Source organism: Wyeomyia smithii, chromosome 3, assembly GCF_029784165.1.
Source record: "Wyeomyia smithii strain HCP4-BCI-WySm-NY-G18 chromosome 3, ASM2978416v1, whole genome shotgun sequence".
In the NCBI taxonomy this organism is placed as follows: Eukaryota; Metazoa; Arthropoda; class Insecta; order Diptera; family Culicidae; genus Wyeomyia; species Wyeomyia smithii.
In genome coordinates, this window is record NC_073696.1 from 35,419,922 (window position 1) to 35,560,529 (window position 140,608).

The following is a 140,608-nucleotide window of genomic DNA, read 5'->3' on the forward strand; positions in this document are numbered from 1 at the left end:
CTTTCTGTTTTATTTATTTTCATCTTTCTTTTTTCTCTTTCTTATCGCATTCTCATTTTTTTCTTTCTTCTTTATTCTTTCTACTTGCTTCATTCTCTTGCTTTTTATCTCTTCCTTCTTTTAATCGTTTTATCTTTTCTTTTCTTTCTTAACATTTCTTCTTTTACCTTCCTTCTTTCGTCTCTCTTCTTGCCTTCTTCTCCCTCCTTACATCTTTCTTCTCATCTCATCTACTTTTTTCTTTCTGTTTGCTTGTTTATTATTCCTTCTTTGTTTATTCTTTCCTCTCTCTTATTTGTTTTTCGTCTTTCTTTTTTTCTCCTTTCTCATTTTCTCCTTCCATATTTCCATTTTGTTTTTCTTCTTCTCATATTTGTTTATCCCTTCCTTACCTCTCTTTCTACATTTCCTCTTTCGTCATTCTTCCTTCGTCTTTCATCTGATTTTTTCATCTTTTACTCTCTTTTTTCTATTTTTCTTCTTCTTTCTTCTATTTTTGTATCTCTGGTTTCTCCTTCTTTTTGTTCTACTATTTGATTTTTGTTCTCTTGCTTCTGTCTCGTCCTTTTTGCTTCTTCCGTTGTTTCTATCGTTTCTTCTCCCTATTTTTTTCTTCGCCTGTATATCTTCTTTTTATTTCTTTGGTTGTTTTTTTTTCATTTTTTCTCTATTTTCTTTTTTTTTCCTTCTTACTTCTATTTTTGTTCTTCTCTCTTCTTTCTTCTCTCTGCATTCCGTTTTCAACTTTTTTTCCTTCCTTATTTCTTTTTTCTTTTTCCTCCTTTTCTCTTTTCCTCTTTTTTTTTTTGCTCTCTGTTTTCTTCTATTTTTCTTTCTTCTTGTTTTTTCTCTTGTCTTTTTTCTTTCTGCTTTCCGTCTTTTTTCTTCCTATTTCCTTTCTGGTGTCTTCTTTCTTTCTATTTTCTTCTTTCGTCATTCACCTTTCTTTTCCTCTCTCATTTCTTAATCTCTCCTCTCTCTTCTTTCATCTGACTTTTTTTCTTGCTTTTTTCAGTTTTTTCGAATCTGTTCTTTTTTTTACTTGTTTCTGCTCTAATCTTTTATCTCTTTTTTTCTACTTTCTTCTCTATTCTTTTTCTGCCTTCTTTTTATTTTCACTTTCTTATTTCTCCATACTTCTTTCTACATTATTCTTTTTCTCTTCCTCTTTCTACTTTCTCCCTACTTTAATGTTCCTATATTTCAAAAATTAGACAAATGCAGGATGAATACAAAAAATTAAAAAAAAATTAAATACAAAAGAAAAATCAAGCCTTATAATACAAAACAATTTTTCCAGAAAACAAAATAGCTTCAGATAAAGCTCGTATTAGCAAAAAAAAACGCTTATTAACATTGAAATAAGCTTAAAACAATACGTTGAAAATATAAGTTCAGAATAGCGAATAATACTTCTGATGACCGAAACTAACCAAAAAAGGGGTTGCTACCAAATTGAGGTCAGAATAGCAAAAACTTCTTCTAAAACTCGAAAAATATCTCAGAAAAAATATGCAAAATAAAAATCCAAAGGCTGAACAGAAAATGATCCCAAAGATTATGAGGAAGCGATTCTAAAGGTCTAAAAAGAAAATAATCTTAAAATGACAACAAAATTTGCGAAAAATCTTCAAGAAATTTATGAAAAGAAATAATCCCAAAATAAGCTTAGAACAACGTAAAAACTCTTACAATACCGAAATATAAATAGAAAAATAAGAGGAAATGATTCCGAACAGGAATAAGTTTGGCAAAAATGAGCTTTTCAAGCCTAGAAAAAGTTAGACAGAAAATAGTATAAAATTGAACTCAGAAAAAAACTTTTTATGACCAGATTAAGCGAAAATAGAAAAAAATTTAAAATAAGGAAGATAAATGCTTTTAAATTTAAAATAGACGGAAAGCCCTTTTCCGATCAAGCCAGATCAAGCAGAAAAGATAATGATCACTAATTGAAGACACAGCGATTTTGGAAAATTTCTAAAACCAAGATTGACTCCGCGGCTCATTTCGCATGACTGAGTAATACGCCACCTTGAAATTTAAGAACAGTTGGTGAGTCTTCGAGATGTCTTCCCAAAGCTTATCTAGGATCCGTCGCAGGGTGAAGATTTGATCCAGCGTGGGGCGTCCCTCTTGAAAAACAAGCTTGGCATTCACGAACAGAAGTAAAAAGGTGCTACAGATGGCCATTTCTCTGGTCACGACCAAGTTCATCAACCTCAGGTTGTTACCATTACTGTCTACCAATGATTTGTCGAAATAAATCTTCTTTGTCGACCTGTGCATTTACAGCGCCGATAACGACCTTCATTTCGCATATTTGGCATTATGCAACAGACCGAATACAAATTATATTCATTCAAACACAACAAAATATAGAATTGAAAACAATGAATTTACTATACCACGCAAACTAGTTCGAGTACTAGCTGTTCAATCAGTATTATTTTTATCTAGGAAAGCTGGCTCCAATTTTATTTTCCAAATGAAGTTTTGCAAAATTACGGACTGCAAACAGCTTCGTGACAGTCATAGCCTGAATCCTTACAACATGATACCAAAAACGGAACCTTTCATACTATCCTCGTTGTGATAGTCGGTACATTTTTATACGAAAACAGACAAAAAGTTAGATGGCAGATTGTTTCCTCTACCAAAAGAAATTCTACCACACTCAATCGCCACTGATTCGGGCACACCAACTCTAGCCGAAAATTGTCCTTGTTCCATTTTTGTTACTATTTGTAGTCAGTTTTTCCAATCCTCGCAACCACACACGGTTGTCAGCCAGCCAAACTAACAACTACAGCACCCCGATAGCATCCCTTCGGGCTGCATTGCACAATCCTGTCCTAGACGTGTAGAGCTACACATAGAGCCTGGCACACTTTTATGGGTTCAACGACTGTCTGACACAGTGAGAGCTGGTACGGTAGCTCAGGAATCGACGGGGTTGCGGGGTGGTGCTGCGGTCAACGGACCGGCATTAACCCTACCACTCGGAACCGCTTCACACGCCAGTACCAGTACGCGAGGCTATCGGATGCAAACAATGTGCATCGCGAATACAACGGTGGACGGCCCAACATGGTGGTGCGATGTGGTTGACATTCGCGGGTGTTTGTAGCGGCAGGATGGCACTCTGCTGGCTGGTAGCTGGTGGGGAACACGTTACGCCAGAGTTACCATTAATTTTATATAGAAACAGTGGCGGAGCCACAGGATGCTGCAGATATTACAGACACAAAGCGACACGGACACGAACGAAAAGTATCATCGATCGGAGTTGGTTCGCGGTGCTAGATTTGCACACCTGAGCCCGGCATGCATTGCATTCTGGGGAGCGAAATTGTTCGCGATGCATAAATTATAGAAAACTATTGCTGAAGTTACTACTGGTAATTCGTACCTTATCTCATATATTTGTTCTAAAAGGACGTAACAAGGACATTAATGACATTCGAGTATGTGATAAACTAGTAATAGCACTCTATACGTATTTATAATGAAGCATAAGTGAACTATATTCCCATTTTAAAATATCTGATGCAATTGAATTTTTGAATTCGCTTAGAACGTGCCATTAAGTTCAGGACGGTAAAATGTCACGCGAACCACCGCGAAAGATCGAGGAGGACTTTTGTGCTGAACACGGCGGACAATTTTCGCCATCGCACTGACAGCTTCTCCATCATGCGAAATTAATTTTTCACAAGCACTAATTGAAACAGAAAATTTACTCTTTTCAGGTGGGTATGAATGCCGACAAAATGCGGCCATGTCAAGCTGCCAGTGAGAGAGAGATAGAGTAAAATGCAAGTCAACGTGCCAGTTTTCCTATGGACCGAAACAGAAGACGGCCAGGGTAGAACGAGTTTTCTCTGTTGAATGTGACGTTTGTTTCTGTCAGTTACCAGAAAGGTTTGAAATTAATTCACTAATGACGAGTGATGCTGTGTTCCGCTTTCTGTACGACGAGGTCACACTCAGCAGAGCAATTGTTTTTCGGTTATTACTTCACATTGCAGCACTGGTGGGTGGAAAACGACCGGTTAAGCGTAATTAAAAAAGGAGAGAAAACTGACGTAAACAATTAGTGAGCTGTAGCAGTAAGCTGAAATATCAAATTATTTGCCGGCGTTGCAAACATTTCATACGGTTGATAGGAAGCGCATTTTGAAGAAAATTTTGAATTTGAAAACTGAATTTATAGCTGTCTTCCGCTGTAAAGCATTCAAAAGTAAAAAAGAAACGAAATTACAACATCAAAGAAACTTATGCTTTGTTCGCTAACTCTTCGTTTTCACCCATCTTAACTATCCATCCTTAAACGGATGAAGGTAATCTAATTAGGTAAACGAGATTGATGCTCTTTCTCGTAACCCGACAGCACTGTACTAGAAGAGCCACACTAAGTAGCTCTTCCAACTGGCTTCCAACCTGGGCTCCATCCACCAAGGTAATATTTACGTCGCATTTGCGAACATCTGTTTACAGACCGCGCGCTCGGCCGCCCTTCACGTGGTAAAGCCCGCTGCCCATTTTTGGTATCACTCTTTTGCTGTTGGATGATTGATTGATGAGCTCCAAAAAACCACCGTAGGTCACTAGTGCCCAGTCGGCTGCCACACAAAGAACACAATGAATATTAGCGCCGAAAATGGTTCGGTTTTCACACGGTCATTGTTTTAAACGTTTCAATTCAAGCACCGAACCTACGGTGGATGATCGACAGCGACGTTTGATGAATGTGTCTACTGGTAGTTTCATGAATATATGCTAAATTCGATAGTATTAGTGTTAGAAGTTCAGTAAAAATATCAGAAGCAGATAACCAATACAAATTATTGTCTGACTATCCATCGGAGCATAAGGGATAATATGCTGGAAGTTTTGTAGCGTATAATGAGGATAAAGGCCACACCACAATAACGTGCTGGTGGTGTTGTGGATAACATTCAGAAGAGTTCATAGCAGCATGGCAACCTCATTTTCGTTTTCGATTTTAAGGCTTACTAGAACAAAGTGATAAACCAAACCACAAAGTCATTCGAAGTTCTGTCGCAAGATATCGATCCAAAACCTAGGTATCCACCAGCATTACAAAATTGAAACACTATAGATTTCTACTCTTCAAGAACCATTGTTTCTGAATGGAAAGGATTAACAATATACCATTAAGCAAAGCAAATTGGATACAGTTATAGATACTTTGTCCCCTTACTTTGTTCATGTTCAATTGCTTGTTTTCTGTTCGTAATTCTGATTTCTTCTTTTCTTACGAACAGGTTTTTTCTAACAAATTCGCCTTTATGAGCATAAAGGCTACACCCCACCGCACGAATGTGCTGGTGGTGTTATAGATAACATTTAGAAAAGTTGACAGCAGGATGTCAGTCCCTTGTTTCCTTTGCGTAATCCATATTTCTGTTTCTCTCACCAACAGTGATGTTTAGAAATCTGGTGAACTCGGCGTTCCAAAACAAACTTTTTTTTGGAAAAAAATGCCAAACAGTTAACTATAAAAACACTATGATAACTTTGTCATTGAAATAATGTTGGTAGAATACCAATTAATCACTAATCATCAAACTCCAATTTATCCGCGAGTAATTAAAAAAAACCGTTTGTGATCAAATCAGAATAAAATGTTACTTATCCTGCTCAGGCCGATCTGCTGACCTCTTTTTTCACTATTCTAGATGGCAGGAGAGCTCGAGATTTAAGCTTTCACTAATTACACCATTATTATTCCGAATGTTCAATGTATTGGACGGCTCAATGATGATTCGTACTGGTATTGGTAATATTTTTCAGAATGCTGCTATCGTAAAAGCAGTAAAGCAAGCTGTAGTCAATACTGATGATTTTGGTACTGACTAGGTTAATGCAAATATGAACTGATCGATTAACTGTCATGAATCCAGTCATTCAAAAACATCATCGAATCAAGAACAATTAAAAAGACATTGGATTTGTTTTTTGCATTCAACGACGACGACCCAAAACTGATCGTTTGCTCAAAACCGAAGTCTACCGAAACACCACGATTTTGTGTATATTATACATATTCTGAATTCGATCTCTGTCAATGTATTCATTACGCAACTGTTGCGTTATCCCTTTGACATATTTGTTGTGCATAGCCAGAGCATTTGATGTGCGTTTTGAGAGGACACATCGGATGATGTAAACTTGAACTTTTGCGTGTACGTGTGTTGCGTGTAGCAACTTTTGGCACCACACTTCTCTCTTCTACTTTCTGTTGTGCTTCTGCCACTCGCAAAAAAAAACAACCCACTTGCTATTTACACTACAGCTGAGCGAAACAAGAGTAGTGCGATTGTGATAACTGTTGGCATAACTTGCTGTATAGTAGTTCAAGTATAGGTTTATTCTCAGGCTCTGCCACAAAGAAACTTCCCTGCAGACTCAATGACCACTGGTCTAAAGCTTCGATAAGATCATAGACTATAGCACGTTATACACTGTTAGAGTGATAGCTTGCAGGAGAATATGATAAGGTTGATAAGGCAGGAAGCAGGTTACTAAGTCTGAAGGAGAAGATGAAAAGCACTATAACACGGAGCAGGTTACTTCTCAATAAGTAGCACTGTAAAAGGGTAAAAAAGGGTGTGCGAACAGCAAAAACGTCCGAAGATCAAAAAACTACTGGTCACAGTGGGGTCCATATAAAAATGTAGGATAAATAAAATGAGACGTAAGTCTTCGATACAAAGAGAGTGACAGGAACCTGGAAACGCACAAGGTTAAGCTTTTATGACGGTCGGAAACCCGTCGTGAACTGTCCTGTAAACTGAATTCTGGTAGTTTGAGAACTGTCGTTGCTGTGCCTGGGAAATCGCATCGTTGGCGGTTCGACCATAGAAAATTGACCTTGAGGGTAATTGCCCTCGTTACGAGACTTAGACGAAGCAGTTGTATAGTTTCTATTCCACATATGTTTCCAATTACCAGCACTTGGACTTCAATCCTCTAGTGCCCAATGCCACCTTTTGGCGGGCTTCAGTCAAACCTGTAGTAATGATTCAAAGCGATTTTACCGAAACCCGTTTAGAAATTAACTTGGGCACTAGAGCGTTAAGCACCACATACCCCCTTTTTGAGAAAAAATGATGATCGTATGATGGTATCATTTTGGAAAGTCATTGTATTTGTTATCAAGGACATCTGATATTGATATTCTAATTTAAAGTTATACAAAGATTGGTTGAATGTTTCTTTTTATTTACAGTTTAATTTTGTTCATTACTTTCTGTTCTGTCTGTTCGAAATGGTTTTGTATGGTCCATTGTAAACCATGCGATGTCTATGGGGTTTACTGTTGCTGATTGTTTTGCTAGTCTATTTTGTTTGGATTTAATCAGTAGTTGTCGGGTTTTGATTGCTGTGTATTGTAACTTGAATTAAGGTTCTGAGAAGTAACATTTATAATTACATATAGGACTTATTTTTTCAGAGTTTGTCAAACTTTTGGGATAATTAACTATGTTGCCAAGAGCTAATTCGTATGGAGAGTAAGAATGGGCTTTGACTTACGATTAGTGAAATGCTCTAGTGAGAATATTCAGAAGTTCAATTCAGTGCGCACTGCTGAAATAATACAACGGAGACAACTTGAGTTTTCTCGTAGAAGAGTATGATGCGGAGTGGCACTTAGGTTTAATTTTTTCAGTATCGATATGCAAAGCAAACGCAATCCGCTTTCCTACCCAGATTTCTCCCTTCATTTGATCTATGCTTAAGAGACCTTTTGTAAAAGGACTGTAGTGAACTCTGTTCTGTACTTATTGTGACTAATGTCTTTTCGTTTGAGAAAGCTATCCTTAGTTCATTATCCCTCAGAAGAGATATTTAAGATTCTAATCCAGTGTTTTTTGTAAGCTCCTCTGGTGCACACGTTCCGCTGCTCTCTTTAAGCAAGTACTAAAATTTGCTCATCAATGTAAGAGCATTGTTTCCGCAATGAAAGATATTCTCCGACACGCTAGCGATTCTTTGAGAAGAAACGTCTAGCCTTGTGGTATATCAACATTTCGTTTTACGAATCAATAATTGCTTCTGCATTTATTCTAAAATTAGCCTGTTATATTTCATGCTATTAAGATGGATTGTTATTATTATTCTGTAAAAAAAATTTTACTTCAAAAATGACAATTTTGCCAACCTGCTTTTATATCAATTTTTCACGAAAATTTGGGATTCAGGTAAATTATTTCGAGATTATCTGAACTTCGATCGCTTCTTTTTTATCTTATTTTAACTATCTCTCTTTCTAACTATTCATATTATTTATATTTTTCTCCCATTCTATCTCTCAAGAATATCTTTCGTTTCCTTTATTTCTCTTTCTCTCTCGTTCTTTCTGCCTCTCTCTAACACACTATCTCTTCTGACTTTCAATCCATCAGGCTTTCTCAAAGTCATTCTTCTTTTTATCTAAATCCCTTTCAAAAACTGTTTGTTTCTCTAACGCTCTGTTACGCTTTCTTCATCATCAACTCTAGCCCTTTGTATCTAACTCTCTCTCTCTATTTTTTTAACTTTTCTGCATTCATTTTCTGTATCTTGATCCTTCTCTCTGTATTAATCTTTTTCTCCAGCTTTCTCCCAAGCTCACTATGTAACCCCCTCTCTCAAACTCTCTATCTTTCTCTCTTTCTCTCTAACTGTCGCTTTCTCTCTTTTATTTCCAAACTATTTCTCTTACCTCTTTTTCTCTTTCGCTTTCTATCTGACTCAAAGAATACTCATTCTTTCTCTTTTACTCTGTCTTTTTCCTTCTCTCTATCTCAAACTCTCTCTCTCTCTTTCTCTCCCTCAAACTCTCCCTTTCTTCCAACTCTCTCCCTATTTCTCAAGCTCTCTCTCTCATTTTTTCTCTTTCTTTTTTTTTCTTTCCACTTAAGATTTTTTCCTTTTTTCCTCTATTTTTTATCCTCTATCTCTCTTTCTATCTCTGTCTCCTCTTCTCTTTCTTTCTTTCTCTTTCTTATAAACTCTTTCTCTCTCACTCAAACTTTTCTCTTTCAAACTCTCTCTTTCTCTCTCCTTCACACTCTTTTTCTCTTCTCTCTTTCAAACTCTCTCTCTCTCACTCTCTCTAATCCTCTCTTAAACTCTCTCTCTTTCAAATTTTCTCTCCATGTTTCTCTCTATATCTCTCTCTCAAAATCCATCTTTATCTCGCTTTCACTCTCTGTCTCTTTCCCAAATTATTTCTCTCTCAAACTGTTTCTATCTCTTTTCTCTCTGTTTTTTTTTTCTTTCTTTTTCTTCTTTTATTTTCCTTTCTTTTTCTTTCTTTCTATCTTTCTTTCTCTCTTTCTATCTTTCTTTTTCTTTTAAACTCTCTCTACTCTCTTTTTATTTTTCTTTTTCTCTTTCTTTCTCTTTCTCTCTCTTTCTCTCTCTCTCCCTCTCTCTCTCTCTTTTCTCTCTCTCTCTCTCTCTCTCTCTCTCTCTCTCTCTCTCTCTCTTTCTCTCTCTCTCTTTCTCTCTCTCTCTCTCTTTCATACTCTCTGTTTATTTTTCTTCCTCTCTCAAACTCTATCTCTCAAACTCACTCCTCTCTCTTTCCCAAATTCTCCTTATTTCTGTTTCTTCCAAATCTATCTCTCTCTTTCTCTTGCTCTCTATCTCATTTAGTCTCACTCTCTCTTTCTTTCTCCGTTCAACTCTTCATCTCTTCAAATCAATCTTACTCCTTTTTTCAAGTTTTTCTACAGTCTATGTTTGTTTTGAAAGGATAAAATTATTTCCTGCAGTTTCACTGAAGACACTACTTAGATCCAGCATTGCAAAGGGAGCGAGAAGCAAAACCTTCCTCTTCCTTTCTGCGTGAGAACGAGACATATGCTACGCTTCTCAAGTCTTTTGCACGGTTTCGAGATACTATATATTCTTTAGATTTATTCTTTATGCACCCGCCGGAGTAGCTGCTGCTACTGCACCGGCACGCAAAAACTCTTTTGTTTTGCTTCTCAGCGACTTTAAAAAATACGCGTGTTCCTGCTTGCGAGTACTTGACCAGGAGGAGTGCTTAAAAATGTGCTCGAAAACGAAAATGCTTTCTTCATCTACCCGGTTTTCCTTCCGAAAGTGGGCGAAGAATCTTCAAAGTATGCATACTGGGTATCGCACTGCTTTGGTAAGTTTTTTATAGCAGTTTAATGCAAAACCAGCCGATTCAAATAGATACGGAAGAAGTCCGATATCCTATTTCTCTGGAGAATACTCCAGTGTGTGATATCGGTAGCAACGAGAACCTCACTTGAGGTGTTGCATGCTGTTTATGAGTGAGACTAGCAACACCGCTCCGATTAAACAAACCGTTTAGATGCTAGATATTCGGAAATCCCTTTAGGAACTGTTATTCTTAACCTCTGCAGCGATTATCATTGAAAATATTTATTTTGGAAGAATATTATACTGGATGATTGTTTTCTTGTTGTGAGCCGCATTCAATGGAAAAAAAATTTCATATGCCCTAACGTCAATTTAGAGTTATTCAACTTCTAAATTTCTTGAATATCATCCCCTAAAGTGGCTCTAACTTCAATTGTATGCCACTTAGACCAATTCTTTTGATTTTATTTGAAAGCTGAGAAAATTTTTCACTAGATGTAGCTTTTACACATCCAGGTAAATATAGAATATAACGTTTTTTAAGCAATAATGTTCAAAAGCCACATTAATAATATTAATGTTTTTATCTCAAAATGAACGTTTTAAACCAACTCTCTATCTGCTCTAGTTTTGCAAGGAATTTCAATTTTTATTGCAGCATAACTTGTGGTTTGATTGCAAGTTTTATATTGATGCAGGTTTTCCACCTGGAAATCTTTTCAGCTTTCGAAAGAAACCAATAGAATTGCTCTTAGTTGCATACATGTGAAGTGAAGTTTGAGCCACTTTATGGAAGGATATTCAAGAAACTTAGAAGTTGAATAATTCTATGTAGTTGGACGTTACAGTATATGCGCAGAAGAGTTTTTTTATAAAGTGTGGCCCTAATAGACAATATCCCCAACAAAGAACCATTAACCCTGTATAACCGCCTAATGAAAACGGTTTATCTGTAGACTTCACGACAGCATCATTGCAAATTCTTCATTCTGAATATCAGCATTTTTATATCGGTCAACATGGAACGAATATGATTTTTCTGATAACTTTTCGCTGACTCTTATTGAAAATAATTGGTTCCCAACTGGAAGCCCGCGACGAATTTAGGGGGCCATGAGAACAGATTTTTAACCCTTGTGCCCATTGATACCAAAACATGGAACAAATTAGACGTGGAGGATGATATTAAACTGACAAAACCAGTCAGATACATATACAACTGCAAAATTGGTTCCCAGCGTGCATAAGGTATGTATAGAACATGGGACAACTATGCTTGGAACGGCAGTTTACACTATGGGTATAACATAAACAACGCGGTGCAGAATAATATTGCTTCACTTCAAATACCGCACGCGATCTTTTTTTTCTGTGTGGACTCATCACTGCGACCAGAGCTTAGATCTATTGTGTTTGATTGCCCAGGTGTTTTCTGTACTCCGCACTTTATATTATTAGCAGTAACACTATTGAAGTAAGTGATACGCTTATCATTCATATTAGTTCTTGTGTGTAATTACCTTTCCGTTTCAAGCTTACTGCTTACTATACCGAGCATCTGTCCATGCTAACAATATCGCCTAGTTACAATTCCCTGGAGAGAACTTTCATATGTTACTCACACCAAACTGGTGTAATAGGGACTTATTTTTGTTAGGAGGAGAGTCAACAGGAGTACTGTAGAATCCAAATTGAAGGAAGAGTACGTGGTGGGGAGCCTGAGAATAAACCCATGCTTGAAGTCCTTTGACAACCAAATGGCCTGATTCTACTAAGATTCGAACCCACGACCACCCGCTTACCAAAGCGGACCCTGTAACCTTGCGGTACATTATTGTGTTAATCAAAATATTGTTGATGAATCTATTGATCAGTTTTTTTCCAAGGTCAGAAGATATATTTAGAATATGTTAGTGAGTATGACTTTTTAAACAAATTACTACTGTGATTTGAATTCACTGATGTTGTTAATCAAAATTAGTCAGGGTACATTTTCGTTGGACTTTTCACAGCATTCCTTTCTATGAAAATAACACGTAGTTGTAGTTAAAATTGTTCTTACAGTATAGTTACTTTTTACAAATATTGAAATTATAAATATCTGTTTTGAATTTATCCGGACTTTTCAAATTAATGATGATAATTTTAAAGCTACTTACTATTTAGTATGCTGCACACAGATGGATCAAGACGCTCAATTAGGGGAAAACGTTTATGCTAAATTAAACTTTAAAACAATTTTATTCAAGATCTAATTTTAAATTATGTGATTTGTGCCATGTGTCTGAAAGTAGCCCTATCTATATTTATCCGCAAAAATCACAAAAACACGAATAACATGTTGAAAGATGTTTCTTAAAAAAACAAAATATTTATTTACCCACAAATTTTTGTAGCTACATTCCAAAAAAATGTAATTATAAACGCTTCGTCAGCAATAAGTATCACAGTAATGCCCCCTCTGACGATTTTCTTACGGAAACTGTGACAACTACCTACACACCATTTTCTCCGAACATTCCCAGTGTAGTGTTTGTCTGAATATGCCGAAAATAGCCTATAAGCGTTATCACAGCTCAAGTTGATTTGTTGCTACCATCATCTGCAGTCGTAATGACGACGAATGGACCACGGCGGTGTTGACCTTTTCCGTTGAATGAAAATAAAAGTCATCGGGTTAGCAGCGCACTTTTCAGCTATATTCACTGCACTGGTACCTAATTGAGCGACAGCGTCAGCAAAGCCAGCCCTCTGCACTCAACAGACCATCGTCGTCTGCCAAGCGACAGACAGGATTGATGGCAAAAGGTTACAAACGGTACGGTACGACCGAACGAAAATCAACACGTACGACTAACAGTTACCACCGTTGCCTTCGCTACGTTTGTTTCTCCGGATCATCCGATCCGCTGATGAAGAGCGATACAATTTTTGGTGGCAAAAATGGAGAGTGAGATTACCACCCTCGTTTCGGTGGGTGGCTGTCACTTGAAAAATAGGGTGACTTGCTGAAGATTTGTTCTCCGGTTCCGATCGGGACAAATTGCTGCCCTACTACAAACACACAGGCGCGTAATCTTGAAAACAATTTATCACACAGCATAGCATTACTAGCCAGTCAATCTGTGTTGGTGTTTACAACTTTTCCAACCCAGAGGGGTTGGTCTGGGCGAGGGAAAACTACACGCGATAGCACGCAGCCATGCAAACATTTCGCCAGTGAGAGAACACAGAACCAAATGTCAGAACTTTCCGACTCAAGGGTGTACTTTTGTGGGGTGCCGGTACTAACACTACCGTGTACGAGGTATTGTTCTGAGTGAGCGCGAGAGGAAGGACTAACTGTCTGGACGGCCGCCGTCAACTGTCAGTGAAAAGCTGGCTCTCCGGCTCTCCGTGGCATCCGATGGTTTTCCGCACACAGGAACAGGAAAAAGTAGCTAGCCATGGTTGCCAGATGCGAAGTTTATTTTGCCTCACCTGGACGTAGAGTTTTTGGTACTTAACATGGGAGCACTGGCATTGTGTTTCACAGCCACGGCGGACACTTGGCACTTGGCTAGCAGCATGTGCTTGTAGGGGAGGATTTTATTGATTTTACGTGGTACAGAACGCTTTTCCTTCGGACGGAGGAAAACATAGAGCATCCATATGGGCTGTAGAGAGTGAGCGGATACGAGCCTGTATTCGTGTACACACAATCCTGGCCGTCTCGTGCCGTGCAAGAGTCAGCTAGCAGGCCAGCCAGTGGGCCGCAGCAGGAGCGAACAGCCAACGAGAGCGACGGTGGCAGGCAAAAAGTTTTCGTATTAGCTGGATGTGTGCTGAAAACTGTGGTCGCAGGATTCGCTGTTTGTTGGACATTTTCCGGATTTTCAGCTGAAATCCGGATCGAACTTTGTTAAATAATTGTGCAATCGGTGCGCGATTGATAGTCGGGTACGGTTTGAGTGTCTTTCGGGTTGTGGTGAACCGTTTAAACTATTTGTGCAGTGAATTTAGCATACCGATGAATCGAGTGCATGAGACAACTAGGCGTAAATAGAAAAATTGATCCCGTTTCGTCGGATTTGGGTGCAGCCCGTGGCCTAGCCAGTAATCTGGACTCCAGTGGAATACTTTCCAACGATATTAATAAAGTAAGCAGATAGTGGATAAAGTTTGGAATTCGAATAAGGATTGCTGCAGGTAGGTCCGCTCAAGTGTACTGCTCGAATAATCAGGAGAAAATGGGTGCAGCTCGTCCTCATTTCATTTACTGAAGCTTTCTGTCTAATGAACGATGGTAACATGTCCTCTGTTAGAAGGGAAATAGATTGAGCCCTTCAGCTTTAACCAACCTCTTATCAGACTTTGCACAATTTATGGAAAACAGCAACTATTTCAGTAAATTTTCCGTCGGGCAGGAGAAAACAAACATGGCCGCCATTCGGCAGGTTCTCATGCACCGAAAATTCCGATAATGTCTGCTAAGGCTGACACAAGAACAAGCAGGAAGGGGCGGCTGCTACGTGGGGAGCCTCCTGCGAGCAGTGGAAATGTTGACGGTGGTGGTAGTAGTTGTGGTGGAGCTACTACGACTGTTTCTTGAAGGAAAAGAGCGCACGTCTGGCGAGGATTTTGGCCGTACCCGACGCTGACGTCGTTTTCTTCACGTTAACGGGCAAGAGAACATCGCGTTTTTTGCCGATTTTGCTCCACACAGTTTTCCTTCAGCCTCAATCGTAGCACTTTTACCAGTGATAGCGAAATCGTTCCGACGTTCGGAAACAGGGAAAAATAGCTTTGCCCTCTGGATTGGAGTGCGTTTACCGGAGCATAAATTCCAGGAAGTATGCCGTTTTTTTACGAATCCGTATCAATCAAGACGGCTTGTTGTGTTGCACCACCTGCTTTCGCCGGAAAGTGCAACGGGTTGGTTGGCAGGCAAGTGTTGTGCACTGCATCCTGCCTACGGTGCCCTATGGGTATGGTTCTATCGCGTGCATGATGATTACGATATTTTAGCATACCCGTGCATGTCAGCGTGAGTTTAGTGGAATACTTCCCTAATGAGCGTAAACCTGCATCCCCTTTGGAACCCCTTTTCGATTTCATTTGTTGTCATGTAGTACTTCTGGAACTGCTGTACTGGTGCCGACAGTGGAGAAAAAATAAAAATAATAGCAGAACTTATACGCTATGTTGAGCATTCTTGGGTGAAGGAGCTGCGTTATTATTTGCCTTTTTGCAAACCGCACGGTGCGATTTATTCGAGGGTTCCACGCTCTAATTAGAGAGTCGTAAGGAAATGCACTGCAATTGCTTACGTTAGCCACTGCACTGAGTACAGTGGGGGAAAATTGTACCTATTGGTATTTTTTTTCCTGATTGCCTCAGGTGCGTCCACTTGTCAAAACAATCATTCATCAATCGAGGCTAGTATTTGAAATCCGAATAATGCCTGAGATTTCACCTCTTACAAGAGCTTTGAGCCGTATTTATTGGATCGTAGGTTTTGTCTCGTGTCATACTACGACACTTCTAAAAAATAGTGATCAAGTCTTTATACTTTATCGACTCTTTTATTATGGCACAGATCACGTTCACTAAAAACCAATGCTCAACCTCACTTTGAAAAACTAGATGGACAAGCTATGCAACTTCTCAAGAGAACAGCACGAATTCTACCGAAAACACCGAAAGGCTTGGAAACACAGTCGCGACTCAGTTCCCTTGTTGCCTTTGTAAATTTTGTGTATATAAGTGAGTAGTTAAAAGTCCCCGATGCTTCCCGGACTAAAAGATTTCATTCATTTCTAATATGGATATTTAATATTGGGCATCATATCGGTTTCGAAAATACTCTACGCTACTATTTAAGACCGGAAGTGGCCATCTCAAAATTCGAAATAAGGGGCCGTTCAATAATTACGTAAGCATATTTTTCCAATTTTTCAAACCCCCCTTCCTCTCTTGTAAGACATCGTAAGATTTTTCGATACCCTCCCCCCACCCCCCCTAGTAAGATCTTACTACCAGCATATATAGATTTTTATTTTAGTTCTATCATTAAGAAGCAAGCATAGTACTTCGTTTCCTCTTCTGTCCTTCATTTGAATAATTCCGTAATTTCCTTTTCATGAATTTTACAGTCCACGCTTTCATGAACATGGTTATTTGAACAGCTGCATTAACATTTTTTTTACGCAAGGTAATCAATTCACCCCCCCCCCCTCTCTCCCTTGTAAGATTGCGTAAGAAAATTGCACAAGGACCCTCCTCCCCTATTTGCCTACGTAATTATTGAACGGCCCCTAACATTTGAAGTTGATTCCAGGCATGTGAATATGATCCCTTATTGGATGGTACATTTAGTTTAGACGGTAGTCGAATCATTAGATTTTATGAGCTTTCTGCTTTCCTTTTCCTTGGTGATGATAAGAAATAGGACAGCAGAAAGCTCGCATGATTTGCTCACACAGAAACAGTGGTTGCCTTTGATGTCCTGAAGGTAAAATTCAAAGAAAAAGCGGGCAATGACTTGCTTAACCTAAAACGCCTACAACGAGATTGTGGGGTAAGGAATCAATTCTAGGCAGCTCATACCTATGTGCATTGAGGCGAATGTGTATCAAATTATTCACTTTCTTTTTCTGTCAGCGCTTGGCTCCAGATTAAAATCATGATTTAGTAAACTTTTACAATAAACAATTGAAATTCCCAATCGAAGAGACTATTTCAATCTACGCAAACATATCGTCCTCTAGGTCTCTACAAGGTTTTAGGTTGGCCCTCTACTGCTGCCAATAAAAAGTCCAAATTTGCTTTCCGCTGTTTGATAGGATTTTTTTTTTTGAAAATCACCAGCAATAAGATCATTATTATGAAGGTGGCGAAAAGTTGAAATAATATGTAAATTGAATTAAAAATATGGATTTCCTTAGTCTATCATCTAGTCACAATATTTTTGCAGCTGAATTATGTAGGATAAAAACTCGGTAATAACTCCATTTGTCTATGTTGAAGTGTCCAGACGTTTCGCATTTCATGGGACAGTCCCGCGTTCATCAAAAAATTCCGCACACCTTTAAAATGTCCCGCGGTTTCAACAAAATTGAACCAACGGATGTCATATTTTTTCACGGGGACAACGAACGTGCTACTCTAACATGTATTATTCTACTCATAGATGTTCCTCTTTACGTCTATAACAACCAAATGGAAGGAAAACTTTTATATACAGATTACAGATCTTTGCAAAAATTTGATGCGAAGTGTTTAACAAAAACATGAGTACACAAAGTACAAAAAAACAGTGAATATAAGTACACAAATAACGCACTGCTGAAAGTAGTTGAATACATAGAATCATTGTTTTGGGAAAAAAGTTGTAAATTTTAATCGGCTTTATGAACTATTCTTCAACCCCTTCCCGATTCTCATCGTAGAATTATTTTGGTATCCCGCGTCCTATTATCTTGAAATTAGTATAAAACTATTTCAGGGTTCCACTATTTTAAACAAGTTGGCCAGCAATTTCGGCTTTTCGTAGAGCGCTAGAAGTTAGATATTTATTGACCCAATATTTCGCTTATTAGTGATTCATAGTCTTCTTATAAAACCATCCATAAATCTTTTGTCAATTATCTTGAAACGTGATGAGATTGAAGTGACAGGTTGTCCACCTTATAATAGGAATTGGTGCTAGTTTAGAAGCCCCACTTGCAAGTATATTTTATTTCACTTTTAAATAGGTGACAACTGTAAATTTGGATTTTTTAGGCTCTCTTACTCCACAAAAACACGCTTAGAAAGAAACGAAAATATGTTTATGTAAGTCCTCAATTTTCTCTTTATGCAAGTAATTTTTGTTTTGTTTATGCATGTCCATCTTTATTCAAAATGGCTGCGAAACAAGAAGCATTCTGCAAGCACATTGTACAGTTCGCTATGAGCTGCATTACATTTTTGTCAAAAAGTTAACGGTAAACCATTTAAAAAAAAATTTTTTTTCCATTTTCGACTGCGTATATTTTTTTTTTGCAAAACTTAACAATAATCCACCAGGAAGGTAGTAACAAGTTGGAGTAGTGGACAGAAAATGACTTTTTCCTTCTTGTTTATATCATGGTTGAAGCCTAGTGGTTTGGCTATTGATCAAGATGAATACCAGAACGAATATTTGAACAAAATTTTGATTTCTTTTCCTCAAAACCATCATACCGGTGAATAGTATATGTTTTGGCCAGATAAAATATCAACAAACTGCGTAGAAAAAAAAAACACAACGTTAATGAGCAAACACAACGTTCACGAGCACCACACTTTCATTTGTACCCCAAATACACAACCCAACGAATCTTGCTCAGTGTCGTCAAATCGAAGATTTCTTTGGGATTTTCAGTTCCTTTGGTGCATAACTGACGTTGACGTGAAGGCCGTTGTTCTCTTGTTTTAGCATAATAAAAAGCTTCGTCGGAAGGCCTGTAACGAACCTTTTTCAAATGTTCAATTTTTTTCATTCATAATTTATGTATTTTCACGAGAAATAAATCAGTTTTTCCAGAAGGTCGTCCACCTTTTTTGACAGCATCAGAAATAAATTCCAAAATTGTAGCTTTCATCCGTAAGAAGTCTCATTGGTGTTAAATTCTTTTGATTTATTTTAGGTCGACTCTATTCCATTGTTTGCCAACACAATATGATATTTATTTTTTGAGCATTCGTATTATAAACGGATCAAATTCTCTTAGTGTTCTGCGAAGCTGAGAAAATGACAAAACTTGAAATAAGATGGAGCAGCTAACAAATGGGGGCTAAAATTAACATGGCCAAAAAAGCGAGCTCGCTTTACAAAAAATTTTTAGTTTATTTTTTACGGATTTACAGTTAAAAGATATGCTAAATAATCCCCAAACTTTATGGAAAACTTCTATGATTGAATGTTGCGAAACTAAATCAAACATGATTGATTTTCAACTAAATTTGTCAATAATATACTACTGAAATGATATACCAGTCATGACACCACATGTTTGGGGCAACCTTCACCTCCCGATAAAGACATTGGTGTTTCAAATCCGTTTGGTGATAGTAAAAGTGATAAAATTCATTTCAAGATGGGACATCTCCGATACCTCAGCATGCTACTTAAGTAATACGTAGTCCTACGCCAAAATGGGAAAGTGAATAACGGATTTAATCGGAAAAAAGAGAAACGCGCTCTCCAGAGTGATGTGTTTTTTTAAATATTGCCAACATGAAAAAAAATTAGCATAGAACAACATTGAAATTTATGATATTGAATTGAAAATGATACTTAAGTAATACGTAGTCCTACGCCAAAATGGGAAAGTTAATAACGGATTTAATCGGATAAAAGAGAAACGCGCTCTCCAGAGTGATGTGTTTTATTAAATATTGCCAACATGAAAAAAAATTAGTATAGAACAACATTGAAATTTATTATATTGAATTGAAAATATATGAAACGTTACCAAGTTCTGGTCTAAACAGTCAAGACCTATTCATTAGATTCATAAAGCGCTAAATGAAAAAGGTAAAATTAGTTCTTTGAAAAAAGCAAAAAACGAAGATTCGTATCTTTTTGTATTAGACGATTGAATAAATCGAGAGAGAAATAGAGAGAGAGAGAAAGATAGAGAGAGAGAAAGATAGAGAGAGAGAAAGATAGAGAGATAAAGAGAGAAAGTATAGAGAGAAAAGAGAGCGAGAAAGAGAGAGAAAGAGAACAAAATTGATAGTAAAAAAGAGTAATGAAGAGAGAGAGAGAGAGAGAGAGAGAGAGATAAAGAAAGAGAGAGAGAGAGAGAGATAAAGAAAGAGAGAGAAAGAAAGCGCGAAAAAAAGAGAAAAGAGATAGAGAAGATAAAGAGAGAGAGAGAAGATAAAGAGAGAGAGAAAAGAGAGCGAGAGAAAGAAAGAGAAAAATAGAGAGATAGAAATAGAGAAAAAGAGATAAAGAAAGAAAAAAAGAGAGAGACAGAGAAAGAGAAAGAGAGAAAAAAGGAGAAAGGGAGAGAAAAAGATAGAGAGAGAAAGAAGAGAAAGAGAGAAAGGGGGGAGAAAGAGAGAAAGAAAGAGAGAGAGAGAGACCATCAAATACTTCTTTTAAAGCTCAGACCTTACCTTACTTCTGTAATTTGGTTCCATTTGCTTGATTATTTCTCAAATTATACAGGGTGGCAACATCAAAGTGATACACGTATTCGAGCGCCCGTCGTTGTAGTTTCTGTCACAGCATGACAAACATCTGGGCATGTTTTGAAAGAGTGACGTATTTACTGTTTATTCGGAATAAATATGGTCAACTTTCAGTTCCACTCTCAAGAGAATTGCAATGGGTTCAAGTAGAGAATAAATAAGGGTCTTGCACCTGCAAGGATTGACTAACCTCGAGATCACGAGAAAGCTGTCACATCTGAATTAAAGCAGATTATTATTCTACAGGACCATCAAGCGTTTCAATGGTGTTCAAACTCCAGCGGTTGTCAGAGCAATAAAGGAACGTTTCCGGCGAGAACCAGCCCGTTCGGCAAGAAAAATGGCGTGTGAAATGAACATGAGCCACTTTCCATGCAAAATGTTATCAAAAAGAACCTTGGATATTTAGATATTGGAAAAGCAGCAAATTCACGGGTTAACTCGTAAAAATATTGCCGACAGGGTTGCTAGATCTCGGTTGCTGCCGAAGACGCACGCAGGTCACAACATTAGAGAGACGTTTTCGGATGCAAAATTGTTTACTCTGGAGGCAACATTGAACAAACAAAATGACCGTGTTTAGGGGTGTGAAAATAAACAAGGAGTACTACTTGCAACACGTTATCAAAGGCTATTTGCATCCTTGAGCTGTATCTGAGTATCTGAGGATACAGGCATTTGAGTTTGGACTCATTTAAAATACGTTTGGTGAAGATTTGGGACGGAAGTTGTGTGTGCGACTTGCAATGACTTCTAAGAGCATCTACGGGCTGTTATCAAACACAAAGGTGAAAGATTTGAACTCAACTAAGTACATTGTAACTTCACTACTTATTGATGTTATTGAAATCGATTCTGAAAAGAAATAATTTCATGATTGAGTTTCATGATATAAACAAAGTGTATCACTTTCACGTTGCCACCTTGTATGTTTCAGTTCAGTCCAGTGGTAGTAACAAAATATGAATTTCAAATGGTCCTACGTAAAAATGGGAAAGAGAAAAATGAATTCAATCGGAAGAAGAAGAACGCCCTCTCCATGACAAACTAATTCTAAATTTTGGAAACTGGATACAGAGCGAATAATCTCAGTGAATTTCACCAACAAAAAAATAACACAAGGCATTCCAAAAATAAGCAAAAATCTTAAAAAGATGTTTTCTGCGAAAAAAGTATCATGGAGGAGTAACTTCCTACTCACAAACAATAAAACACAAACCCTTTCTGTAACTCACTGAAAAACAGTTATATTTAGACAAATAAACGCCCACCAACATTCATTCATTCGGAGTAAATGTCAAAAGTTACGGTGTCAAAATCTCTAATTTCCTTCATTCAACTGGCAGTTCCGTCGAACAACCGTCGTGGCAACAATCGATCTCCGACTTGGTTACCTTCCGCTCGTATTTCAAAACAACAAAAGAGTCAATTGCTAATCACCTCCTCACCAGTTCATCCGCTCACGTTACAGTACGGGTTTTTTTGCCGTGCCGCGATAGAATCTCTCTTTTATTCGCCTTTTTCTCGCGCTCTTCAAATGGTCTTTGTCTTAAGTTTAAACTTATAAAGTACAAACAGCGCCTGCAAAAGCAGAGAAATAAACAATTTTAAGTGGAATTTAAGTGCATTCCCAGGCTTTAAAAAGCCGTGAAAGCGCTATCTACCTGTAGCCGAGGCAGCAACCTCGCCAGCTTGTGGTAGATACTTCTATTCCCTTCTCGAATGGGAACGTTTTGCCAATACCGGCAGTAATAGAGTGGAATCCAAAGGTGAGCCAGAATTGGAACACGACTTCATGCTAGTTTAGTGCACCGATGATGATGATGATGATGACGATGATGCTGCTGCTGGAGAAAGGGCAAATACGTGAAATTACTGCAATACTGGGTCGCTCCTGGCGACGATACCCGCGTGACCTGCTGTTACAAGATGATCAGGTTTGAGTTCCATACCTGGCCGGAGCGCACAGTGCTTTTATCAGTGGGCAAACTTTTCTGCTTGCAAATAACATTTTGTCAAATGCGCTTTGAGCCTGGAAATCAAGCGAGAACCGCTTGATTTCCTCTAAATTAAAACAAACAACTTCGAAGACTGTGTTTTACTGCTTTTCACAGTACAGGTCGGACTCGATTAACCGGAGTTTTGAAAAATATTTCGCTCCGGATAATCGAATCCTCCGGATAATCGAGCTATTTTTAATTTTTTAATTTTTAATATCTTTCATTTAGAATAGTGAGTTTTCTATTGTAGTATGTTGTACACAATACATGTGCCGACGAAATAAATTAAAAATTGTCTTTAGACTGTTTGTCGGCGTTTGTTATACATATATACGTAATAATGAATTATGTTATATTGATTATCAAAGATGTAAAATCCAAATAAAATAAACCAAAACTACCATTAGAAAGACAGCTTTTGTTTCGAGAGATTAAAGGAAACATTTTCCAGAAAATGTAATAGAATTCGATTTGGTTTAGGTATTTATCTGTTTTATTGTTTTAAATATTAAGAAGAATTGAGGTGCTACATATACATACCCTGTTCGATTTTGACAACACTCATGATTTTTTTCTATTTCCTAAGTGACCTACAACGACCTAGACGCTTGATCTGGCCTCTAATGGGCTACTTTGCGGATTTCCAACCGTTATTGATTTCGCTTGATGAATTTTGGTTCAATAATCCAGGAGTATCCGGAACACCACCGAAACAGGCCAGCTTGTGGTTCTAAGTACACTAAAGTCGCTTTTTACGCGGGGGATACGTGCCGCGTAAAAAAACCGCGTTAAAAAACCGCGTAAAAACCGCAAAAATTCCGGAATCCGCGTAAAAAAAACAGCGGTAATTCTGCATTCCGAGTAAAAAGAAACCGAAATCCGCGCAAAAATAATACCGCGTTAATTCCGGAATCCGCGTAAAATAAACTGCGTAAATTCCGAAATCCGCGTAAAAAAACCACGTAAACTCCGGAATCCGTGTAATAAAAACCGCGTAAAAAGCGACCTTAGTGTACTGCATTGATCATGGCCACTATATTACAGAAATATGTTCCGACCATAAATTCGAAACCGGTTGACCAATAGTGGTTGTCCTCATCGGCAAAAAAAAACCATAATACCTCGCTTTTGGAGGTTGTTCAGTAAGAATTGGTTGAAGAAACGACGAGAAAACTGCTAAAAACGAACTACCTAAACAGAACGGGCCATTGTTGTTACAATTTTGAGCAACCCCGAAACTCCCAATGACCCGGAAGACAAAAGTACATTATAGAAATATAGAAGAAAAAAAAAACTCCGGATAATCGAGCCCCGGATAATCGGGCCCCCGGATAATCGAGTCTCCGGATAATCGAGTCCGACCTGTACCACCGTGGATCAGAGCTGCAAAGAAAGGCAGAGAATCAACCTGACACCTTTCATGCCTCTTTGGAACGGACCGCCGCGCGTGGTTATGCAAAGCAAACGTTGCCCGGAAAATGTTGTACCGACAGTTCACCTTGTACCTTTCCAGGCTTGTCGGATTGCAACCGCGAAAACGACGAGAGTCTTGATGAAGCTTGAATAAGCGAAGTGCCTCACTTGCTCTCGTAGCCTAGGACCAGGAATGATTCCACCGGCGGTTACAGAATGTGTGCAATCCACCGCAGCGCGGTGTGACAAAATGAGGCAAAAGTTCATGTTCCGTTCATCCGAGGGGCTTGGTTGGTGTGTACTTCAAATGCATTACTGCTGCTGCTTGAGCGGTTCGGTTCGCTCCATTTTCCGTCCGTTTTCCGGTGTGCATGCAGGGCCGTAACTGAGACGATAGGGACGATGGCTTTGCGATACCAAGAAAGTGCACTACGACACTGGATTAACTCGGTGTTCAAGTGTCACGGCCATAAATCTTGGATGATGTTATACAGCGTTTTCTAGACATAAAACGTTTTGCCTTATGAAACTGCTAAAATTTTTGACGTTACGTTGCCTTTTTCATATGTTTGAAAAGTAATTAGTATTGAAAACAACAGTCTTCAGATAGCTCACTGGAATTCACCTGAGACAATTTTCCACATTATCAGCTACTTTTATTAGAAAGTAAGGTATTAAGCTGCCCGTTTCGAAGCCTTTCTCCAACGGGTCAGGATATCACCCCATCGTTATCGCTGGCCACCTATCCAATCTACTACTACTACTCACTTAAGCCAACAATCCAAACAACGGGAGGGAGGCAGGTGGTGTTTCGTGCTACATTAGCATGCAACAACGCAATTTCAGCGATTGCCACCGCACCGAACGTTGTGGACGGACAAAAAAAAAACAACTAAATTCGGTTCGGTTAACGAGTTTTGGTTTTTGCTCAAACTATTCTATTCGATCAGGGGGTGGTCCCCGCCTAGTTAGGCGTATCAACCCTTGAAAATATGGCTGGCTGGAGTTTCACGCCGTGTAGCACCGGATTAAAACATATTGGGGCGCCCCATTTCGGGGCTCGTTGCTTTTCGGCTTAAGGGAAACAGTTTTGGTGGTCGCTTTTCGGCTGGAGGTGTCACAGTCGAAAGCGAACGCGTCATGAATATTTGATTCCCGGACAGGGCAGCCTGGAGTGCAGAGCACAAGCTCTCAATTTGCTGTTTGGGTGGTAGCAGCAGCACCCGAAATAGGGTTATCACAGCTGGGCCGAGAACGTGTTGTGATTTAAATAGCGGAATGTGCGCTGTGGTGATAAACTAAAAGCAGGGTGGAAAACAAAAAGCGGTTGATTTACCCACCGCCCGGTGCATGATGAATGCAATTCATGCTGGAAGGTTTTTATGTTGCTTTGAATGGTGGTGCGTGCTAGGAAGGTGGTGAAAATCAACATTGTTGTGTTCGGTAACTCTGATAGGATGAAATTTGTATTGAATTGAATAATTTTCTTTATATCATGAGGTATCGCTGTCGAGGTTTTTTAATTTGTTGTTATGTTTACCCTACAATACCAAATATTGAAATATCACTAAAATGACTCAGCATTGCCTGGGGTACCTTTAGTCACAATCGGCACTATGAAACATTTGTTCTCGTAACGTAACAAAATTCAGAAAAAAAACATTGGTGCTTCAGGTATCATTAGAAAAAAGCCATCGATTATAACCGTGCGTTTCCCTCACATGTGGGGGATTGACACCTGACCTGGCAAAAAGGAAGGTGGAAAAAAGTAAAAAGAGAAGAAGAGAATGAGAGTGAAGTGCTTGAAGAAAAGATGCCTCTAGGATTTGATGATCCCTAAGCTTATGGTGAAAACGAAATTTACAGTTTAGAGTAACAGAGAGTTACAGGTGCATCTTTTCTCTGGACGATAAAGAATCCTTGAGGATTTATGCAAATTTTGGATTTTTTAAATATTTCTATTGTAAAGTAATGTGATGGAAATCGTTGTCCTAGGAATTATCAACAACAAACATTTTGTTGGCTGTATTTACCACAATTACCAACCCTTCCTAGTTCTCCATTAGTCCCAACTAAAATCCTAAGTTTTCTAATGATTTTTAGGCGAACTCTAGATTTGGTTTACTTGTCTTGAAGTTGTCATCCGCAATTAGCATTTGAATCGCACTCCTCGTTCGGTAGACTTTTGTCCCGTTATCTTCTAGTTATCTTCTAGACAACTTTTATTCGCCTTTAATTGGTTTCTATTTTTTTCTTGAATATCTTTTTGCTTTACTAATTGAGCGTTCCCGAAGTTGCTCGGCATTAAAGGTTTCAAAATTCATTTGAAATTTTGATCTTCGGGAATCATCCTGAATTTCAGAAAGTCAACATTTTGGATTTTAAAATGGTATCTCGAGTCGGATTCATGCCTATCATCTCACAGGAATTCCCTTGTCTCTGTCCTTTTAGACTGTTGTACAGAAACCAACTGCCGCAATCTTGGAATTAAAAATGATATCTGGAATAGATTCCCAGCCTCTGGTTATCATCCCGTGTCCAGGAACTCCTATATTGGGTGGTATTTGACAAATTTAGGTTTTTTCCCAGAAACCGGAAAAAGCGATCTTGGAATTTAAAATGGCTTCCGGCACTGGGCATCCTCACACTGCCTTAGGAGGGCCATGTTTATGACTGAGAGAAAATTTTCTCTCACACATAGAGAATATCAGCGAATTGTGTTATCGTAACTTCCACTCGGTGTTCTCCCATCGCACATGTTCGACGGAAGGGCTACGTTAGAATGCCAACCAAAATGGTCATTTTGAGAAACCCTATACAAATGAAAAATGAAAATCTAAAACCAGAAAAAGTGAAAAATATGTCCAATTTCGAATCAATCAGTTAGTTTTCGATGGATTTCCTTCGTTCCTACAGCAATCGATTGGAAAATTTTCTAAGAATCCTCCCAAAATGCAGAAAGTTGTAATTTTATTATTCGAACTATTGTACTATTGAAAATCGTTAAGTCTTGCCAAAATGAAAAATTCGACCTCAGATCGGGTAATTATTATTGATTATTTATTTATTTACTGGTTTACGGAAAAATCGTACAGACAGTTTTTAATATTATCTTATTCGAGATTTAAAAGTAGTCCTGGTTATACGGAAGTCATAAAATTCAGACACAACATGCATAGGAAGTCTCAAAAAATCTGATCGTCCAGTAATTCTAGTCTATGATTCAGCAGCGAGTCTTTGTCGGATTGAATGGCACAGCAGTCAACTCTCGATGATATTACACGATAAAACTTTAGATCATCTGCGAACATGTACTTGGGAGATTTTATAGTAGAACACAGATCGTTTGCAAAAATAATGAATAGCAATGGGCCCAAGTGGCTTCCTTGGGGCAAACGTGATCGAATTTCAAATGGAAGTGAATTAGTACCATGCACACGAACAAAAGCATTGCGGTTGGTTAGATACGACAGTATCCACTGTGTCAGCCATGAAGGAAATTCCATTTTTTGCAGCTTGTTGACCATCAGAAGATGCGGCTCTATATCGAAGGCTTTAGCAAAATCAACGTAAACGGCGTCAATTTGCTGGCGCTTTTCGAGAGCTCTCGTCAGAGCAGAACCTTATATGATTGCTTTCCCAAGCACGGTCGACAGAACTATAGACCTCGTAATTTGGAATATACTATTTGGCTTATATAAGAGCCTGTTTCAGCCGAAACTGCTTATATTAGTTCTAGACAGCGACAACAGCAGTCCCCACTTAGCAGTAGCAGCAGCAGTGACAGCGATAAACAAAATTTCAAGATATTTTGCTTTCTCCCTTCCAATAAAAAAGATAATTCTATGCCTTCGTCATAAGCAAATTCACCATAACTCTCGCTGTCGTGGTAACGCAGAGGTGCAATCAGTGTCATATCCGATTTAAAACTGAACGACAAACTGTCCTTTTTAGGACAACCAAACAAATGAATTGAAGATTCAATATTTTCTCGGTTTGCGCTAAAACCGAAAATAATTATTTTAATCAGTATGCACATGCACACTCTGACTGTTAAAACTTGTTTGCACCGCAAATTTTTTGTTCTATTCAGAATGATGATTACAGAATTATCAGGAAAATTTTGAGTTTACCGAACGCGACCGTAATAAAAATTACCGAACAATTTAAACGGAAATAAGTGTGTAAGGTCGTATTTATATGTGCAAACTGAAATTCAGTAGCACTTTCACTTCTCATTTGCACAAAATTTTAAAATGTCTTATGTAGTTCTACGTCAATCTTGCAGTCGTGGCTTTGCACACAACCCTCGTGATTTTTTTATAAATTTTCTGGTTACTTTTTTCTCATATAAGTAACTGGCGCCCTAGGCTCCGTTATAAGAATTTATCGCATTTTTTGTCTTACGATTACATTTTATGATTTTATTCCGTCTGAATGAAATGTAGTTTCGTTTTTTTCGAAGCCTAATTCACATCCTCAGTCCCGTTTCTTTTTCGCATTTTTGTAAAATTACATACACTGCAAACTTCCTCCGTTTATGTGTATTTTTTTGATTATAGCAAGTTGTTTTTTGTACAGTTAAGTTTACTGTTAGTGGCCTCAGACTTATGTTTATTTTTTTGCAGTCGACATTTTACCGTGTCAATCGTTTGATAGTATTCACAAATGCTCTGTCGAGCGTGTTTCATTAATGAGTCATAAAATCTAATATAATTGGAAAATTGGGAAATTGGAAAATTTAAATGATGCGATAATTCGCCAAATTCGTAACAATAACTGACTGACGAGGGCTGTCTAACGAATTTCGCACGCTTGAAAAAAAATTTTTTTTGACCGGAAGTTTCATTGAAACAAATGACTTAACTTGGGCTGAGCTGTTGAACACCATTAGGCGGAATGGTAATTTCAAGTTTCCATTACAGATCATTTGTGAGAATTTTTTATATAAATCTGCACTCTTCTGTTTGTTTAGAACGCATACTCTTAATATAGAATTAAAACCAGAAATTGCATGGCCCCTAAGCTAATGATCTCAATTTTAAAAGCTGAAAGCTACGTTGCAGAACAAGAAGGAGATTTTTTAATATTAAATTAACGAAAACTTTAAAAAATAAATTTAACAAAAACCTGTATGAACATCATGTAGAGAAGAATGAATTTGTTTAAATATGTTCTGCAAGTAAATTTTTTCCATCCAAGATTCTGAGTTTGCTTGTGCGTTGTGCGAGGAAAGCAACAATAATAACAAATTGTTTACAAAGTAAAATCGTTTGTATATTTTAGTGTCGGCTGTGCTGTTTGAAGTGCTTGGATTGCATCATTGCGGGCTCGTGATTGGTTGAACCATTTCCAAATGGACTATGAGTTTTATCCTCTTTACTACATAAAAATGTTGCAAAAAGTGTTTTCATTAACTCGTTCTCTATCCAACGAGATATCAATGAGAAAAATCTTTTCAGCAATAACAAAGTTGTAGGCATTTTAAATCTTTCATTCTGCCGTTTCACTCTATTTTCGATATTTCGGAATGACACCCTATTAAAGTAAAACGTATTCTTCGCCAAAAAAAAAACTTAAATGCAAGCTTAGAAATGAAAATTGTTGGCTAGTCTTGCGTGTATCTAACGCGACAGCAAAACTAATATAAATAACTAACATTTCTTGGATTTAATAGCAGACTGCTATCAATAAAAGAATTTTTTTATATAAATACAGAGTTGTTAAGCTGTAATTCTCTAAACTGTAAATACCGAATAGCTTAATGCTGAACCGAGAATTTCATTTAAATGATTCAATCGAAGCTTAGATGATGCAAATGAGTTTAACACTTTCATAAATTCCATTTATTTGGGCATCAACACAACCTGAGCGGAATATAATTGAAAATAATTACCGGTGGATCAGAAAATGACAACGCTGGGTTCGAACCTTTTTCCATGCACACTAATCTGGGGCCTTTGCGGCTCGATTACGGTTCGACCGAACCAGAGGAAACCTCATTATTATTCATGCATACATCATGGGTTCTAATTTGCGTTGTCAACCAGCTAGTTCCCCGGTATATGTATCTTGACGCTGCGCACACACCCTTCGGTAATCATCCTGACGGTGCCCTGTCCGACCTCGTATCACTTGTTCTTCGTTGCGCATTATGAAGATTTATTATTGCAACCAATTACGATATCCCGTGAGATCCAGTCGCAGGCATCATCCATCCACCCCCTAAGGACCGTAGATTGGACCCGAGAAGCTTACAGCAGTTTGGCCCGGTTACAAAAGGAGCTTATTTATTGGTGCACCGTTCCAGCAACCATTGCACAACACACGACCGTACATAATTGATTCTGACCGATTCTTCACCCCGGCCCCAGCCGCCGTCAGCGAGAAATAGAGGGAACGAAGCGCAAATTTCCCACGATTTCGTGCGAGAAACGAATGTATACGTATGAAACGTATGAAAATCGGATAATCACAAGCTAGCGAGAGGATAACTGTTCGTAAGTTAGGTGTTTTGTTGTATAATATTTCGTTGCTAGATGAATGTAGTTTTTGAGAAAACATAGTTTACAATCTGTTTGAGTGACCTAATACATGGAACATAGGAAAGAATATCTTAGACAAAAAATGAACAATGTTTTTTGGCAAGTAATTCAGGATATTCTGTTTCCAATAGAGCAGTGGATTGTTTTGCATCAAACAAGCCATTATCCACGCGTTCGTAGCCATTCAAACTGTTTGGCATATACTGCCTGAAATCGATATCCACACCTGGGCGGGAAAGGTGCGAGGGAGGCGGAACTAAAGTTTGGGCGTTTGTCAGCAATCGGTTGGATTTCATGTTCACCCAGCTGGAAGCCTCATCAGCACTGCCGTTGCTTCTCTTTGTGTTCGTAAACATCGCCGATATTAAACTTCAATCATCAAATACTGCAGCATCATTCTCCGGCCTGGTCAGTTAGTGGCCATGACGAGGCGAGGAGGGATTATCCTCTCGTCATCTGCCCTCATCTGGCTGGAGAGGAAATTTGATTGAAGCCTGGAGCTGAACTGAATGTTTGTTGAAACAATATTGTTTCGAGCACGTCTAATTCGGCAATGGATCACACCGAAAAGAGGCGATCTGGATCAGTCTTTCTTCAGCCCATTGAAGCAATTAGTGCCAGCAAACAGATTGCCGCTTTTGTTAAGTTCAAACAGCTGGCTCGAAAAAAGAAAAAGAAAAAACAGCGCGATTATGTGGAAGTATTTTGAGTTCACTCGTGATGCAAGCTTTATGATTTCAACCGCATAGAGTGCGCGCGTGAGTTCGGCCGACACAGACCGACCGCGACTTTGTCCAATTACACCATTCTTGGAAAATCTCACTTGAGAAATAAAGACAACACTGACACTGATGGTAGGTTCAAAAAATTCGTGACCAACTACGCTGGGGCTTACTCCCTAGCAAGCTTCCCGCTAATGCAATTGAGGTTTCATTCCGTCGTATCTGTTTCGTTGATTGTTACTTTCGTCGTTCACATGACACAGAAGATTAACCTCAACTCGGAAGCTTAAGTTACTGTGGCCTTCTACCTTCGCGGAACTGGGATGTGGTTTTGCCAATCCGACAGCAAACTGCATCGTTCGCACCCACAGCATGTCTTCCATCAATCGTGATTTAGCAGCCATCGTCCGACAAAGGCACCCACAGCCGGGAATGGATTTGGTCATCCATCGTTCAAGTGCGCTTCCCGGCCTGTCGCACAGCTCAATCACTCAGGTGGAACAATGAAATTGTATTCGACAAGGGAAGAAAACTGGTGCCTCATCTGGGATCGTCAGCATGAGGGAAAGCAAGTGACACTTTGTCTGCGCTGCGGCACTTGCAACAACCGGGCTTCCCCGCAGCGTCGTCGGTTGATAGACGGCCGATGTGATGAGCATGGTAAATTGCCAGGTGGTTTATGCTTTGCTTAGTGCAGGCACTGTACACTAGGACAAACTCGTCGTGATGCTCTTCTACCTGCTATAGAAACAAGGATCGGAGCTGGCAAGATGATGGATTGGTTTCTTCCCGCCCCCAGAGGGCTCCCCCAGCGGAAGATGAGTGAAGCATAATGACATGCGGCTGTCGTTCAGCTAATCGGAAAATGTGTTATACTTCATTACGAAGCTGGGATCAGGTTTGAGTAGCACCGAAATATAACGGCTCCCGTAGCAAATTGAGTAGAAAAATGCTTGAATCATCAGATGCCTCTTGGAAATTGCTATAAATCTGGGCATAAACAGAGAAAAATATTTTTTAACTACATATTGTTTGATTTACCCAAGGTTGCATATTCAATTTTGGGGTGTCAATTCAATTTAATTGGTCGCGTGCCGATAGTTCGCTTGCAGTCCTTGAGTGGTATTACAAGTTTGTCAAATAGCGCAATGCCCTAACTCTTATGCCTGAAGTAAGAAAGCCCATTTTCATTGGGATATTCAGCCAATATTCGCGGTGAATATCATATTATTCACCTTGAATTGCACTTCTAGGGACTACAAGTTTGTCATGCATCGTTTCTCAAAATTATGATTTTTGTGCGAGCTTTCGGCACGCGGCAAAAAACAACCCTAAAATTGAATAAGGAATGAGTTTACCTAAATTTAAAAAACTTAACTCATCTTTTCAAAGGATAATGAATTTCTTATGCATTTTGGCATAAATATGAGAAATATGTGATGTGGCGACTAAATATCACTAGGATATAGTTATCCATAATCTTGATTCTCACTAGCGTGACTAACGAACTAAACTGGACGATTCTTAAAATACTAATGCCTTTTTCTTCTCCTTCCTCCTCCTCTTCCTATACATGAATATAAAATTATGTAAAGTAGTTGATCTTCGCGATATTATTCTTATCGTTTCTAAGGTGTATTTGACCGTAGAACTACCAAATTCCAATCAATGGGAGTATTTTCAGAACCGGCATAATTCTCAGAGACCAGAATCTACCTTTAGATGCCATTTTGAAATCCAGAATGGCGATTTCTGGTGCTCAGAAGTCGGTAATAAAGTCCAGATGTCATTTTAAATTTTTCATGAATAGCTTATAGCATGAGGCTATTAGGACAGGAAGAGAGAACAGTCGTCAGTATAGTGTCACACAGCAGTCTTTTTCCGAAGCCTGTCCTGGACATAATTTTTGAATCTAAGATGCCAAATTTCGGTTGCTAGAATATAGTCAAAACTGACCAACTCAAATCCGTTATGAATATTTGCGCAACTGGTATGATACCCAGAGGCTGGAAATTAATTCCAGACGAAATTTTCAATCCAAGTTGGATATTTGCGGTTTCTGCACAATAGCCCCAAATAGATCCAAATCTAATACGGGTATTTTCGGAAACAGGGTGACGCTTAGAAGCCGGAAAATTTCAGAATCCAGTGGTGTTTTGGTCAAATGGTATTGGGCTGCTCTCCGCCAGTCACCTCTAACACCTACTACGCAGGCATCCAAGCCGACAGCCCACATCCATCGAGTGCGGGGTCTACCCCGAAGCCGATGGCCTCCATCGGGATTCCTGCTAAATATAGTTTTTGCTGATTGTTTCTCCGGCATTTAGCTACATGCCCAGCCCACTGTAGCATGCCGTGTTTTATACGCTTTATGGTTCATGCGTCTACGACAAACACCTTTTTTTTTCAATTCACCGTCAAGCATTGACGCAAGATGTTACGCTCAAAGCACTAAGAGCTCGCCGATCAGCTTTTTTCAGTGTCCATGCATGAAGGCCATAGAAGGCCACCAGTAGAATCAATGTTTTATAGAGTGCTAATTTTGTACGGGTTTGCAGGCTGCGGGACCTCGGCTGATTACGCAATCTGCGGAGGGCTCTGTTTACGGCCTCTGTTATCTTGTGGTTTACCTCATTGTCGCCCGTCACCAATGTACCCAGGTGAATAAATTCATCGACTACTTCAAATTCTTTACCAGCCACCATGTACTTTGTTTTGGCAGCGTTTATGACAAGCCCAATTCTTGCAGCTTCCTTCTTAAAAGGTTCAAAACCGCTCTATGGTTAATACCAATGATGTCGATATCGTCTGCACAACCTAGGAGCATGGAGACTTCGTCATGATGGTGCCGCTCATTTTTCTTAGCCCTCTAGTACCCAAGTTAATTTCTAGAGGGCTTCGGTAAAATCACTATGAACCATTATAAACTTTTTTTAAGTATTTACTAAAGCTTTTTAGAGGTTTGACTGAAGCCCGCCAAAAGGCGGCATTGGGCACTAGAAGGTAACTGTATCGTACGCTGCCCTAAAGTCTATGAACAGATAGTCTGCAAGTTGAATTCTTGAAATTTATCGAGGATCTGTCGCAGGGTGAACATTTGGTCAGTCTATGGAACAGAATACGGGAGAGAATTTTGTAAACGGTTTTGAGTAGGGTTATGCTCCGATAATTACTGCAGTCAAGGCAGTGGCCCTTTTTGTAGATCAGGCATATGAGACCCTCCAACCAGTCCGAGGGTAATTCTTCATTAGCTCACACTTTCAGCATGACCCGATGGATGGCGCTCCCGATTTTGAAAAGCTCAGCGGGTTTGCCGTCCTACCCAGCTTCCTTGTAGTTCTTTAGTTCTTTAACTGCTTTCTTCACCTCGTTCATGGTTGGTGGATCCACAGCTTGTCCATCATTCTCAATGTCAATCCTGCTCCTTTCGATGCCTCTGTCTCTGCCGTTCAACTGCACACTAAAATACTGTTTCCATCGCCTGGTCACCTCTGATTTATCGGTATTGAGGTTCTTCTCCTTGTCGTTGTACATGACAGGGACACACAAGTTTCGGTTGTTGACTCCGATAATCTTTTTGTAGAAACTTCTCGCATAGTGCTTGGAGAAGCAGCCCTCCGCTTTCGCAGGAACACGCTCCCAATGTTGACGTTTCTTCCGACGATTGAGTTTCTTTGAAGGGCTCTAGCTGCTCGATAGTTCCCTACGCTCCGACGAGTCACGCTCTGAGGAGTTCCTCCAGTTAATAACTGCTTGATGTTCAACCGTAACATCCTCGTTGTCCTCGATTTCAATACGATTTTAATACCGACCATCGATCAGAACATGAGCGATCTGAGAGTGGGCTTTCTAATATTCCGGCGTGCAAAATAAGTACTACGGATGGCTATGCCCCTGGCTGTAGTGAAACTGACAAGGCTCAGGCCAATATCGTTCGTATTAGAGTGGAAGGTTTCTCTACCAAATACGGGGCAGAAGAAGTCTTTCTGCCCGACCTGCGCTTTTGCATCTCTAATGACGATTTTGATGTCGTATCCTAGGCACTCACCGTAAGTCTTCTTAAGGAGATCATGGAACTCATCCTTCTCGTACACATTGATTAGGCTATTATTGAAGAATTTTCCTTTAATCCTCACCACGCATGTACGGCCACTGATCGCCCCCAATTTGATGACACTTTTCATCTGTTTCCCAATTAGCACGAAACCGACTCCTCTTTTTGCTTTCACGCTGCCACCGTAGTAGATGTGGTACTTTAATGAAGTGTCTGCAATGGGATCTACTGCCCGGAATAGCGAACCTATACATCAGAGAAATGACAAGACACTCACCGTTAAGGCAACTGTCAACATCAAAACGGATAACGGCAATGCAAATTTATACAGCTCGCCCGTTTTGATGTTGACAGTTGCCTTAACGGTGAGTGTCTTGTCATTTCTCTAATGTATAGGTTCTCTAGCCCGGAATTTACATTCTCCCGTTTTTGACCATCGCAACTTCTAGATAGTTGCGACCTCCGCATTAATCTTCCGCAGCTCTCTAGCCAGAATACCTGTGCGTGCCAGTTTGAGTACAGTCCTTACATTCAAGATCGTTGTTCTTTTTTGATCGCCTAGGTTCATGCCGATTATCCCGTTCAGTATTATATTCATTTTCGAAGTAGCTCAGATTCGGTATGCTACCGTACTAGAGCTGCGATACCTAATTTCCCGACGGGGTCACAGTCTTAGATATAGCTGGCAAGGCACCACATTTCATGCTTCAGCTTCCGATCCGAGTCAGACGCAGTTGTTCGCCGCCCCCAACATATGGAGACCATCGCGTGCGACCCCCCTTCCCAGTCAGCACATAGCTAAAGATTCCACCGGGGGTTGGTTACCTGATCTTCGCTAAGGTTACTCGTGTTCCGGTCGACACTTCGTGGAGGTTGGGCTGATTAAAAGAGGTGGATGACCACAATAGGGTCTCAAGTGATATGAGTCCAGCCGTTTACCAACCTATATCTTCGAAACGTTGACCTGAAAAAAATGTGCTTCAAGCCTAGCATTGACCGAAATTGTCAGAATAAAACCAATCTCATTTTAAAATTGGAAATGGTCACTCTCGGTTTTTGAAAACAGGCCAAAATAGCCTTATGGGGTCCAATATGGAATTTCTGCTCTGTGATTCCAAAAAAATTGATATGGTTTTCGAAATGATAATTGAATCATAAGTTGTAAAATATGACTTAAAATTTGTAAAATGAGTTGTGCTGAAGGTGTAGTGATATGTAAATAAAGATTCTTCGTTCTGAACCCTTGAGCTGTTCAACTTGTAGGGTATATAGGGCATAATATATGACTTACAGTAAGGTCTTTTTTACGAAGTTTTTTATACTGATTGCTTACCTCCGTTAATCAGAAAACGTGAGAAGATATTGACCTTATTTCAATCAATGATCATATATCGGTTCCCGAAAAAAAATTGGTGTAAATATTCGAATTTTAAAATATTGCATTTTGATCTCTGGATTGACCACTATCATTTTCGAACAAGGTTCAAAAATTTTAGAACGATTTTCTTCGCTACATTTGCAAATCAAAAAAAATTTTTTTTTACGCGGGCTCATACAAATTAGTAACGCATCCCCCGCGTAAAACAAGCCTTTAGTGTATAAGAATAATAAAAAATAATATGAATTTATTCCCATCCGAAAGGAAGAAAAATAGAAGGAGAGTGAAATATAAGACACATTTTTTTCATTTCCAAAACTTATGCAGCTACCTAGTATTCCATAGTTGAGGAGGAGTTTGGAAAACTAGGAAATGCCAAAAAGAGTAAAACATTTCCGATAACTGTACAGGCCGCGGTCGAAAAATGAACACTAAGATCTTTTTAGTGATCGGTAGAAAAATATTTGCTAGTTAAATTATATAAATTTTGGGGCGCTTAGAAGTGCCATTGGTGTTTCATCTATAAGTGAGACCGGCTTGTTTTATTTACCATCATCCGATATTATTCTAGTTTTCCTATTATTACTTCATACAAACACACTGCAAGCAAGCAAGCAACACATAGGGGAACTGTTCCATTATTCATCTCATTAAGCCGATATTCACGAAAAATGCACGGATTAAACACCAAATTTTCACGAAATCATAGTACAAATAAACAAAATACGCTTACGTGCTCTTATGGAATCGTTCAGTATTGTATATTTAGTAAACTTAGCTAGATTTATCGTGAATTTTGTAAAACAAACCATTTTTTACAACGCTTCCATATCCATCTCAAAACTTGAATCACTGCTTAATTATTCATCTCACGACGCCCCCATATTCATCACACTGGCAATCATGAATGAATCACATTATCATGAATGAACGCAGCCGCAGCCCGTCGTAGTTGTTGACCTAGATATCCGCTGTAGTTATTTAAGTGCAAAATTGGTAACCTAGGTAACCACTGCAGTGCTGTCGATTTATGTCAATTATGTCGGAATAATTTAACATTTTCAGTATGTGTTTTTCGTATTAACAGAAACCGATTTGGCAACTTTTGATTTTCTTCAACGCAGTGAAAACAGATGAAAATCTATACAGTTGAAATTTAGGAATTGTAGAAATTCATCTCATATTAGTAAACTTAGCTAGATTTATCGTGAATTTTGTAAAACAAACCATTTTTTACAACGCTTCCATATCCATCTCAAAACTTGAATCACTGCTTAATTATTCATCTCACGACGCCCCCATATTCATCACACTGGCAATCATGAATGAATCACATTATCATGAATGAACGCAGCCGCAGCCCGTCGTAGTTGTTGACCTAGATATCCGCTGTAGTTATTTAAGTGCAAAATTGGTAACCTAGGTAACCACTGCAGTGCTGTCGATTTATGTCAATTATGTCGGAATAATTTAACATTTTCAGTATGTGTTTTTCGTATTAACAGAAACCGATTTGGCAACTTTTGATTTTCTTCAACGCAGTGAAAACAGATGAAAATCTATACAGTTGAAATTTAGGAATTGTAGAAATTCATCTCATATTTTTCTGCAAATTCAAACTTGTTTTTGGAAATATGAGGTGAACATTTCAAAGATTAAAGTATTCTTAGTGTAGTGGGTGATTTTGTTTAGTGATTAAAAAAAAAGTGGTCCGCTAGTGATGAAAAAAACTTTGGTAGGCTGCTGAACGAGTCCTGTTGTAGCCTTATAGAACAATGCGCGGATTTTGTTTCCTGAGGTAGGTGATTGAATTAAAGGAGTTTCGAGTGCAGATGCCCGACTATAATATCAAATTTAAAGCTTTGAAGCGAGTTTTAGGGGATTCTACTTTATGAGAAATAAAAGTGATCTTTTTTTATGGATAAGCCGATTTGTTTAGTTAGAAAATATGCATTTTTTTCCTGTTTTCATGTGTTTTCATGTTGTATGAGATAAATATATGGGCTGAGATGAATAATGGAGCAGTTCCTCTATTACAAGTACAAACACGCCACCAGCACACGCACAACTGTTAGCAGGAGACAAACGATTGGAAACAAATGCACCAGATTCGGACGGAAATACTAACGGAAGGTGATCTTTATGCGGTCTATCGGTTTTCCTTTGTTCGCTATGGAAGGCTGCGATCGAATGAGCGGGAGTCGTAGCAAAAACTATACGAAACTTTAGTTTTGAAATCACCACCTACCGTGACTTTCCGCAGCTTTGCTTGCTGCTGGTCGATCTAGATCTGTTCTCTTGCTGCAATGGAATTACAGATGATAATTGATATACATGGGAAGAGCCAAAAAACATTCAAATGCCTACTTATATTTGATGAGAAACCATTTTGAAAGACAGTGGAAAAGAGCCAGCCAAAACCATTTAGGTTGATTAGGAGAACGACATTAAGAAAAAGAGTGCAAATATTGGATAGGTAACTTAAAAAAATTTCGAAGCATTACTGTAAAAAATTAAACTCGAAAGGACGAATAGAAACACCGGAAGGAAACAAACAGACAATATAAAACAATTGCGAAATGATTAAATTGGACTGAAAGATTATTTGAGGGAAGTTAAAACGACAAAAAAATATTTGAAAAATTAACAATGTATACTTGAACAAATACTGAAGTATTCAACTGAATATTGAAATTGAAAGATGACTAGAGAAATATTTAAGAATGATTACACTGGTGGACCAAATGAAAAAAAAATGCATTCTAAAAGCTCAAACCGGAAAAATGAAAGATTATAGCTATTCATTAGGCTGTCCCAAACAAATCGATGTTGAAAAAGTCAAGGTGCTCAGCCCTAAATTGAAGGATAATGTTATTTGTAGCATTTTTGTAGAACATTTCGACTTTCTAAAAAATCGTTTTCAGGTTGCCCAAACGTGATTTATGAAAAAATGACTTTTTCAAGCTACAAGCTTTAATTTTTGTGGGATTGTTTTTGAATATTTTGCATGGTTTGGTTCAGCATCAAATTCAATTATTTGACTTACAGAGCCCATTGAACATCACAAAAAAATGAATTCTTCTCAAAATTTTCAGATAAAGCCCTTCACATATTAAAATTTTTTTTGATCAAAAACTGAAATTTTTACTGCAAAGCGGGATTCAAGACGAAAATTTACATGAAAAAAGATCCTTGATATCTTATCGGGGGCTGAGATATTGGCGTTTTTACATGTAATGGAAAACCACGCATTTTATCAAAAATGATACTAACGCTCAATATCTCTATTGCACAGTATTTTATTCTGCCGTTTGTGCGTATAATTTCCCAAATAGTGATTTAAATGTTGATTATAGCCATAAGATATGTTCGAAAAAGTTTTAGGATATTCAAAAATACATCTTTAAATGTAGAAAGATGGGTGATCAATCCACCAATGAGTGAGATAAAAAATTTACTTTTTAATCAGAATAAGATAGACGCAAGGTGTCTTTGACAAAGTTTTAGGTTATCTTAAAACATGAAACTTTATCGAAGACATCATGTTTCTATCTCTTACATATTACGAGCAACATTGAGTTGTCTATTAGAAGTTGTCTATTAGATCTAAAACACGATTGAAAACCGGATCAATAACGACTAATTGGGACTAAAAGGCAATATTCAGTGGCGACTAAAGGTTAAATGACGATCGCCGAAAAATGACTAGAGGGCTGACCACTAATTAAAAACAACTAACGGATGAATAAATTTTGATTACACAAAAACAGAGAAAAAAAAACAAATGTTGAGAATCGAATCTAGGGCTTTAAAAGCTTTAAAAACAGTTGAATATATCATTATTGAGTGTAAATCATTCAGCAGTTGTTAGAAAGGGCGTCGATTTTTGTTTATATCCACTCCGTGATTAATGTTCTTCCCTGGCCCCAGTCAGGAAGAGTCTCAAACATAGAAGTTATAATTGATTTCCTGGAAAATCCGTTCATCAAACCCATTATTATCGGTTTGTTTTTACTGTCCGACGAGCGTCCGGAGTTTTGCTTACCCTTTTGAGGGCTGCAGCAGTATCGATTCACTTTACTCTTTTGGTCTCGACCAAACGATACGATGATCGCCATAAACTCGGCTCGGGTGTGTGGTTTGCTGCCGTGAGAGCTGCTAAACCTACATTACGTAATTAGATTATTAATAATTAAATATCTCAACTATTCGCCACCTTCTAGCCGAGTGGTGCTGGTCAGCTCGAGTCGGTTGGTAATTGCATATTTGCTATAATTTACCTCGTTTCAGTGCCCGCAAGGCTGACATTATGTAGCTTGCAGGCTTACCATCTCATCGGTATTTTGCCAGTTTATGATAGTTTGCTGCTGTGCGGGCGCCACTTTGCACATGTTCATTATGTTAGTACACGGTTGGAAACAGCGAAGGAGAGGGTGAAAGGAAACATTGTTAAAATATGTTCTTTAAATATTTTGATAATGAACGCAATTAACAAAATAAAAATCAGCAAGCTGAACCATTCTAAATGATAGAAACAAAATCTGCGCTTTTACATTTCTACTTCCTCACACTTCTCTGCAGCTTTCATTGCAGACTTCTACTGGGTGATAGCAGCGGGGCGGGAAACCACTTCCGAGGTGTGTAGTAAAACCACTTACCTATCTGCATCTCGACGCCGACCGACGACGATGTCTGCTGCCGTACGATAGCCTCTTCCGGAGTGAGACGAGTAACTTGTCATTGATGTTTTGCAGTGTAGGGTGTCTTGCTTCAATTGAATATAATGAGCAGAAAAGTTGTGTGTAGGTTAAACAGCCTGAGCGGGAGAGAGTCTAAAGAGTGCCACCCATACACCAATTATTTACCACGTGTATTACGTGATGTTCGTTAATGTTGAGCTCAAGATGTTTATTTTTTGAATCCTTTTCGTTCTCATCCTGCTGTTTGTGTGCGACTCGGAGCCTTGCGGAGAATCATCAACATCTCCTCTGTGTTAGTTTTCTCCTGGGAAATATCACTCGAGTGAGAGCATGCGCTCTTCACGACATTAATGCTAGTGGTTTGCGATCTCGAGCAAGTGTGAGTGTTTCGTGTTGTGATTGTAACGCAGCTCTCCAGAGGATGAGATGCTGTGAAGTTACTTGATGGAACTGCCTCGCCTTTTGGGCGGTGAACGGGGAAGACCAAATTGGAGGAGACGTTCGACGAGTATATTTGGAATTTTGTCCGACGATATTTTTTCTCGGCTTCCAAATTGGGGTTATAGATAAGAAGGGATGGCTGGAAGGGCAAGTTCAAGTGAGGTGACTCATTCGCAACACGGTATTGTCGTAGGGGTATTTAATGAAGTTTGCCAAGCTGGTGGGTGGCGTGGGGTGCTCTCGTGCGTGAATCGCGTTCAATTTAGCAAGGGCTGAAATTTTGTAGACAGTCAAGCGGATCCTTTGATGGATTTGTGGGTTGAGTCTTGTAGTAAAAGCAATGTTTGCTGTTTATATAATATGTTATGTGTTTTCTTTTTCCTTTCGTTCCAGGTAAGAACTGTAGACAGGATTTTTTCTAGCTCGAAAGAGGGATTTGGTTTTGATGAAGCTAGACGTAAGTTTCAAGACGTAAGTAGGAAACTCACGCCATAAACCGATTGAAGTATCAATAACTTATCATATCAATTATTTATTTCATAAATATGATTGATTGATGAAAACTTTAAATATTGGTTCGATCACTATACAGTAAGTGAATAGTTTGCTTCGGGCAGTATCAATCCGCCGTTTGTTTAATAATTGACGCTAACAGCTTCATCCACATTAATGGCAAAAATCGAGTTACGTGTTGCCATACTAAATTAGGTTGAGCTGATTGCTGTGTCCGGAGGGGACAGCTGGATTGTTTGCTCGTGTGTACACACAAGCACAGCACCTAATTCAATTTTCCGCCCTCTCGCATCCCCCGCCGCCTAATCCATCACGCACCAAACCCCTGCTGGCAGCGGAATGTGTGGTGGCTTCGAAAACAGTGACAGAAATGCCGAAAATTTAATTTTCACTATTCATCCCAAGCGCTAAATTTAGCTGCACACGTTTGTGGGGTCGCACAAACACACACCGTTCGGGTTGACTCATCGAAAATCAAATTTCCACATTGGCGCGTTTCACTCTCCGGTTTGACAATGTGACATGACCGTAACCTTGAGGCGGCGACGACGGTGCTGGGATGTTGTCGCTCGTATGGGACCCACGCTCGGTGCATTTGGCAGCTGAGCAGCACCCTTCCCGCAGCGGTTGTCAGCGAGCACCGATGCAGGAGTCAATGAACCTTATTTCCCCTTCTGCGTGATCAGTGGTTTGCTGATTTCGGAAAGTTTACTCCTAGTAGTGTAGGGGAAGAAGAGTAGTTTGGGAAATGTTTGCCCTTTCTTGATGGAACTTCTTGTGTGCATGGCACGTAAAATATTTTGCAGTTAATCACATATTTCGCTGTGGTAGGAATGAGAAGCAGTAACACGAAAAAAAAAAAGATTCGTTGGTGGTGTCAGCGAATGCGAAATGCAGTATGCTTTGACGAGGGTTGAATTTGGTGTTTCATTGTAGCATTTTTGCTGAGGGTGGAAAATTCGACTGGGCTTGTTGTCGCTAGGCCTCGAATTGAGCTTTTAAGACCTGTGAAAACCCCGCTGGATTGGACGTATAATCTAAAATTCTTTGCATGGGCATTACTAGGAATCGTCGTATCACAGCTGGAGCAGAAAGGTTAGTGAAATGAAGCAGGTGTTAATAACGATTGTCAGAACTCAAACAAGTGGGCTTGGGGAATGGTTTTATTATTCGGTGGAAATCGAGTAGGTGGAGAAAAGAACAATATAGACCAATTCTTGGAAGATAATATGATTTAAAATCTAAATTCGGGAAATTTAAATATAGACCTACTCTTGAATCACCCCCGACTGAATTTAGATTGAGCGTAAATAAGCTCTGGTTTTGGCCTATACGTTATGACGGATCTTAAAAAAGGTTGAAGTTATTTCCATTATTTCATAAACCTATTTATTCTCAATCAATAAATAATGCCATTTTCAGACCTCATTCAGTCCGTTTTTCTCTTACACTCGTCGCGTTCGACTTGGCCATGATTTAAAAGAAACTACCTCTCTAGCTCTCGTACTGCAGATTTTTGAAACTAAAAAAAGATTAGAGCTCTTGTTATGAAGTGAACACAATTATTTGGATTAATTTGGTTCCCAAAAGAACAGACGAATACAATGAAAATTCATTGCCTCGTTTCGTTAGAAAAAAAAATTAACCATTGACAACATTTTGAAATTCAATCTTAAATGCACAACTATACGGATCGGTGAGATTATGCCAATATTCGGATATGTGTACACTGTAAGGCTGCTAGAACTAGAATAATGATGGTTGCTTGCCTACCAAAGAAATACGGTGGCTATCCTTCACATTCTCGGGTTTTTGCCGAGAGTTTGGCTCAATTTCGATCTGTCGATATGCTTGGAATTGGCCTACCTTATTGATATCTGTATTATGAAAGTGAGATATACACTAAGGTCGCTTTTTACGCGGTTTTTTCACGCGGGTTTTTTACGTGGCTTTTTTTACGCGGATTCCGGAATTAACGCGGTTTTTTTTACGTGGATTCCGGAATTTTCGCGGTTTTTTTTACGCGGATTCCGGAATTTACGCGGTATTTTTTTTGCCCGGATTTCGGTTTCCCGTCACTCGAAATGCAAAATTAACGATGGTTTTTTTTACGCGGATTCCGGAATTAACGCGGTTTTTTTACGCGGCACGTGTCCCCCGCTTAAAAAGCGACTTTGGTGTATTTGACCTTAAAACTTTACAAAATTTTCACCATATTTTAAAAAACGATAATGATAAATAAGGATTTTACGGATGTGATTCTTCAGACACATGCGGATATTGAAATCGGGATACAGGAATTGATATCGTGATTTTGATAAAATTCAATCGAAATGGCCGCAATGCGGATACTTTAAACTATGTACGGGACAGATGTTCAGATTCGGATTATATTGAATTGGAATGCGTTTACTGAAAACAGTATTGTCGTTTTTCGAATAATGCAGTTGAATATGTAGTGAACCAATGTTTTAAAAACATGTTTATTAGCAGGCTTTGTTTTGCTCATCTCCATTTCAAAGAGAAACCAGTTTTCTTCCCTCTTAACAACTGTGAGCTTACATTCAATGCGCATCACACCATCTGCTGTAAAGAGAGCGCAGAGTAATAGTTTCTCTGACGAAAAAACGCTCCTAATTTTACAGAGCAAAAACCCAGTGAAACTCTTGTATTACAAGGGTTTTGGGTTTGTGGGTTTTTGCAATTTAAAATTGCTCATCCACACACGCAAGAAAAGTGAAATAAATTGCTCGGCGATCAACTGAGCATTGCGTTACCGTTCTCATCGCTCTGGGGTGCGGCAAAAACAGTATAAAATCGAACTTTCTGCAGAATACGCACCCATGGTGAGTTGTGAATCTTCCTATCAGTGCTGAGAATATTCACTGTCATGATGTTCAAAAGCAGCGATTTTCAGCCTTCTTTATATTGATAATCATACTACCCATGCGAACATTGATATTCATGATACCAAACATCAGATGAACACCGACAGGATAAACCGTAACATTCGTGTTGATAATTTGATCGTCAAAAATGAAAATCATTTAAAAATAGTGAAAATCGAAATTAGCTCATTCCACAATTTATGCTGTACTGTGCGGTTAACAGTGTCTAAACAGAATTTCACTACTTGGATTGATAATCACCGAAGCTTGTCTGAATATCATTACGAGACCTTTGATATTCATTCCACCGTTCTGTCACTGAATATGATAAACGATATTCATGCATCGTCGCAATGAGCATAGGTTAGTGAGTTGCATCAGAAAATAAATGTGATGACACTGAGAACAATTCAGTTCATTTACTCGTGAATAAACATCGATATTCTAAGGCACTGCATCCTATAATGTTAAATCCCTCTTAAACTGAGAGAGCAAACAATTGTTTACCCATAACACGCGATGATTAAGCGTGAAAAGGAACTCTGCGACTGAAATACTCTACGCCTAAATGTGGATAATTACTCACTCTGTGTGAGAGAAAGTCTAGTTTTCCAAAGGGTTTGGCAGCTAGAGAAATAAATTTGAGCAAAAATCAAGAGAACGGAAGAAGCCTGTTTATTAGCAAACATTTGTAAAACAAATAGAAATAATAATAGAAATCAGTCAATGGCAAATTTTGCTTCACAAACATTACCTCCTTTTTCGTCAGTGAGTCGACTACAAAGCGGGTCTGCTTAGCACTGTTAACCACCCGATCAGCCAACTATATAAGGATGATTACATATCTTGATGTTTTGTTATGAACTGTTTTTGTATCAACTTGTGCTCTAAACTTGGTCTCGTTAATAGTAATTTAAAAATCAAAAATTCTATCAAGTTTATTAACCGATTATTACACATTATAGCAAGTTTAGCTAGGTTTTCGATTAAAAAAGATCACAATTAGTTAGAATGTTACTTACGAATTTTGTTATAAATATGTCAATGTCACCTTATCATAAACACCACGTCTCTATAATTACCACGCTCTCTGCCAGCCACCATGTACATCGTTTTGACAGTGTTCATGGTGAGTCCAGTTCTTGTAACTTCCCTTCCAAGTGTCGTAAAGGTCTCCTCCACACATCTACGATTATTACCTACGATGTCGATGTCGTCCGCGAAACTTAGAAGCACTGAAACTTCGTAATGATGGTGCCGCTCCTCTCTTTAGATAGCATCTGTAAATTCGATAACTCGTCCTCTTGCTTCAGACCATCGAACATCACAAACGTGTCCGAAAATTCTCCCGCTGCCCTGACGCACGATGTGAAACCATCAAGAATTACACGCATCAGTTTTGTTGTGAAATAATGTTCAAGCCTGCCACAGCTCATCGCGTTTCACTGAACCGCACGTCGCTTGATATTTACCTACTTGTTCATTTTTTTATGATATATGAATCCGTCTAAATGAGTATAATCATGATCGTTTTTGGAATCAGTGGACAAAACTACTCAAAAAATGTTGTCTGAACTTTGTACCAGTATGACTGTTAACCAGCAGTTTTATGCATATGTTCAACACAGGTTTTGCCGTTGAGCTCAAACTGGAAAACTATGAAAGATTATAGCTTTTTAACGGTTCCTGGGAATTTTAGTGCCCTTAGGTTTGGTTAGAAGTGCGTCAATAAGCCGATTGTTCCGACTTGGCTAGAAACACCAAAATCCGGTAAGAACGGTTAAAAAGCTATAATCTTTTATCACAGACAGACGTTCAAGCACGAACAACTCCGTGTAAGTTTTTAAAGAGAAATGCGTTATTAGTCACTTGTACGCTAACGCCGCAACCTTATTACTACAATAATTTTTGTTACAATACACCAAAAACGACGAATGTCTCTTCAGCCGTGATCACGGAAAAATCCTACAATGGCAGCCTCCGCTGTCGACCAAAACGAAATTGTCGAGATTTCCAATTATAAGCAACAGTTTTGGACAGCTCTGGATTTTTTTTGGGGCTCTTCCACTCCACAACAAACACAGAGAGGAATGAGAATATGTATATAAAAGCTCTATCTTTCCTCTTTATGCCAGTATTTTTTGTTTTGTTTAAGCATGCTCAGTTCGGTTCAAAATGGCGTCCAAACAACGAGCATTCCGCAAGTGTATTGTACAGTTCTCTATAAACTGCACAACAATTTTGGCAAAAAGTTCATGGTAAACTATTTTGAAAGCGAAAATCTTTCGGTTTCTATTATGTAAGGCTTCCTGCGAACCTCAACTACAATCCGCCAGGAATGCAGTGGAAGACTGGCCAGAGTAGTGGACAGAAAAGGACTTTTTCCTTTTTTGTCAAATCATTGTTCAAGCCTAGTGGTTTGGCTATCAATCAAAATATCTACAAGAACGAATGTTTAAACAACATTATGATTCCGTTTCTCCCAAAACACCATACAGAATAAAAGTATGTGTTTTGGCCAGAGAAAATTTCACCATAGCACGACACAACCACTCGAATCAATTTGTACCGTAAATACGCAACCCAACAAATCCACGTCAGTGTCGTCCAATCGGAGATTTCTTTGAGATTTTGAATTCCTTCGGTGCAAAAATACCTGGAGATCAGTAGATCGGTAAAATCAGGAGATGCATTCGAAAAGCGAACTTCAAGGTTGTACAACGCTTTTGTTTTGGCATCATAAAAAAATTTCGTCGGGAGGCCGGTAACGGACCTTTCTCAAATGTTCGATATTTTTTGTTAGTTCACAACGAATGTATCTTCTCGAGAAATAAATCAGTATTTCTTTAAGTTCTTCCGCTTTTTTTGACAGCTGTAGAAACAAATTCCAAATTTTTAGTTGTCACCCCTTATAAGGCCTATCAATCCCTAAAAAATTATTCACAAACATAACAAAAAACCTTCAACATATATCCAGGCTTGTCGTTTCTCCTCAGAGAATCACTAGCGTGTAGGAGTATATATTTCACTGCAAAAACAACTGCTCTCACACTGGTAGGCAAAGCATTTCCTTGAAGTGTGTCTGAGGACCTTGCAAAAAAAAAAACCGCGGTGGAATCTGAAATATATCTCCAAAGATAATAAACTGATGTGCGCTTTCTCACATGAAAGAACATTACTGTTTATTGTTGTAAAATCATCTGACACATTGGTGGTCTTAATGACAAAATAGATTACTAACTAAAAGCCATTTAATTGTTACAAACGATAAGACACACTTTATCAACAATTAAAACACACTTTAGGAACAATTAAACCTGTCGTTTACGAAGACTTTGTTTGAATGTTGTTGCAGAGATGTTTAAATCGAATTGATCTGCTACGACGTTGAAGCTAGCTGACATGAATCGAATGGGGTCGTGTTGCCCATATGATGCAGTGCGATGCGGTAGCGAAAGAAAGTTTCTTCGCCTTGAAGACCTTTCCGGAGCATAAAGATTTAACTGCTGTAAAATTTTCGGGGCATCGGTTTCAGCGGTTAAAATTTTGAAGACAAACACAGCCTGTGTATAAAAACGTCTTTGCCGTAGTGTTTCCACGCCTAAAAGCTGGCAGCGATCCGAGTACGCCGATAGCTGCTGCGGGTCTCGCCACGGAAGAAAACGTAAAGCGTACCGTAAAAATTTCCTTTGCACGGATTCAATTCTTGCAATCCAGTTTGCGTTGAATGGACACCACACTACGGAGTTTGTTTCAAGGAGAGATCGCACCAGAGAGCAATATAATGATCGGAGGCACAGTGGACCACGGAAATCCGAGGCTACTTTGAAAATAAAACCGAGTTGTCGGTTCGCCTTTGTTATAATCTCATTATAGTGTGGCCTAAACGACAGGGCTGAATTCAACGTAACTCCCAAATCTCGGACCTGGTTAACCCTTGTCAGAGTTTGACCAAGCATAGTATAGCTGAACATTTCCGGAACATTTTTCCTATGGAACGATATCACGCAACATTTCTGGTTAATGGAGCACCACTTTAGAAAAACGTCGACTAGTCGCTGGAGTTCGAGACTGTCTGCAGTACTCCTTATTGTCTTGAATATATTCACATCGTCTGCAAAAAAACATTCGGCGGTACCATGGTACCAGAGCAGGGGCCATTCCAAGTTTCTCCATCTTAGCGAGCAGGATACCATGGTCAACGCAGTCAAATGCAGCTTTTAAATCAGTATAAACTGCATCTGCACTGGATTTTGGCTCCTTCGGTCATATTCTGTAGGCACGTGAATTGAATGAGGTTAGTAGCGGTAGAACGTTTTGGATAAAAACCATGCTGACCGGTCGAGATATAGTGTTTACAGCTAGCGAAAAGTGCATCATAACAAACGATTTCAAATACTTTTGAACAAGCGCAAAGAGAAGATATGCCTCTGTAATTTTGCACGTTGCGTTTGTCGCCTTTTTTATGCACCGGAAACATGGTCGATATTTTCCAACTGGTAGGGAAAACACATCTTCGAAGCGACAAGTTAGGTAGCGAACATAGTGGGCGCATGAACACAGCTTTACATTTTTTAGGACACAAGGAGGGATGCCATCAAGCCCAGGAGCGAAAGATGAATTCATTTTGTCGATTGCAGCTTCTACTTGGCGATCGGTTACCGTGAATGAGCTGAACTCAATGACGTCCTTGGGGATACCATCTAGAGCTGAACCTATTTCTATAGTTGTAGCGGTAGAGCAGCTGAAGATCTGCTGAAAGTGTTGAGCAAATAAAGCGCACTTTTTGAATGTCGTGTTACCTTGACGATCGTTCAAAAACATGTTCTTTGGTAGACCTTCTTCTTTCCTTTTGCTGTTAACAAACCATCAAAAACGTCGGGGGTTTCGTCTGATACAACTCTGCATCCGCAAAGTATACCGTTTGTACAGGTAGCGATTATAAATCCGATAGGAGTTACTAGCATAATTGAATGTTTGTTTCGTTAACGGGTTCCATGTTCTGCAATATTTGCGTAGCGCCAAGACCGCTGTCGTTTCAGTTGGCGCAAGCGAGTGCTAGACCATGGAGGCTTAGGTACTGGCCGACGAACAGGAACACACTGAACAAGTGTTGTCTTGATGGTGTCATTAAAATACCCAATTGCATCATCGAGTCCACGGTCCACTTTTGAAAAATTGCCAGTCGATTTGAGAAATTAAATAGCTCAAATGGTCGAAGTCAGTTCTGCGAAAATCTGAATTTTGTTCGGTTGGATAATTCTTAAATTCAACGGGCACTAATTGCTGGACCGTGATTGCCAGCGCAGGGCGTTTGAAGTCTAGTGGTACTAGCGGCTCATCTGCCTCAGAAAGTGCACACATTATTAGTCAGAGCCAAATACAACTCCAAATCAATCCAGACTGGTTGTAGTCACCAAATAGCAATGCGGGATCGTCTTGGTTCGAACGAGACAAAACAGATCCGATGGATTGGACATGATTTACAATAGCAGTAACATCAGCTCTGCGATCAGGAGACAAATAGATAACGCCGACACTGATTTTGTAAAGCGGCACTGTAACTAATACCCTCAACTGTTCGAGAGCATTACAAACGGGAGCGGGGTCAGAATAGCTACTAAGACGGTAAGACACGGCAATCAAAACTCCTCCACCACGCATCTTAGAACTATTGCTCTGATTGCGAACGCATCGATACACGGTGAAAGCGCTGCCAAAAAGCTGTACTGAATGAATATGATCGTCTAGCCACGTTTCAGTCAATACAACTATGTCGTACTTACAATCGGTAACGGCCAAAAAGAAGTCATCTATTTTTGTCCGGAGACCGCGAACATTCTGGTAGAATATTCGTAGGTCAGGATTAGCCAGGATTAGTCACGATGTCAGATTGATTTGTCGGTGGATGTGAAGGTGCGGTTAACCCTAGAAGGTGCGGGGATATCAGGTGTTGAATTGTTATATACAGTAGAATACTTGCCAACACTAGCAAGCTGGAAGTTCCCTTCTCCATGCTCATTACGCACAATAACTACACAACAGAGCTCACTGCAGCACCCCTACCTGGTTCCTTAAGCATATATCAAATGAGGGGAGCATCTAGGTAGGAAAGTAGATTGCGTTGTTTGTATTGTATCTCCAAACTGAAAAAATCCATCCACCCGTCACGCATGTTTGCTCTTTGAATGCTATCGAATTTACATGCGCTCTGCGATGTAATTCTGTGTATTCTCACAAGAGCTATTCTTGTTTCGCTCAGCTGTGGTACAAGGAGCAAGTGCATTAATTTTCCTGCAAGCGGCAGAAACACAGCACAAAGTAGAAGATTGAAGTGTGGTGCAAAAAATTGCTACACGCAGCGCTGGGCAAGTAGTAAGCGGTGCTCTTTTTATATATTGAGGAGATTAACAAGCCCGCCCATATCTAACGGCATTATAGTGGTTAGAGGTTGTCGCATAGGGTATACGCTGGTCCAGTGGCACCCAAAATCAGGGTTACCTTCGACTAAATGCTAAAATTGCAACCGCGCAGGTTACAAGCTCCTAATCCCAATAAGGATATTTAAGGACTCTTTAAACAAGAATGAAATGAAAATATTAGTTGAACATTTATATTCGTTTCGGCTCAGCCGAAATATTGAAAAATAATCAATATCACTTGATTATTCAATGGTTATCAGTGGCCTATTCGAGGGTGGTATAGGTTTCTCTCTAAAAAAATCTGGAAAGTTTTTGACTCTACGGTGTCGATTCTTTAAAGAAAATATTTTGGAGACAGCACCAGACAGTACATTGGATTTTCTTTTAACGCGATTGATGCGTGCGTGCAAAAAAAGAATCGCGTAAAAAAATCGCGTAATTTGAACAAATCGCGTGCAAAAATCGTGTAATTTGGAGCAAATAGCGTAAAAAAAGATCGCGTCGTTACAAAATCTTTCGCTATATGGTAAGTGTGTGTGTATGTGTGTATGTATGTGTAGGTATGTGTATGTTTGTGTGTGTTACATCTTGGCTCATAAACAATATTTCCCATGTCACATATCGCGTAATTTCGAGAAAATCGCGTAAAAAAATCGTGTAAAAATAAAATCACGTAAAAAGTCGCGTAGAAACAGAATTCAGTGTACCATCTCTAAGACATTTGGCATAAAAGAATTCGATATCGGAAATGTCATGCTCTTTATCACCGGTTAAAAAAGTGAGTTTCAGGCACAACTTCCGATTACAAAGGCTATGTTAAACTTCAAGACTCTTGCCAGAGACTTGTTTTACATAAGTCCTCGTACGTGCGGAGAAAATAACGACCATCCATAATTAAGTCGGTTCCTGGGTTGATAGACGAAAAATGTGATTTTGGAGTATAAAAGTTGTTCGGTAAAAATTGATTAAAACGAATTTTGAGTTTAGATCTGTACTTTGGCGATGTAGATTTTGATTCTTGGATAGTTTTAGCATGATTTAGGCCAATTAAAATAAATGGCGAAAAAAATTTTGTTTTGGTAAATATAACCCCTTAATATTTTGAAGGGTTTAAAAATGTAGATCCCTCAAAGGGTCCTGGACCTGACGGAATTCCTCCAGTATTTATGAAGAGTCTTGCAAAAGAACTTATCCTTTGTTCCGACTATTCAATATGTAACTGAAAACTGGTATTATTCCAAAAATATGGGCGGCAATCGTACATACGCAATTATCTCTCTGTTTTTTCGAACTGAATTTCTATTTTTAACAACGGCTTTTTCCCGTTAACACGCAAGTTCATTAAGCAGACAGTATGTGAGTAGAGGAAGAACGAAATATAAGCGAACTGGAAATATGATACAGGTTTGGAAAAATATACCGCATCCCGACGGGACTTGAACCCGCAATCTCCCTGTCTCCGGCATGGTGTTTTGACCAATTAAACTACGGGGGACGGTGGTACTGTTCCACAATCTATATCGTATCACATTCCGCTGTCGACTTATTCTATTGCTCATCCCTAACTACACACACTGCTGTGCAAGCGTTATTTATAGACTGAAAGGAATGTCTCATCACACACAGAAGAGTCAGCTGATGCTGATAACTCTTATAGACCTGTGTGATCGAGACCGAAGTCAGTCTGCGTCGTGCTTGCAAGTGCGACACAACTACGGAAGGTGCTCCGTACGGCTAATTCCCGTCGGGATGCGGTATATTTTTCCAAATCTGTATCATATTTCCAGTTCGCTTATATTTCGTTCTTCCTCTACTCACATACTATCTCTCTGTCTTTGAAACTTTTTGGCTTCCCTCTACCGTCGTCAACCTCTAGATCATCGCCTTTGAAACGACGGAACCAATCACGGAACGTTGTTTCAATCAGAGCAGCAGCTCCGTAAACTTTTTCCAACTCTCGATGCGACTCAGCCGTCGCTTTTTTTCTCAAATGAAATGTGAAAAGAAGCACTTCTCGCAGATGGCAAAAAATCACACAACCAAAAATATATGTCGCTACAATAAAATCACTAACGTGTCTAAGCGGTTTTTTCACCATATGTTCAAAATTCTTTTTTACGTGGGACTACGTCTTTGTTTTCTATCCTAGGGTACATTCTGTAAAATTGGAAATGAAACTGGCAATTGTTCCGTTATATTTCAAACGACAATAACCACAAAATGGACAACAATTACAGATTAAATGTGATGGATAATGCGAGCCACGTTGAAGCTCTTTACGCAGTCTTTAGCAGGGCATTTGACCCTATTGACATACTAAGCCTTTTTTAACTGCAAAAAAATTGAAATGGAGCCTGGGGTGACATTGCGCATTTCGTTTCGAGTAACTCGATCAAAACTGAATTATCGCTGGTGGGCGTTATGTTTCGTTTTTCGTATTTTTATCTACTTTGCGGGTTAGATGAACCGAAGGACAAATGACAATGGCAGCTCCTTTCGAGCTTAAAGAAAAACTGGCAGTACGTGAAGTGCTCGAAAATAAAGAAAATCGTTCGAATCGAGCTGCACAATGCCACCCCTGGTCTGTTGAAGTTGCTTGAATCATATCTAACTAACTGATAACAAATGATACAATTTAGTGAAAAGAAATTAAATCCCATTCAAGTTCTCAAGGCTCTCATTTAGGATCATCCCTTTTTATTTTGTATGTAAACAATATTTCTTTCGTCCCTGAAAATCTTAAGGTAATAATAAATACTGACGACATGAAGCGGTATTTGGAAACAAAATACCAAGAAGACATTAATATATTTAAGAGCCAGTTCGCGAAGACCGCAACTAGGTCTTGTTTCGAGGTTCTCCGATCGGACTGAAACTTTCAGGGTTTGTTTATCTTGATAAAAGAACAACGTTTAGCATTATATCAGATTTTTTAAAAAGGGGTAAGTGGGGTAAAAAAGCACGTCAAAAATTGATGTCCAAAAACTGCTTAAAACGTAAAATTGTTATAACTTTGTGTAAACTGAATCGATTGTCATGAAAATTGGCATGTCTGTTCTACTCTATGAAGGAAACAAAATGCGGGTTATTGGAAGTTGCTATCAAGAATGGCGGATGAGATATTCACATTTTTCTAAAAAATGAAGGTGATTTTCACAGTAGTTTTTCTCTTGCCAACAGATCTAGGATAAAAATCCAAATATTACGTTTTGTAGTGCAACTCAAGAGCTTTCATTTGATATATTCTAAAAATGCGCCGTTATAAAGATGCGTGAGAAAATCCAGTTTTTCTATAACATGTTTTAAACCATCATTTCGAACCCATTGTGCGAGAAACGAAACTCCGTCTTGTGACGTTGTTCTTTATGTACTAATGTATTAATGCAATAGTTTCCAGAATTTGCGGTTTTCGGAAAAGGGGTTATTGGGGCAGACAGACTCTTCAAAATCTTGTATTTAGAAACTGCTCAAATCGTAGAATAATTACTCTTGGTTTATTCCCAAAGTTGCACGATGAAATGAGTGATTATTTTTGGAGCTAACAGAAGTAGAATGAATGCCAACAAAGCCATGCGATACTTTTTGTTGAGTTTTTTTTTTATTAAATATGTCCTTTGAATAAACTTTATATTTCATGATGAAAACCAAATAAGGTTTATATTTCATTATCTTTATTTTAATTCTGAACTATCAACATCCGACCACTCATCGAGCATATTTGTAATTGCACTCAATTCATTTTCCAAGAATGCATTTTTCCTGTTGCTCTGGTATCAGCAAAAAAAACCTTATGAAAATCAATGTTTGAGAATTGATTGATTTATTATTACTAACTAATATTCATGATGTTCTTGTACGTTCACCAATGCTTCATCTTTACTAACTTGTATTAGCTAAAGCTTATTTTGCCTATATAACGTAGAAAAGCGGGCGAATAATGATTTTATTTGTTCTACCGATAAATACATTTTCGGTTTGAATTACCTAATTCCTGTAGAAGGGTGTACTTTTAACCACGATTCTTTATGAGCATCTTCCAGTAAAACTTTTTCCCTGGTTTTCTTCAGCATAATTCAGAAAAAAATATGGATGATGAAATACAGAGTTGATTTGGTTTCAAACTACATTCGATTCTTTGGTAATTTGATTCTTTGAAGAACACATTAAAATAAATGCTCAACAAAAAGTACCGCGTGGCTTCGTTGACATTCATTCATTCTCTTGGTGGCTCCAAAAATAACTTCTCATTCCATCGTGTAATTTAGAAGGTAAGCCGAGACTAATTGTTTTACGATTTAAGCAGTCTCTGGATACAAGATTTTGGAAAGTCTGTTTACCCCACTAACCCCTTTTCCAAAAACCTCAAATTCTGCAAACTATTGCATTAGTGAATAAACAAACATAACCTGAAAATTATAGCCCAATGGAAGAACAATGACACAAAACGGAGTTTCACTTCTCGCACAATGGGTTTAAAATGATGGTCTAAAACATGTTATAGAAAAATTGGATTTTTACCCGCATATTTATAACGGCGCATTTTTTGAATATATCAAATGAAAGTTCTTGAGTTGCACTACAAAACGTATTATTTAGATTTTTATGTTGGCAAGAGAAAAACTGCTGTGAAAATCACCATCATTATTTAGAAAAATGTGAATATATCATCATGTATTCTCGATAGCAACTTCCAATAACCTTCATTTTGTTCCCTTTATAGAGTAGAATAAACATGCCAATTTTCATGACAATCGATTCAGTTTACACAAAGTTATAACAATTTTACGTTTTTGGCAGTTTTTGGACATCAATTTTTGACGTCCTTTTTTACCCCACTTACCCCTTTCCAGAAAATCTGATATCATGCAAATCATTGTACTATAATATAGATAAACAACCCTGAAAGTTTCAGTCCGTTTGGAGAACCTCGATACAACCTCCCTTGTAAAGGTGGTTGCGGTTCTCGCGAACTGGCTCTTTAGAATGAAATCCACACATTCTACATCTGGTGTAAGAAAAGTTGTAATGGAATTCAAGTCCCATGTTCTACACAAACTTATGCACGCTGGAACAAATATGCTTTGAATAGCATGATGGATTCCTACTATTAACAATGCGAAGTCATTGACTCTATAATGTCTCGGCATGAATTGAAACAATTTTTCAAGTCCCTAAAGCTTAGAAAAAATGCATAGTTTAGAAAGAAATAAACCAAAATAAACTGAATAATAAACCATGCTACCATAAAAAAATTAGCAACGGTTTGTATCGATTAGTCAGCACATCTTTACATATACAAATAAAAAACTGCAAGCTTTCGAGCCTTAGGCACATGCCATCCGTAGAGTATGCTTCACCCCTAGTATGAATCAAAATGAAAATAAAAAAAGTTACAATAAAGTCTATTGTCCTTTTGTCCCTCGCTATACGAGCACTGTACACACATACCACTTCCTGTGCGTGCATTCATTCAAATTAATGAACAAAGTGGAATATTTCTTCTTGAAGGCAACCATTCCTAGTGTCCGGGACATTTCCCCTTGGTGCGCAGTGAAATCATCCGAAAACCATTCACTGCATCTGCCACCACACCGGGGGAAGATTCTATCGATCGAGCCACAAGGCTTCGCCGAGGATTCCGTCGCCATTACCAACGATAAATAATTTTGGCGACCCTTTTCCGGACACCTTACCGGTCGGGCAGTTAGATTGGTTTTATCTTTCCGTTCTCATTTGATTGGATGGCATTGTGTTTGATATTGATTTGACAGTTATGAAAGCCTGACACTGCATTCCACCCAGGGTCCGTTTGTGTTACTCCACAGGAGACGACCAGCTTCGGTGGTGGTTATCAAGGGAGTAATATATTTACTATAAAATGCACGAGAAAAATTGCACTGCCAAAAAAATGTTTTATAGTAGCTTTGAACTTGAATAGAGATTCCAATAAAGCGATAACACTGCGCATACTCCAACCGAAAGGCAGACGTGCGTGTGATACGTAACAGATTTTTGGTTTTCAATTTTTTTTTCGATTTTGTCTAAATCGAATTTCCACTGCAACGCAAGCTGCAAAATTGCTCACAATAGACGTGTTTACCGTACAGTAAGTTTTGCAGGAATCAAAGGAATGATGATAATCACGATGATAAACCGCTCGGATTGTATCGGGCTGTGCACTCCCTAGGATCCAGAACGAAATGCTTCCTGGACGGGGCCGGCCGAACCAATAGAGCAGGCTCGAACGAATTTTGAGTGGAAAGCAGTACCGAGCTTAATTGCATTTTCGTTAGAGCGAATCGGAATCTGCCGCTGACCACAGATCACGTTGTTTTGGGGTGGTTGCTACTGCGGTCCACGTGTAGAATTTATGAATTTCATTGCCGGTGTCTGCATTGCTGGACGAAACAAATAATCAAGGATTTTAAAAATAAAAGTACATTTTTATCGGTGTGTGTGTTTTCCGGGAAAATCTGCACACTGCATGTATATACACTAACCAGAAGCGTGAAATATTTGCTGATTTACCAGACGGACCGGAAGCGGTCGGTAATAGCGGTAGCCGTCACTGATAGGGGCTTGTTTTGGGCTTTGAATATAAAGTTACAAAATAGTCATACATATGCAAATAAAGTACACATGAGGTTGGTCGCCGGTGTCAGGTTGGCAGCAAGATAACATGCTGCTGCTCGAGTCTTCCGTGTTCAGGCACGTTCTCACTGCATTTGAATGTGTAAATTTTCCGCTAGGGGTGAACTACTCCTCTTGACCTACCCTAAGCGTTGCGTCGTCGTCTAGGGGCTAGGGTAGGGGGTATGAACGTAAAAACTGCTGACTAACGGACTGCTACAGTAATAAAACGGGGTGTGTGTGGTGTGGTGCGCCTTCGTCGGATTTCGAAACATCTGTTACTTTTCAGCTTCCGCAATTTCATACGGTGCTGCACAAAGGTAACGTGCATTTGTATTATTTTTTCCCGTAGTCATTGTAGAGAAATTCAATTGGTTAATGAAAAATGTTTCTAGTTACTTTTTTCAGCAAAAAAAAACTTTTTTAATCAATGAAATGCTATCGCTTCTAAAGCTAACTTAAATTTGGGTAGAGAAGAAGGATCATCCATGAATAGGCGTATTTTATTTATTGCCATATTAGCAATAAATTTAAATTCCGCCTCTTTTTTCGTCATCTTTTTTGTTTTGGATAAAAGATATAATTGGGATTCTTATCATGAATCCCTTTTGCTTGATTACCATCTTCTTTTTTCCTTCCCATTTTTTTAATAATTATATGCAACTTGGATTTTCACGTCAATTGGATCGGAGTAGTAGGTTTTTCGTGATCACCCTCAAAGAAAAAAAAACTTGTATGCAAATTTGTGTTACAGTTGACACAGCACTTTTATTCAAATCGGAGACCTAGAGACTGCAGTCAAACCTTTTTACCATTTAACATGCTCTAATCCGATCTAACCACAACCTTGGAAACATTCGCTGTAGGCAATTTGTTATAATTTATCACTATATATCGTCCTGCATCAACAATGCTATCTTCAACACCACCTTCCGCTTTAATTTTTGCTCTCAAATTGGCTTCTTCCTCCAACAATCAAGGACACAATCAGCAGGTCAGCCGGTTTCAAAGGAAGCCAATCCAATAAAACATATAAATTGGATCCGCTGGGTCCACGCCGACCCCAAAAGAGCCTTCGTCACGTGTCGACACTTATTTTGATCTCGTCTGAAATTGGAAAACTTTGCTTGCCATCGTGGGAAGCGCCGTTCGTGGCATGAAATAATAAGAATTTGGCAAGGGGCGTGGTATATTGGGGGCAACTGCCGGTTGGTTATCAAAGCAAAAAAAGGGAGAGAGGTTTAAAAACCGCGATCTTCGGACTCAATTAAAAATGTTTTCGTTGAAGGTTTGGTTTCTCGAACGTGTTGTAATTAAAAGGGAAACTTCACATTTTTCTATCGTTTCATCATGACTAACTGTTGTTCGTCTGGTGACCAGCTAGCGGGGCTCGAATTTCCTAAAATATCACTCGCGTACACCATGGGAAAGTGATATCTTCAAGATGATGAGCACTGGAAACACGCACCTCCCGCCATAACTCCGATGACAAATTGGTCGGATTGCGGGCGTGGAAGACACGTGAGAGCGGTGACGAAACACGGGTGCTAGTCGGTTGCAGGACGGATCCAATTACACGATGTTGTGACAGAGATGAGTTTTATTTCAGTGGCACTGGGAAATAGAGACGCAACTCCGGCTGGTTTCACTTTTGTAGTCTGGTTGATGATTGTGAAGACGTGGAGCTATTTCATCAGTGGCAACATTTGTTAGAATCAGTTTCGAATAACATTCACGATGTTTGGTAAATGACATATTTTTTGATTGAAAAAAAGAATCTAGAAAGAGTTCAAATATCTACCAGTCCGATGACCCCCCACATCGTGTGATTGCTTTGGATGGTGACACTATCAAAGCCTGAGACGTCTGGCTGTTTGAAAAGCACTCAAAATTAGAACTCATTAGTTTCTCAAGCAAACCAGTTCATCGGATTCCATTATCACTGAATCCAACTTGTAAATATAAGCTCGAAGCTTACAAGAGGCGTAGCGAGTTTATCCGAAAGCTATCACAACATTACCCCCCGAGAACTGATCCGAACCGAATCGAAACACAGGGCAGGTATAATCGCCGAGAAGTAGATCGTCGCTACATTCTGAAGAGGTGTTAAACATTAAATCCTATCCGACCCAACAAGACACAAACCGTTTTCCTCTCTCTCTTTTCCGTTTTGCGTCGTTCTTCTTGGCACGGACGGATGATGATCAAACGATTCGTTTGTAATCATTTTTATTACATTCCGGACGGTTTTTTGATGGTGGGCTCATCCTGCCAGCAAAACGATATGCTGCTGGCCTTTTATTCCGAAGCTAACACTGATTGATTAGCTATTTGTCAGGGCGGTCATTTGAATAGCTAATGAACGGGGCGGCGGCGTGGATTACCGACGAGGTGTGAATGGTTTGCTTCATGACACGTCTGGTACCTACGTTCACGTTCAGCAGCAGGCGTGACACATTTCCCATAGAGAGAACCATAAATCAAGAATCCGAAAACACGAACTGTATCGGGTTTTATTGATTGACAACAATTAATGCTCGAGACAGGCGGAAAATTGGTTCCCACACACACCGTGGATATGCGATGAGCATAACAAGAAGGTTTAGGAACATTTCCGGAGGGGGTGAAAGATTTTGTTGATGCCCCGGGGTGGTAGGCTTTGGGCTAAAAAATGACCTAAACTTGTGTGCAGCGGAGTAGAGTGGCCAAAGTTACAGACCAGCGATAATTTTTTAAATCTATTGGTTTGTATCAATTCCTATGAGACCTTCAAAGATAACAGTAGTTCTTCTATTAAAAAACCCAATTCTAAGCTCAAACCTGACATTTTTTATACCAGAAAATGGGTTTATACAAAAAAATCAAGCATGTAACCTAACACTAGCACGCTAGTACTGTTTGTGATGTTTGCGTTAGAGAAATTAGCGTATGGAAAATGATTTGGTATATTTGACCTGGAAACTTTTTTGAATTTTTACCAAGTAGTAAAAAATCGGTGAAAATGATTATCATACCGTAAATAACTTGTACTATTTTACTATACAACGACACATTGAATATTATATTCTATTCAGTTGTTGAAAAGTTATAAGCAATTGAAACCCTACGCTCCTAAAACGTTACTTGCTTATTTCGTTTTCACAGAATGGGCTCTAGAAGAAAAACGTAAAATAGAGAAACAATTTTCCATAACACTTGCAAAACGAACGTCTTTCGTAGTAAGTCATGTTTTGTTTGCAGAATATGCCCGTTAGGGGCATCTCAGAATTGCATCATCTTCAATCCTAGTGGATCACCAAATAATAGAATATAGTATTACGAACAAACTTTTCCTCGGCAGCAACTTTAGAAAAAAAAAGTTTTCAATTGGCCCCAATGTGTTTTTTGAAAAAAAAAATCGATTTATGTTAAATCCAAAAAAACTGTCTTGTTGTATAACTGTTCGTGAAACCTAACGCTTTTATATTTTTGCGGGCTCAAATTCTGAGAAAAAAATGGTAATTATTTTTTTTGTCCGTAGGATTTTTTTTGTCCGTGGGAAGGGTGGTTATGCAAGCACATTTGGCATTCTATCCTCAAAATTGTATAAACTTGTATAAAAACTTTGCCAATAACAGTATAGCTCAAAAAAAAGTGAAGTTTTTCTCCATCTTTTGCAGGTATTTGGTTGGTTATAGCATTATGTTTGATACCCACTCTTGATGATCAAAATTCAGTACCGAGAACTTGTGTATAAAAGCGACAATATTTTCATGTTCATTTTCCTAAAATATTAAACAGCCTTGTTCTTCAGTACGAACTTTGTATTGAAAAAGGCCAAATGCACGTGGTGGAACTGATATACGTAGAAATCACCTATTAGATGGCGAACTTCTCGGCAATATTGTCCCAGTGGGTATTGTTTATGGAAAAAGAGTTAAAAAAAACAATCACCTAGAATTATTGACAACAGCATAAAACTAATTGAAAACCCATCACTGCATTTGTCACATTGACACAATGCGTGAAAGTATTGTAAAACTTGAAAATCGTTTTTCTCGTTTGCTTGATTTGGAACCTGAGACAAATCGTCCCCTTAACGCTAGAACTAGATAACTCGAAAATTAACGTTTCGAGAAAAACGAGATTGAAAATTTGACCCATTTTGGTGGTGACGATTCAAATGCCATTTTGAATGGCTCAAATTTTTTGAAACGCATCTATATCATTTCAGGCCTGTTAGAGCAACGAAAAAATCAACAAAGAGCCGAGTTTTTTAGTTTTAGCACAAAACACACTTGTTTTACGTTGAGATATCTACTTTTATAATTGATGAATAACACTTTTTCTTGTAATCGTATTTCAACGAGTTTTGAATATGTTATAGAGCTCGACGCGATAAATATGATGCCATACTTACCTCAAAACCGACAAATTTCGAGTTATCTAGTTCTAGCATTAAGGGGACGAAATATACGTAATACGACAGATTAGGTTTCACGAAAAGTTTCACAACTTGACATGTGGCATGTTTTCGGGACACCCTGATGCCCTTCAAAAGTTTAAGGCTGTGCTAAAGCCATATGAAAAATGCTCCCGATCTAGTAAACCCGGGAATCACATTATCGCACTAAGAACTAAGAATTAAGAACTAGAATTCAAATAACCACGTTGGTACGAATGATCTGGTGAGGTGATCTAGCGCAGGGATAATGTTCTCCGTTCCTCCTGAAGACCAGCCAAGCGATTCCGAAGGACCTTGTTCTGGACAAGCTAGAGTTTGAGATGGTGGGTTTTGGCGCACGCAATTCTCCTGACAGGCGAACATTTCGGTAAAATTATTTGCTTGTGGACACAAAGCTCGTTGGGAAAGGAAAAGGTGAATTTTCTATTAATGAGCTGATGTTTTCCCTACGTGTGAGCGAAATAGAAGCGAACATAGACAAGATGCCAACACCCGGAAGGGGAGGAGCGTCTTGGCGATAGGGCCAAGAAGGCTACCCTGTGAAACCCCTGCATCCATGTTAAACGTGTCAGCGGGAGTGTTGTAGAGGAAGACCTGGAATGATCTGTCCGGCAGATAATTCTTAATGGTCTTTATGAGAAAGATCGGGAAGTTAAATCGAGCGCATTTTCGGTGTCCAACAATGTTATGGCAGATGGTTTGCTAACGAACTTGTTCCGCCTTAAGGGGTTATTGACCTTTTTGTTCGAGAAAAAAGAGTAAAGTTTGGATTTTTTTTAAGCTTGTAACACCTTTTTATCAATAAATATATCGAATATCAATTATTTGGGGGTGATGGCCGTTTTCCCGAAACGCGTTTTTCTGCAGAGGTTTGCGGTGTTCACGATAGAGTGTTTTTCGAGCAGCTGCTCCACATAGTTTTATAGTGACTGAATGCTCATTAGGAATTTATCCGTTGGCATAGTGCAAATTTTATTTGGCCTGTATCTAATTAAACTTGACTTGAAAATTTGCCAATAAGATCAAAACCACGCATCGCCGTTTACAGTGTTTATGTGCTATCTCTTTTCAACGAATGAAATGTTCTATGGATTAAACGAGTGTGTGAAGGCATACATGCATGTTGCCACTGTACTGCCATTTAAAGAAAAGTCCAAAAACGATGAAAACAACTGGAAAATGAAGATATGAAAGCTAAGTATACGTTTTGTCTTGTCTGTATTGTAAAGTGATATTTTGGTGCTTGTTTCTAGTTTTACTTTTTGTGAGAAAACAGATACAGAGAGATTTTGATTTCATCATTGAAATTTTGTGCGCGGTATATTTCTCGCAGGGTTTCAGTAACAAGTTTTGTTTTTGTCCACAAAGTGTTAGTGTGGTTTGTGGAGTTTGGAGTATGTGTTTCTCCGGAATCATATGCTTTGATTTTTTGATTGTTCTAGCTTTTGACCAGTTGTTTTACATAATATGTTATATTTATGACTAGTTCGGCACTTTGTCAACAAATTTAAAAATATATTCTGGCTAATATGTATATTTGCATTTCTTAAATTGTTGAGGCTTTGGATGCATGGAACTTTGCCAATTTTCATATTTATTAGGCAACTCGTACGTCGTTAAGAGATAATCGACGTAAACGTCGAGTTCCTGCGCGTCTGTGTCGGCCGGCGGGATTAAAACGGTTGTTCGTAACGCTTCGGTGTAAACGCGTATTCAGCCCGGGCGGGTTTTGCTTATATATTGACTTCCGGCGTCAGGTGATTTCGCGAAGTCAACCCAGGTATTTCATCATATCTTTCTGATCTTCATCAACGTTGAGCCGGAGACTGCTCGCGCGTTGCATCTAAATTAATACATCGCAATTCGAATTAATTTTGTAATTTTGAGTGGTCTCGGTTTAGTCAAAGGTCCTGTATCCTCGCGTACGTTTTATTGTTCCGGTGTTACATTATCAAACTAAATAAGTTCGAATCACATTATGAATATCGTGGCGGATGTAATAAACTTGTAGGTGCGGCACTTGTTCTGAAGAACCCGACATTCGAATATAGCGCATCGTTTACCAAAACGAACCCTGCTGTATACATTTCCCTTTCTCCAACATCCCAGTGATTTCTCGTGGAAGTGCAGAGGTGTTCTCGGCTTCCAATAAAGCGAGTATCACGTCAACATATTCCTATACAAACTCCTTCTTTGACCTGCATTCGGATGCGGCCGGCGCTGGTATTGCCTAATATAAAGATTTAGGTCACCTGTTTTTACACATTGAGGATGCATGTTGGTCCCAAACATCATCTGTTGGTTCTTTGTGTAATTACAGCTGATCTGGCAATAACGGAGTAGCAACCGCGGGCGGTCAATCATGCTCATGCTCATGCTCAGAGGTTTGCGGTGTTCACGATAGCAACGCAGTAGATCAACTGAAATAAAAAAAAACTTAGATTATTTGATTAGTTTAGAAGTGTGCCGGGTATCTGAACTATTATTTTTATAAGTATTTCCTTTCCAGTGCGAATGGGAACGCTTTTTTTTTCGGCATAGTTAAACTTCGTGAATCAAAAATCGATAGTTAAAAGACCGCGGAATTTTATTACAAACATTTCAAAAATAATAAAGAGAATTAGATCACTAGTTTCACCGCAATCGTAAACACGGTAAAGTCATTTTGTGAAAAACACCATTCCGAGATAAACGCGTATAAAGTTTCAGGTTTAGCTTATGCGGCCGTGGCGAGGCGCGCTGCAAATCGCTCTAACTTTCTTCCTGTAAAAATGTTGTGTTGAACTTTATGAAAATGCAATAAAAAAATTTTCCGACTCATCGAAAACTAGAAAAGTATATAACCCCTTAAGATGTTAGTGACTCTAGTGGGTTGGTGAACGGTGAAGTGACCCTGGATAAGCCCGAACTGGTCTGGAAGACAGATATTATTCTGATTCGTGAACTCCAGTAAATGGCTGAGAATCAGCTTTTCGAACAACTTCAAGATGTATGATAAAAGGCTGATGGGGCGATAGTTTTTAGCGCTGGTAGGGTCTTTACCAGGTTTATGAATTGGGATCATTTTAGCTATCTTCCAGCGAGATGGGAAGTAGCAAAGCCCTAGGTACTTATTAACAGGCCCGTAGCTACCGGGGGGGCTAGGGGGTTCTTAGCCTCCCCACGCGTTTGCATTGCCCCACCACGTAATTTTCTCATGGATGTGATTGATACTAGGTGAAAAAATCCAAAAGAAATATCTGAAATATAAGCAATAAGCATTGTTAACTAGTCTCCAGTTTTTTCAATATTAACGATATCAGCCAATTTTTTGGTCGAGCTCATATGCTAAAAAGGATAAATTATTCAATCTTTTGGTGAGCCAGCCTGATTCGCGTCAAAAATGAACCTGACGATTCGCAAGCTTCCGTTTCGGATGTCTAGTCCAGCGTCTGGCAGTGGAAATGTCAGTTTTTTAAGTGTCATTTTTAAGAAAGAATCAATTCCAGTTTTTTATGTTTGATTACATCAGAGCAATGCAAAACAAGTTTGGCTGTAAATGTGAACCAGTTTTCCCAGAAGTTGCTATTTCCCCCTTCTTGAATTCTTCACGTCGAGCTCGAATACGAATACCCAGCCGTAACCTACGTATTAGGGTGCCAATGAAAAAAGATTTTTCGAATTTCGCTCAGCGATAGGGCTCAAAAGTTTCGTCTTCTCAAAAAATTCAACAGCTCTACCGCTAAACGAAATTCGAAGGTTAACTTTTCCTCATATGTTCCATTGACCCCAGCTCAAAAATTTTTAAATGCCGGAAAGTTGATTTCGTCCAGAAAAAAAAAATGTTTTTTTCCAATTAACTACACCAGATCTCGACGTTTCATGAATTTTCAAGGCATTGGCATAAAAAAAATTGATGTGTATTTTTTTCATTAGTCAAAAAGTTGAAACATTGATCACTTTTAGGCACGAGTTCCCAAAGTCCGATTTAGCTGAAATTTTGCATGGGGATTTTTCTCGAGATAACCAAACTTTTAGTCCCTACCGTTAAACGATGTTCGAATGTCATTTTTTATACATCTCATTGGCGCCATGCTGTATATCTTACATTATTCGTCAATGGAGGCGAGTATTTTCACGGCTGGGTGTTTGAATACGAGCTCGATATGAATACAAAGTAAATGTTCGAAGCTCTTACTCAGTTAGAGTAAATATGGCTGAACCTGCGTAAAAAGTTGGTCCCCTGAAATTTAATTACATTATGTAAACCTGCTTATTTAAGTTAGCAAACTCAATGAAATTTGCAGATTTTTCAGCAACAAGCTGGCTCGTCACTGTAAGACGAAAATTATAAAGTTTATATCCCTGCTTTCTTTCAACTATACGCACACTCGCAGTTTGTTTTTTTTTTTTTTTTGGAATAAGAGCCCGGAAAACCGGATTCTCGAGAATAGGAAAATTCTTCCGGGACACCACTAGCGCTTCTTTAAAAAAAAATGAGCTTCTGAATCTTTTGGGAGCAAAAACTATCGAAATAGGAGGAAAACTGCAAAAGTTATAAGAATTTTAATTTGTGAGTACCCGGGTACTCCGTTGGACGCCTAACGGTATTTTTTTTGTCGAGCACATAACGGTTTCAAACTGCTTACTTTACAAAAAAAAATACGTTTCCTTAAATAAAATTTCTCTGTCCCCCCCACGCAATACGGAGAAGCTACGGCTCTGCTTATTAAAGACCGTTACCAGGTGTTCGAGAAAGTCTTAACTCAAGTTTTCCAACTAAAGGTTGAGAACTTCTTCTACACCTACAACCTCTATGTTCTTGGTGCGCTTGATGGCAGCTATCACCTCATCAGCAGATGTTTTAAATCTATCGGGGATGATTGAAGAAAGATCGGCTACTCTTGAATGGCAAGCTCGTTTGGGCTAACCATGGCATGGCTCAGATTGTGAGAGTTGACAAATTGGCCTTTTCAGATAGTGTTAGGAAGAAATGACCTGGGATTGGTGTTTGAGGTGGTAGCGGGGGCATTGGTTTTGATGAAAGTGTTCGTTATTTGAGGCTATCCACGAATCAAGCCCTTTTAGCCAGATAACATGCAATGGTAGAGCACAATATCTGGGGATTATGCCGGGTGAGGTAGGATCTGCGATTTGAGCGTTTTTAGACATATTTTAACAATTTTGGCACTACAAGGCTGAGCGTTGTCATGCAGTAGGATCATTTTTTCGTACCTCTGTTGATTTTGTGGCTGGTTTTCACGCAGTGCTTGACTTTATTGCATCAATTTAAATTGAAATTGTTGTAATTGTTGATGGTCTCTTCCGGTTACAACACGAAAAGAACATTTTCACTTAACCAACGTGTAAAAACGGTTTGTTTACCTTGTGTCTTAGTTTAGCTCATCCCGTTTTAGATGTGTCAAAAACACCCCTATGGCATCGCGTCATGTTTCAAGGGCTAACATCTCAACATAAGTGTAAACGAGATAGCATATCACCGCCTCTTTTCATACATCTTCAACTTACTGCTGACAGCGGGCACAATTTAATTTGAGCCCAGGATATGAGTACATTGTCATTCACTGTTACTCGATACTAGGATGACCTACTGGCGCCATCTATTGACAAATAGTGAGAACTTAGCCGTACATCTAATAGAAGTACGAAAAAATCACATAATACAGTGATCACCCGATTATATCTCACCCTGTTGATTTTTGGCGTGATAAAATAGGGAAAGTGATAAAATCGGGAAATTTTTAAAATTTTATTTTTTTTATTGAAGATGTTAAATCAATAACTAAATACGTGAAATCAGCGATTTTTTTTTTTGGAAAATTTATCTGTACAAACATATGAAAAAAGCTGCAGTTGTTTTTTCATAAATCGAAATATCTGAATAATGACAAAAGATAGAGAAAAGTTGTCAAGGGATGATTTTGAGAAAACTGTCTGAGCTTTTATAAAAAATATTTAAAAAATTCAATTTGAGATCCTGTACTGAAAAATAAATTTCAAAAACAAAAAGTAACTATAAAAAATCGATCATCACTATTTTTTTAATACATTTTTTTAGATAGATAATTCAGTTGCCTGAAACTTTTCTGAACAAACCTTAAAAAATAAAAAACCTAAAAAAATCGATGTAAAGTTGTAAATAAATTACAATTAAGTTTTTTATTCGTTCATGTTTTTGTTTGAATTGGTAAAATGAATTGCTTGCTTTTTTGTAGCGCAGTACCATAAGCAAAATATTAGATGTTCCGAAGACAGAATGCTGATATCTCTCACATATTGCAACCAGAAAAATCTTAAAATGTAAATAACGATTTTCAATGCCTTCTCATAGAAAACTTTATGTTGCTTGCAATATGTAAGAGATAGAAACATGATGTCTTCTGTAAAGTTTCTTGTTTTGAGATCACCTAATACTTTGCCTAAGACACCAAGCGTCTATCTTTATCTAATGAAAAAGTAAATATTCTATCTCATTTTTAGGAGGATTGATCATCCAGCTTTCTACATCAAAAGATGCGTTTTCAAATATTTTGAAACTTCTCCAAACATATTATACGGTTATGATAAACATTTGTATCTCTATTCTATTATTCGCACGATGACAGCAAAATGTAACATTGTGCATCGGTTGAATTTTTAATGTAAACTGCATCCAGAATGATACACAGAATTATGAAAAATATCTTAAATATTGAAGCGTAATAGAAAATCAGTTCACCCTGACATTTTTTTAATGAAATGTTTTATGATGATAAAATCGGGTGAAAAATGTGATATGATCGGGGGCAGATAAAATCGGGTACAGATATAATCGGGTGATTACTGTATAGCCAAAACCAAACCAAATCGCAACCAAACATATCGGAAAGTTTCATCTAAATATTCCATTTCGTTGAGGAAGAGCATGGACCGAAACTCAAACGCCAAAAACCTGGAGAATCCGGAGTGATCTGGATCAGAGTAGGTAAAATGCCAAAATCAACAGTGTATAATGTTTAAAAGGGTTATAAGGAGAACCTAGGTGTGGAAAGAAGGGAAAGAACCAGCAAGAAAACCGGAACTAGAAACCGAGAGCTGGGAGGAAAAATATTTAGATGCGGAGAGTTCAGTCCCGGCATCTCAGTCTGGGATATAACTAGAAGGTAGAATTCTTACTATCAATTCCACGCTTAATATTCTCACTTGAGAAGCCTGTAGGTCTTGCAGCGCAAGTAAACATCTGAAGCGAGCGCTAGGCGTTTATACGAGCAAGATTTGATGAAATTCAACGGATGTATTTCGATCGACGATGAAACTTTCGCGACAAAAGATCTAGCATAGGGTTGACGACCGAGCCTTCCGATCACTTCCTCGTCAAACGGATTTTGCCATTCATTCGTGAACATCAAGGTTACGGTATATCCTGACTTGATTCAGCTAGGTGTCACTATTCATAAGTGGCACTAGACTGGTATGCAGCTGCAGTTTTTGTGCTACAAGAGCAGAACTCTCCGAATTGTTGGAAGTTTTCTGGCTAAACGACGACTTCGACGAAAGCGGGGATAATCAATAGTTGTGACGAAATGTGTTCAAAGTTGAAAAACCATGCAGATTTAGTCGCATATATAACTACGCAGGGTATCAGTTTTATTGTAAAAGAGTACGAGATTTTGTCTGATTCGGAGAAGTGCATTTCTGGATTTTTGGCAACACTTCAGTTTGGAATTAGAAACTCTTCTATGCGTCCAGATTAAATTGGCTGTAGGCTGAATCACGCATAAACAAGCAACATCAAGTAGAGCTTCAAAAGCTGAATAGCCGTCAATGTTTGCGTATGCGACGTCTATAAAATGTTTCAAATTTAGGGTAAGAGGCAAAGCCAAAATTAATTCAAAATTTACTTTTACATGGATGAAACTGATTCCAAGTTTAGCTCACAGCTTAATTGAAAGTACCTCCGCATGGAATGTGGACGGGCCTTAAACCAATTTCAAATTTTACATGATGTTGAACCGCGTTATTCTTAAAATAATCTTCATTTCGCGGTATTTCAAAACATTTAGTGATATTGGTAATAAAAAAGAGTATACTTGATCGAAATTTCAGATACAATTTAAAACAAAGACCAAAAACGTTTGTTTCAAAGTTTTGAAGTTTGACAACTGGAGTCTCCGGAAAATCTTAACGACGATGACGATTATATCAAACAGTTATCTCATATTGATGAGCTGAACTCGCTTGTGAGTTCCAGAACAATTCAGTACATTTCTATTCGTGTACAATCGAGGAAAAACTACAATGCTGTTGTTGATGGTGATTGAAGCTTTATCTAATAAATATGATTGCCATAAATTACTCAACAAGGATTGTAAATTTTTGCAACGGATATTTATTTAATTTTATTTTCGATATTCACTAAATAATCGTTACCGGATAGTATCGAAAGAGTAAATTCCCAAATATACACATTCATAAAAGAGTAAGAACCTGCAAATGTGAATTTGTGAATTTTTGGTTTATTTACTAAGATTCATTCAGAATCTCTTTTTATCTCTTTTATTTCAAAATTGTTAGATGATATATTATTATTCTAAGCTTTTCCATAATGAACGTATATTAGACGTCATCGTAATACAGCGAATGTAGTTTTAGGCAAATGAAAAAAATTGTCAAACAAAAAACAAAATGGAATTGTTGATTGTAACGATTTTTTGTTGGAACTTGTTATTAATTTTGTTTACCATATCTTCTTCTGTTCGCCAATCAATGAACCTTTGTAAGGTCTTCCATAATATTTTGAAAGTAAGATAGATTTGATTTAATCGGAGTTTAATAAGACAAAACCTTTCATTATGATAACGTCAGTATTATTGGATTTGGTTTTTGAGGATATAGAGTTGATTCTGACTTTGACGCATTACGAGAAATTCTTGGTGCTTCTTCAACAAGCACGATATGCTTGTGCCTTGTCAAATACATGTTGTTTGAACAAAAAAATACTACAGGCATAATATCGTCAGATATAAACGATATTCTTTCGAGTGTTGTTGAATATATTTTAAAAATTCATTTCCAGGGGAGGCTGAAAATAAAAATACGTACAGTCGCTGAGCAAACACATTGATTCTGTCTGCAGACTCTGTATATTTTGTAACAAAAAATCCCCTAATTACGTCACCATTTCATACAACCCTAGTGCTGTATACCTTGTAGTATTTTTATGTATCCAAAACCAAGCATTAGGAGAACAATTTTGTCTAACGACTATATATACATATTTCAGAGTACCCTAATATGACTCAATGCGCAGTCCTTTTTCTCGAACCTTTTGCTGCCGCGAGCAGTGATTTAGATCAGTTATTATTAATTAGACACAATATTTTGACTCGCACACGTTAACATTATGAGAAAATGATATCCATTGGTCACCCTACAGGCCATCTGGCTGCGCAGCGCAATATCGAAGATGGGCCTTTCTTAGGGTCATAAATTAAGCAGCCAATGACGCTCAATGGGCAGCCCGCGGCGGCATGCGGTAACATTTACGAGCAAGAAGCGAGAGCGAGAGTGAGAACGAAAACAATGCTGTGCGAGCCCAGCTGGGAACGCGTGCCATAAGCGTCAACCCCGAGGCGACTCCGGCTGGCCAAGCCCGGATGATTCATTCCGTCCGAGATGTTATTAATCGCCATTTACACCTTCTTAAAACATTAGTGGAATGAGAAGAAGTTCTTTCGTCCGTTCAAGTCATTATTAGAGTACTTTCAGTCAGTGCACTCAATAATTATTTCACAGGGAATCGTTCAGTGTGAGCAGACTGACATGAAAACCTTCCAGGAATCGAACGGCCGCGCCGCTGCTGCTGTACGAAACAAACGGAACAGAAATTCTATGAAACAGAAAGCTGAGCCAATGCTCGAAAGGAAAGGAAACGAAAATAAAAATACCACAAAAACAGAGCAATAGGGTCGACAAATGTCAGTTGGGTTGATTCGGAAGGCTCTGAAAAATGAGTCAACCACACACCAAATAACAGCTCAGCGACGAACGGACGATGAATTGTGGGTCTCCATGGCCGTGCGGTGTGCTGTTGATTTGATTCTTGCGGTTAGGCGGTGTGACGTGTTGGCTCTAGAACCGGGAGGAACAATCGCGCGGGGGATACAATAGCTTCATTGCATTACGTTTTTATTTTGTACTTTGATTCGCTTCGAAAACCCGGGGAACATTTTTTCGGTTCGACTGTTGTCGGCGCATTTGGAGTGCACTGATTTTGATGCATCACCCAACTTTTTCTCGGGTCAATTTTTGCCGCTGCCCAGTTTAGTGTTCGTTTAGAAACAAAAAAGCATTCCACTCGGTTTAATTATATAATTAAACCCTGTTGTCGGAGTGCACTGTACTAATGGACACGGTATCTTCAACGCAACTTTCTGTAGGCGGCATTTCAAACGGAAAGTTATCGCATTCATTTTAATTAAGCTTTTTGAGTCAGTGAGAATGTCTTGCTCTGCAATTTTTTTTTCGTATCTGTAGCATTTTTCAACAGTTTCCTAAGCCAGACTTTCTCTGCAGTGGAGTTACAGCTACCTACTAACATGTGTGACTGGCTTGTCATAAATTATGCTTGCACCCCTAGGCAAATAATAATTTTCATGCGCTCGACACTAATTTGCCGGATCATATTTCATTTCCGATAGCTCAACACAGTTAATTTCACCTTTCCATTAATGGCCAAACAATACTGGCTAATGCTAGTCCGACGAACACTGCAAAACACCCTCACGAAAAGCATAGGTGAAGCCGAAAACTGTCGAAGCGGAAAAATTCTGTCTGTGTCATTAAATTACCTCCCAATTGCACATGAATTTGAACTGTTTTTGGGTGCGTTAGTCGAGTCGCTCGCTTCGTCCGCCTTTCTTGCGCTTTGGGCGTGATAAATTACCGTTTAAATACTGCAGAACGATGACATGACCTAGCCGGTACGGCGGTACGATGCTCATTTGACAGCTGCCGCTTTTTATTAATCCTGAAATATGACTTTACTGATGCTGATTTAAATACTCGCATACGAATGTGGAAAGTGGAGTCGTTTGCTTAGGTCTAGTAGAAGCATTCCCTCAAGGACCCGGAGTCAAAGCCGAAGCAGAAGCGACAGCAATCAACAAGTGATTTGTCTGTGGATTCGTGAAGCGGGTATTGATAATCAATGCAATGGGGATCAGCCACCGAGGCAATAAAATGGTTGACAGAATAATCGGAATTTTCAATGCTGATCGACTGCCGTGTCGGATTCCGGAATTCCAGCGCGCCTTTGGTGTGGCGCTATTTATCGAGACAAGGAGTGAGTCGGAGGTACGTGGGGTAAATATTCAAAAATTAATTGTATAAAAATGATAAAATAACAAGAAATTAACGAGAAGATTGTGCGTTAACTTCATTGTTTACCGGCAATTTTATTTAGAACTAGTTTTTGGAGGCTATTTCTCGGTTTTTATTAACTCTAATAATGCTTTTGGACCCCTTCACTCGGTTACGTTCAGTAGTACGGCGTTTTTAGGTAGAATCTAGAATCATCTTTCTTCTCTGCCTCTGAGTGTTAATAATTTTCATATGTGCTTAAATCAGAAGATTGTGTTCAAATTTGTCATACAGAATTTTGTTCGACCAAGTAAACAATCCTTCTGCTAAATTTGCAATATAGTACACTATCAGCAAAACCTTAGCACTCATGCCCCACAACACCTCCGCTTGCAGTGCTGCGCAGCAGTCACAGATCAACCGGTCAATTCGATGGCCAACATTCGTCATTTTTAGCGAGACACACTGTGGAGAGAGAGAGAGAGACAGAGAACGAGGTCTTGTCACAACACAACATGGAATTCGAGAATGTTTCGACAGCCGGAGTCTTGTAATTTATGGATTATCAGTAGCATCGGACAGAACCGGCCTTATATTGAAACTGAGACTTGTTGGAGTGCAGAGGCGGACAAAGTAAAAAGGATTTAGAAGCACCCATTGCCTAAGCAACCTTCGCCCTATCGAACTTCAATCTTCAGCTTGTGCTTGATATGGAACGACAGCAGCATAGCACAGCACGAAACCTTTTGCCGCGATGCATAAAGTCCTACGACGCAACGTCGTCGTCGTTAGCCTCGAGCTTATCCAAACGAATGCTCTCCTCTATACACACAGTCGTTACGCTTCCCAGTAAGCAGTCCTCGGTTTAGTCGTTTAATGCGGTGATTACTGTAGACGATAACTTTCGTGATAGGGCGGCGGCGACGATGGCGGCTTGCTCTGTGTCCGGTGGGCGATTCCCGTCGCTCGGCGTCACCCTGAGACGAGTACCACCCATCGACTTTTAATCACGCTTTGGGCTTCATCGTCATCGTCATGATGATGAACTGCAATTGGGGACATCACACAGTGACTTTGTCTGATTCCAATTGAACTTTGAATGGGTATCGATTTTTGCTGCGTCAGTGTGGGGTCGAGGGGGGAGTGTACTTTGCCTAGACCATGTTTGGATGTTTACTTTGAAGTGAGCTGCTCAGTAATTTCTACAATTGGGTGGAACGGAACTGACAACGCACTCGGAGTGAAGAAGTAATAGAATCAATCAAGCTTCAATTCGCACGCTAATAATCCGGAATTCTGTTTGGCTTCCTTGGCCCGCAATGTGGGCTGCCTGCTAATTGGTCGTATTCCATTAAGCCGTTTTAGCCGGGTTTTGCAAATCCGACTCGGGTGGAAAGTTTACTGGCTAATTAATCGGTTTATGGTGAACGGATAAGAAAATGTTTGGCACTAAAACTAGCTGATTTTGGTTTGCCAAAGCAACTAAATGGTTAAAATTAACTTTTCGACAAGTCAACATGTTCTGGCTAACAATGATGATGGGCGGTAAAGCATCTGTCACTCATTCGATGCAAACATTTGGCGGATCTCTTTGGTAAGATTAGCGAGATCACAGCGTAATGGTGACACTGACCAGTGTTGGTCTGCCGCGCGAGACAAAGGTCAAATTCAATTAAGCTTCAATTGCATAATTTAGCAGCTTGGGACCGAACGGGTTTCCGTTCGTGGTTCGCACTTTCTACACGTTACCCTTCGCAGAGCATAATGAATCGGTCATCGGACGGATATCGCAGGAAGAAGCGAGACACGGGGGCAGATTCGCTGGAAATGATCACGAATAAGGAGCAGAAAGAAAAACTGGTGCTCTCTTCACTTCTGTGAATTATGCCGAGTGTGTTTGTCTGCGCGTCAGCAATAAGTGCCCAGAATGGGTACCGCGAGTAATTTGGGTACCGTGAGAATTCGCTTTCTTTGGACCTCCTGGAAGGGGGCAGTCGTAAAGTTTATACGCTTCCTCTATCTGCGTTCCCCTGGGAATGGTAAACGAGCGAACTCGAAGTTGGAGTGTTTTTGGTGGCTTTAGTAGGTGATGTTTTTATTACCGATTGCAATGCCATCTAGGAGGTTTGGTCACGCTGCAAGTCGACAGACTTCGAGATGACGGTGGCCAGTGCGAACTGGTTCTGCACTATTTATGTTTATTGTGTGACGATAAAAACGACGAGACAATTGCGTTGCTTTTATGCGAATTATGATCGGATTAGTGCGCAAAATCACGATTGGGAGCTTTATAGAACTGTTTTAAACCGCACAAACGATAGCTGTCCATTGTGGGATTCGGAGCTTGAAAACATATCTAAGCTTGCGAGTAAATCTACACTTTGAAATTTTTAATTTTCATGAGAAATTGTCTTTTTATGCCAAGCATAGTGTCGCATTAATTGTAAAGGCTGTAAGATTTTCCGTGAATTTGAGATAACGCATACTAAATTCGATTTCAGACAAACGTTTATGGGTGGAAATTATCATGATTATCATCGGGCAATTAAAAAAAAAGAAAAATAGGTCATTTCTCGGCAAAGAAATAACGGGCAAACATGGGCCGGATGTAATTTTGTAGATTTTGAAACTTTAAAGCAAAAAAATTAAAAATTCTGATGAATTTTCGAGCTTTTCTTGTGGTACCATCCATCATATTCTGCACAGTACTGCTGGTAACCTTATTTGTAATCTTGTTCTACTACTTTTCCATTTGAGCTGGATTTGGATTATTCTGTCACTGTCAACGAAAATCCGGACAGTTTGGAAAATTGATAGTTTTTCTAATAAAATTGATTTTTATTATTTATACCTTTTGACGACATTCCGGTTTCAATGACAGTTTGCCAACTAAGGCCAGAACGTCACCGGATCTCTGTGCGATCGAATGAATGGCGAAGTCCACTTATGAAGACTACCTCAATAGTTCAGCAATATTTTTTTTTTTTATTCTCGCTTATTTTCCGTCGGTCTATTTCCGCCACTGTTGTGGCCAATTACCGACGCCCAGGGAGGCGACTCCACACCCAGGTCCCTAACTCATGACCCGTTTATTAACGGACCGGCGCCAACGGCTTTACTTCCTCATGCGATGGAAGGCGTGATCCCAGAGATTTTTCGCCTCAGAAAATCTCCCGGTGTCGGCTAGGATTGAATCTAGACCAGTTGGGTTGGTTGTGAGTGGATCACGCCACCCCACAACCATCGACACCTATGTCGGCGGTGGGATTCGAATTTTGCTTTTTGTAAATATGCTCTTAAATTTTAACATCAATCATCATTCCGTGGTGATTTTGATCTTATCATAGGGTAATCGCTCCTATATTCATCTCAGTACCTATATTCATCTTATCACGCCTTTTTGATCAATTTATCGTCAAATTTTACCATATTTTCAACTTTAAACTTTCAACCACTTGACAAAATCGAAAAGCAAATAGATTTACTTTCAAAAATTTGCAAAAATTTGCAAAAAATTGACGGTAAATTGGACAAATGAGAGAAATAAGACGAATATAGGTACAGCTAGCTGTTGAGATGAATAATAAAGTGGTTACCCTATTTTTGATGAATTTGGAGTGAAACTTTTTGCTTTAATAACTTCGAATAGTCTAAAACGACTCAAAATAGTTCATGAATATGAGAAGCAATTAGAGCCCCACGTGAAAAGTTTGTGTTGGCGAATATCCAAGATTCATACAAATTGTTTTGAATATATATGAACGATTGTCTACGGAGAGGGAAGGGGTCCAAAATTACCAAAAACTAGTCCATGTAGAATATGGCTTATCCAATATTCCAAAGTTGCATGTTACGTGACGTGTTGGGCTGTAGTTAAGAAGAAAACATGTAATATATTCTTCAGATTATTGGGACTAAACATTGAATTTGAGGAAAAAATTGCAGAAATAGTAATGAAAATCGTTGTATTTATAAATTTTTAACCTCAGAAACCATTCTGGGAACAACATAAAAAACTTTACGTATCGCAGCTTGTTGTTTTGTATCTGATTGAGCCGATTGTTTATATGCAGTCAAAATCATTAGAAATCTTTCCACGTGGAATGTGGATGGCCCCTTAGAATGTCTATCGAAATATGTGTTGCACGTTTGATGATTGACAAAAAGCGTCATTCAATGAATTCTATATTAAACTCAGGTATGTTTTACTTTAGGTATGTAGTTCAAGTGTTAATATATTCCTAAAGAGTTTAGGTTGTGCATAATATTTTTTTAAATCATGCGGCGAGGACGCATCATCGAGGGCGGCATGCGGCACGAAGCTGCCGTGGTTTCCGCAGCCCGGGGCGGCCGCCGACTCGCCGTCGGAAGCGGCGGCCTCTCGCACACAAACGACTGATCTACAGGTTTGCTAGGTCTACTCAGAGTTTCTTTCCCTTAGTTAAGTCCAAACGAGCGGTAGCGGTAAGGACAGCATTCGCTCGGACAGCGAGTCGGCCGAAGACCGGGAGTGTATTGCTTTCCAAATGATACTCTGAAGCGAAATACATGTTATTAACCTTCATTGAACCCTTGTGTGGGAAACCACACAAATGAATTTTGTTTTGATATTTTTTCGGAACCTCTCGATCGATTTTGATGGTATTTCTTGGCAATTCCTAAACCATCAATCTTACACAAAATAAATTTTCTCCAAGGGAGAAATATTTTTGGTTGATGAGATATTTAAAAATTTACGTTGTTTACCCTGGTGTGTGGATTTCCACACATACAACATTCGAATTTATTTTGGACAATAAACAACTTAATTTTGCCCCAAACATATTTTTTTCATTGAGTGCTTTCATACCTAAAGCTATGGGTACCAATTGATCCTGTTTCAAAAATCGAATAAGGTGTGTATGTGTGCGGAAGTATGTGTATGTGTGTTTATTTTCATTCTAACGACCAATGTATCTCGATTTTCTCAGCAACGGCTGAACCGATTCGATTGTTCTTAGTCGCGTTTGAAAGAGCTAAAAGTCTAGTTATTGATGGAAAATATCGTTTGATCCTAAGGTTCATTAAAAAATGACGTAACAAAAGGTGATCAATTTACATGGGAACTGATAAACTAATTGATTTTTTTCATCGGTTTGACTGGTTTTAGAAATGTATAAAGGTGCATTCTTGTAATTCGCATCAAAATCAAATCAATCAAAAGGCTACGTGGGACATGTGTAAAAGTATGTGTTTATTTGTTTCATCCCAGTGTGAGAATTTTCACACATATGGGTTACGAATACGCTAATGCTAAAAGTACCTATTTAGTGTTTGCACAGCCTGGTTGAGCAGTGTTCAACATTAACACAGTTTTATGTCTACTGCAAGACAAGTATACTCGCACTTTTAGGTATATTGAAATAAATTTAGAATGGATCTCCCGAGATGGCTAACAAGCCAGTCGTCGTGGGTTCGAATTTCGGCTCCGGAGAAACTGTTAGTGTTAGTAGGATCGTAGCGCTAACCCTGCAATTATCCTTTACACTAAACATTTGACTGCGAAATCTGTGTATAATGAACTAATCGGAGTGTAGCACCAAGGCTTTGCTTACTTTGCTTAGCATAGACTTCAGAATATTCTTACGAACATTTTCTTCATTTGGTCAAACCGATGTTAGGATTTTTTTTTGTTCAATTGCTATCATAGCATGTTTAATTGGTCTCATATCATGTAAACACGTTTTGTTTTGTAACTTTTGCATGAACCATCGGATCAAACATATGTTTGATGATGACCTAATGGCCTTCAAGCCCTTCCAATTGCAGTCAAGGAAATCAAATCAATACATCCATTGCTGAGATAATCCAAATGTATTTTTCAAGATTGTTTTAGTACACTACGCAAAATATTCTTCAATTGGTTACCTCCAAAATACTGCAATGTACTAGGCGTTTCCACAAGTTTTGTTTTGTTTTTTTTTCAACGTACCTTTGGAAATTATCATTTAATTTTAAGTATATCTTTGAATAAAAATCTACCCTTCAAATTCTAACAAACGCATCTAGCACCAAAAGGACTCAAATCAGTCAAACCGCTGAAAGAAAAAATCGGTTAGTTTATCAGTTCCTATATAAGCTGACTACATTTCGTTACGTCATTTCTGAATGAACCTTCGGATCAAAACGATATTTTTCGTCAAATAACTAGACTTTTAGCTCTTTCAAACGCGACTAATAACAATCGAATCGGTTCAGCCGATGCTGAGAAAATCGAGATATGATGGTCGAAATAATGAAAATATTCACACATACACATACTTCCGCACACATACATACCTCATTCGATTTTCGAAACAGGATTATTTGGTACCTATAGCTTCAGGTATGTATGCACTCAATGGAAAAAATAAGTTTGGGGCAAAATTAAGTTGTTTCTTGTCCAAAACAAATTCAATTGTTGTATGTGTGGAAAACCACACACCAGGGTAAACAACGTAAGTTTTTTTAGGATGCAATGAAGGTTAGAAGAGGGGTGTCATGATGATGACGACAATACCGTATTCCGGCTCATTTCCTCTCGGTATTGTGTCCATTCGGTCTCGCGTCTATTCGGCCTCGCGTCTATATGCCTCGCGTCTGTATGCTTAACGGGGTGTCATCCATACTCCAAGAGACGCTGTCAGTACTTCTCGATCTAGAGGTGCTATACTCGCATGAAGATGGCTTCAAAATCGACCTAGCGTCTTTACCCGCTTCAATCATATCCTTATCGTTAGAAAATTGCGATCAGGATATTTGCGTAAATAACACTGAATCATTCAATCATTCTTGAAACTGCCATAAAAGTTACCCTACCTCACTAATAGTATCTTAGCTCCGCCGTCGTTTCTGCTGCTGATGACTCGCATGCGGAGCCCCAGTGCGAAAGACCCGATCTCGATCTCGCTGTTTGCAGAACGCGCTATAACCGGAAGCGTCTCATTAATGACTCTCAACGCCAAAGTCTAATTCGTCAATCGACCTTTTAACCTCTGCGTATGATCAACTATTTGGTATTAGGAGTGTCCTACTCACCAGACGATGTAATGAACAGGAGTTTGTAACAGGAATTAGTCACGATTTAATTAACTACCTCCGTGGAGAGCCTTTCTTTGCGGGTACGATCGTCACTTTCCGCGTGACTTCGGTGGTTAGCATGCCCTTTATAAAGATTTTGTTTCCACTCAGCTTTTGGTGCACTTTTGTGTACGATAACTCGGGTTTGGGAGTCGTTTTCGTTGTTGGTCAACGAATTGTAATACCGCGTGGCTATTCTTTGTGGAAATTCCACTTTGGTAAATCCGCCACCGGGCGGAGAAAAATGTTTTCCGGTCCTGATTTTATAGTTTGAGGTATTTACTGGCGAAACTTTTGATTGCTTTTCACTTGCTTTCACGGGACAGCAATCGGTGTATACCCTCGATGGTAATTAATTCCGAAATGATGGCGATTTTAATGCAATTTTTGTTCTGATGCAACTCTTCTGCGCTTAACTCGTAACAATTAGTTTCTCGATGTGACGCAGTGAATCAGAAGAAGTGGTAAACTGCTGACTTCAAGAGACTTTATGAGGATCAAGATGACAAAGCGGTTTGCTCTACGACAAACGATTCCAGGACTCTTATTGAAAAAGTCATGAAAATTATTTAGAAACCATGAAATAAGATGTTCGATCTTTTTCGCCATATTCACCAGACATCTCTCTGTATGCTTTCTTCCCTTTAAAGGTTCATAGTTTGTCGAAAATACCAATTATTGGATTTATTCATTTATCAAAACAAAAGATGAAGAATTCTTTCGACGGACGTGGTATCCGTTCTATGCCATGGAAAATACCTTGGATAGTTCCAGTGTAAATACATTTTTTGTAAAACAAAGCTAAAACATAATTCCAGCGTCAAAAATAAACTGGATAAAAACAGCAAGTTTTGACACTTCCAACAATTTTAAGGTTTGTGAAATTTGAACATCAATGAATATTTAGTAGGGCAGCAATGACTTGTATGGAAAAAAATTATCTTCAAATTTCGCTTAAAAATAGTGCTCAAAAGTTCCGTCATCTCAGAAAAAGCCTCTATGCAAAATTTCAGCAAAATCGGACTTTGGTAACACGTGCCTTAAAACGATCACTTGTTACTTTTTTGATCGATCAAAAAACGCGCAGCACTCGTAGTGATTTATGGAATCTTCGATATCGAAAAATTTTTTTTGACGCCGAATGTTTTAGAAATGCATGAAACGTCGAGATGTGGTGTTATCTCGAAAAATTTCTTTCTCAAAAAATAGACTTCCTGGGATTGAGAAATTTTGAGCTCTGCGCCAATGAGAAAAATTTAACCTTGGAATTTCGCTTTCAAGTAGGACTCAAAAATTTTGTCTTCTCGGAGAGAGTACCCATTCGAAATTTCAGCTCAATCAGACAACGAGAACACGTGCCTCAAAGCGGTCAAAGTTTTACTTTTTCCACTTATAAAGAAAAGCACGAGAGGTGACGGATAACCGATGAATTCCGTGACTTCCCACAGTGACAAAATAACACAAACCTTCCATTCACCGCAGTCGTGGAGATGCAGAGATAATCTCGGTTGGGTCTAATGACTTAGCAGGAGATGGTTCACGCGTTGCTTTTGTATAAGCGCATCGGAAATTGGAGCAGATTCGTTCGGTCGATATATATCGTGTATAATCTAATAACTACCCAATGTAAACTTTACGAAGAGCCACGTTTGCCGGCGTGCGTTTGCTTCCTCGAGGAATGTTGTGATTGGTAATAGACAAATATTTAAACACTTAGTTGCTCCTGGTGGCGAATTGTATTCGCGCGCGTAGCTCTCCTGCGTTCGCGGTGGTTGACAAAAAGATACTCATCGTTCGCCTTCGAAATGAGTCAACTTCGCGCGCAACATTGTTCGATTCCGTCACTTACCACGGTGATACAACATTTCCTTTCCGTTGTAGTCGTGGAGATGCAGAGGTAAACTCGGTCTTCGACAACAACGGCTGTTACACCTCTTTTCTTACAACATCCTCCCTTACCCTAACGATCGTAAAGACGTGGCCGGCGCGGTCGTTCAAGCTCACGTTCAAGCTAATAAAGAAAAGCACAGGAGGGGCGGATAGTTTTCCAGCGCGCGTCGTTTGACAAGAAAGGTGACAAAATGTCAAAAACATTCCGTTCCAGCGCAGTCGAGGAGATGCAGATAAAACTCAGTCTCGGGCATAACGTTTAGCCCGAGATTGCTCGTACGTTGCTTTTATATAGGCGCATTGCAAATCGTAGTAGGTATCGTTCGGTCGATAAATTTCGTGATTAATCTAATGATTACACTGGTCGACAAAATGAAAAAAAACTCGAACCGGAAATTGAAAGATTATGGCTCTTCAACCATTTCTTCGAATTTCAGTGCCCTTAGCCATTACCAAAACGCGTCAAATTACATGAGAGTGTCGTATACAAATTGCTCGCCGGGCTCCTCGCTTTAATGTTGTGTTGATTTAAGTCTCTGAAAAAACGGTAATGGCTAGGGACACCAAAATTCATAGGAATGGTTGAATGCTATAGTCATATTTTTTTTTTTGCTTCTAGAAATGGGTGGTCTTCGGGCACGCCGCTCACACAAGTTCGCCGTGTTTGACGAGAGAGATACTCATCGTTGGTCTTCGTAAGTTAACTTCGCGCACAACGTTGTTCAATTTGGTCACTAACCACGGTGACACATAGCTTTCCTTTCCGTCGCAGTCGTGGAGATGCAAAGGTAAACTCGGTCTCCAACAACAACGACTGTTATACTTTCTTCCTTACAACATCCTTCTTCATCCTAACGACCGTAAGTACATGGCCAGCACCGTTATAAATCTACACGAAGCGGAAGCTACTGAATTGTTGTACATTGAAAATGGTAAACTAATCCCAAGTTGCCATATATGTAATTCTCTGTGCAACTACACTTAAGATCCATCACGGAAGGGCAACTACGAAATGTGCGGTCTTTAAGCTCAAGCTCTAGCTCATGAAGAAAAACACAGATAGTAGAGCAATAAATTGTCGATATCGAAAAGTTTTTAATATACCAAATGTCTTAGAAATGCATGAACCTTCGAGATATGGTGTTATATCGAAACAAAAAAAATCGACGAGATTCTAAGCTCGAACCATTTTTAAGTCACAGAAAGTCGATTTTTATATTTTTACAACGATTAAAAAGAGAAATTTTGACCGCTTTGAAGTACGTGTTCCCAAGGTCCGATTGAGCTGAAATTTCACATGGAAGCTTTTTCCGACAAGAGGACAATTTTGAGCACTACCTCTAAGCGAAATTCGAAAAGTCGATTTTAATTTCCACCCTGATATTCAGTAATTGGATTGAGCAAACTCATCGGACACTCTAAATAAACAATTTAAAAAAGTCATCGCAAAGGAAAAACGCGTAAATTCTGAAATCCCCGAAAAACAAGGCGTTAGTATATTGACCGGGAGTGTTGCTGGTTGCTTGGATTTCTATAAGAACAATTTTTCTATGAATTTGGTATTCTTAAGTTCTTCGTGAAACATCAGAATAAGAGGTTTTTATCAATGAAATATGTGGAGAAAGGTTTTTATTGATGTAACATATTACAAAAAAGTGTAGGTATTAAATGTTTCCATGGTTTTCGTCACATATCTCTTGGTATACTTGATTTTTTTGGCGATTTTATTCCAACATTATTTTTCCTACATATGAAACGGTTGCAACACCATGCTAGAGAAAATCGGGCTCGAAGCGGTTTGATTTCAAATTTGACAACGAATTTTCACCAAAAACACTTTTCATTGAGAGGTACTGAGAGCAAAACTCGAGCTGCAGTCTCTTTAACAAATATATTTTTTTCTAATTTGCTTATAATTTCTGTTTTCATTTTGCCAATGCATATCTCTAGAAGTGTGACGATTGCGGAAATTCAGAATGATGCAAGTTGAAGTAAATTACTCAAGGAATTCAGGAACTATATACATTTTAGCCGAAAATATTGCTAACTGCCCCGATTTTCACGAAAAGAGTTTTTTTTTAATTTGGTATTTCTCGATTCGAATTTAAATATATAAAAAAGTTTTTTTTATTGATGAAATTTTCTGCAGGAACGAATTTTCAAACTCCAACGTTATAGATTTTTTCAATGTTTCCTCACCAAATCGAGGTTCAAATTGGTATAGGATGTCGAATCCCGAAAAAACGTGTGCGGGTCTCACAAAATGTAAAGTTTTGGTTCCGGGTTTCACAATAATGAAATATTCAGGTTCGAATCGGATTCGGGTGTGACCAAAAAAAGTGTACGATTAAAAAAAAAACGCGAGCTGCGCTGGAGAACTTTATTACTACAGTTTTATTTCGTAACAATTTGCCAGGAAATATACTTCACTAATACATCGTGAAATACGTACACATTAATGTTAAAAAAGTGGCTTCGGAACGTGTAACACACAAATATTTTTCAAAAAAACCTGCGTAATATTTTCGTAAACATTAAATAAAATAAATTGCATTATAAATAGTTTAAAAATTAAATGTATATTACTTTCATTCACGTTTTTCTCGAGAAGATGAAAATGTTACCAAAGTTTAAAAATTATATATGCTTGAAAAGTTGAAAATTTTTTTCAACTGGCTTTAAAAGTATTTTCAATCACTAATACCACCTTGTAAAAATATAGTCATAATTAAAAAAGGTTATTAATAGCACAAAATGACATCTTCAGCCTACAGGAACATTCATGCAAACTTCCAACGAAAATGGTAGTAAAAAATATTAGACGGTAACCACAATGCAATTGGAATTGCTTTTAGTTCTTTATTTTGTGATCGAATTGAATTGACAATCACTTTTAATAAGAATAATGTTACCATCTAACCAGCGATGCTGATGTTCCAGTTTGAATTAGATTTGTCCAGTTTTATTCTAGTGATCCAGTCAAACAATAAAATCCCGAATTTTTTTATCTTTCTTTTTTTATTTGTCAGTTTTGTCTAAATTTTTGTCATTTATCATTTAAACAAAACCAAAACTGGAATTTGGTTTGAAATGAGTGATTAGACTCTGTAATCTTTTCAAATTTTTACGCGTAATTAAAGCTCTACATTATCTTGTTTTTATATTTTTGCTATGTTCCAGTTATGTACTTTTATTTTAGAGTAATACTAGCTGACCCGGCAAACTTCGTCCCGCCTATTTTAGTGTTTAATTTAATAATTTTAAACATTTCAAATTTATTGATTCCTTGCGATTGGATTATATCGTTTAAAAATAATTGGTTTTATCGGAATGGCAACATCCTCAACTTTTGGCTTTTGTACATGACCTCTATTCCGGATATATATTGGGTGCATTTCAGTTATTTTCGTAGCTTTCCAGAAACTGAAAGTGGTCATCTTCTGATTCAAAATGGTGTCCAGGGTCAATGCTTGGCTTCTTTTCATCATTTCGATTACGGAATTATCCATATGTAGTAGTATTCGGTTATTTGCAAATGTTTTCCAGAAGTTGCCATTTTTCAATTCAAACTGTTGTCTAAGGTCAATTTATAGCTCCTTGCATCATTCTGGATCCGGTGATCCGCAACCGTAAGTCGCCATCTTGGATTTGAAAATGGCATTTGGAGACAATTTCTGGCCCCTGAGCGTCATTTGGTCATTTTCGGCTGTTTTCCAGAAACCGGATGTCACCATCTTCGAATTCAAAATGGTGTCTGTGGTCGATTCTAGCTCCTGTGTATCATTCTGGTTCCGAAGATACTCATTTTATATGGAAATCGGCCATTTTTGGTTGTTTTTTAGAAACCGGAAGTTGCCATCTTACAATTCATAATGGTGTCTGAGGTCAATTTTCAGCTTAATTCTCGTTCCAGAGATACTCATATTGGATGGTATTTGATCACTTTAGGCTGTTTTCCGGACACCGGAAGTCGCCATCTTGGATTTCAAAACAATTTCGGCCCTCCGTGCGTCAATCTGGTTAAAGAAACGCTCATATTGAGTGGTATTTGATCATTTTAGGCTGTTTTCCAGACACCGGACGTCGCCATCTTACAATTCAAAATATTGTCTGAGGTCGATTTTTGGTTTCAGTGCATCATAACAATCCCGGAAATACCCATATGGCGTCGTAGACAAATTACGTAACGCTAACGCCTAGATTTCAGACCACCTCCCCCCCCCCTATGTAACGATAAGTAACGTCAGATATGACTCCCCCCCTAAAGTTACGTAACGCTGGACAACCTGTCCCCCCTCCAAATTTGCAATTTTGAGCAAACATCTTAGTTACGTAACGGGCTCAACTATCCCCCCCCCCTCCCCCCTATGTAAGTAAAGCAGAATTTGGTTCCATTTAGTTGGTTAGTTCTCGAGATAAGCAGAAATTTGTGTTTCGTTTGTTATGAACCCCTCCCTCACAGAAGAGGGAGGGGAGTCGAACCACTTTGGACATACTTGTTACCTCTAAAACATTCACATACCAAATTTGGTTGTATTTGGTTGATTGGTTCTCGAGCTGTGCGAAATTCGTATTTCATTTGTATGGGACCCCTCCCTTGTAGAAGAGGGAGGGGTGTCAAACCATTATGGATATATTTGTTACCCCCAAAAACATCTACCTACCAAATTTGGTTCTATTTACTTGGTTAGTTTGCGAGATGTGCAGAAACTTGTGTTTCATTTGTATGGGACCCCTCCGTTCCAGAAGAGGGAAGGGTGTCGAACCAACATGGACATATTTGTTACTTTGAAAAACATCAACTTGCCAAATTTGGTTCCATTTACTTGGTTAGTTCTTGAGATGTGCAGAAATTTGTGTTTCATTTGTATGGGACCCCTCCCTTCCAGAAGAGGAAAGGGTGTCGAACCAACATGGACATATTTGTTACTCCGAAAAACATTCATTTGCCATATTTGGTTCCATTTGCTTGGTTAGTTTTCGAGACGTGCAGAAATTTGTGTTTCATTTGTATGGGACCCCTCCCTTGCAGAAGGGGGAGAGGTCTCAAACTATCTTAGTCACCTTTCCCGGCCCCTAATATCCCTATATACAAAATTTCACGCCGATCGGTTCGGTAGTTTCCAAGCCTATATGAATCAGACAGACAGACAGAGCTGCATTTTTATATGTTTAGATACTTTCTATTAGACAGCGGAGTGTTTCTAGTTGAAGAAGTGAATAGATTTTTTTTTGTCCGATAAAAGTGAGGAAATGATGCCCTAAGGGTGTTTAATTCATCTCCGTGAGATTTTACAAAAGTTCAACCGGGGTCAGCATTCGTGAGCGGTCGAAAAAAACGTTACCTACCGTTAATTTGGCTCTCCCAATTTCCGGTATGCGTGTAAGCTCAACCAGAGATTATCGGTGTACGTTTCGATTACATCTTTGATTCGGAATTGGCTGGTTGCAATGGCAGTAGCAGCCACAGCTGCTACACTTGGTGCTCCATGTAAGGGAGAGCAGAAATTCATCATCCCAAGCCCCTGTTAGGCGTGTTATTTATTTTTGTACAGCCAGAGTTTGCGTTTAATTTTGGTTCTTCTATTCGCTTCATCATTTGATTCTCCACCACCCAGAATAGAGCGAAAGAAAGAGAGAGAGAGCGCAGAATAAAAACGCAAAAGGAAGAGTTTTAATTTCATACCGCTCCGATTTGCCCAGCCGGCCGACGGTTTTTTGACCTTTCCTGTGTTCTTCGGAAGCTGCCCGTATCCGCTGCATATTTCGATTCAACTTTCAATTCTTCTTGGACCGAAAAGTGACAACTTGTCTCCCACAGACGATCAGTCATGTGTGGTTTCCTAGTAAAAGGTAACATATCCACTTGATATGTTCAATCAATCAAACGCAGTTTTATCCGTTGTTTATGCGTTGCGATTCAAGGTCTGCCGGTGAAACCCAAGTACTTATACGATTCTCTTTTTCTCTGTGTTTATTTACAGGTGATTTCATCTGCGCCAACAGCGTGATCAGAACAAGATGCCTCAACGGTTTATTAGTAGTGCGTATTTAGCGAGCAAGAAGATAATCGATTCCCCCTAGTGCGTAAGCGATTTCAGCTCCATGTGAGGTGGTGCGATATAAGTAAATGAAGCATTAGAATCGAATACAAGTTTAGTGCGGGTTTCAGTGTAATTGTAAGTGAAAGTGCGGTTCCGCAGAAGACGCCAGCAAAATGTGGAACCTCGGAGCTACCGCCGCCGTTGCCGTGCGGGGCCCGAGCAGTTGTCCGATCAGGGGCAGTAATTACCGGTCCCCGGGTCACCGTCCGGTATCAGCAGTGAAACGTAGTCATCGATCTAAATTACTCAGTGTTTCAATGTTAGCCATCGTAGTAGTGTTAGTGTTAAATCTCAATGTTGTCATAGTATCCTGTAAGCACCATCGCCATCATAGCGCTAGCAGCGAAGAGTTCAAGTTCGACTCAGCGAACAGCTTTATTAGCTTAGTCCTGCCTCACGACACATATCCGGGCTACAGCATTCAGAAGTTTACCGCCAACTTCACCAGTCCAAACTCACCATTTTCATCGATTTCGTCCTATTCGTCAAAGCCACTCAACTATCGGCTGCTGGAGACGGATTACTCTAAGTACTTCACCGTGCTTGATGATGGTATGGTGATGACCACTTCTGATCTCTCCCCGCTAGTCAACCGGCCGGTTAAACTGGTCGTCCTGGAGGAGACCCCCAATTCCACTGCCACACATCAGCTTCAACTGTACATCATGAATCGCAAGGATATGCTGCATTTTCCCAGTGCCCTCGGTGAAACGGTCGGTGAAGTGAGTGAAAACAAAAATCCCGGTACGCGAGTTCGTGAACTTCCGCTGTTGCAGGCAAATTCCGCGCGCGGTGCCAAATCGGTTATTTACTCGATCGTGAACGGTAACGATGGACACGAGTTCGCACTGGAAAACAGCAGCAATGGGGAGATTAAGAACACGGTTCACATTGAGGACACCAGAAAGCACGGCGTTTGGCTAGTGACGAATAAACCACTCGATCGTGAAACGAAGGATGAATACACGATCCTGGTAGAAGCCACTGACACGAAAAGAATCAACAAAGCGGAAGTGAAACTAAAGGTCAGAGTTCTAGATGTCAACGATAATTCTCCGGTGTTCACTAAACCGGACTACCGCTTTATGGTGACCGGAGTCAAAAGCACCAACGCCTACGGTAACGAAACCATCACTTGGGAACGTTTCACCAGCGTTGGTAAGGTCGAGGCAAAAGACGCAGACGGTGACAAAGTGGCCTATCGTTTGATGAATCCCAGCAATACGGTAGTTATTGTACCGCAAACTGGTGAGCTGCTGCTAGCCGGAGAGCCGGACTTTTCCGAACTGTTCATAGACGTGGAAGCTCACGATATTCGCACACCAAGTGTTAAAAGTGAAAAACCTGCCCGCGTCCTTATAGAATTTGTAGCTCCGGACCCGGTACCGGTGGTCGTTCAGCACCTTAATCACGAATATCAGCACTCGCATCGGCGTGACAAACGTCGAGTTACGCGAGCTGTCCGACCAACCAAACGGATCGAATTTACCGAAGCCGATGGCGACACCGAAGGCCGTAATGTTTTTCAGCTGGAGAAGGAAACCGATCGAGAAACGTTCAAGATACGGGACGAAAATCCGTGGGTAACGGTTGAAACCAACGGAGCCGTCCGCGTCAAGAAGAAGTGGGACTACGAAGAACTAGGACCGGAGAAAACGATCGACTTCTGGGTTATCATCACCAATCAGGGACATAACGGTGAGTGTTTTTCAAAAATTTCCATTAAAGACCATGTTGTTAAACGCCACCGCCCCCGTGCCGAAAAGCCTCTGCGGAAAGGTTATTTTTATGTTTAATCTCAGCAGGGTTATCCGTTTCATTTTATCGTTTTTTTAGTCGTCTTTCCAACACATCCACCGCGGGCTGGCTTCCACTGGCTCATGAATAAAGATTACCTGTTTCTTATCACACTGACGGCTAACGGCGCTCTTCACTAGCGACAGAGACACAAAGCATCATGACATTGCACTGTTCAACAAAGTCCTCCGGCGAAAATCCGGATTCGAGGCAGAGGCGGAAGCCTTATCATTTTGAAATTATTCGGAATGGCACTTCGATACAAGCCGACAAGGATGATGCTTTTTTTCTCTCTCTCTCTCGCAGAGTGAAAACAATGGATAATAATATGCTAAATTCCATCAAGCATGGCTCGAAAAAAAATCCTTTTTCCTCAGAGCGTCATTGCCAAAGTGAATACTAATAGGCTGAATTGTGCGTTGGCTGGTCCGTGACATTGGGTTTTCCTTTCGAAGTGCGAAGTGAAATTCAAACCGACGACGACAACGACGCAATGGATATGTGGTCAGTCGGAAGGTTTGTTTGTTGTTTATTTTTTCATTTCCCTTTCCTTTGGCCGCCGTTCACACTTGGAGATATCGATTGTCACTCGATCCCGACCGGGTGCAGTTGAAACAACTGCCGACACCTCTGCCGGGACACGATGGGGTAATAAATTTATTAATTTTAATACGTCGATTACAATAAAAACCAGCAAACTGCCACGATGGGACGTTTACGGCCGTGAGCCTAATTGGTTTTTCTGTTTATTGAGATTTGTGTGAAAATGGGTGGTTTTGTGTTCGTTTGGATGGATGGGAATATTCCATAAATTTGAATTCTAATTGGTGGGTTGAAGACTCGGGATTAGACGCTGGTTTAGAAAGCCGGCAGCGGATTTAATTTAACCAAATTGGTGAATATCTTGTGTGACCTATCATTATCAATTGTGTTTCATGAGTTTTGAATCGTTTGCCGAGAATTGATGTGGAGGAAAAACAGATAAAATTTACTTTAATTTCTATAGGGCCTGGAAAAGAAATTAAACCGAGTGAGTTAATCCCGATGCCCCCGAAAGCCGGCGCTAACGTTCGCTAACTTGGCCAGTAAATCTTCCGCCAGAGTAGAGAAATCGTCGTTTTTATTGCGTGCAAATTATTCAAACCTCGCTGCCATTATTCAACACTGTCATATATCCGCCAGGAACGACATTTATGGTACATGCCTGTGGTCGCTCTCGACCCGATGGCAATCGCAATCGGTGCACGGTGGAATGTCATTTGCGTTCGCGCTGGGCCCCGAACCGTAATTCCTACCGGATTGGCTACGTTCGCGAGTGGCCCATTTCCGGTGCCCCTTTATGGCCCTGATGGAACTATGCTTTACATTTAATGTGACGACTGGTTGCTGTAATCCTAGCGGGAAAATCTTCTAGCAAAAAAAAAGCAGAAACCCATCATAAAGCATTGGATTTATGGTTGTGGTTTTATGTATCCCGTTTTGGAGTTTGTTTTTCATTGGGAATGGGAATGTTTGCCGAAATGATCGCTTCCTTCTTCGATTTTACTGGAACAGTCCATGGGCTTGGTAATGCCAAAATTTATCGTTTATTTCTTGTTATTCGTATCAAATGGCGATAAATTATGAATAGCGTGCTTCAATGGTGCGTAGTCCAGTCCTCCGTAGTGAGGGGCACAAGTACGCATTGGCCTTTTCAAAACATGCGAGAAAAAGAAACTGGCAGCATTGTGTGGCAGCATACACGTAAAAGTAGCCATTAGATTTCGTTTATTGGTGCGGAGTTATGAGCAAACTTGTGTTTTGAGCTGTTTTGATCTGATTCTCTTTGTTTTGGGAACTACAATTCACCTTTCGGGAGACTAGAGAAACTCGAGAATAACAGAACCTAAAAAACGCTTCCAAAAATACCTCAGTTTCGGAACAAATCCCCAGTAAAACGGATTTTCAGAAATAAGAAAATTGTTTCGGGGTACCGCTCTGATGCCTATTTGAAAGAAAATTACTTATTGAATCTGTTAGTGCTAAAATTGTCGAGATCGGATGAAAATTGCAAAAACTATAACAATTGTAATCTGTGGTAACATGTTACCTTTCTAAATTGTGATACTGAGTGGCTAAAAAAGCGGCGCAAAATTAGGCAAAAAATCTTTGTGGATTATGATAAATACGAACTTTTGCCCCGCATGCAGAGTAAAAGTTCGCATCCAAGTAATTTTTCTTAGAGTGAAATCCTCACGCTGCAAACAAAATTCGAAAAAACTCTTGTAATACGTTTTGAAAAGATTCATGTACCACTTGGAAACATAACCGAACTTTATGATAATTTTTTGCAATCTTGAATAACTGATCATGATGTATCTTGCCTTTGCGCAATGGTCCAAACACCGAAATTAGGGATAAATTTGGATTTGGAGCTCGCTATGAATATTCTAGAGAAAAACTTTTTTTATAAAGTTGTTATATATGATGAAGCGCTTATTTAAAAATTATCATATATAAGAGTGATCCAAATTTTTGATCAAGTATCTATCTTTTTTATCTTTGTAGATAGAGGAAAGCGTTGTTCTACAATACTATAATTTCGATTCAAGCAACTTCGTAGAAAAAAGTTTATCTCTATCCTTGAAAATAACCGAATTAGATTGAAAAAACACCTTTTTGCTCCAAATTTTTAATTCTTATTTCACTATAAAAAGTCTTCAAACGACTTTTAGGGCTTTTCAAGACAAACAATTTGCAATGCTGACATCGTAAATATCTCAATTTTATTCAAAGTTATTGATGTTTTTCATTAAAAAATGCCTCTTATATTTGTTTGTCGTTTTTTTTAGCAAACGAGATATTGACTTCGTCCTACCTTTATAGTTGTTGTGAATTTTTGAAAATAATACATATCGTCTAAAGTCATTTTTTCATAGTCACCCTATTTCGGAACTGGTCACCGTAAAATAATGACACTCATATTCTCTTGATGGATCTTTGGGATATCTTGCCTCGTGGTAGCCACCAGGTAGCTTTTGAAAGATCCAACACTATCTTCAAAGAAATCGCTTTTCAAAAGTAGCCATAGAGCTTCCCCGTTCTTTGCAACTGCATGTGCAGGGTTAACTAGCAGGGAAATGTTTTTTTGACCGAAATATGGTCGAAGGTGACCACCAGGCGGCCCTCTAGAAGAGACCATGTAAAAAAATTATTTTTCATAGGTGTCCCTAGAATTTTCTGGTTTTTTTAAATCCTCTCCTTGGTGGTGAGACGTAACCGCATTACGTAACGTTACAGTGTTACGTAACATCACAGCGTTACAAAACATCACAGTGCTGCTTAGCATCACAGAGTTACATAACGTAACATCGTTACATAACGTCACAGCGCTACGTCCCGCCTAAGACCGAACCAACAGACAATAGAATACTATTAAGGCCACGCACATTTGTGTATGATATATCTGAGTGAAATGCATAATATGATACAGATACTACACGATGTGAATCCGATTTGTACCAACATATCATGAAAAAGCTGTTGGAGCCTCGCACAAAAGTGTGAGATTTACTTGTAAGAAATGCTGAAGTTATTAAATTTTTAATTATGAACCCAAGTTGAGCCAGAATGTTGTTGGCGCCACGCACAAGTGTGTGTATTTCGTTTAAAAATATCAAAAGTGAATTAAATTCTGGCGGCAACTTTGGGTAACTTTTGATCGTCCGTCATTAGGTCACTTGCTGGCCCCTTTAAATCATATTTTACTCAAAAAATCATTTTCTTTGTTTTGATCGCACAGAATAGACTAGAAAAAAACAAGGTAACTCCTGAGACTTATCGTAATTTTCAGAAGGGCCATCGCGGCCTGCCGAAAGCTGACTTTGAGTTAAGTCAAGTTGAGTAGTCATATATCTGATCAATAATTTTGTCAAAGACACCAGAATGTTATCTTCCTCATTGAGCCCAGTCATGGAATAGGCGAAATCCCTTTCGTTACAAAATACTTACAGGTACACTGGCGCCACGTCGTTTTTCAAAGCATTTCAAAGCAAACATATCTTCATCTGATATCACTTAATTACTTGAACAATCTTGCTAAAGGTATGAATTTTCAGTGTCCCAAGATCTTTTTTTTAACATTTCGGCATCACTGTTTATTTATTAGTAAGCTGACCAGTTTTTCTCCAGACAAAAACGGGACAAAATACGGGACACTTGGGATGATTGATTTTTTCAAATAAGCTTTTGAAAATAAGGCCGTAAAAATTACCACAGGGAAGATCGAAATTTGGTCCAACTACAATCATGGCTCTTATGGTCCCAACTTGCAATCGCGTCTTTTGAACAGTCCACATACCGTTTACAATAGAGTCCTTTCCAGTGGTGCGGTACTATCAGGAAGGCACAACATGTGCTCAGTAACTTCAACAGATTCCTGGCACTCAAGTTACCAAATTCCTGGTTCGTTGAAGTTTTTTGTTAAAAATTATCAAGAAGTAAAAAACGGTACAGCATGGCAAAAAGACGGGACGGTATGAAATATTCGAAAAACGGTACTATCCCGTTCAAAACGGTACGTTTGGTTAGCCTATTTATTAGGGAATGCAAAAATTTGCCTTTCGAATTTCCTTTAGCAGTCTAGCTCAAAAACATCGTCGAAAAAAGTCCTCAAGCAAAATTTCTTCTCAATCGAACTTCGGGATGAGGAACCTAGAAGTTTCACGTTTTTGACTAATAGAAAGGGTACATGAATTTTTCAGTTATTCAATTGTATCTCATGAAATTGCTGATATCGATATTTTAAACCAAATGTCTTAGAAAATCATAAAACTTCTAGATCAATTGTTGGCTTGTAAAAAGTTTTTATTTGTGAAAAATCGACTTTCTGGGAGAGTAGTCCTCCCAGGAAAACCGATCTTTTAATCATTTTTTTCTAGTGACAGCTCCAGATCTCGGAAAATCGTGCATTTCTAATGCATTTGGCGTCAAAAAATGTTTCGAAGTCAGAAATTTCATGTTTTTTTCATCGGGCAAAGAATTGAAACTTCGACCGCTTTAAGGGACGACTGCTGCAAGTCTGATTGTAGAGGCTGCATTGTAATACTCTTCGTTCTGTCTGTTACTAGATTGATATCGCCGTAGAGTTGTATGAAATGGTGACGTGAGACTAAACACTGTAATTATTTATTTATTTATTAACATAAGTAACGTAAGGCAATGCCTTTTAATATGTTACAAAAAGATTTATCATTGATTGGCTGTCTATCTTTCATGTAGCTTCCAACTTAAACAACTATTTATTTGTATTAGTTTATTTTGTGTTTCCTCTTAGTTCAATTCTTTATTTAATTTGTACTGTTAAGCCATGCCAGCAAATTGCGCTTGAAGACCGCTAAGTTTGTAATAGATTTGATTGAAGACGGTAACGAGCTCCAATGAACAATGCCTCTAACAAAAAGTGCTGAGCCATAGTCACAGGTTCTATGACGCGGTACAGAAAAGTTTCTTGTTTGGAGATTTCTTACAGGCGTCAAGTTCGAAAAAAGATACGCAGGTTTCTTAGTCATATTGATTTTAAAAATTGAAAGACAAGATCTGTATATATAAAAATGTGAGAAACTGCAACCTAGTAGAGCTGCATGGTGATGTGAAACATGCGAATATCTGGGAAGATTATAAATATATCTTACACATGCATTTAGAGCCATACGAAGCTTATTTAAAACACCCACAGCAGAATTAGCGAAAAGGGAATCATCGTAAACGAAATGAGGGAGTATTAATGATTTGAATAACCGCAGCTTTGTTGTAATATGTAAGTGTTTCGTAACTAAATTCAGACGTTTCAACGCGCCATAAATCTTTCCACACTGGGCATTAATGTGGGCATCCCATTTAAGCTGACGTGTGAAAATAACTCCTAAGTTGTTTACCTTATCTACAAAATGAATTTGCTCACCCTGAAAATATAATTGTGGAGGTGTGAGTAAAGCTTTGGAAAACAGTACAACTTTAGTTTTCTGGGGGTTAACAAATAGAAGGTTTGTATTCGACCATAACGATATTTTGTTCAAGTCGTGGTTTATTTTTATAGCAACATCATTAATGTCATAGTTATGATTAGTACAAAAGTATACCTGAACGTCATCCGCGAACAAATGAATCAAGCAATAATCTAGGCTAGTAGACAAGTCATTAATGAAAAGCGAAAATAAAAGTGGACCAAGGACGGATCCTTGTGGGACGCCAGATAAAATTGGCTGAAAGGAAGACAGAACATGATTACAGAAAACAGCTTGGTATCTTTCCGTAAGGTATGACCTAATTAACTTGATTGCCGTTGTAGAGAAATCAAATGAAGATGATAGCTTATTTAAGAGTTTACTATGGGAAACACGATCAAACGCCTTTGCAAAATCTATCAAAAGTAGAATGGCGATCCCCTTTCTATCTACTGCCTGAGCAATATCATTATGAACCTTAAGTAATGCACTTTCAGTACTATGATGTTTCCGAAACCCTGACTGAAAAGGACTGAGCAAACCCGCTTCTTGAAGGTGATCCGTAATTTGTGCTTTGATCAATTTTTCAAATGCTTTAGATAGCGCGCTAAGAAGACTAATGGGTCTAAAGTTCGCGATGTCGGATACATTATTTTTCTTCTTTAAAGGAATTACTTTCACTAACTTCCACTCCCTGGGATACTTTGAAGTGCACAGGATAGTGTTAAACAAGTGATTAATAACTGGCAAGATCCAAGGCAACATTATTTTAATAAACGCGATTGGAATATTATCCGGTCCACACGCATTTGACTTGATTGAAAAAATTGCATTTATGACTTTGTCGACAGTAACGACTCGAAAACCAAATCTATTGAAGTCGTTTGCTGGTAGTAAGGGGGATTGATCCGCGCAAAAATTGGAAATAAAATACATATTGATTTCTTGTGCGGTATACTCAACATTCTCAGTTTCATCATTCTTAGTCACACCAAGCTTTCTAATATTGTTCCACAGCTGCTTACAGGGAACATCTGTCCTGAATTTACTTCTGTCATACTCCTGTTTAGCCCTCTTGATCAAGTCATTAACAACATTCCGGACACGTTTGTATAGGGTCAAATCTTCAGTAAGTTTCGTATGCTTCCATTTTCTATAAGCCAGATTTCTATTGATGATTGCTATTTCTATATCACTGGTAAACCACGGATTTGATTTTACCCTAGTTGCTCTCAATGGTATAAAATTGTTGTGTAAATAACACAGATGAGTGTTGAGCAGTTGAGCAATAATATCAGGATCATTAATACTCAACGCTTCATTCCAATTTATAGATTGGCAGGCTTCATTAGGTGCAGCAGTATCGAAATTGAAATAGTCACGATAAAATGTTGCCTGTGTACGAGTTTCAGGCAGTACATCCAACGAACAGAACAGTAAGTCATGGTTAGATACACCAGGTAAAAAATTTGATCCTGCCTAGATATTACGTGCGGGGAATCAGAAATAATCAGATCAAGTACCTCTAATCGAATTCTTAAGTAAAACGGTATTAAAATCACCTACAAAGAAACAGAGATCATACTTTGAAACAAATTCATCAAAGTGCTGCAGTAAGACGTTTGAGCAATCATTATTCGGAGGATTGTAGTAAACTCCGAACAATATTTTTTTATCACCGCATTTCAAATCAAGTAGTAAGAACTCTGTTGAATGATCTTCTGACCGACGGGTCACTTTACAGAATATGTTCTTTCTAATATAAACACATATTCCACCTCCATGCCTATTCCGAACATGTCGACTCAGTTTGAAACCATCAATAGAAACCATATTATCTTTAATCGATTCATTTAACCAGGTCTCCGACATGCAGATTATGTCCATTTTGCTGTTAAGAAATATTGATTTTACTTCGTCGAATTTTACCATTTTACGTGCACATAAACTTTGCACATTAATGTGACAACCATTCAATTTATCACTGCTCAAAGCAGCGTGTAATACAGCCCTAGGAATGTTAGAGTTTGGGGCATTGTTGTCTGTTGGATTACCCAAAATCATCAATGACATAACGCGCAATCTTCAAACGAAACGCACCCACACCACTTACCAGCACAGAGTATAACTCAGCAGAGAGGAAACACAAATTAAACCTACATCTAATACTAACGCAATTCATTCAGGTCAATTATCACAGTCCAATCAACGCATTGTAACACCAGCGGATCATGAGTTCTTCGCAAAACAAAAAGCACCAACAGCAGCAACAGCATTCGATCTTGCATCCAGCTTCCTCCAGTGGCAATGTAAGAAAATCGCACTATCACAGTCGATAAGCTCCAGCAGACCAGCCCAGCAAAACTTTTGACTTTTAGGACAGGAAGACTCACGGATCACAGGATCGGATCCAGCTGCTCGACAGAGTAGAACGCTTCGGCGCGTTCGGTATCACTTGTTGTTATGTGCACGACACCGTTCTTCGTAAAAACTTTCTGTAAGCGGCCCTGTCGCTTTAGTTTAACTGCTTCGGCTCGAACTCTTCTCGCCTCCTCCGACAAATTTTCGTTGATGAATATACGACTAGCGCTATCAAATCCAGCGTGGCGCAGATTCAAATTTCTCGAGCCCAAATATCTTCTGTAAAATTCGTCTCTCACATTTCGAATACTAAACTGACAAACAATAGAAGGGGATGCACCTGCCGTAATATGCGATCTTGATAGACGTCGCAAATCGACATACGGAATTTCAGCCTCTGCATAAGCCAAACTGCAAGCGATATTCTTGAACAGCTGTTGTAGATTTTCATTCTGCCTGTAAGAAACTGCGAAAATAATCAAGTCCTGTGACTTTTCCAACGAACTCACAGATTGCTTAGCTAGATCCAAGTTGCATCGTATTTCACCTATCGCATTATCCATTCTTGTAACACTCGACGTTTGTTCATTCTGCAGAGTAACAAGCTGATTTTCCAAACCGACAATCTTCTATTCAAGTTCCTTCTTGCAGGAATCAATTTTCGCCTCCAGTTTTGCACTTGTCGAGGTAAACATATCCTGAATCATTCCCCAAAGATCATCCAGGTTCTGTATGTTGCCTGAACAGTTTTTATCGCCATCATCCCGGTAACGCTTGTTTACATTTCCATCCATATATAGCAACGTAGAAGTAGAACAAGAGCGTGTGATTGGTTTTGTTTTGTCCATTACTGACGTCTCCTATTCCGAGCGTTTCGGCGCGGTAGCGTTTTTGAAGGGTGTGTTTTTTATTTCGCAAAACAAAGCAGCGACGAGGTAAACTTTTCAAGGTCTAATACCGTATTAAATGCGGTTTTTCTGCAGACTTCACTTGATACAGGTGTAACTTTCACTAACGCTTTGCTATAACGTTACAAAGTGCACTGTTTGAAGCGGGAACACGGGTAAAAACGCGTCGTTTGGACTGTGATCAGTACAACTTACACAATGCTAAACATCCCTAATTAGAGTGATTTTTTAACACATAGGTTGAAAAGTCCACAGACAGAATCAAACCGTTTGTTCAGTTACTTATTTTCATTCTCAACCTCCCCTTAAATTTTTTTAGAAAAATTTTTAATTAACACTCGAAAGAAATTCGTTTACTTAAAATTCGTTTACGTAAAATTCGTTTCTTCATTGCACACAAATCGTGTACCGCTGCAATGATAGACGACGAGTGACCAGCGGCGTTCTGCTCCACGTATACTGTATGGTAATGTTGGTTCTACCGGATGTTTTCTTCCAAGACATCAGTTATTATTATGCTCTAACAGCTGGTTTGGAAATTGTTCAAGAAGACGGGTTGTTTCAAATTTTACCTTCGAGACATCATATTAGTCTAAGTTCATGGAAGCAAACATTAACCTGTTGGGTTCGAGACGAATGACCAACACATAATTAAAACCTCGTGAATAAAAAAATAAATAACCTATTGGGATGGGGAGACTCTTTCAATTGATATTGATACAGAGAATATCACAGGGAATGGTTGGTGTCTATTCCTGTCGTCTGTTCTAGGAATGCTTGCATGTGATTGATTCATTGTTTGCGTAAATTTGGCCTTGAAACATTTTATCGATTTTCAGTGCTGAGCAATGAAACAATAGTAATAACTAGCGTATTTCAAAATTGTCCAACATTTCATCCATCCAATAAAATATTGGATATTGTTTCCCTTCATGTGGTTATGCTGGTATTATCGTTTGAAATCTGACGCAACATTTGCCAATTTTATTTCTTTTTTTCACAGAATCCATCCCAGTTTAGAAACCAAAGACGCAGTCCCACGTCAAAAAATTACTTTAACCTGATATACTGGTACCCCGGAGAGAAACAATTTTCTTTTCCGAATTTTCTCCCTGTTCTTCTCTAGCTTTTTATTTCTCGGCTTTGTCCCTGTTACCATGGAACGGGGTGAAATTGATTATTTTTTGTAATATTTTTCAAATAACTAGCTTCATTTAATTTTTTTCATTTCCCGAGATAGTATATATTTAAAACAAGTACTGGTATCTGCTCTAGAAAACCACTATGGCTATTGGTGAAATTTCTATCGTCTACTCCATGAAATAGATTCGAGAATCCTATAAAATACTATGAGATGAATCAGGAGGAAATTGATCACCCTTGAAATCAATACATTCTGTAGAAAATGTGCTTTTATTCGATAAGTTCATGATAAATGATGATTTCTGAACTGAAAAATATCAATCAAAGCTAGTTTGGAAACGAAAATATCGATATTTCAGGTTAAAATCTATTTATTTTGGCTGCAGTTTTCTAAATTTGCTTTCATTTTATCATCGTTAGATCGATTACCATTCGGTTTGTTGGAAAAGCTCAAACACTAGCTCTGAAATTGAAATCTTAGTGGTTTCTCGCGAATTCATCAGTATTATTTTAATGGATTGGAATAATCATTGTTGAAAACTATATTTTTTAAGCTTTTATCAAACTTTACTCACTTCTCCAAATTTAACGTAATTAACCCCTAATTAAGATTACTTTAAGTAAATTCAATACTTTTTTTTGTTATTTGGAAACTTGTTTCATCAAATTTGACTGAGTTTTGACTGAGTTAGAGGAATTTTTCGAAAATATGTAAAATTGCACCGGGCATGCAAGAGTTACCTTTGACAAGTATGTGAATCTTGCAAATGTTGCCTTTTAGTACACGTAAAAATTTCTTAGTGTTGCAAGATCAATATCTTTTGATTAGTATTTTTTATCACGAATTTTCAGGTGATCAATTTCACCCCACTGATCAATTTCATCCCATTTCACGGTACCTATAGTTACCAAAAAGGGAAAACTTTATCGCGGACGTCGTGGTTTCTTTCACGAGAAACATGGTGTCTAGTATCAGCACTTTATTCTAGCGAAAGAATATTGGGAAAATGTACTATATCAGACTGTGCACGATTGAGCTGGAATTTTTCATGGGGACTTTTTTGAGGAGACGAAACTTTTGAGACCTATCGCTAAACGAAATTCTAAAAGTCGATTTCTATTGAATGTTGTTTTTGTATTGACCATTCTGGACTGTGCCACGGTTTCTTAGACTAGCAGGTGCATTGCAAGGTAAGCGTAATCGCCAACGACACTTCATCTTTTATGTTGTTCTCTCCTATCTATCTCGCCACTGATATCCCTGCTACAACGCAATCCGTGAGCGCACCAAACCACTGTTTCTTTAATCCCGTTTTGCTATATAACAGTCAAAATACTGGCATAAGAAGGAAAGAGGAAACTCACAGATAAATACTCTCAATTCTTTTCGTGCGTGTTTGTCGTTGAGTAAGACAACCTCGAAAAAATCCAAAGTTTTAGTTGAAACTCTTTATAATTATCGCAAACTGGTTTATTTCTGGTTTAAGTCAGATTTCGTTTTTTTTTATATTGTAATTCTGCATCAATTTATGCAAAAAAAGTGTCAAAACGGCACACTTTTGTTCTCTATGGCTCATGTAGCTTAACTTAATTGAGACTGATTGCACATATCAATGGTTGCTGCTCCGTGATTGACCAGAGTCAGTAAAATTGCATATTGGACTGACCATTCTCATTGTATAAGTTCTAGTGACTCAATTAGACGAGATGTGGACGAGAAGGATGCTATTTGGAGACCGTATTAATATCTGCAGCTCCACAAAGGCCACAGGGAGGAGATTTTTGTTAGTATGAGAGGGTACGTAGGATTGGAATTCATCTTGATAAATGATGCGAATATACAACCCACTGATTAGAGAAGTACAATTAGCTTATTTATGTTTGGTACCGGTTAAGTAAAAGAGACAGTAAGAATGCTGTTGGGGTCGCGCACAAGTGTATGTGGTTTGGTCCAATACAGCACAATTGACTTGAGAGCAGTTAAAACCAACAGATAATGGGATACTTGTGAGCGGTATATCTCTCTGAAATACAACATAATATACTACACGTTACGGATCTGATTTGAAATAACATTTTTTAGAAAAGCTGTTAGGACCATGCACAAAACTGTGTGTGTGGTTGACTTAAAAGAAAGGCAAAAGTTATTATGTTTTCTATTTTGAAACAAAGTTTTATTCTTATTAAGCCATGTTGGCTTTATAAGAATATTGTTGAGGCCACGCAAAAGAGTGTGTGGTTTGTTTAATAAATTTTGGAAGTAAATTCAATTCTAGAAGAATACATTAATGATGATGCACTGACAGATCAATATCTACGAAAAGCTATGCAAAAGCCTTCAATGCAAAGATATGGGTTTGAAAAATATTTAACTTGTTCCCATGAAAAATAAAATAAAAAAGCTAGTTAGGAACCCTCAGAATAACTTTAAATGGACGTAGAGCTTAGCAAAATTAATGGGCTGTGATGTTGAGTTGATCAAACAAACATGCTTCTATAGAAATAAAAATCACATTATTTAGAAGCATATTTGTTTAACTAAAACTTACAGAAAAAATTTTGTAAAAACGTTAAGTCAAATATTTCAAAACGTTAGGGTAATTACAATATCCCAACAGTGTTTATAACGGTATATCAGTTCTTAATTTAACATTGGCTTCGAAGAATAATTCCTTGTAGTATAAACCAAGTGTCACGCGCCCGAATGGACTGCGGTACCGCAATTGTCCGCAACATAGACAACCAAACGCTAGCCATTTTGCACCGAATTAAAATGTCACATTTTATGTTGCTCCGTTTAATCCACGACGAATAATCGTAACTCCAGCAAGCCTCAATTTATTTAATGTTGGCGACGCATAAATGTCTACTCAATTGGAATGTTCATCAGTGAGCGTGTAATTTAACGGACAAGTCGTACTGCCGTCGTTGAAGAGGGTTCCGCCTTACAGCGAAAGTGCAAGTGCCAAAACTGATTATCATCTCTGAAACTGCTCAAACTCGTATAGGGGTCAGCATCGTGAGAGAAAAAAATCGTCAGAATTTGTATATCCGTTCCTATTAATTTCATCACGTCTTAAACTGCAATGAAAATTACTCCCATGCCAGTGTTGTCCATCTCAGAAGAGCTAGTTAGTACATTACTTGCTTGTAGACTCTAACCTTTCTGCACTGCTTCTTGGTAGCAGCTGGTTGCGTGAGTACAACTAATTCTTCGTCCACATCGTTCGTGGACTCAAGGCATAAATATTTAAATTGAAAATAATGAAAATTTATTATTCCCAACCCTGCCACTTGTAAATCCTTTCTCCGGTTTGGTGTTTGTTCTTGAGGAGCGCACACGCTATACACTTCGTCGTTAATTGAGATGCATTATCTGAAATAAACCAGCAGCGAACTATCGCCCATAATTGTTCGAACATTTTTAGTGACCCTAGTTGCTACACAGATATCGTGCCACTCCCACGCCGCGCCATCTAAACCCGGGTGTGCTTGGCAAAGTGTATCGTAAACGCACTGGCGGTGGCTTAGCAAAACAGACGACGGTGATGTTGCATAAAATGACACACCATTATTGGAAATCGGGTATTTTCCCCGGCATGGCTAATAGCATCCATTAGTGCAGACCGCTGCACTCTGCCAAGTGATTTTGCTTCTCGTTATGGAAAATTATTCGTTTTCATAGTTGATCCAGTTCAGTGATTCAATGACTTGAGTCACCCTAAGGCTTTTCCAAAGTGGCCTTCAGAAACACAAACAATCTTTACGAGAACATAACGTTGAACGTAAAACTTTGCCTTCTTCCAGCAGCCAGCGGCAGAAGCCATAGCTGTCTTGAATATGTTATTACTTTCGAACTTTTCAGCCGAATTTACCTGTTCAAACCACGACGCTTCAGCTCCGTCAAATTTTCATCTACCTCCAGAATGTACGGTTTTCCCATGTGCAGATCACTGTCAGTATCAAACCGACGCGGGACCTGCACCGACTGTTGTAAATTAGGACATATCAGATATGCATTTTCCATCCCTTCGCCCGTGGGAACCGCACGATATGGTTATGGTAATGTGTTATTTTATCACCCTCTTCCACCTACAGGTGTGTGTTTGTGTGCAAAGAATGAAAATGTGCGTTCCGTGCCATGCATCGTGCTTAACTGCTCTCCGGTGACTTTCCGATAAGCAGAGAATGTCATCCGGATGTCCCTGCCGGTGCAATCAGCGCCTTAGCTAGCTAAGAATCGTGTGTAAGAAGATGGAAGTGGAAAACTTTTACCGCAGCCTGGCAATCTATCGTGATTGTACTTATTTTGGAGTACCCACTGCTGGTGGTGAGTTGGTGATGGCGGCGATAGTGGAGACAGCTGGGGAATAGTATAATTGCTTTGTAAACTTCAATCTTCGCCAGAATTATGCCGCTTATCTGATAAATTTAAATCAGATTAGTGATTTATCATTCGAGCATTTGTAAGTTTTTTCTTCTCCAAAAAAGCAAATTCCTAGGAGTTCCTTTGACGACTTATCGTGTTGATGATGGAAAAAATGAAACTGTTTCCGTTAGGTTTGCGTTACATTCAATTACAACGAAACGACGACCCAATTACTCTCAGCTGAGAGCAAACAGCTGGATGCAATATGGTTGCACCACGAAGGGCGGACGCCAAGAGTAACGTACTTCGGAACACAATCCAAGCTGTTACTATAACTGACGTCGCTGTTTGTTTTGGTTTGAAATATAGCATGGATCTGTTTGCTTTTCCAACAGTTTTGAAGAAAACAAGCGTTGACGTACATAAATTTTACTTGGAACCCTAACAGAAAGTTAGCGTATAAAAAATTAATAATTTGGAATATTCTATTTCATCGCATAGCGCAGACAAAATCACTCGAATACACGTTATCTAATTGGTGTGCTCCGTTGGAAATAAAGACTTTCGAGAACGACAATTCTCGCTGAGACAGTGTCACTGTTGATACGTAGCCTTTCAAAAGGGATATGTATGTATCTATGGTTTGAAAATAATAAAAACAATTGAAAACCTCTCTGTTTAGTTCAAATTAATGAACCCCTCGGGCACCTCAGGGTCAAACGTTTTTTTAAAAATGTTGCGTTGTGAGCAATTCGTAATCCTTTTTTTGATCAATATCTCTAAAATTTGTCAGTGAACGCTTTATAAACAGCAATTCATTTTGAAGAAGAACTTTCACTTGAAATAGAAAAAAACTAAACACCACTTTGGGTTTCATTATTATTATTATTATTATTATTATTATTATTATTATTATTATTATTATTATTATTATTATTATTATTATTATTATTATTATTATTATTATTATTATTATTATTATTATTATTATTATTATTATTATTATTATTATTATTATTATTATTATTATTATTATTATTATTATTATTATTATTATTATTATTATTATTATTATTATTATTATTATTATTATTATTATTATTATTATTATTATTATTATTATTATTATTATTATTATTATTATTATTATTATTATTATTATAGGTTCATTAATTCATCTGACTACATTTGTCTACATGAATAAAACTTAAACTACTAACTATTACTTTTCCGCTATTATGGATTGGAAGCTTCAAGATACGTTTATAAAAGTAGGTGAAAAACAAGGCTGCCTTGCCAGATCTTTTTTCGTAATTGAAAAACCACTGTGTATTGGAAAAGACAAAACTATTACATTTTTATTAAAAACCTTTTTGTCCTTAAAAGGACAGTTTGTCATTGTTCTAGTTGCAGTTGGATGCTAATTAAGCTCTTCTGCTTCTACCTTCTGACACTTCTCTGTTACCTTCATTTGGTTTATTTTTGGTGTCTTTTTGGTCTTGTTTCTAGTCTCTTTTTAGTCTTTTTTGGTCCTAAAGTTCCTAGTTCCTCAGTCGCTACCAGCTGTGTAATAAATTCGTGATATCCGTGCTGAAAAAGCGTTAATACAAATATTTAAAAATACGAATTGATTGGTGCATGAAACAAGGAAATGTAGTCCAACTATAAAAATTTGATTGATAGCTATAAATGATTTAAACGTTAAATAAAAAAAATCTTTCCATGAGATGCAAGAGAAATCTAGTTATTAATCCGTACGTTAAAAAAAATATGATCATTCCATGTGAAGTGATCACGAAAAATCACATACTTGGACACGACCATCATAGATTTGCTAAAAGTTTTGAAAATTATTCAAATGGTGCCATTTTGACAAAATCTCAATTTTGGTGTCGATTGGAATATCCCCCGCTTATGGTCAAAACTTCTTTGTTCTCTTTTTTACATTTTATAGACGTCAGACGAACAAAAATTACTGATAGGGAATTTTAGAAAAATAAATTTCTTTTTAGGGTCTTAGTAGAATGGAATTGAATATTGAGAATAGGTTATATTTCCATTTAATTCTACTGCAAAAAATCGAATACCCTTTAATCGAATACCTTCCGCAGATACGTATTTCGGTCCACATAAGTACTGATGATGGTTGTTTGTAGCAACCGAAATACGTATCTGCGGACGGTATTCGATTAAAGGGTATTTGATTTTTTGTAGTAGAATTAAAGGGAAACATAACCTATTCTCAATATTTAATTTTTGTAGTAAATAAATCAAGAAACCTAAAAAAAATTTTTTTTCTGTAAGTGTTGCCAGATTTATTAATTATGTGTTTGAAAACTAAAATTGCAGTTCTCGGCCAATGCAGCCACTTTTATTAAAAATGTGATAGTATCATCGTGTTACTCAGAAAATTTTATATGCCATTCTCAAATTATAATAATTTTATGAAAATAATTAAATTAATTATTTTTTCTTCCAATTTATAGACGTTAGATATCTGAAAAATACTGGTAAGTGATTACTGAAGAAAATAAACCAGGAAATCCAGAAAAGAATTTTTTTTTTGATCGGAAGTCTCACCAGATAGATTATTTCATATTTAAAATATGATAAGCTTTTCGGCAAATGCAGCTATTTTTTTTAATTTAATAATTTCAACGTATATTTCCGAGTATTTTACATGAGAAACATGTATCACCCCAAGGTAATTGTTAAAATTGAAATATTTAAAACTATTCTCGTAAAAATTTTATATAATGTTACTACATATTAGTGTTTCTTAGGTAAAATTTTCCAAGAAACGCGATGAAATTATAGTATTTTTAGACGTCTTACGTTTATAAAATGTAAAAAAGAGAACAAATAGGTTGAGATCAGAAAATGACTCAAATTGGGATTTTTATAAAGTGACACTAGATGAATGCAAAGTCTATGATGGTCGTGTCTTAGTTGTATGTACACTAGAGTGGGACAAAAAATAAACTTTAGCTCCCATGCCCTTTTCGTGTTCCTTATGGGTCCTATAACAACTGTGTAACTTTTCAGATCGATCGGTGAAACGCCCGATTTGCCCCTGATTTTTATAGTTTCCATACGATTTTATATGGGAAAATTCTCTTGTTCAATACTTATTCTCTAGAGATGTTCAGTTGGCTCTTAAAAATATATCAATACATGATATTCGTAGGAAATTTTCCTGGGAAAAACTTCTCTGAAGACCGTAAGGCGCTACAATGCTTGTAAAAACAGCTATTAACCCCAAACTGATTGAATATCTGACGGACGGCTCACCATTGAAATTTTTAGGAGCCAACTGGACATCTCTATAGAAAAAGTTTTGAGAAAGTGGTTTTTCCCATATAAAATCGTATGGAAGCTTTATAAATCGGGCGCAAATCGGGCGTTTCACCGATCGATCTGAAAAGTTAAACAGTTGTTATAGGACCCATATAGAACACGAAAAGTGCATGGAAGCGAAAAAATAACACCATCGCTTTTTTCCCATATAACCGTGTCTCAGTCTAATGTACACTTCGTATGGAATGACCCAACACTTTTCGTTTCTAAACTGAGGATATTCGGCTTCAGAGCAGGTTTTACTTTTCATTTGGCCAGGTATCACTTGGGGTTTTTAATAAAATGGTGAAAAAATGCATGGGGGAATTGTTCCATTATTCGTCTCAGCGCATATATATCCATTCTATACAACATAAAAATATAATTGAAATCAGGAAAAAAAACACATATTTTCTAACTAAACCAATCTACTTATTCATGGAATAAATTCTTCCTAGATTATTCACTTAAAAGCTCTAAATTTGATGTTACAGTCGTGCATCTGCACTCGAAAACTCATTTATTTCAATCACCAACCTCATAAAACAAAATCCGCGCATAATTAAAAGTTGCCAAATCAGTTTATGTTAATACAAAAAAATCAGACTGAAAATATAGAACCATTCCTACATAATTGATATAAATCGACAGCACTGCAGTGGTTATCTAGGTTACCAATTTTGCAACTACATCAGATATCTGAATACATCAGATGACTGACAGTGCGCTTAATATGAGAGTGTCGTGAGATGAATAATCGAGCAGTGATTCAAGTTTTGAGATGAATATGAAAGCGTTGTGAAAAACGGTTTGTTTTACAAAATTTGGAATAATTCTAGCTAAATTTACTAAATTTACAATGCTGAGCGATTCCATAAGAGCATGTAAGCGTATTTTGTTTATTTGTTCAATGATTTCGTAAAAATTTGGTTTTTAATCCGTGCATTGTTCGTGAATATTGGCTCAATGAGATGAATAATGGAGCAAATACCCTATATCTTTTAAAATACAAAATATGCCAAATTTTGCAACAGAAATTGCAAACTTAGGATTATTCGAGGCCAAACGATCATCTTAAGTTGATTGAATGAATTGCTTTTTTTGAAAATGACGGTTTTATATAATTTTCTAAAAACAAATGATTCATATTGACGGATGTCTACACTGCCGTGAGATAACAAAATGACGTAAATGCCATTTTTTCGAATATGGGGTTTTTATACCAATTTGTTCGTTATTCAAATGACGATCTGTTGGTATCTTCCTTTCAAAGATTACATATTCATGGGTTGCATAAAATCAAGGAAACAAAGTGATGTAGACACCATTTTCATACAAATGTGACAAGTAACACGTTCGTTTTTGGGCCGTATCGAAAAACTGATCAAATGGATGTACGTCACAATGTCATATTACGGCAGTACAGTGAAGTACTTTTTTACGCGGGTTACTTTTCTCCATAACTCAAACACGGTACAAGATATCAACCTCATTTCAATCACGTTTTCTGTTTCAGGCCAAAAGTAATCATATATCCGTTTTCAAAAAAATCACAATTTTTGGTGCAAATAATGGAAATTTAAAAAAAGCATTTTAATCTCTGGATTGCCCACTATCATATTCAAACGAGGTTCAAACATTTTGGAAATGGTTCACTTCGTTATATTTCTAACTCAAAAAAATCCATATTTCTAATTTTCAATGACAATAATGCAAGTCTATCGTCAGCTCCACATTTACTGCTTGAAATAGAAATCAAAAAAATCTTTTCACGCGATTCCATACCAATTTGGCACGCATCCCTCCCGTAGAAAAGATCTTAGTGCACTTAACGGATTTTTTCTGATATCTGTGTTGACAAGGAGTCTGATATAAAATTCACAACTTCAACTGTTTCAAAAATTCTTTATTCACTTACTTAATTTGTTGGCCGATGGACCGTTTTCTGATCTGAGGCCATACGAATTAGAGATGTTTACTTTTTCTGACTTGGGCAGCCGTTCATCTTCTTCCACCGTGCACATCCACCGAGTACGAGGCCAGCCACGGACTCGACGGTCTTTTCCTCTTTTGCTGCTGAAGATAACTGAGGCGGTTTTCTCATGCAGCATTCTGGCTACATGTCCAGCCCGGTGAAATCCGTCACACTGTATTACCTTCACTATAACAGCATGTTTGTATGCGCCTGCGCTACACTCCATCTTCCAATTTACCGCCAAGTATCGAACGCAGAACCTTACGCTCAAAAACTCCGATCAGCTTCCTCCAGGGCAATGCTTCATGTCCACAAAGGGCCACCGGGAGGATCAGTATTCTACCAGCGCTAGTTTTATGCGAGTAGGCAAACTACGTAACCTATGTTGATTACGTAATCCGTAGAAGGCCCTATTCGTAGCTGCAACTTGACGCACCTGAAAAACTGGTAAATCTTAAATTCTTCCAGATATCCAACATGATTTTTGCCGGTTTCCATTCACAATGTCTCACTACAAAGTCAGGTCAGGTTAGATTTTGATCAAAGTTTTGCAATTTTTCTTTTGATGTATGCAATATCCTCCCAGTTGGTTTCGAGGTACGATACTGGCCTAACAAACCAGTCGTCGTAGGCTCGAGTCTCGGCTCGGGAGAGACTGTTAGTGTCAGTAGGATCGTAGCGCTAGCCCCGCAATTGTCCTGTACACTTAATAGTTGGCTGCGAAGTCTGTGTATAATAAACAGAAGGTCGAGTTCCGAATAGGAATGTAGCACCAAGGCTTTGGTTTGCTTTGCTTTTGTATGCAATATCTCCAAGTCTTTTATACGAACCAGTGATCCTTTGTCACACAAAATGATTACCAAATGATTGCCAAATTTTTTATTTGTATAATTTTATTTGGAATTTAGAGGTAAGCCTGATAACGTAAAATTTCGCACAAATTTTTATTAATATTCCACCGAATTTATTTGAAGCCTACTGACAATTTAGACTGCCGAAGCGACTTCATCTCTCGCACTGTCAACTCTTCAACACGCCCTGTGAAGGGCCAATTGTGTTTCGAATTCTCCATTAAAAGGTGGGGCAACGTAATTTTTCTTTCATTTTCAGTAAGTAAAAGGGTGACCCGGTTGGTTTGCGATGACAGTTTTCATAAAAGATTCGCTAAGCTACTGCTGCTGTTTGCTAGAGCGAAAATTTTTTTTTTTGGGCGGCGAGAACCTCTGCAATTGTCGTCTTTGGAAGTAAGGCTTTCAGAAATGTTCTACTCAGCGGAATGCTCTAGAACAGGCCTTTTGAGTCCTAAATTCTAAGGGCTTGGCGTCTTTTGCTCGATGAAGTACTTTTTGAGTATTTTTTTCGGCAGAGTACCTGTAGTACAATCTGGAAAGTTCTGCTTTAGAATAATTATCTCAGTGCAAAATTTGCACGTAGTTTACTGGCCGCATATGAAACTCGACTCGAAAAAGGCTCTTATTCAGTTCGAATTTCACGTAGTAGTGAATTGGTCACCAAAACGCGACATTGGGCACTAGAGGGTTAAGCTCCATTATATTCGCGCAATCCGTAAAAATCACTGCGCAATATCAGAAAGTACAAGTAAAAAGTACGGCAACCTCGATCAAACAGAGGGTATCAAATGTCTACAGTTCTCGTGGTCAAAAAACACCTGCAACTGTTTTGTCTGGAAGACGAGTACAAACTGAAGAAGCTGGGAGTGATAATTATTATATCATATCATGATGTTTGGTATCCATTGGTTAATATATTTTGTTCAATTATATGAAGCTATTAGAACTCTGCCCTTCTAAAATCTACACGCTCATATTAATTTGTCACAGAATATATTTAGTGAAGAAATTGTGCGCTGGCATAGAACTACCTCCGAATAGTAGGCTTATCAGGTAATGCCCTGAAATTATAATGAATTCATCAACAGAGTCAAGTTTCAGTTTGCAGTGTATAACCATTTTTCAAAAATAGGAAGATCCTTTTTATAAATACAAGCTTTGCTAGAATTTACAGATGTGTGCAGCTTCATACGTTGTTGAACAGAAATGATTAACAAACTTAGATACAAAGCACAAGAAGTTACATGGTTCTGAACTGTCAGACAAAAATCACTCAAGCAGGGAGGCGATGCTTTCTTGTCGGCGGCACTAGAAGGATATAAACGTATAATAACGGACAATATGCCGGCTGTTGATTGTCGTTTGACACTCGAAAAGTTTTCTGATTGATGCCGTTGAAACTGATTTGTTATCGATCCATGAAAGTAACAATGTCCTTTCAATCTTTTACAATAGTACATACAAACCCTTTCGACGTTGTCTATCACGTTACCGACAGTTCGTCTGGTATTGATTCTGTTATCTCCCGTGGCTTCATTCGCCAAACTGTCCAAAATTCCAATGAATCGAAACACCAAATTTCCAGCAGAAAAAGAATACAACCAGTAGTCGCGCCAAACGGAACGCCCGGCTTGTAATGAATTAAACAAAGCCTATCAATAATCAATAAGAACGCGCGATCGCATCCCCTTCTTAACGATGCGATTCAGATAAATGCTGTGTTCGTTGAAAAAATAAACAGCTTCCTTCTTCCCACGTGCGTTTCGTGGACCCGTGTCCAATCGAAAACGGTTTATCGATTTATGCTCGACACCAGTCGCTACCGCCCCGGCGACGATGACGACGGATGCTGCTGTGTTGTATGTTGATGCTTTTGGCACCCAGTGTTAAGCTACCGTTCGCTCCGTTGGGGGTATCTGGCGCTAGTTTAGTCTCGGTTAACTTCGGTTGTGACCAACATTGGTTCAGTGACTCAAACCCGGGTCGCATTAGACTGAACCGTTTAGCTTGATTCTATCGAAATTCAAACGGTTGCCGTGTATGAATACTTCATTCGACGAATGAGAAAACGAAGAAGTTTCCCCGTTTTTGTGCATACCTTATTAAATTGAATCCTCCTTCCAGACTGGTTTATTATACGGTAGTCTAACAACATATGGTGCACCCGTGCTCTCGAAATAAAATTCATTTTGTTTGTTGTTGTTGTTGTTGCTGCAAGCGCACGGAAATCGCTTTTTCCTCGTTTTCTTGGCTTCGCGCTGCATACCCGATTTTCGATTCCCACCGCGCCTACCCGTTTATGAATGGATATATGAAGCTTGTAGAGAGACGAAAAAAAACGATGAAAAATGGGCAAATCAGTTTCGACAGTGCGCACAAGTCGGCATGTATGCGTTGCACATGTGCGCAGTATTGTTTGGATTGTTTTTTTTTTGCGAAGCTGCGTTCTGAAGAGGCCTTCCTTGAAGGACCATACACGGTTCTTGTTCGAGGGAAGCATGTTTTGTGTGTTTTATATTTCGGAACAAAAGCAAGGAAGTTCAGTTGGATAATAAAAACCGGAACGGCACAAGACGGTGTGCAGTTCAACAGGAGATGTTGGAAATCTGTCATAGGTACTCTGTTATCAAGATACACCAGTTTGAATTGAATCTGGTTGAAAGGCACGCGCTTCAACTGGTTTCAATTTTTAAGATCCACTTTTAGGATTCGTTTAAACAGATATTAGAAAAGCTGGTAGTCTTATTAAAGTTTAATTGTTGCTCTTTTGAAAGCCTATCTCGGAGAAGTTCTATAGCCCCAGCTTGTTACGATGAAGTTATTGCTTTGAATTGACGTGCTTTTGCTCTCCATCATTCCCCGGCAGCGATCCTCTTCGGGTTGAAACTGTGTGGTGGTTTGGTTCATTAATTTTAATGAGAATGTTCTGTGTGTCAGTAGCATCACTTCTCAACTATCACCATTCACATGGTTTGGCTTTTGCTGCACGTCAAACTATGTAGAAACCATCGCACCGGGAGAAATGTGATGCCTGCAAGATACCTACGTGAATTGTGTCCTGTGCAAACACTCACTACACTCGAACAAGGTTGAAGTGTCCTCTATCAATACGAATCTCAAGACGGATGTTTGTGCCATACTATAAACTGTCAACAATCTGCAGATGAATTTTGCAGCTGATGCGTTACGCGCTAAGAGCAACGCGAATTCAAATTTCAATTTTGACTCAGAATCTGCAATTAACGTTTACATCTGAAATCATCTCTACAATTTTTTCATTGAATTTGTCATAACTTCTTAGTTTCTGATATCCTTTGGAAAAGTTAATGGCTCAAAAAAAAGTTAACCAACCAAAACCAGTTTATTTTTAAAGCATTCAATAATTACTGAATTATTTCGATCATTATAGAATAGTTTGCTGTTTGAAAATGCTAATTGCGAATATTGTTCTTCGTATTACGTTTTCTTTTCTAAGGTTCGCATTTCATGCCCAGTTATTATGATATTATCATTAATCGGATCCCATTCTCATTTCACTTATAACTATATTTTAAAACTGCAAGTAATTTGCTAACAGAAGAAAGCTCAGACATTTTGTAGAAAAAAATCTCTTTCCCGTTCGACTTTGCTCCCGGCGTTAACATTAAACTAGCAAAAGAACCCTATTCAAGGGGACGCTCAGAGGGGCCTGTTCTTGTGCAATGATTACCGTTAAGCTGAAAATTGAATTTATTTTCAAGTACTGATTGAAAGTGCGCAAAGCTGGAAATGATTTTCAATTTACGTTCTTTTCGGTTGAATTATAAATTAGGTGATTATTATTGGACCTCATCGAAAATTATGCGGATCGATTTACGCGGTTGAGCGGACGATCAAAAAATAAATTACTTGTCCGGAATTCAATAATTCAATCAGCACAAAACATGGTTTAGATGGGACCGATAATTTCCGCGCCGGCGGCTAGGTGAGGTCCAATGTTACAAACCAATGTTATTTGAAAAGCTCCCGCGTGCTGGTAAATAGGTATGTGCTTTGGTTATCGTTTCGCACAGAGCCATGAATATTTAATCGATTAATGGAGTACTTTACGAGGTGTTAGCTATAATGTTCCAGCCGTCCTCCAGCTCTCCACAGGGAGTGTGCCAATGCGAGGCACTGCGCTGCCGCTCGTAAAGTTTTCATGTTTTCAAAGTTAATAACAATTATATTTTTCATTTAGGAAACTGTTTTATACTGCCGAGGCGAAATGAACACTCGTTTGCGCTTTAATTGGCGGATAAGCCGATGCAGGCGACACTCTTATCCGCATAGCATCAACGTGCCCGTGTATATATTTATGTATGTATGTATGTACGTATATAACAGGAACGTGGTTTAATGAGCTGAACCTATGGGTGCTCGCTGTCCGGGTGGTGGATCATAAAATTTTAATTGAAATGATATCATCCATTTTGACGATAATGACGGCGACGGCTAGACCAGGGGAAGGCGAGTATTCGAACAAACCGTCCGGAATGCATAGCTTGAAGCCTGTGGGAAGAGAAAGTTACACAGGAGTACCGCATTCTGACATGGTCGTGTGCATGTTTAGCAGATTAGCTAGCTAGCGTTCGACCGTGGGAGGTTTTCGGTTGAAAATGTTTGGAAAATGTACCCTGTTGGCGCTCGTGATGTGAATTGAAACAAAGCGCCGTTTTCATGGAAAAGCGGACCAGGTGCGATCAGAAGTGAATCAATAATACTGATTATGATAAGTATAATTAACTTACCTAGACCGACATGGAACAGTTCTTATCATTTATATGACTGGTGATGAGATCGACATCCGTGCCCGTTTTTTCTCCATGTCATTAAAATCATAATCATGCTAATTTCACTCAACCCTTTGTCCCAACAAGCAACTGCTTTAACTCTAATATTCTTTTTTTTTTTGCTGTTGCTTGCTCCCGTTTATGCATGCGTTTTCATAAACGACTAACCGTTATGCGTCGCATTAAATTTATTAGCAACATTTTGCGTTCGTTTTTGGACCGGAAATGCAAATTTCAATTACATTCTCGTCTGCTGACAAGTGACACACATCTGGTGGTTGCTGAAACATGCAAGGGTTCAACCCCAAACAAAATCGTATAACGGAATGTATGAAATTTGCAATTTTTTGTCACTCAATTCTTATAGAATCTCGAGTATAATGCAAGCATGGTCTGAAAGGGAGTCTAAATTGGTATTATTTTCAACAGCATGCGAATAATTGCGATAGCTGTTCTTCTGTATCACTTTAAACTGTCTTTTTTTTAAATTTACTCATGGAATGTTGGTGCAGTCAACATTTACCTTTTTCTGTCATTTCTCTTATGTAAAAATAATGTTTCAATACCATGACTAATTTAGTGAGTTGATTCAGTTGATAGTACAGAACCATTTTGGTAATTGAAAAAAAAACAACTGTGGATGAAATACATTTTGTGTGGTGTATAAACTGCGTGATGTTGATTTTATCTGAATTAAATATTGTTTGAAATACTTTTTTAAACGGACACAGAGATCATCCGTTACAAGAACTTCGTCAATTACAGTTTAGCTAAATTAAAAAAAATTAAATAACTGCTTAAAATTCAGCTTTGACGTGAGATATGCATAGTCTCTTGAACTCTGATAGCGTCGCCGTACGTCTGATGTGTCTAGGCATCGAATTGTAGACATTTATTCCTTTAAAGAACAATGAATTTTGTGAAGCACCAGTTAAAAAATGTAGTGTTCTAATTTCTCCCGCATTTCTTGTGTTATATCTATGGATGTCACTTCCTCTAACAATTCGATCACACAAATATCGGGGCAGCAATCCATTAGCTACTTTAAAAATCAACACCATTGTCAGAAAAACAATTCGTTGCTTCACCGATAGCCATTGCAAAGCATCAAGGACGAGGAAGTGTATCTATTGCATCTCAAAATCAACCGCATTATTTTATTTTGCAAACGCTGCAATCTCGATATTTGTGTTTCATTTGCCAAAAATAGAATAGAAGTGCAAAAGTCTAGATGAGGAGAGATGATTGATTTATAGAGATGAATCTTGCTGAAAGTATTCAACTCCTTTTTCAAACGACAGAGGATTCCATATTTCTTGGCAATTTTCTTGATGACATTATCAATGTGAACATTGAACTTTAGCTTGTCATCAATAATCACGCCAAGATATTTGATCTCATTCACGCGATCGATTGTCTCACCATCAATTTCAACTGAGACATTTTCATTTACACGGTTTCGCGAAATAATCATGAATTTTGTTTTGTTGGTATTCAATTTTAGCTGTTTGAATTTCAACCATCCGCTCAGCGATCGCAAATCTTTGTTTAAACGCAATATGGCTTCTTCGAGATATTTAGCTGCAATGAACAATACTGTGTCATCAGCAAAAAGATTTATGTCACAAAAACGTAAGACTCTTCTCATATCATTAATGTACATAATAAACAAAATGAGCCCTAATACACTTCCCTGAGGTACACCAAGAGTGTTCCTTATGGGATCAGAGGTAAAATCATTGAAAATAGTCCTTTGAGTTCTGTCACACAAGTAGTTTTCAAACCATTTGTATGCAGTACTCGTAATTCCAAAGCGCTTTATAGTTTGTAACAATAAGGGCCTAGAAATCGTTTCAAAAGCGCGTTTAAAATCCAAAAAACACCGCAACAATAGTATCCTTACGCTCAATGTTTTCTTTCCATTTTGCTAACACCAAATTCAATGCTGTTTCACAAGAATGGCTTTCCCGATATCCTGATTGTTCTGGTATCAGCAAACCGTGAAAGTTCAAATATTGTAACAGTTGGCCTTTTACAGCAAGTTCTAAGATTTTCTCTAAAGTGTGCAACATATTGATAGGACGAAACTCTTCGGCTTTAATCGTCCCAGCAACTTTTTGTATCGGAATCATCAAAGACTCCTTCCAAATTTGTGGCACGTGCCCCGTTTGTAATGATTCGTTTATAAGGCCAAGTAGATCGTGACCAATAACATGAAAACAATCTTGCATACCTCTGGCATTAACGTTATCAATTCCAGCCGTTTTATGAAGAGAAAAACATATGTTTTTAAGTTGTTCTAGTTGGTGAAAGCTTTCAAAACTACAATTACCATTATACGGCCGTTTTATTTCATCCGGTTCATTAACCAATTCAATTGATTGATTGATCAATGAAACACTTTCGCTGAAATAATCATTGAACTTACTTGCAATTGTTGCCTCAGAATGTTCTTCAATGCCATCAAAAGTTATGGACCGCGGATTAAAATTGCAAGGTTTTAGTAATGACTTCAGTATTCTCCATAACTCTTTGCTGTTGTTTTTATGTTGATCAATTTTCCCCTGTATATATTCGCTCCGTGTTTTGTTCAGAGATTGTGAATATATATTCCTAGCAACTGTATAATTGTACCAATCATTATCATTTGCTGTTCTACAAAACTTCTTGTACAATTTGTCTCTTTTTCGCCTGAGGCGCAAAAGATTTAGATTGTACCAGTTGTTCGAGTTCTTAACAACAACATTCTTTTGTTTGACTAACTGATTAGTACAGTTTTTTAAAACATTGTTCAAGATAGTTGCTTTATCATCAAGGCTACGAGATAGGGAAAAATCCAAGTTTCTTGCAACAAGCTCCGAAACCTTTTGTTTCGAGTAATTTTTCTAGCACTTCAATTTTACTTGATTTATTTTACTTCCCGTACCACAATTATTTATAACAATCGTTTCATGATCGGTAACTTTTAAATTGGGACTCACCATTGCAAAAACGGAGTCAAAATTAGTATAAACGTTGTCAATCAAAGTCCTACTATGTCTGGAAATACGGGTATACTCATTAATTATTTGTTTCAAATTGCAAAATTCGGCTGAGCGCTTCAAATGATTCCAATTGAGGTTATCGCGCCAATTCATGTTAAAATCTCCGGTAATAAGGTTAAATTTACTACAATCCACAAAAACTTCGAACCAAGTTTCCAAAATCTCCATAAAACGCTGGTCACTTAAACTGGGATCGACATCGACTTTTCCTATAGCAAACACACGAAAGTAGGCACCCAAAACTGGCTGGTTTTTTTCCCCGATCCAGTTACCGTTTTTCTTTTCTTCCCTTCCAGACAAATTCAATTTGTTATTATAGGATTTCAATCGCAGGGGCAGCAAAAAATGGCGACACACAGAGCGCGAATTTCGTCGAGCCGGAAGTGCAAAACCGATTACCCGCTGCGTGTTTCTCTATCTACGTGTGTGGGTGGAATGTGATTCCCCGAAATGAGTCATAAATTGAGTTGAGGAAACGACCCGGAACAAGAATCGAACCGAAACTCTATAATGCAAACGGGGGACTCAATTTTTTTCGACTTGACTGTTTCATCCAAATGGAAATTTCGCACATGCGTGCGTCGTAAGATAGTAATTTAGTTTAAAATATTTCGTAATAAATTTTTATTTTTTGGAGAGATTTTCTTCTAAAAATTTGAAAAATAACACCAACTTATTCCAGAGCTTCTCAGATCTGAATCATATGTATATTTGGTATATTTGCTACCAAACAAGATTGCATGCTTCATCAATCATGATTTTTCTCTTCAAGCGTATCTTTTAGCATTCACAAGTAGACCAAATCGAGTCTCTGTATATTGGTACAGTTTTTTTTAAATATGTGAAGATTTTTGCAGACTTCTGCCTGCTTTTGCCCAATTTTTTCCAGCTTAGATTTATTTTTGGCTCCCAAGTAGGCTTTTCGGGTTATCGAGACATTGTTTAAACTCATCTGGCGTCCCCGATGAAAATATAGTTTAATGGTGTGCAGTTGATATTGATACTGTTTTAAAATGTGATTATTTATGATGCACTTATAGCACACCAAGCTAGCTTGGTAGCGGTTTAGACCAAGAGACATTACCAATGCCTCTGGGGCCGCGCACAGGTGTGCATGGTTTATTTCAATGGAGCACAACATTGACCGATTTTTACAATATAATGTTATTGGAGCCACGCATATACGACTACACGATGTGAATCTGATTTAAACCAATAAACCACAAGAAGGCCAATCACGAGTATCAGAAACGCAGAAACGCACGTCGAAAAACGCTGACCTTTCAAAGATATACTTTGCGTAGCCATTAGATTATTCAAGATATTCATAAACCGAACGAAACCTACTCCGATTGGCGACACGCTTATATCAAAGCAATTGGTGAACAATCTCCGTCTAAACGGACAGCCCGAATGAATGAATCTCTACTACTGCGGCGGAAAGAAAGGTTTGTGTTGTCATGTCTTCGCGATATTTGACGGAATCGAACACCGCTGCGCGCGGTTCTCGCTCATTACGAGAATATCTTTCTTGTCAAACACCGCGATCCTATGTGAATGACGCGCGCGAAAATCATATACAACCCGAAGCATCTAAGTATTAATATAAGTGACTAATAATCCTGAATAGCTTCAAGAAAGCAAGCGCACTTCGGCAGAGGCGGTCCTTTATCGCGTAGCTATTAAATTAATCTTGATATTTATCGACCAGAGGAAACCTATTCCGGTTTGCAACGTGATTAAATAAAACCGACGAACGAGCAGTCTCCGACTGAACGGTCAACGTGAGACATGAATAAAGAAGACACATCGGATGGTCACTACACTCTGAAAACCCTTAGATCTACTTAACTAACCCGAACCGAAGACGCGTTAACACCGGAGCGTTATGCACGGCAGCACTAATCCCTTTTACCGACGCAGACGCACAGGGACACGATGTTTCGCACCGGTTCTCTCTTTTAATAAATAAACTAAGATACCTACTGAGTATAGAAACTGGCAAAGTTTCATGCCTCCAAAGCCTAAAAACTAGGAAAATGCAAATATGCATACCGTGCTGGATCGAAACCCGTACAGCATTAAAATCCGCACACCTTGATGTCCCCTCAGTTCTAAGCACTATAAAAATTAAAACCCATATGATAGTTACATGTACATTGTACATGTAATCATCATATGAATTTTCACCCTTACAACGCTTAAAACTGAAGAAAAACATCACGGCGTACGGACCCCAACACTGAAGAATTATTCATATACTAGGTTCTCTGCCGACATAAATAAACCACGTACCAGAGACATGGAAACAAGCAGCCAACGTATTATATATGATATATCTTATTCACCAAAAACCACTCGAACAACGCCAACACACATACTATCGAACAATTGAACCAAGCAATCGAACGAAGAAAAAAAAACAGCATCAATAACATCAGATTTGCACACACAAGCAAACGAAAGCTATGCAGAGTGTTTAACTGATAGACTTCGGCTAAACTGCATGTTTTAATTATAAGTCTTGTGCGAGTCAACATGTTCAATGATTTATGGCACAATTAGGCATCACTGATTATAGCAAAACTAATTCCAATAAGATTTCGTTCAGTTGGAATATTTTCACATTGTGATGGGAAATGACAAGACGAATATGAGTGTAAGTAAACAACATTGAATGGATAAAAAGGAATACTTAGCTTTTGGGCTTTTCAGATGTTCAGCTGAGAATACTATTTCTCAAGACGAGAAACACTTGTGAAATATTTTTTCTTTGGTATAGAACGGTTTATTTTTTTTTTTTTTCAAATACGTCACTGTTAGTTTCTTACTCTCGCTCGCACACTAACACCTCACACCGTCACCGTCACTTAGGTAACGAAAAAAGAGTAGAAAACAAGCCGAAAGAAACACATTTTTAAATTCAATTTTCGCTTGTAAGACAGTTTGTTTTGGACGAACTTTACACATTTCACACGCGGCGACCCGAACTAGAGAACCCTACATATATTTAACGATATATTAACACCAAAATCACTGAAAAATCACTAGTTATCGGCACGTTTGAAAAACACGTTGCAGCCGGCTAGTACTGTGCTGCCAGACTTTTTTTTCTAGTAAATGAACATTGTGTTACTTTATAATAACAGCATTTCATTTTGCTGCCAACACTTTCGACACAGCAAGAATGGGTGATGACTTGTCCAAGTGATCGCAACCGTCTCTCGCATCCGATATTTATTTCTCGCGTATTTACACTTCTCTTCTATCAGCGAAGAGTGAGTGTTAGGTTTGTAGAACAATTAAACAATATAATTTCTGAAAGGGAACGAACTATCTCAGCGAATCCACATTAGACGGTTCCCATGTAGAGGAGCGGCCAAAATTACCAAAATGCGAACTTCACATTCAGGAAGATTGGATCTCATGATTTTGTAGTTTTTGATCTATATTTGCATAATTTCTGAACGAAGTCTTGATACATGCAACGGTTCGTAGTTACCTCTAACAGAAATTAGGAAAAATATCTTTTATGAATGTAATGGAATATAAAAAATCCTACTAAAGCTGCTATCGTATATTTACATACAATTGAGAGTTTATTATTTTAACCCCACAGAATCTGCCGTAGGCGACAGAGAAAAAGTGAAACTTTCATAATTTTGACCATCACAAACATCATTGTGTAAGCACAGTTCCTGATAGTGTGCCTGTGAGCCCTACTTATGCCCTTCATGATTCTATAAAAGAAAATGGCGGAAAATATGCGTTTTTGTAGAAAAAAATGGTTGAAAATTTTTCATTTTTTTGCAACTTTTGAATTTTAGGGTGACTTATCTTCAAATTCTTCGTATATCACAGCAATTTAGTATGTGGCACCGAATGATTAAAGCCACAATCGAACAATAAGTTGACTCAAGCAATGACACAATCTGTCGCGGCCGTCCTATTAACTAAATGCGACATCAACTATTACAGATTTTGAACAGCAAAATGCCTTTCTCAAGGCAAATTAACAGGTAATTGAAGGTTAATAACTTTTTGACAATAACACAAGCATTCTGTGCTGGATCCTAGCAATCAAATTCTGTCGCGATAAAAAAATTTACTTTTTTTATTTACCTAATCCCCCCACTGTTGGGACAGCACAAAGGCTGCGATCAGCATAACCGATTTTGAACCACAACTGCCCTATTCTCTTAGAACGCCTAAACAAAGGTGATTAATTCGACTTTACAGTAATAAATTAAAGTCGATTCAATCGATCTACATGAACAGAATTTCGTCGTCTCCCAGTTGCTCAGTTGCAACATGATGCAACACGCAACAGCGAGCAAACGAAATCGCTTGATGTTATAAACCGCAACACGATATGGGTTAAAATCGTTGCGTGTGTGAGAGCACCATCGGTGTTTATTCACTGTATACAAAAATCAAATGCGAATTGTGGAATAATTCGTCTAAAGAACATTGGAGAATGGTAAAACTGAACAGAAAGGCGTGGCCTATTTCGTAGCAATCATCGGCTATAAAAGAGTGTTTCTGGTAAAACCAGCTACATTCATTAGTCGAAAGCAGGCTTGCAAGATCTACGGACTCGTTCACTTCTACGGATTAACATTCATATGGGAAATCCGAAGAAAAGAAGGGGAAATCCGTAGAATCTACGGTTTTTAACGAAATAGTTCTGGTAGCTCTGGTCGGAAGGTTAGCTGGCTAGACCGTTCTCAAGGCAAATAAACAAGTATTTGAAGGGTAATAATTTTTTGACAACTCAAGCGAGCAATATGTGCTGGATACTAGCAATTTAAACCTGTATCGGCCGTTTAATCCACTGAATGTGTAACAGCTTTTACAGCTCGTGTTTTCAATGTCTTTATTTCCCCACTGTTGAGGCAGCACAAAGCAAGCATTAGTAGACTTTATGACTCATTATTGAAACACTTACAACAATGCATTTGTTAATAGTGTGCGTAGTTCTACGTCAGTTATGCGGTCGTGTCTTGGATACAACCTCCTACTTTTTTAGAACCAGAATGATGCCCAGAAATCGTAAATTATCTTTAAACATCATTTTCAAGGTCAAGATGACTTTGGGGATCTGTAAAAAATCAGTCAAAAATGACCAATTACCATTTAATATGAGTACTACCAAAAACGGGATGGTGCCCAGAGACCTGTCCAAGTAAAAAAATGGTTTTATCAAAGTTTTATAGCGCTGTTTTGGCTACATTACGCGCTATAAAATTTTGAAAAAACCAACATTATTACTCTAGGTGAAACCGCCCAGACGGGATTTTAAAAGCTGCAGCCTCAAGTTTCGGCTTCAAGAAACGGCATTGAATGAGGAAATCTTACCCAGTAAAAGTATTTCTCAACATCCGATGGAGCTCGATTCGACGAGCCGATAAAGTGTCCAAGCTGATAAGCATACAACGTGCTGAGTAATCAGGTAGAGTCATAGGACCCCTTCATGAAAGTCTGCGTAATGCATAATCCACAAATTTCTTTTGTATTCGTTCAATTTAGCAGTAAAAGTCACCTGATACGGTGCCCAGATTGCAACCGCATACTCTAGGATGCTGCGAACCAAGGTACAGAAAATTGTTTTTAGAGTATAGACATGAAGTCGGATGTTCGCCTTTGCAACAAACCCAGCATTCCAAATGCTTTGGCTGCATTGATAGAAATGTGATCGTGAAACTGCAACTCAGAATCTATTGTGACACTTAGATCGCGAATGGACTGGACCAGTTCAAGCGTCCCAAGTAACAATTTTGTTAAGTAACAGCTTGTTAGGCTTCATTTCAGCCGAAATCCATCTAATAATGGCCTAATAAGCTGTAAATCAACAAGATTGCTTGTTGGGGTAATACTATTGATGTGGTTTGGATAGTTGATTGCATCTAGGCGACGAGTAAATGAGATTAATTTACATTTAGTAACATTCAAGTTTATTCCATTTTCACGACACCACAATAAGAGCTCGTCTATATCGCTTTACAAGGGTAAACAGTCCAGGTCGGATGAAACTACTCGGTATAGTTTGAGGTCGTCAGCAAAAATTTGTTTCGGAGTTCTCGGTCGGGAACAAACATCATTTACGAACAGGTTGAACATGAGTGGACCAAGCAAGTTACCTTGTGGCACACCTGAAGTGATGACGAATTCTCTGGAATACGCTGAGTTAACACAGACTGATGCTTTTCGATTTGTGAGGAAGGATTATAACCATGAATCAGTTATAAGATTGTTTCCTTTCTCTTCACAAGTAGGAAGTCGAAATTATGAGTGCTATATTTCTATTCGGAACTTGACCTTCTGTTTATTATACACTGTTTTCGCAGCCAACTCGGTTTGTAAAAATACAAACGCAACATATCGCGTGCTATGTGATTGAATCGAGCACTCGCCTGGTGTTCTCGCTACAACACAATCGTCTCATATCGAGTTGGTTGTTAGTGCGTAAACTGGTAAGTACTGGCTAAGGGAGTCCAATTGCAAAACAGCTGTGTGGCGTGTAACGGAACTTACTCACCCGGTTCCCTACTTTAAATTCAAATAATTATTTGTTTTTATTTAATAGTGCCGTATGAAAGAGTTTGTATACGATACCGGTCACTTCAAGCTACTCCTGCAAAACACGGCAGTGGCAGTATCCAACAACTTCTGCTGCTTCGGTCCTCATCAGGGCGGTGAAGCAATCACTGCTTACCAATCAGCGAGACCCAAACGAGGCTAAAGATGTTATTTTCAAATCCAAGATGGCGAATTTCAATTTTTAAAAAGACAGCTTTAAACAGCAGAAACTCCAGACACGATTTTCAAATCCAAGGTGGTTACTTCTAGTACATGGAAAACAGCCAATAAAGATATTCCTGAAATTTGGATAATGCACTGAACTCGGAATGTCCAGAGGACAAAGATCGACCCAAGCACAGTGGTACGAGAGCTCAAAAACGTGAACTTAATTCATTTGCTCTTCAAATAATGGTTTTATTGACATACTATCTTCCGAAGATATTTAGTATATATAAAGGCTCAAATCATGACAAAAAGTTTTAGTTCGAAACTCAACCGCTAGTGGCGCTGCAAAATCTAACTTTTTCGTCTTACACTTTAGAAAAATGGTGTCTTAAGTAAAGTTATAGATAAAATTCTTACAAAAAACTTTGTCGAAGACACTTTTCTTCTAACTCTTTTAGTTTTGGATATATAACATTTCTTATGAGACTTGTCTTCAATATTAGTTTTTTTCGAATATACAAAAAACTGTAACATTTAGAAGGTTATAATGTTCTACATATATTTGTATACCATCGAAACACACAACTTTGTAGAAGATTCAAAATAGATAGCTCCCACACAAACCGAGTTAGTGCCAAAAAATGTCAGAAGAGCATCATTTTTTTTGTACACACCTAGAGCACAAAATAGCAAAAACTAGCAGACGAAACCTGCATAGAATGAAATATTATCATAATCACTCTACGAAATCACTTTGAACGTTTGTCCCTTCCAGTATCTTCATTGCCTAAGTTTTGTTTTGAAAACAGCCTTACTCAACGTTTTCGATGACAATACTCGTCAGACGTTGGCCAGGTTACTGATCAGTGCATACTTTTTTCAAAGTAAAAATGTTGTATCATCTATTGCATTGTTCTAATAATTAAATTATATTTTTATGTTTTAATTTTGCTAAAATAAATGTATAAAAAATATAAAGTTGAGAAATCATCATCAGAATTAGCATTATCCTCCTAATAAACATCTAGCCTGTATTTTGCATCACCGCAGAGCTCATCAGGTGGTTTGTCTCGCAAACTGCTAATAACTGGATCTGTTGATTCCAGAAAACAGTGTAGTAAATCAACATTTAAAGCTGTTCTAGAAAACTTTTTGGTGTGGTCTAATCTGTATCTATGAAGGTAATAATTATTTTGCGTTTTCAAATATTTCAGCAAGCTCATCATACCTCTTTATGTCTTTGTTCCGGCTTTCTTGTGCTTTCTCGGACTAGGAAATGCCTACTAGATTTACAGTACTAAAAAAAAGATCGATACAGTGAGATCGATTCTTTGCGTGAATTTGTCCAATGCTATTACTAGTTAAAGTTTATGACATATTCGCCCTGCAACTGCACTATGAACTGTCTTTTTGAATTTCATATCAGGCAATGAATATACTAAAAGGGACAAACGATCAAAGCGATTTTGTAGAGTGATTATGATAATATTTCATTCTATGCAGGTTTCGTCTGCTAGTTTTTGCATTTTTGTGTTCTTGGTGTGTACAAAAAATGATGCTTTTTTAACATTTTTTGGCAACAACTCGGTTTATGTGGAAGCTATCTATTTTGTATTTTCTACAAAGTTGTGTGTTTCGATGATATACAAATATATGTAGAACATTAGAACCTTCTAAATGTTACAGTTTTTTGTATATTCGAAAAAAAACTAATTTTAAAGACAAGTCTAATAAGAAATATTATATATCCAAAACAAGAAGCGTTAGAAGAAAAGAGTCTTCGACAAAGTTTTTGTAAGAACTTTATCTATAACTTTGCTGAAGACACCATTTTTCTAAAGTGTAAGACTAAAAAGTTAGATTTTGCAGCGCCACTAGCGGTTGAGTTTCGAACTAAAACTTTTTGTCATGATTAGAGCCTTTATATATACTAAATATCTTCGGAAGATAGTATGTCAATAAAACCATTATTTGAAGAGCAAATGAATTAAGTTCACGTTTTTGAGCTCTCGCAACATTGGTCAAGGTGCCATTTAAAAATTCAAGATAACGTCGTCGATAACGAATTCTCTCAACTAAAAATCTAATATATCGAGACCGCTATTAGCCCTCTAGCACAGAACGGAAGCTCAACTTCAGGTATATGATCGAACAGAAAGTGCACACAAAAAGGACTGAAAAATGACAATTGAATTTTCTGTGCTCTCGGGCAATACATATTTGTCGTGTACGTTTATGCCGCTTTGCCAGTGGTATTATGTGTCATAATTTATTCGATGTTTTGAATTGACGGTTATTTCAACAGTTTAACCCGTTTAATACAATCTATTACGTTCGATGCAAAAACGTTTTGGGAAAAAATCGCAATTATTCACATTTGTGGAATTTGTCATATTACAATAGTGTAACGAAGGTACTGTAATCGACAAATGTTGATTTGAAACACGAACAACAATCAATGTTAATAAAAAATCGTGCGTTTTAAACCGTTAATATTGCAATTCTTCCATTTACAGTTGTACCATGTGTTATCGACGGTTATTTTTGAAAATTGTTAAAATATAAAATACAGCTCGTGAGTTTTTTTTTCAACTCAAGAAAGCACTTTGAGTTTTTAAAAATCATGGCACAGATGGATTTTTTAACGCAAACTTTCCGAATATTTTTATTAACTGAATCACATCTTTATTCGGAAATGAAATTTATAAACTAGTTTCATCCTCTTATTAGATTATTTTACATGTTTTGCCGATTGACTCTAGTCCATTCTGGAGAATTTAGATTTTCTACTCATTGATGCGACATGCGACATGCCATTTAAATAAAAATAAGCAGAATAAGGTTAGGTGTTAATAATCTGATTATTTTCACAGTTAAAAGGAGTAGATTACTAAAAAACAATAAAGGAACAGTTCTACAATTATCTATGCCGGTATCTGAGTCAGCTGTTTTGAAGGATGCTAGAGGCAAGACACTGCGTAATCCAATAGTGAAAGTCTTTTACTAGTTGGGCTACGAATTTAGTGCAACGAGCAAAATTCGATTGTATTCATTGCTACTAAGTGTTTATCGTTGCATTTTCAGACACTCCTCTAGTTACATCAAAACTCTTTGAAGTCATATTATCGTCGTTGTGATGTTGGTGTATAGAAACATAGTAAAACGGTATGTCAAAAGTACAACCTGCTATATTGCAAAAAAAAATGCCAAAAACTAAAGTCGTTTATTAAAACAACCGATGACCAAAATTCATCGCATCTTATAATACACTATTTCGATACATTCAAATTATAAATCCGGTAAAACTACATACCTTGCTACTGATATTCATTCATTTTAGAGGCAATTCACAACTTGAAACACATGAATTTGCGATTTTCATTTGCTTAGTTAGTAAGAATCTATTAACAAGTAGAAAAAGTTATTTGCTGTCGTTTGGTGATGCTTCGTCTCCAACCGTACAAAACAAAAAAACGCTTTCCCGCTCGTGCCTACTTGTTGATCAAACCGTTTCACCATGTCCTATACGCTATGGTTGGGAAGTTAATGTGATAAATAAATGATAGATATTAATATATATATCAACCAATATCGTGTAATACTACCGACACATTTTCCATGAAATAAAGTTGTCAAACCCCTAGAAATAATGTGTTTGCCTTCTTGCAGATGCTTAGCAGGGTTAACCTGTAGTGTTTTCGCCGACAGATTTATACCAGTGTGTTTGATTGATTTCGATAGAAGTAGTATAAATTCTGTTTATTTTCCGTGTAAAAAGCATTCTCTCCACCCCTAGGGAGCGCTGCAAAATTCACTGAGCACTTAGCAGTTTTCGTACCACAGATGACCTTCCGTTCTGTGCCTCTAGGCTAGCGTGCGATATTGTTGTTGTTGCTGTTGTCTTCAGGCATCTGGAAAATTGCCTGAAATTGCCCAATAGCATCCAATAAAAGTATTTTCGGAATCGAGATCCAAGATGGCGACTTTCGGTTTCTGGCAAACAACCTGAAATGACCGAACATCATCCAATGAGTATATCTCCGGTGTCGGAATGATACCAAGAAGAAGAATATTAAACCTAACTAACGCAACATTATCGCCCACAAACTAAAAAACGTACAGATTTAAACCATTTTACGTGAACGTCACTCAGCGCAAGTAGTGAGAGTTGTACACGCTCTAACGGGAGTATCCTAATCAGGGTATATTTCACTTGTACACGCTCTTGTAGCGGTACCCAGAACAAGGAAATTTTTCCACTCGATGCTGAAATTGTAGCCACACAGGTTAAAATTGTAACCGCAATGTGGGGTAATGAAAGTCATGAAAGGTTGTCGCTTCTATCAACGAAACAAAATAAATTGATGTGCAAAGCCGAATCTATCGGATCATTTTTTGGCTTAGCATCGGCATTCGCTGAGAAATCAGACACATTGTCATTAAGGGCTCGTCCGAGAAAGTCAGAAAGTGCGAAATCAGTATCCGAGAAAATAGTCCGATCAAATGGTTGATTTAAAACCATTTTGAGTCACGGTAGCCGACACTCGTTTCATCAAAGTTGATGTTCATCGAAGACCCATTCTAGTTGATCGAAACACTGCGCAACACTTTTCTGATTGAAGCCTCTTATCCGTGCAATGAAAGTGTTTTCCGGTGTTCGGAGGAAAATGGTTGGATGACGTTGAAGGAAACTTCACAGCCAATTTGGTTTGAGCTCCTTGTCAAATGGATGCGGAATCCCATTCTTTTCGGTCATCTGATATGCTAAACTTCGTATGTTTGTTAGTCAATCCGTGGAAACATTGACCCATTTCACCCATTTGGAGTTCTGGCTTTAATGGCGTGGAAAATTTTTAACGTCCCCCGATCGTCTTTTTTTCTGGTTCCAATTATCGCAAGCCTTAATTATGAAAATAAATAAATCCTAACAATTTTTATACAACAGCTCCTTCGGAAAAGTACCGTAATTATGCACTTGAATGGGCTGCGATAAGTAGCGTTTCGTTAATTCCTTTTCCTATTTTATCGTTTGTTTACAGTCAAACGTAACACGTGGGAAATATACGAACAATTCTTTCATAACAATTTTAGCTCCATCTTGTGATAAGTTCTTCGTATGACATCAATTTTACCTACATGGTTACAATAAAAAATTGAATTCGTGGTCTTACAAAAAATCAGCATGGAAGGCAAAAAACCGTGATTAAACAATATTTTTCAATTTTCTGCTCAGCGTGAATCATGCAGTGGCTAGAGTAATAAATTGCATTAATGACCATGGTATCAAAACGTCGATTTCGTTAGTGTCTTCCAGTCAGTTCAAACGTAACTTAACAGTAGAATTTCAGCGATGCTTTCATACATTTGCCAGATTTTAATGGCAATGATAATAATAATATTAGCGCCAATGTTACTGGCAACACTTGTTCCAAACCACAAAGAGTTTACTGTCTTAGCATAGAATCTTATGTTACCATCTGAATTTAATATAATATCCGATCAACTTCCATGTTTAGAGAATAATTCACTGCTACTTTTGAGCATAACTCAAGTAGAAAACTGCTCCAACAATGATGCTCTAGTATGTGATACCGGCTACCGATACGAAGGAATGTTATCGATGGACCTCCAATGAGCAGCTTCTGTCTTGCTGGTTACCAGGTTGGAATGCTGCATCTGCTGCCTATGATTATTGCGGTCACGTAGAATATAGCGTAGGGACTTACTGTGAAAACTATAGGAATGAACCGAAAATTATAATTCATATGATGTTACCACACAACAATCTCAATTTACTATTTATTATAACACTGCAGTAAGTAACAAATTTTCAAAGTGGAAGTTCTCTGAGCCCCAAAGTAAGACACAACTCGTTATTCTTTTCTTCAAACACCAAAGTATCGAATAGTTTCGAACTGATTTATTGGTTATTTTTTTTTCAACCTCGACAACGTTTGTGTTCTGGGTGCAACAAAGTTGCAACCTTAAACACCACCGCAGTACTGTCTGCCAGGAGTTGGTTTCCCGACGAAAATATGTTTATGTTTATGCAGTAAGCCCCTTGACGTTCCCGCTTCATTGTGTGTTCGGTGCACTCTCGAGAAGACCTGCTGCTCCCAGACCAAGCCCTCCTCTGCAGGCAGCAGTTTGTTTATGTAGGAAGTTTACATGCAATTTCATGCAAAATTAATTCCTGTACCACCGGAGTGCGGCTGGATGCATATATTTTCCGTTTGTTCCTGTTGGTTCTAGAGCTCGAGTGAGCTGGGGGAGTGGAGTTTACACAGCAGAGAGGGTTTGCTAGCTTCGCTAGTTAAATTTATGTATCAGTCTTTTCCATAGTAGAAGAAAATTCAAGCAATCATCAATTGGAATGGATTTTCCCGGGAAAGATCAATTGTTTTGTTTCTATTTTAACAATATATTCGCTTCCCTCGGGAAGCATTTGTAGCACACAAACACCGATGCAAGAGTTCATCTTCGAGTGGTGAGAATAATTTTTGCATTGAGGGAATATTGGATTAGTTTGAAAACATGCAAAAGTTCCCTATAAATTTATGAAGCCATGAGATAAATCGTGGGAATTTAATAATCTCACGAAAACACCTAATAAACGAAATCAATTCGACCGAGACCTTCCATCCGTGGAACATTCATTTTCCAATTACGACTGCAACAATTGGTAGTAATTAATCCACAGCCGTACGCAAAAGCAAACTTGCACAGAAATAAATCTCCAGTTGTAATTTCCGCCCGAAGCACCTGCAGCAATGTCTGTCACGAGGGACAACGGTAGCTCTGTAGCTTCGATTTAGCTGGCAACAAAATTGGCGAACGAAACTTTTCCCATGGCAGCTTTGGAAAACGAAGCTCACCTGCTGCAGTTATCTTCTTGCTAGAGTTTTCCCTATTGAGAGGTACGAAGATGTGAGCTGTGAGCAGCTTTAAAGAGATGCTATCATTGTTTCAGTCGAAGAATCCTTCGTACAGTATGACGTGATGTGAAATGAAATTGAAAAAAAAATCAATCTCGAGTTACTTAAAAACTGCAAGCTGGGAAATAATTCTACATACGGTTTGAAGTCATTCAGTGCACGAGTTTATTTCAGCAATTAATTTTTTTCAAACTGCATCGAATGTTTTCTTCTATAGAAAAAATAGGAAGGGAGGGTTGTTATTCTCAAACCCCAAAAACCGCCCCAGAACGCGCACGGCTATGATGCTTCAATTTTCAAATAACGTCCACTCACCACGAAGATCCAACCGGAAGTTGTCTAACCCTAAAGCAAACCCCAGGCGGAACAAAGTTTGTGCAATAATTGGATTTTTCGATTCTTCTAGCGAAACATAACCTCACGAGCACATGCAGCACGTTCAAAAATTTGTGCAAGCAGTGTTTTTTCTTCTGGCTATTTTCCATTGAATTTTGTGCAGCTCCTCCTTGTCTGCTTGTGCAACCTACATCCGAACAAAGAAAAATAATCGGAACCCGACAAAGCCCGGAAAAACTGCTGGAAGCTGTTAGCAACTTTTCATTTTTCTGTGTATAATAACCGAACGACCGGTGCAACATATTCACTGTATGCGAACTGAAAGTAAGCGTCCGGTCCGGAGCCTTGTGGATGTGGAAAACAGCTTCGCCTTAAGGTTGTTTGTTTGTGGAGCGCTTGCTTGCTCGCGCTTTTTATGAAAAGTTGTTATTTCCGACCAGGAGTGTGCGGTTCCTGCCGTGCGGGCGACAGATGGGGCTAAAAAGCTTTACGGTAACCACTGTCAACATCAGACTCGAGGAGAAAAGTTAAAAACGGAGCGATTCATTACTGCATGTTACTGTATCAGATTTTTATTCATAGTTTCAATCCTCATCATTAAAATAACGGAATAATCGTGGGCAACCAAACCATCGAAAGGTGAAGTGTTGGGAATTCATTACTAACAGTTTTTGCTGGAGTCCTGCTGAAGCATGCAAATATGTGTGTAGCTTCAGATTAACACAAATCACCAAGCAACGTAAAATGAACCACCACCTGGGATACGATCTTGACGGTATGCGTGACGAACCAGTGCCTTATTATGACTTCGTCAGACCTGCAGAAGCTAGTGGTTTGTAACTAGTTCCTGAAGCGTATGTGCAGAAAAATTGAAGGGTTTTCCCTCGCCGGATGTCAGAATATGTTTATATAAGATCTTTTCTACCCGTTCGACTTTCGAAAGACTTATGGTGTAGGTACTGGTAAAATCTTGACGATGATGCCGACGATGGCGAATCCTACGGGATGAGCTACACAAAGCGTGAAGGTACCTACCGGCAAGTGTTCAGCTTGTTTGCCATTTTCCCGAGGCATAGTGGAAACAAACACTTACACGCACACACACACGCAACTGTAAGGAGGTGCTCCTTCTTTTACCTTCGGTGTTGAAGCGTCGACAGCAGTGAAGAACGTGAATAATGTTACGCTGGATTTAAGTTATTTCAACTGGGCAGGATTAAATTGCTGCCGGATTTTCATTCGAAAACTGAAGAGTATAAAAAATCGGTGCGTCTTAGCGAAGGAAACAAGTGTAGGAGGATCTACGGGAAAAAACACAATTTGGAATTTTCTCTTCTATATACTGCCGGTAACCGCAAGTCCCATCCCCCATCTGTTAAAATGTTAAATCGAGAAAACAGCTTTAAAAGATATTTTCTTCACGCTCAGCTATCACTTATTTAAGCTGAATTATTTTGATAATATTCATGCTAAAATATAGTTTGCATACTAGCCTGCATCAATTACGTTGTGAAAACCACTGAAATCATTGATTTTATGATAAAAACCTTGAGTGTGACTGACTTGCAGTTACATTCTACACCGAAGAGAAAAGTAACCGCAAGTCAGTCACATTGCCATGTTGAAACTATAGTGCGTGTTGACGTGTTGTTATTCGTTGCCGTGGAAAACTGTCAAGTCAATACTTCGGTGTTAGGAAGTGTATGTTTATGAGAACCGTTTAAAAAATGTCGACGTTGGAAAATCTCATGATGTACGGAGCCGATGAGAGCGATGAAGCCGGGACTGCAGTTGGTTCATCCGACAACTATAGACTGTTCCGAAAATTATATACACATCTTCTTTCTTGAATAAAACAAAAAATACAGGATTTTTCGGGTCATTTTATTCTGAAATATAGATAATAAGTGTTTTCTTTCCAGTTTCAATTCAAGTTGGGATTATTTTTCGTAGGATACGCTTTGCTTTGCACAGTGTGTTCTCCGACCATTTTCACCACTTTAAGCCAATCTTTTCTAAATTTTTCAACATTGTCCGCTGGTTTGACATATTTCCTCAACTTTGCCTTGGCCAAAGCCCAAAAAGTTTCAATAGGGCGAATTTCAGGGCAGTTTGGAGGATTCATCTCCTTTGGGACACATGTGACATTATTTGTTTTATACCACCCTAGTGCATCCTTAGAGTAATGGCAGGAAGCAAGATCGGGCCAAAAGATTGGAGGATTGTTATGCTGCTTAACCATGGGTAACAACCTTTTCTGCAAACACTCTTTCACGTAAATTTTACCATTCATTGTGTCATTCGTAATGAATGGACGAGATATTTTCCCACATTCACAAATGGCCTGCCAAACCCTTACCTTCTTGCCGAATTTTTCGGTGTAAATGGCTTTCACTGGTCCAGGGACATCCTTTCCCTTCGGTGATGTATAAAATTGCGGTCCTGGCAGAGTCTTATAGTCCAGTTTTATGTAGGTTTCGTCATCCATGATAACACACCCCATTTGTCATAAAGCTTCCGAGCTCTCGGTTTCACAGATTCAGCTTGTTTTGGATTTCGTTTTGCCTGCTTCTGCTTCGACGGGTCTGCAGACATATTCTTCCCTTGGCACGCATAACGTTACTCGCCGAGGTTCCAAGCTTTCTCGCCACATCTCGTACTAATACTGAAGGATGCCGCTTGTAGTATTCCTTAACCTTTTTGTCCATTGTGGGATCAACAGGCCCGGGTTTTCTACCACGTCTTGGGGCATCAGTAAATGTGCACTCTTCACAATACTTCCGCAATGCGGTTTGAACTGCTCCGACACTTATACCTTCTTCTCTGTCAAATTTTCGGTGCCCCATTTGTGCACAATTCGATTTCTTTGCTCGGGAGAAAGGCCACGCATTTTCAAAATTTCGCACTAAATGTTAAAAAAAAAATGACAGCATCTGTTTCTTTTGGATGTAAACAACAGGACGCAGCCAACGTTTGGTTGAATACTGCACGTTACTTGAAATGACGGTTGATCGTAAGTGTATTTATAATTATCGGAACGGTCTAGAATGTCAAGATGATCCCAATCCATTTGAGGTTCGAGCATCACCTTTGGAGATTTCTTGGAACAGGGATTCTGATGGAAGGTTTTTCGATACTCAAGATTTTCCGGATAGATCCACGAAAAAGCGAACCAAGAAAAAAAATTGACTTGAATTCGTATTAGCTTTTGCTCCACATAAATTCATCGCCAAGTCAAACTAAAATGTAATCCCAATAATTGATAATTGTTACTAGATAACTTATTTTCATCCAAACGGTCATATCGAACTTCTCTTCTTCACTCCCCATCCGTTTTACTGTTGTATTATGCATGTTTTTTTTGTAAATCGGTACAGACTTTCGGTTATTTTTCTTCTGGGACTGACTTCCGGTTACTTTGCATAATGAGACAATTCGCCTTGGTATTGATTTCCACTTTTGTTGAACAAACCACTATTTTTTATCGTTACATCTGAAAATATTCTCAAAGCTAGGCCAAAATCCGATGCTAACTCAAAATTGACAAAATTACAGATGGGACTGACTTGCGGTTACCGGCAGTATATCCTTAAACTATGAGTTTACTATGATTTACACTAAACAAGTTTGTATCCCAGCATCCTGGTTAAGGCATTTTTCAAGCCCCATATTTTGTTTATTACCTCTATTTTTCATAACATATTTAGACACAATTTAAGGTTCACCTAAAACTAATAGTTTATTCTTCTCTAATTTCAGGTAATCTATTGAGTGTCAGGTTATATTTTCTCAAAGGACGTTTGTAATTGTGAGTAAAAACATTAATTTAAACGCGATTCAAAAAAAAAATTCACTTTACCAACAAAAAAATTGTTCTCCATTACAAGTAAAGAAAACTTTTTGAAATTAAACACTTGGAAGAATTCTTTGATAAGCGATGCGATCATAGAAAGTATTTCAACCCGTTTACAGTTACTCACTTGCGGTATATTCTTTTGTTTAGCCGGCTAATTCGTGAAGCACAATAAGCTTATTTGTATTTAATAAGAATGCTGTTGGGGCCATGCACGAATGTGGGTTTACCCAAAAGAAACATAATAACACTTTACGGGTCGGTCACATTATAGACTGTTCCGATAATTATAAATACACTTACGATCAACCGTCATTTCAAATAACGTGCAGTATTCAACCAAACGTTGGCTGCGTCCTGTTGTTTACATCCAAAAGAATCAGATGCTGTCATTTTTTCTAACATTTAGTGCGAAAGTGCCTTTCTCCCAGGCAAAGAAAGCGAATTGTGCACAAATGGGGCACCGTGAGTGGTCTTTCTATAAGAAAATTAGCCAGAAAAGAAGGTATAAGTGTCGGAGCAGTTCAAACCGCATTGCGGAAGTATTGTGAAGAGTGCACATTTACTGATGCCCCAAGACGTGGTAGAAAACCCGGGCCTGTTGATCCCACAATGGACAAAAAGGTTAAGGAATACTACAAGCGGCATCCTTCAGTATCAGTACGAGATGTGGCGAGAAAGCTTGGAACCTCGGCGAGTAACGTTATGCGTGCCAAGGGAAGAATATGTCTGCAGACCCGTCGGAAGCAGAAGCAGCCAAAACGAAATCCGATACAAGCTGAATCTGTGAAACCGAGAGCTCGGAAGCTTTATGACAAACTTCTGACCAAAAAACTGGGGTGTGTTATCATGGATGACGAAACCTACATAAAACTGGACTATAAGACTCCGCCAGGACCGCAATTTTCTACATCACCGAAGGGAAAGGATGTCCCTGGACCAGTGAAAGCCATTTACACCGAAAAACTCGGCAAGAAGGTAATGGTTTGGCAGGCCATTTGTGAATGTGGGAAAATATCTCGTCCATTCATTACGAATGACACAATGAATGGTAAAATTTACGTGAAAGAGTGTTTGCAGAAAAGGTTGTTACCCATGGTTAAGCAGCACAACAATCCTCCAATCTTTTGGCTCGATCTTGCTTCCTGCCATTACTCTAAGGATGCACTAGGGTGGTATAAAACAAATAATGTCACATGTGTCCCAAAGGAGATGAATCCTCCAAACTGCCCTGAAATTCGCCCTATTGAAACTTTTTGGGCTTTGACCAAGGCAAAGCTGAGGAAATATGTCAAACCAGCGGACAATGTTGAAAAATTTAAAAAAGATTGGCTTAAAGTGGTAAAAATGGTCGGAGAACACACTGTGCAAAGACTTATGAGTAGTGTTAAGAGAAAAGTTAGAGAACTCGCGTATCCTACGAAAAATAATCCCAACTTGAATTGAAACTGAAAAGAAAACACTTATTATCTATATTTCAGAATAAAATGACCCTAAATCCTGTATTTTTTGTTTTATTCAAGATAGAAGATGTATTTATAATTTTCGGAACAGTCTTTACTTACGGACCACTTAGAGGGGGTTTGGCGGTACGTTAATGTTCACGCTGGTCCACGGTAAAGGAGAAGGGGGTAATGATAATGTCCTCGTAGATACGATACTTTTTCCAAAAATATGGAAATATGGAAACATAATGACCTATAATAAAAATTCTACCGCTGTTTTGATTATAGAGTCGTTATGAACTATACTTGGGATAAATTTGAAATATTTTTTTTGACTTCTTCGCACATGTTAAACGTTCATTAATTTTAGGTAAAATATGATATATGTATTCCTTTTTTTTTTGGTTTCCTCTCTTTATCATACTCGATATACTAGATGTACTTTCGAGTTCTTTTAGGCTAATTTAAAATCATTTTTCATAAACTTTATTTCAATTCTTTGATGTGGCTTTAGCTAAGATGTGAGCTCAATTTTGAATCTCTTCTCCTTTCGTTCGAAAGCGTTTCAGTGAATAAAAATTAATTTTAGTTAATTCGGAATATCTTATTTACTTTATCCGTTTTATCAGAGAAATTGTTCATCTGATTTTAGACGATTATTTTTGTACCTAAGAACCATTTTTAGGCCCAAATTAAAGTGTCTTAACGTTTATTTCAATTGCTAGTTATTTCTAGCATTCAGAAAAGTTTTTCAACCATTTTGAGCTTAATTTCTTTTTATTCTTTCAAGCCTTTCGAAGTGTTTCCAAATGTTTCAAGCTTTATTTGAAAGAGTTTTATGCATTTTAAGTTAAACTTGATATAGATTTTTGTAAGTTTGGTGTTTTTTCTGGTTTGCAGCTCTTTTTTCAGTTATTGGATACTGATTTGAGAACAATTTTTCAGTTCCTTTTTTGTCCTCATAGGCGCTTCCCTGCTCATTCGAGCTGTTTTCTTTTTAATTTAGAATTAATTTCTGTTGTGGGCCAATATAAATTATATTAGTGTATTATAAATTTTGAGTTTGGTCTCAACTGATTCTAAAAGCAACTTCAATTTTTTCGACAAAATTCAGATATTTTTTTTGGACTTCCATGTTTTTTTGAAAATCTGTTGAACTGAAATCGAAATTATAATCATTTAACTTTCTGTTTAAAATGTTTCCAGTCATTTTGCTGCTCGTTTTTAACTTGTGACAATGCTGTTGGGATCTGCAGAAAAGTTTAGATATTTTTTCTTTCTACTTGCAAAAGTGGAAAATCTCTCCCAATGCTTCTAAAACTCAAATGATAATTTTTCCGCATAAGCCTAGGGCTTCTTTCCTCAAGCCAAACAATAATCACGTTGTCAAGATGAATGAGGTTATTTTACGTTGGTCTGACAAGGTTAAGTACTTGGGACTAATTTATGATAAAAAACTTATTTTCAAAGAGCACATTGAGAGTATACAAGCCAAGTGCATCAAATATACGAGATGTTTATATTCTCTCATTAACAGGAATTCTAAACTTTGTTTAAAGAACATACTTTCGATTTACAAACAAATTTTTAGACCAGCAATGCTTTATGCTGTACCGATCTGGTCAAGTTGCTGTTCAACAAGGAAGAAAACGCTCCAAAGGATTCAGAATAAAATTCTAAAATTGATTTTGAAGCGTCCTCCTTGGTTTGGTACACTCGAATTACATAGACTTACTGGTGTTGAACCATTAGAAACTATGTCAAATAAAATCA

At 38.4% G+C, this 140,608-nt stretch overlaps 1 protein-coding gene across 1 annotated transcript; it reads left to right on the forward strand.

Moving 5' to 3' along the window:
- Positions 1-13,829: 13,829 nt before the first annotated feature.
- LOC129728222 (neural-cadherin-like) lies at positions 13,830-99,092 on the forward strand. The gene is made up of 3 exons (XM_055686641.1): positions 13,830-14,340; positions 88,821-90,638; positions 98,908-99,092. Exons 2-3 carry the CDS (start codon positions 89,054-89,056, stop codon positions 99,090-99,092), a joined length of 1,770 nt encoding a protein of 589 aa, XP_055542616.1. The 5' UTR covers positions 13,830-14,340; positions 88,821-89,053.
- The last annotated feature ends 41,516 nt before the right edge of the window (positions 99,093-140,608 follow it).

Coding starts and splice junctions, on each gene's coding strand:
- LOC129728222 (XM_055686641.1), top strand. CDS start 89,054: ATGTGGAACCTCGGAGCTACCGCCGCCGTTGCCGTGCGGGGCCCGAGC. Junction 90,639..98,907: donor CACCAATCAGGGACATAACG/GTGAGTGTTTTT, acceptor CAATTCATTCAG/GTCAATTATCACAGTCCAAT.